General features: G+C 34.1%; 12 protein-coding genes and 1 long non-coding RNA gene across 17 annotated transcripts; 5 read left to right on the top strand and 8 right to left on the bottom strand.

Moving 5' to 3' along the window:
- Positions 1-1,144: 1,144 nt before the first annotated feature.
- LOC113712117 (berberine bridge enzyme-like D-2) lies at positions 1,145-3,440 on the top strand. The gene has a single exon (XM_027235407.2). The coding sequence runs from the start codon at positions 1,535-1,537 to the stop codon at positions 3,236-3,238; it is 1,704 nt and encodes a 567-aa protein (XP_027091208.1). The 5' UTR covers positions 1,145-1,534; the 3' UTR covers positions 3,239-3,440.
- Positions 3,441-7,272: 3,832 nt separating this feature from the next.
- Positions 7,273-16,543, bottom strand: LOC113710894 (beta-galactosidase 16). The gene is made up of 18 exons (XM_027233958.2): positions 16,222-16,543; positions 13,567-13,662; positions 13,379-13,491; positions 13,068-13,134; positions 12,737-12,829; positions 12,520-12,663; positions 12,158-12,252; positions 11,954-12,062; positions 11,660-11,744; positions 11,469-11,587; positions 11,122-11,286; positions 10,642-10,823; positions 10,138-10,223; positions 9,628-9,737; positions 9,120-9,224; positions 8,728-8,805; positions 8,102-8,247; positions 7,273-7,707 (listed from the first exon to the last, which is right to left on the bottom strand). Exons 1-18 carry the CDS (start codon positions 16,384-16,386, stop codon positions 7,524-7,526), a joined length of 2,142 nt encoding a protein of 713 aa, XP_027089759.1. The 5' UTR covers positions 16,387-16,543; the 3' UTR covers positions 7,273-7,523.
- A 16,154-nt stretch (positions 16,544-32,697) lies between these two features.
- On the top strand, positions 32,698-39,169 carry LOC113710896 (uncharacterized). Of its 5 annotated transcripts, XR_011821794.1 has the most exons (6): positions 32,698-32,852; positions 33,030-33,139; positions 33,729-33,924; positions 35,100-35,507; positions 36,918-36,987; positions 37,285-39,169. It is a non-coding gene; the product is annotated as an uncharacterized lncRNA (long non-coding RNA). The 5 variants fall into 5 exon arrangements; XR_011821793.1 differs by having other exon boundaries at positions 33,775-33,924; positions 36,918-39,169; XR_011821792.1 differs by having other exon boundaries at positions 36,918-39,169.
- Positions 33,228-41,545, bottom strand: LOC113710895 (beta-galactosidase 16). Its single transcript, XM_072066853.1, has 18 exons — positions 41,217-41,545; positions 39,989-40,084; positions 39,790-39,902; positions 39,387-39,453; positions 39,022-39,114; positions 38,790-38,933; positions 38,417-38,511; positions 38,228-38,336; positions 37,893-37,977; positions 37,680-37,798; positions 37,314-37,478; positions 36,824-37,005; positions 35,804-35,889; positions 35,381-35,490; positions 34,755-34,859; positions 34,331-34,435; positions 33,762-33,907; positions 33,228-33,575 (listed from the first exon to the last, which is right to left on the bottom strand). The coding sequence occupies exons 1-18, from the start codon at positions 41,385-41,387 to the stop codon at positions 33,455-33,457; spliced, it is 2,112 nt and encodes a 703-aa protein (XP_071922954.1). The 5' UTR covers positions 41,388-41,545; the 3' UTR covers positions 33,228-33,454.
- Positions 41,546-43,846: 2,301 nt separating this feature from the next.
- LOC140015250 (uncharacterized) lies at positions 43,847-45,462 on the bottom strand. Its single transcript, XM_072067174.1, has 5 exons — positions 45,423-45,462; positions 45,224-45,279; positions 44,715-45,122; positions 44,401-44,632; positions 43,847-44,178 (listed from the first exon to the last, which is right to left on the bottom strand). Exons 1-5 carry the CDS (start codon positions 45,460-45,462, stop codon positions 43,847-43,849), a joined length of 1,068 nt encoding a protein of 355 aa, XP_071923275.1.
- Positions 45,463-46,430: 968 nt separating this feature from the next.
- LOC140015060 (uncharacterized) lies at positions 46,431-49,790 on the bottom strand. The gene is made up of 4 exons (XM_072066907.1): positions 49,413-49,790; positions 47,898-47,989; positions 47,435-47,773; positions 46,431-47,233 (listed from the first exon to the last, which is right to left on the bottom strand). The coding sequence occupies exons 1-4, from the start codon at positions 49,441-49,443 to the stop codon at positions 46,535-46,537; spliced, it is 1,161 nt and encodes a 386-aa protein (XP_071923008.1). The 5' UTR covers positions 49,444-49,790; the 3' UTR covers positions 46,431-46,534.
- A 4,520-nt stretch (positions 49,791-54,310) lies between these two features.
- Positions 54,311-60,374, top strand: LOC113713022 (proteasome subunit beta type-3-A). Its single transcript, XM_027236716.2, has 7 exons — positions 54,311-54,451; positions 54,580-54,761; positions 55,249-55,356; positions 56,753-56,842; positions 58,181-58,265; positions 59,807-59,901; positions 60,073-60,374. The coding sequence occupies exons 1-7, from the start codon at positions 54,446-54,448 to the stop codon at positions 60,119-60,121; spliced, it is 615 nt and encodes a 204-aa protein (XP_027092517.1). The 5' UTR covers positions 54,311-54,445; the 3' UTR covers positions 60,122-60,374.
- An 18,911-nt stretch (positions 60,375-79,285) lies between these two features.
- LOC140015249 (late embryogenesis abundant protein At1g64065-like) lies at positions 79,286-79,948 on the bottom strand. Its single transcript, XM_072067173.1, has one exon. The coding sequence runs from the start codon at positions 79,946-79,948 to the stop codon at positions 79,286-79,288; it is 663 nt and encodes a 220-aa protein (XP_071923274.1).
- A 7,538-nt stretch (positions 79,949-87,486) lies between these two features.
- Positions 87,487-88,149, bottom strand: LOC140015248 (late embryogenesis abundant protein At1g64065-like). Its single transcript, XM_072067172.1, has one exon. The coding sequence runs from the start codon at positions 88,147-88,149 to the stop codon at positions 87,487-87,489; it is 663 nt and encodes a 220-aa protein (XP_071923273.1).
- Positions 88,150-95,636: 7,487 nt separating this feature from the next.
- On the bottom strand, positions 95,637-96,299 carry LOC140015247 (late embryogenesis abundant protein At1g64065-like). Its single transcript, XM_072067171.1, has one exon. It carries the CDS (start codon positions 96,297-96,299, stop codon positions 95,637-95,639), a length of 663 nt encoding a protein of 220 aa, XP_071923272.1.
- Positions 96,300-103,964: 7,665 nt separating this feature from the next.
- Positions 103,965-104,702, bottom strand: LOC113711499 (late embryogenesis abundant protein At1g64065-like). Its single transcript, XM_027234660.1, has one exon. It carries the CDS (start codon positions 104,700-104,702, stop codon positions 103,965-103,967), a length of 738 nt encoding a protein of 245 aa, XP_027090461.1.
- Positions 104,703-110,543: 5,841 nt separating this feature from the next.
- On the top strand, positions 110,544-112,517 carry LOC113713050 (uncharacterized). The gene is made up of 3 exons (XM_072067170.1): positions 110,544-110,715; positions 110,838-110,938; positions 111,916-112,517. Exons 1-3 carry the CDS (start codon positions 110,618-110,620, stop codon positions 112,428-112,430), a joined length of 714 nt encoding a protein of 237 aa, XP_071923271.1. The 5' UTR covers positions 110,544-110,617; the 3' UTR covers positions 112,431-112,517.
- A 27,659-nt stretch (positions 112,518-140,176) lies between these two features.
- LOC113712821 (NAC domain-containing protein 2-like) lies at positions 140,177-142,095 on the top strand. Its single transcript, XM_027236416.2, has 3 exons — positions 140,177-140,489; positions 140,616-140,896; positions 141,203-142,095. Exons 1-3 carry the CDS (start codon positions 140,330-140,332, stop codon positions 141,686-141,688), a joined length of 927 nt encoding a protein of 308 aa, XP_027092217.1. The 5' UTR covers positions 140,177-140,329; the 3' UTR covers positions 141,689-142,095.
- Positions 142,096-144,179: the final 2,084 nt, after the last annotated feature.

Raw genomic sequence — 144,179 nt, 5'->3', positions numbered from 1 at the left:
AATTCAGGCTTTTTTGAAAATATCGTCAACCGGTACATGCACCCGTCTGGACTAGTGGTGTCTAGATCAATGGTGGTTCAATCCCTTTAGAGTTTTTCTTGGATCTCTTCAAGTCCCCCTCTATCTGGTATAAAGTAAATGTAGGTTTATTGTGTTTAAAAAAAAAGTATAAGGTGTTGTGGGGATGAAAGAAAACGGAAATGGACCTCCTCGAGCTTCAGTTTTAGTTCTATCCAATTGTATAACCTGATAAAACTTTGATGTAAACTGATACAATTTTAATATAAATGTGAATTATAGTTGAATTGATGTAAAACTCGGGATTATATAAAAATATGTTGTGTCAGTTTATACATTTGGATGGGATTGGACAGAACATCAACTCGAGAGGCCATGCATCCAAAGAATACCTATCCACTTTCTGAGCTTTTCTTTTATAACCCATTTGGGTTTTAACAAAGGAACTGGTATCAATGTTTTCTCTTACGTTAACCTCATCCAAAGGACGAAAAGTACGTGAAATATAATTAAACATCAAAGAATTCTGCTAAAGAGTTACGGTGCATGGCGGTTAAACTTCATAGATTAGATTCATTTTTGTGTAATCATGTATGCAGCTTCAAAGAGTAGAAAGAAGTTGATGTACAACTGGACCAAAAGGGATTATTTTGTTGACACCCTTATAATTCTAAATTCTTTTTGCCCTTCCCAAATTTTATTCCTTTTTTTCATGCTTCATCATTTAATCATCTAAAATTGTGCATCTAAATTATGGTTTAGGTCTTCCGTTACACTTTTCCATGTTGTAGTTTGTTATACAATTTCTTAAAGTGACAAGTGTCCCGTAAAGAAAGATATTTTAAAACTTGAATACAATTTTCTATGAAATACGTGTGTCTGATAGATAGAGTAACAAAAGTGTACGTATACAAAAAGTTGTGATAGAAAATCTTTTGCCCTACATTTATGTAGAAAAATAAAAATAAAACTATGATATAGATGTAAACATATACATCATTGTACCATTGTATGTGATGTAAAACAAAAGCAGGCCTAGCAGTTTCTTATCATTGGCCGGCATATGCAGACGTTCCTTGGGGTAATTAATTACTCAAAAGCCATACTTGTTTGGTTTGATGTTCGTTATCTTCATTCACAATCTGTGAAGTAAGAACAGAATCAAGAACTAGCTAGTTAAAGTAAAACCTCCCTACTCTGGTCTCTATCTCTCTCTTTATGCCGATCTCTGCATATGTTACTTATCTACTTGAATGTCACGGAAGTTTTTCCCTGCAAACTTTTCATTTCACTACTAGCAGTAATAGGAAATCTACATTGGCCGGCCATCCACGGTTTTATGTATATATGCTCTCTTCATCGGATTGTTCTTCATCCCTTTGTCCTTATTCCATGATATTAATCTTTTTCCTAATCAGTTTCTCAAGTAGTATAAATAACATGAGAATACTAGATCATTCCTTTGCTACTACTGTTCAGGAATACATCACACTTTGAGATTAATTAAGTAGCTAAGATGAAGAAATTCATGATCTTGGGAAGTGATAAACCACTAACCTTTCTTGTCCCTGTAATTATTAGCATCTTCATCACTTCATTTGCAGTCCCTTCATTGTGTACTGCTCCCCTGATTGAAACTTGTTTGGTTGATTATGGGGTCAAGAACTTCACCCTCTTCCCAAGTAATCATGACCATGGTGAAGACACGAGGGCTTACTACAGCTTCCTCAATTTTTCCATTCAGAATCTTAGGTTCGCAGAACCCTCGATGCCTAAACCAATAGCCATCATCATGCCAGAGAACAAAGAGCAGCTAGTCATGACTGTGCTGTGCTGTAGGAAAGGATCTTGGGAGATTAGAGTCAGGTGCGGGGGACACAGCTACGAGGGGACTTCCTCCATTGCTACAGATGGCTCTGCTTTCGTCATCATCGACCTGATGAATCTGAACCGAGTTTCGGTGGATTTGGAATCCCAAGTGGCTTGGGTGGAAGGAGGCGCCACTCTAGGCCAAACTTACTATGCAATTTCAGAGGCCAGCAAAGATCATGGATTCTCAGCAGGCTCTTGCCCGACGGTGGGGATTGGCGGGCACATTGCAGGAGGGGGTTTCGGTTTGCTGTCCAGGAAATACGGGCTGGCTGCTGATAACGTGGAGGATGCACTCCTGGTGGATGCTGATGGGAGGGTTCTGGACCGGGAAGCCATGGGAGAGGAGGTGTTCTGGGCTATTCGGGGAGGCGGTGGGGGAATTTGGGGGATCATTTACGCTTGGAAGATTAAGTTACTCAAGGTCCCTGAAACCGTGACAGGTTTCATATTGTCTCAACCTGGCACCAAAAGGTATGTTGAGAGGCTAGTGCACAAGTGGCAGCATGTTGCACCAAAGCTGAGTGATGGTTACTATCTATCAGTTTTTGTTGGTTATGGTTTGCCAGAAACAGCACCAACCATTGGATTATCAGCAACATTCAAAGGGTTTTTCTTGGGTCCTAAAAGGGAAGCTTTGTCTGAATTGAACAAGGCCTTTCCGGAGCTACATTTCCGAGAAGGAGATTGCAAGGAAATGAGCTGGATTGAATCCGTAGTCTATTTCTCTGGATTGAAACCAGCAGGAAGCAGCAGCTCCATGACCATCTCTCAGTTAAACAATCGTTACCTTATAGACAAGTTATTTTTCAAGGCTAAATCAGACTACGTGAGGACCCCGATTTCGAGTAGGGGAATCAGGGCTGCAATAGACATATTAGAGAAAGAACCAAAAGGATACGTGATCTTAGATCCTTATGGGGGATTCATGGAAAAAACTGACACTGAATCCATCGCTTTCCCTCACCGAAAAGGCAACCTTTTCTCAATTCAGTACATGGTGGAGTGGAATGAAAAGGACGAGCAACAGAACAGGAGCAATGGTTACATAAACTGGATACGAGGATTCTACAGTTCAATGAGCACTTTTGTTTCATCAGCACCCAGAGCTGCTTACATCAATTACATGGATCTTGACCTTGGTGTGATGAACACTAGCAATGAAATGGAATTGCTAATGCTAAATGGCAACGCCCCATCTTCAGATGCCGTGGAAAGGGCCAGAGTTTGGGGTGAGAAGTATTTCTTGAGTAACTATGATAAACTAGTGAGAGCTAAAACTCTTATTGATCCGCTCAATATTTTTAGGCATCAACAGGGCATTCCTCCCTTGTCAACGTCCACTTCCTGAAGTAGCCAGCTAAACTACTGCTAGTTACTGTTCACCAATCTGCAGAACAAATGAGACTTTTTTGGTCTGCATACCATTTGATGTCAATTAGCAGGCATATCATAAGAACACTTTTCATTGTTTTTCATGCACGTTCCGTTCTTGTACGCATAACATTTCATTGAAGATGACCGACAACATATAACATATGCAACTTAATTAATTGCATGGAAGTAGTTAGGTAGATTCAATTAACGACTTGTACACTACGTGAATATATTTTATTCAATTATTGTGTATCACTTATCATTATTTCTTAGGAAAAAAATATTGAATGTCGCCTAACTTTTAAGTTCGTGTATTTTAATCCTCCAATTATAAATTGTATCATTTTACCATATGAACTTTTAAATGTATCATTTTCATCCTTCCCTTCTATTTATGCCATTAACCCTAGTGGCACCTCCTTCAAAACAAGTAGTATTTTGATTCTTCAGTTTATTTCTACCATTGTTCAATCATCCTCCACCCCTTAGAACTTTTTTTAACCTTAAAAGACTTCAATTGCTGTCGAACTTTTAGGTTTGTATTCTTTAACCCTCCAACTATCAATTGCATCCTTTTGCCATCTCAACTTTTAAATGTTTATTATTTTGATCCTGCCATTTATGTCTACCATTAACTCTTCAACCATTTTGTTGTACTACTTGTAATAGTTTCTAGAACTGGTGCTTGGAACTTGCTTCAACAAAGATATCATCTTTTTTACACAACATATGCAACAATCGAAAGATGGAAAATATGATTAAGTTTGTACAATAAGTGTTTAATGAGAATAAATTAAGAGGGGCTGTAAGTGTTAATTTTTTGTACGAGCCAATTAAATCATTTTGGATGAAATGTACCATCGTGACATTGTCTAAACTCATTTTACCTAAAGTCCAAGGCCTGATTAAGACAGATGATTCTTATAGTCCAAATACTAGAATCACCACAGTCCAAATTAGAATTCCAAATACTAGAATCACAACCAACATAAGAACAACATAAAAGCCATCCAAATTACACTCCAAATACTAGAACCAACCAAGAACAAGATAACAGTTCAGGTACAGTCTGGGAAAAAGTTAACAGAAAGTCCAAGATGCTCCAGTCAAAGCCTATCATCATCTTCATCATTATAAGCAGCCATGTCACTCTAAGATCAGCGTCTTGTTGCTATTTGTTCCTTTTCATTGTGATGTGGCATGCAGACTCGTGTGTGGCAAAGAATGATATCCACCTGAAAAAATGATCAAGGCCAGGCTGGAAATAATTAATTGACTCGAGAATCTGCAGCTTCTTTTGAATTCTTAAGGTTTTACACGGCCATTGCAGGCTAGCACTAGAACTAAGTAATTAGCCAATGGTGGCCCAACTTAATACGCAGAGGCAAGTTAGCAACGGAGTTAGTGGATTTGCATCGTTGTTGTTATTTATGCATGGCATGTATCACTATTACTAGTTATTTTATCTTCTTTGCCAAGGAGACTGTCATGTTACAATATCTTTAAAGGGGCAAAGTTTCAGAAGCATCCGATCAAGTTTTGACAAGAGAAATGCCGAATCATAGAGATAACAGAATGAAGTTTTTTTTTTTTTTGGTGCTGAGTTTTCATTTCATTTGACCATAATAAATAAATTACATTGAGAGGACCTTGTAGGAAAATTTGTTCTCCTTTCTTTACTTCATCCTTTGGGTAACAAGAGCACCCGATCTCACACATAGCCGTCTAGACAAATTATACATCCAGTTATTTTTATAAGTTTTAAGACTAACTTTAATTTCTTAAAATGGACAAAAGACTAGATTTAATTTCTTCATCCTTTGAGTTTTGTATTTTATGAGAGGCTTTTTCCTATTCTGTGTACTTAAGGCACAAGATAAGCACATGAAGAAAAGAGGAGGGCAGAATCCATTATAAAAATTTGATTTTATGCTATTTGGTATTTTTTTAAACTTTTTTTTCCTTTTTTTTTCTGGAGCTAATTTCAGCCGAATGATAACTCTTTTTAATGCGTGGTTTTTTAAAAAAAAAAAAAAAAAAAAAAATCTGGCGTAGGTCAGTTTTATATTGATGTCGTTAATTTTGTCTTTATTTCGGTTCCTCTTGGAGTTACTTTCCTACAATTCTTCAATTTTCTCTTCTTCAATTCAGTATGCTTGCTTACAGTTCAGCCAAGTTACTTTTCCTTTAATTTCCAGCCACTTTTCATATTTTAGTACTATCATTTTCCTATTTATGAAAGCCGAGTATTAATCTCCAATTTGCAAATTCCTTACTGCGATTCAATTTGGTTTTGTTTAGTTTATTCCTAATACCCATCTAGTAGTTTTATTTGCCTGGGTCGCTTTCAGAGCGCTTCATTGAGCTACCGCAGAAATCTTTGAGTCAGGTTCTTGGTATTTTTTTTTTAGGGAAAAATACCTTGGTGTCTTTTAAACTAGGGTAAAAAAAAAAAAAGTCCCATGTGGTAAACTTGTTACACAGATAAGCCCCTCGTGGTTTCAAAATATACAGCACGACACCCCGTATTTTGAACTAACTTGTAAAGGTGATGAAATCCGTTAAACTTAACGAAAATGGACGAAATGACCAAAATACCCTGATATAATTAAGCAAAAGACAGCTCAAAAAAATCATTTGTTTTATTTTCTAATAGAGAGAATTGAGGGTAAAGGGTAGAACAGGCATATTTGTTAAAAATTAGGTATAAAATTTTTTTTTTTAGGTTCCAATAAATCATTTCTGTTAGGTTTAACGGATTCCATCACCTTTACAATTTAGTTCAAAGTAGGGGTGTCGTGTTATATATTTTGAAACCACAGAGGATTTTTCTGTGTATTAAATTCATCACAGAGGACTTTTTTATATTTTACCCTTAAACTATTAAGAAGTTAAACTTTTGACTTTCCAACACTACTAAATGTATACTTCAAGCCTTCCAACTAATTAAAAGGTCTGCGCATAGTTCTTCCATCAACTAGAGTTGTTATGTGTAACAGAAATAGCAAGAGGGATAAACAAGAAGCGTTTTTATCCGCACAAGTTATGGGTTAGGGTAAGGTAAAATCATTTCGCTACTTGGTAAATGACAAGTCAATTTGAAAACTCTCCACTTCTTACACGAAGAAGATTTGAAAACCCAAAACCCTCAACGAGAAATTTCGGCTGTAGTTGCTTGAAGGACCGTAGATATCTGTAAGTGAAAGACATTGACCAATGTGCATGCATCGATAATGGATTAGAGAATCAGAAGAAGAAGGGATGATTTCATTGGACCATACACAGTGTACGATATGTCAATTTTGAAGCTCTTACAACTCTATGATTTTTCATTCATTTGTAGATATGTCTGGTGGGGTGGGAACAACTTGAAGTATAGTGTTCATTATGGGTGGTTTAGGGTGTTGGGTACAGATGGTCTCAATAGTGGTTGAAGATGGTCCTAATCATGGGGTTTTATTGTAAAAAAAAAAAAAAAAAAAAAAGTAATGTGGTCTTGACCTCTTTATGCCAATGGGCCATGGAGTAAGGTTTAAGATAACAGAGTGGATTTGTATATTATTAGTTGTTGACTAAAGTAGACATTATTTTAGTCGACAACATTAGAATCTAGTATGTATACATGGTTTTTAAATTGGATTACTTGCTGATTAACTAATGAAATAATAAATTATTTACTGATTATCATGTGCGTGCGCTTTTGTCCACATTCTGCTCTTTGACTAGCGTACATGATTTTTCACCAAGGAGTCTTTAAGTTCATTCTGCTGCTTATAATTAATTTTATAAACGCTAATTCTGTAATAACTCAAATGCTTTTTACAAGTTCTCTGATTATTTTTTGATGCCTTCATTGAGCTAAACCATCGTTTGCTGGAGTGTGGTTCATAATTACTACTATCATTGGTATGTTCAATATGGTTATGTAAATGTTCTACATTTAGATACCTTAAATGTAAGAGAGAATGTTACTTTGTGTCTTTTCTGATGGAATTCCTGAAACGTATATTGTATATTGTAGAATGTAAACTTGTTTATAATTCTGCAGAGAACAAGTCTGTATTTCAGGCAGAAACTTGTGTATGTGATTCATGTGTATGCATATATGTGTATGTTTTTCTATAAGCTAGTGCTCTTCTAAGACATGAATATTGAGTTGCTCATCCTCATGAGCATTGTGCATTAACCAATAAAGATTTGGTAATGCCTGGACACTGCAGCTGAACTCTTTGTCTTCTATCGAAGTGTTTCTCATGCTTTCATGAATTTCTTTTATGATTCTTCGATGAATTTACATGCAGCAAATTCGAATTTGATACCAGTGCACATTCTTTATTCCTTGCCACAGAGCCAATTGTAATTTGAAGCGGGTTCCCAGATTCTTCTTCAAACAAGACCAACTGGTTGCCTTTGGGTTGAAGAAAGGATCTTGGTATATGGTACCTAAAATATAAAATGTCAATCTCTGATTTTGCATGTAATTCTGTGTCAGAGATGGAGTAATAAAGATAGAGCCTTTTAGCTACTTTGAGTAGCATGTTTCGTAATCAAATTGGATCATTGTAAATGTTCAAAGCATTGAGAAATTCTCCAAAGTTAAAATGATTCAAGTATTTCAAGATTCATAATCCTAGCATGAGGATCTTAAGAACTGTTGAAAGTATATGTATAAAGCTTTCCTTGTTTGAATAAAAAACATTTTGGGTCAGGTTCCATACATTGCTAAGGTGCAATATAAAGCAGTTAAATTATTTTTTTGAAGATAAATTTGGACTCCATGATTTGCTTCATTGCAGTATTTCAGAGGCTTCTGCATTTATATGTGGTGGCAACATACCAGGTCTGTGAGGGAGAGCCATCAGCTGTGAGGAATGAGACCCAGTATCTACCTATACTCTGCCCATTGATCCATGCTTCACCTTTCCCCATGGAGCCAAGATTTAATGATAAGGGATCATCACCCTCAGGAGCATCAAACAGAACCTGTTGTTCCCAATCTAAATTAGTATCTTTCAAATCGTGTACAAGTCAAACTATATATGTTCTTTTCTCTCTTTTTCTTAGGAAGAAGGAGAAGGATTGGAAAGATTGCGTAGTATTTTATAGGCATGCAAGAAGATAACAAATAGTGCAGTGAAGGTTTGAATTTTTGGAAAATGGACATTGTATTACAGAATGATCTTATATTTGCAAGTGGGTTTAAAGACCAGCATTTGTTTCTTTCAGTTGCACGAAAATCATCTGCAAGGCTCAGTATCATCTGGTAAAGTCTTTAGCTCCTATGGACTTTTGGCACCATCTTTCTTTTCAGTGGATCATCAAAGAGGTTAGGCACTTTCTAGTTTCTACTGACTAAAGAACTAAGATTCGTTTTGTTTCAAAAAGTAGCACTTGACAGTTTTTCTTTGCCCAAAATTGAGAAAAAAAATACAATGACTAAGCTCCTGAACCGTTCATCATTACCTTGTACCATGTTAGTGGTTGAGGAGAAGCACCAAATTTGCTCCACTGAGCTGCACTTGATTCTTCCAGCCATCCCACCTTTAAGTTTCATAAGTATCGTTGGTTTAAATGCATTGTTCTGAGTATAACAGATAACTAGGTATGTTCTACTAGAACTCTTATATAGTGCAAGGGCATGTCCAAATAATGCACCTTTTGAGAAAACAATATTTGAAAAACTATTTGCAAAGCCAGCAAAAATATACAAAAATCATGTTGATGAACTTGGGAAATTGCAGCCTTGACTGTGTGTTCTATTTTACTTGTACTTTCTCTTAGCTAGTTTTACATATATATAAGAAAAACTGAAATTCATAGTGATGCTAATTTGAAGGCTTATGATTAACATCAACCTGATATCCCCAGGAAGAATTGCTAAGGTCCTTGGTCCCTTGTTTGTCTTCTATAGTAACTCTCTGCAATCCGAGAGCCCTGCGCTCAAGATATGCCCCTGAATCCTACACATCACTCAAGATAAGCAGAAACAGGAAGATGGTAGAGTCTTAGTAAGATATTGATGCCTTTGATTTAGGATTTTAATCCACTTACTCTAGTGCTGAACAGATTTCTCTTTCATTGATTCTCTCGAGAAGGTGTTGTAAAAAATTGTGGAGAGTAATTAAGGTATAGATTAATGAATTTAGAGACATCCTTCTGTATGAGTTACCTCACAATGGAACAACTAACTGAAGGGGAATAATGATATGCTATTTTGGCAAGACCTGGGATAGGGTTCATGAATTTTTTTAAGTTGACAAGTATAACAAGTTAAGATGTTGCTGTCAAGTACATAGCATGACAACTGCTTTTCTCGTTTAAGAAAAGAACTAGTTAAATTGGAAGAGTTATATGAGATATTACCGGTAATCCAACTGTTGCACTGAGTAAGGAGATATTGTTCAACCCTTGACTTAAATTGATAGTTCTTTCTAGTGTAAAAGATGGATTGTTATGAGTTCCATGTGCAGAACCTGAAGAAACATGAAAAGTAAGTCCAATGAGATACTTTGTAGCCTGAAAATTTTCCAGAAAGGCAAAAATGATTTTTACACAAGATATTGTCAATTCCCTGAAGAAGATGCAAATTGTCATTCTATATCAGTTTCAGTGTAAACAAGAACATAGCTTTTGTTGTTGAAGATCCATAGTCGAGAGGATGGCATGTAGTTTTACTTGTAGTTCATTGTTATTGTGAATGTGCTTTACAAACTCAGACCAATTGTTTTGAAGCCAATTTCTTGCCTTTGCTTGGTTCTTTCTGATATAATATTGCATAAGGGAAAAGCCTCTTGTTCGAATCAGTCATTTTAGCCTGATCTTGAATCAAAAGTGAAAACTTGATATAGATGATGTATAGATGGTGACTCTTACCTGCAGGAGCTCCATTTACAAATGCATGTAAAACATGTCCCAAAGAGTCTACACTGAGTACTGGCTGAGTTTCTGATGAATCAACACTGTCATTGCAGATGTTGTAGCTGTTAGTACATGAGAATTGAATTTGGCACTTGAACATTTTGGAAACTTTTCACTTGTATTCTATAGTTAATTGGAATTTTCTCTCACCATGCAAGTGTTAGGTAGCTTAGCTAATAGCTCTCATAAGGTGGAAGGAAGCACTTCTATTAAAGATGCAATAGACAGTGATGAAACACTGTTTTGATTGGATAAATTATTCACTAGACTTTGGAAGTATACACATTGGGCTTTCTGTTTAAAAGAGGTTGATCAGGACAAAAGATTACAAAATTTTCAGAAGATGGTGCATGTCACAGCTATGGTTTTGGAGCCCATGAAACTACTAGATTGCAAATCACATAAGTGCATGCCAAATGAGATTCTTATGCTCTTACAATCTGATATGCTTTTAGTTACCTGACAGTATACCAGAGGTAATCGGATCTGTCCTTTGTAGTATTCATGTGCTCTAACAATGAGTTTGACCTCAGTGTGGTCTCTTCAAATGTGGGAACAACTTCTTTGAATTCACTCCATTGGTCGGCTGAGTCAAACTTCAATTTTGGTAAAATCAATCTCTCGTTACATTGAGCGGTTACCTGTTCAAACTTTTTAAGTAAGACTAACATTCTGATGGTTCAATTTCAGGAAGATTTCCAATCATATATAATGGAAACATCTATTTGCATGAGAAAAGGACAAGAGATATTTTTAATTCTTGGTGATTGAATTGATATTTCCAACATTTCTTCTGCAGTTTAGCAAATTCAAGGAGTAGGTGGATGTGTCATGTACACCCTTTAGACCAAACATACGTTCATCAAGTTGGGCATGTTTTATTGAGCCTAGAAGTTTCTGAGATTTAAAGATGATGAAGATCAAAGCTCCAAAACTTGCCTTGGCGGTATTGAAGGCTACATTCTTGCAATCGGGTAAAATGCTGATTGATGTTGAAGGTAGTTCATAAGAAGAATTCTGAAATTGCACCACCACTGTTTTTGCATTGTCATTGTTCACAAGTAAAGCTGCACATTCTCCTGATTCTCCATTGTATATGTAGGCCTGGATCAATCAAGTTGATCAGTGTTGGGGTGTATTTTGCATTTGATGAATATTTTATAAATTGCTTTCACACGAGAGCTGAAAGGGATAACCAGGTACTCTCATAATAATTGCTTCAGAAAAAGCTCTATATGGCAAATGAGATGAGCAGCATCTGAAAGAAATGAAATTGCTAATCTTACTTCCTGCTGCTGACCCAATGCTGCTATAGTTGCTACTCCTGAGAGTATTGTATGTGAGCATAGCTTTATCGCTGCATGTAAATCCTTGAGATGACCCCATTTTGGTTGGCTTAGAAAACCTGTCATTATGCAATAAATTTTCCTTGTTATCTGGAATACTAACAACTATCGATTGAGATTGGATTGCCTACCATATTCATCAAGAGGAGCTTGATCATAATAACTTGTGATTATGTATGATGACGCTGTCCTGCCAAAATTGGTGCCTCCATGATACTGGAGCACAACCAACATAAACCTTTAGGAACTGCAGACTTCAATTGATTAGCAAAATGTTGAAATAATTGGACAAATGGAGGTAGATTCTACTTCATCATTGATAAAATAATATGGATTTTCGTGGTAAATCAGGTATAAAAGGTTTACATATACTGTCTCGAGATGGAATAGGCGGGAAGTCTTGTCAGAATGAATCTGTTTCTTACCATGTAGTAGTTTATAAAGCTTCCGTTCTTCCTTGCTATGAATAAAGCAACATTAAACGCGATGTCCTCTGCTGATCTTAAGGGGGTCTTGTCACCATAAACTTGATAGCTTCAAGCCAAAACAGAGAACACATTCTCAGAAACTCTTGTTAAAGTCTAACCTCTATGCATCTGTATGATGAGCCTTGTTGTTTGATAGCTTACAAACTTGTCCAGTTCTCTGTCCAGAGTGCTGGTTTGTTAGGCGAATTAGGCCCTACGAATGTCACTCCACATGTCCTTCCATTACACGCGTTTATCTGCAATAACCTAAAGGGTTAGTTCTCCATTCTGTAACACCAATAGAACTGCAACAATATCCCTGTTGGATCTCCAATGCTACTCAGTTAAATGGAGAACATATCCATTATCCATAAAAAAGTAGATTCTTATTTCAAGGGCTAAACATTAAATTTGTCGTTATAGGCTAACTAAGATTGGTATGTATGTGAAGAATTTCTTGACGATATCCAGTTACTTAATAACCTGTTGCTTGACATTAAGAAAAGAGAACTAGAAACGGTTACCACGGGATCGGGAGCATCATCTTGCTTGCACATTACCCATGGGACACCAGTTTGAAGTCCCACGGCCATGGCTGCTGCCCATCGAACATAAGGTGGACCTTTGTCTCCAAAAGATTTCTCCACATTTTGGTACTCGTTCTCAATCTGCAGTATTCAACTTCATCATTGCAACTTCAAATACATGGTGCTCTCTCAACTGTGATAATAATATATCAACCTGTTGAAGAATGATAGGCCCTCCTTGTGGAGCATATAGTCCTTCTGATTTGAACAAGCTGACAATTTTGGTTGTGAAGTTTTGCATATAAAACTGTCACAAAGGCAAATGAAAATGTGATTAACATTTACATTCTACTCTGACATATTGACGTTTCTTGTCTATCGGTTATTCAGGACTCTTGATCAACAATATTCTTACTGTGAAAAAGTATGCTAAATGGACCATTGAACATTACTTTAAAGTAACCAGTCTAAATTTGAGAAGCACTTCTGCAATCTGCAAATAGATCTCTCACTTGTGCTTGGTAAAACGTACGGAATGGGATTACCTTAAAGGGCTCATTATCAGATCGAAAAACGATTCCTGGAACATCATGCAACCAAAATGGAAGACCTCTGCAACATCAAATCATTTCAATTAGTGATCAGTGATTTAGGTGTAACTTCAGTACTAAACTTCTTTTTATTTTGCAACTTTAAACGCTTTGAATACCGATAATATGGTATTCCATATAAGTATACATATTTATTCTTGATAGTTTTCCCTTTCATATGTGGACCTAACACTAATTTAAACTGGACAGAAAGTTGGTTATGCAAATATGTTCTCTGATATTGCAGTTTCAGTAACTCCTTTTACCCATATGTCCATTCACTCTCAATGAAGGGTCCAATCCGAATGCATGCATAGAGACCTTGTGCTTGAATTTCCTTGATGAATCTCACTATATCAAGTCTCCCACTGAAATCATACTGAATGGTAAAGCAACTGATTATTATCCAAGCAGATAGTATGTGGTACATACAGTTCATTGATGGATAGGATACCTGTCCAGGTTGGGGCTCATGAAGGTTCCAAAACACATAGGATTCAATCACATCCAGTCCACCAAATTTGGCCTTTGATATTAAAGATGGCCACATCTGCTATCAAAATAATTTGTCATATATTGTTTTTTCATGGCCAAGTAATTAAATGCAGAATGGAGAAAAGATGAAAATTGAGAATAATGTTACACTGCAAATATTTTTAGAGAAGTATGATTAAGGTTAGATTCAGTAAATATATACGAACTCAGCATAGTTCATCAAACTGTTGAAATTGTTTGCAGAAAAGATTATTTGCTAATTAATTCATTGAATTAGATTAATAGATCATTATTTTAGAATTGGTTAATTATTGACACAGATTCCTAAATGAACTGGATCTGTCATGACATTTGCTTGATGGTGAATGATCTTGAATACACCATAAAAGGACAGAAAACTTCTCAAAGTTTGTCAGACAATTGTCACTACTGATTGGTGCTCATGAGATGTTCTCTTTTCTTGTCATTGTACAAAAGAAACAAAGAGAAAATTGATAACGCGAATAATAAGTTTATCCAAAAAAAAAGTTTATAATGATAATTGTGGGTTGGTATATATCCTTGACAAATGATAAGAGCTAAAAACACATTCAAGAAGACAAGAAATAGATCCAACTAGCACTGCTCCCTTGTGAATTTGCGAAGAGACCTTGGTGCGTACGTAAGACGTCAGAGGAACATGGTATAGGGGCAACATGTGACATGAAAACAGACAAAATTACATAGAAAACTTCGACCCGTGTGTATTGTAATTTTTTGGGAGTTTTCATATATAAATATATATATAGATACACAAAAAAAATATTTTTTAAAATGTGATATATGTAAGATAAAAAAGTAATTGAAAAATGTGATAAGAGATAATATCACAAAAAACCCATAAAATTTTTCTGTAAAAGATGCAATTCAAACAGGGATTCATATTTTAACGTGCATATGAATAATATAATGTAACATTTTTTTGAGTACTATATATTAGACGGGTTTGTCTATTGGGTACCTTGAGGGGACCAAATAAGAAATGAGCTCAGTGTTAGTTTCTTTTTAACAAAAAGATAAATTTGTTTTGTGAAAGTGTTGTAAATTTGGGGATAATTGATAATTTTAAAGGTTAAACGGTAGGTCCATCTTCCTTTTTTGAGGTCACCAAATAGAAAAAGACTATCGAATTAGAGTTGGTAAATCTTGCGTCAATGAAAAGTTATCCATCCTTTTGACACTCTATCCATGGTCTCTCACCAACCCTCTTTTGAGAAAATAAGGGTGCATTGTATAAATTAAAATATAAAATATGAAATATAAATACTTAAAATCTAAAAATTTGAATCCGTTAAAATTATTAAATTGTTAAGTTTAAAATCCCAACAATCGAGTATATTCTGCATTAAATAATAAGTAAGCAATTTATCACTAATTTTTTAGAATATGTTCAACCCAAACAATTTAGGACCACTTAATTAATTAAGACAATCTATTTTTGGTTATCAAACACGCTTGAGTACATTAAAATTCATGAATCAACAATGACAATTATCACACGCAGTTAACATCTCACACAGGAATTGCATTCGATTGGGAAGATGGTTCACCACAATGTAATGAAACAACATCATCAATTAACACACTGTTCACGTATTTTTGACCTTTGCATTCCAAATCAATTTATAAGGCAGAGATTGATTGAGGAGAGCTAGTAGACATGGAATTGGGTAGGTGAAAACTAAAATCCCAAATAAACCACATCCAGGCTTTTGTTGGCAAAACCACATGGCTCAGACTTGGAAAATAAGACTGTACAAAACACATTTTGTGCGTAATTTTACCCCCAAATTAATTAGTTCAACTAAACTCATATAAAAGAAATCAAAAGAGGCATATGATAACTTTTTTGAGGTTAACATGTACAAAAATAATCACTATTTTAGCACGTATCAAAGTGTGACAAAATTTATGAGGTTAACATGTCACGAAAATAATTACTATTTTTAATCTTTCTGGAAAGTTTTCTTGGCCACATGAATCATGGTAACCGTACAGACTTGGACTCATGACCAAGCTATCTACCCATTGCACCCCATAAGACTTGTATAACATACTTAAATCTGTTAGTCACATTTAAGAAAATTCTGCCTCCCATCCCAACTTATTAACCTATTATCAGTTACTTGAAACTAGCATCAAATTAAGTGAGTACTCATGAAACAGAATTTGGTGTTGTAAGAACGTTAATGCTGTTCTATATATACCATCATCTTCTTGTAGCAATCTAAGCAAATACTTCCCTAAATGTAATGGCTAAAATGTCTATTAGCGTCCCTATCTTGTGTACAGGATTTGGCCCCAAAAAAATGACCAAAGGCCTAAATTTTGAAGAATCGAAACAAAAACAATGAGCTCCAAATTCAAAATGTTGCTTTCTCCCTTCACCCCAAAAATAAACCAAGAATTATTAACCTCAACAGATGGATTTCTTTAAAACCAAGAACTTACCTACCGCAGAAAGCTGTATAAAGTTGTTGAACAAACTGCATGAGTTCCAATCCAGCACTAATTTATCACTTTCTAACACACACACAAAGATACAGGACATGGAGAGATTTGAGAGAGAACATACATCAGGGGTGCTTCGAGGGTAATGAATTGAACCAGAAAACAGAAGTTTTCTTTGCCCATCAATTATCAGTGATCTTCCATCATAAGTGACTTCTGCTCCATGACCAGCCCTTGCCACCAAAATCACTACTAAGCAGAAACAGCTTAACCTGCAAAATGCATCCATCTCCTCCAATGGCCGAAAAATGGTGTCCCCTACTTTGCATGCAGTGATATATATATATTGTCAAGAATGCTAGTTATCTATAGAGGTAATGATAAGGCATTCCAGTTTCCTAAGACCCAAGAAGGAGAATGCTTTTCTGTCCTATTTATAAGATTTTCTGTTCTGTCACTCTTTCTGATGTCTGTATCTATAAACTTCGGAATATGACGCTTGGAAGCCAAGTTAGGCAAAATCTTTATTATAATTATGCTGAAAGCTAGATTTGATGCTACAAAATATGCACAGATTTGGCATGAAATATGCCATAAAAATAGCAGCAAATTTGTCTTTTTCTTGAAAACTAAAATAATAGGTTCATCTAACTAGCTAGCGTCCAATATCCACCGCTAAGTAAAAATTTTTTGAAAAGAGAAAGTTAAATAAAAAAATTATCTACATGCCATAGAGGACAATATATAAATGGGCAAAATATACTTTAACCCCTGTAGTTTAGCATTTTTTCACATAATACCCTTATGGTTTCAAAAACTATACATAATCCCTTTATGGTTTGGATTAAAGTGTCAAAATGACGGAATTTGTATTGCATAATGGAGTCAACTAAAATATCAAAAGCACCCATATATAAAGTTGAAAATTATTTGTTAATCAAGGAGGGTTATATATATATTTTAAAAATCATAAGGGGATTATATGGTAAAACACTAAACTAGAAGGAGGTTATATGGTAAAACATAAAATCATACAAGATTAAAATGTCATGCATATTATGTTTATATATTGGTCATTTCAACCATTTTAGTTTTTAAACAAGAGTAATATCGACATTTTCATGAGTTCCGTCACAAATGATAATTTCCATTATTTTGACACTTCAATCCAAATTATAAGAGGGTTATATATAGTTGTTGAAACTACAAAGGAGTTATGCGAAAAATTACTAAATCACAGGGAGGCAAAGTATACTTTGCCCTATATAAATTGAATTCGTGCATATACAGATTGTAAATTATGTAACTAATAATTGCCCTTAGGCATCTCAAAGGTAATTTCTTTTCCAAATCATTTCTAAATTTGGTTTTCACATAAGAGATATTCTTTACAAGAAATCAATATACGGAAATCTTATGAGTGTGGTAAACGTACAGAAAAATTGGTAGTTTAGTTATACTTTCGTGTAAAGAAAGAGAAGAAAGGGACGAGAAGAAACAATAAGCTGATTTGCGTGGAGTTGGAAGATTGTTTTCGTGTGAAGAGAAACAGAAAGATATACGTGATACACATTTAATGGGGTTTCAATAGTGCAAGCTAGTTATACCATTGCCACCTGAATTGGATGTTAGTTTCTAGGTGGACCGCAATAGCAAATTATGTATATATCTTTTTTTCATGAAGACAAATATATGCAACAAAACAAAATCACCATGGTTTTATATATAATTTTTTTTCTTTTTTTTTCAATTTTTTTTCTAACAGAGAGGGGATGAGATTTAAAATTTAAAAGATGATAGTGCCAACCAAGTTTTCATTACAGTTTGTCCAACTTAATTGGTGTCCCCAGTGTTATTTTTATGGAAAAATGGGTCCAAATCGAGGAAGTGACTATACGAAAATGTAATTTTTTTTAATGAGTCATGACAGTGAATTAAAATAGTTCTTGAAAAACCACAAGGAAAATCACTTTCTTGAATATGAAATCATCTTTTTTTTGGGGGGGGGTGGTGGTTGGGCATAGACCCCAATATGTTTATTAAAAAATTTTGGAAGAGTAAATGTTGGAAATTTTTCAAAATTTGTATGATGTATATACATGTATTATATTATGAATAATTCTAAATTGTACATACATTATAATAAATGTATATTCATTCATGTTTTTTATGTACATACATGTATTGTATTATGAATGATTCTAAAATGTATATACATTATAATAAATGTATATTCATTCATGAATTTGAATGTATATATATATATATATATATATATATTTATGTATGTGCAGATCATTGAATGTAACGATAGATTCATGTCTTTGATCATAGGATCATGAGATGCTTGAATCAAAGTGTATGAATTTGTGTTGGGAATATTGCAACAAACTGGCATTATGACAAGAATTGGCTTCAAATCATGATAGAATATCACTTTCCTTTAGAATTTATTTGTCCGGTATAACGTATAATAACTTTGGACAAATATCCTTTAGGATAAGATGAAATTTGTTTGTCTTAAACTCTTGCACAAAGCAAGACAAACCCTCTTAAATTAAGGAGTGCTTTTTGAGAGAATTCAAAATAGTAGGAAAGTGATTTTGTGCAGCAAATCTACTTGACCTCTAAGAGAAATTGTTAAAGAAACAAAAGAACCCATTAAATACTTGTATGAATAGATTCAAGATATTATGTACAAATTCATGCACTTTGATTCATGCATTTCAAGATCCTAAGATAAAAAACATGAATATATCCTTACATTCAAGAATCTCTGCATACATGAATATATATACATTCAAATTCATGAATGAATATATATAATGTATGTACATTTTAGAATCATTAATAATATAATACATGTATGTACATCAAAGACATGAATGAATATACATCTATTGTAATGTATGTAAAATTTATAATCATTCATAATACAATACATGTATGTACATCATACAAATTTTGAAAAATTTTCAACAATCCCCCGCCATTTTCAAAATTTAGAAAATGGACTTCCAAAAGGTCACCGAATAATCTAACACTCATATGCATAAATAATGGTGTCTTCCGATTAACCACTATTTTAGTGAAGGTTCTTAGAAATCAATCCTACAAGATGGTAAACAAGTTTTGAACCACTTGAATATGGGACCAACCTCATAAACACATCACACACTGAGTAATGCACAATCATAAGCTCTTCAACGATACATTTTATGGTCTTGTATCACTATCCTTTCATGAATGCTACAAAGCAAACCCCTTAACTTTGTGGTTTGTCGAAAATCAACATCCATATAGGCGATATCTTAGTGTCTTCACCATAAATAGCATTTTTTAAGATTCGTTAAGAATCCAATGACTCACCCTTATATTTGCACTGGCGAGAATAACATGCACTATTTTACATTGGAATGTCTTAACTTCATATAGTGCACCAACCACTAGAATGATGTACTTTCACTCATTGAATTGAAGATTAGATGTTGTATCTAGCGTTGAATTGAGGTTCCACCATTAGTGATCAAGAATTTTGGATTTTAAATCAATCCCCCTTGATGTCCTTAACACCAAATTTCTTGATAACTCTTTTGTCAAAGGATCACTCAAATTTTCATTAGATCTCACAAAGTCAATTGATATAACTCCATTTGTGATCAAATCTTTGACATAACTGTGTCTTAAACCGATATGTCTTAACTTACCACTATATACTTGACTATATGCTTTAGCAAGTGTAGCTGCACTATCATAATGTATTGAGATAGGCGACAAAGGTGTTGGCCACAACGGTATATCACAAAGTAAATTACATAGCCATTCAATTTCTTTACAAACTGAAACAAGTGCTACAAATTCTGCTACCATTGTTGAATTGGTAATACAAGTCTGTTTCTTAGAACCCCAAGAAACTGCACCTCCACTAAAGATCCAACCACTTGTCAATGAGTGATCATCTTTATTAGTGATCCAACTAGCATCTGAAAATCCTTCTAAAATTGAAGGCTAACCGATATAACATATATCATAGTTCTTAGTGGCCTTTAAATATTTTAAAATTCTGGTTACACCTTGCCAATGTAACCTACTAGAGTTGTTTGTATATCTACTTAATGTACCAACTGCATATGCAATATCAAGTCTAGTACAAGTCATTGCATACAATAAATACCCTATAATCTTGGTATATTCCAATTGAGATTTTGGATCCCCTTTATTTTTCACAAAGTTTATTTTGGGATCCAATGGTGTTGAGGTTGGAATACAATCACTTTGATTGATCTTGTTAAGAATCTTTTCAATATAATGCGATTCAGACAACATTATATTGTTATCGTTTTTTAAGATTCTTATATCAAGAATGACATCTACCTCACACCCACGTCTTTCATGTCAAATTTACTTGAAAGCAAAGTTTTGGTGACTTCAACTTGCTCCAAGTCAGTCCCAAAAATTAACATGTCATCAATATATAAACAAATTATGACACCTTTGCCATTATTAAACTTGCTATAAACGCATTTATCAGATTCATTTATCTTAAATCCACTAGCAAGAATAATTTGATCAAATTTCTGATGCCATTGTTTCGGTGCTTGCTTTAGTTCATATAAAAACTTTACAAGTTTACATACCTTATACTCTTGACCAGGTACTACAAACCCTTCAAATTGCTCCATATATATTTCTTCATCCAAATCACCATTCAAGAATGCTATTTTAACATCCATTTGGTGAATGACTAGATTTTGGATATGAACTATAGCAAGTAGTACTCTAATTGTAGCAATTCTAACTACTGGAGAATATGTGTCAAAATAGTCCATACCATACTTTTGTATAAATTCTTTGACAATCAATCTGGTTTTGAACTTATCAATAATTTCATCAATCTTCATTTTCTTCTTGAAGATCCACATACAACCAATTGGTTTTGAACCAGGTGGTGAGTCTACTAATTTTCAAGTTTTATTACCGTAATTGAGTCCATCTCATCATTTACAGATTCTCCTTCCAAAAAGGAGTATCTTGTGATTTTATTGATTCTTCATAGGTTTTGGGATCAGTTTTAGTATTGAAGCAATATGAAATTTGGTTGTTCACTGTATCTCTAGTTCCTTCAACTAGATACATATAGAAGTCCAAACCGAAATCTTTTGACTTTCTAGCTCTTTTGCTCCTTCTCAATTCAATGGTTTCATTTTCACTATATTTTGTCAATTCACTTGATTTTGGGATAACATCTTTTATAAAGGTGAACTTATTTTCTTCAAAAATAGCATCCCTAAATTTAATTATGGTATTAATCGAAATTGAATCATTAGATTCAATTACCATAAATCTATAAGCTTTGGTATTCTGTGCATATTCTAAAAATATACACTCCACACCGCTTTCTCTCAATTTCCTTTTTTTTAGGTTCTGAAAATTTTACAATAGGCCTACACCCCAAAACTTTCAAACAGTTTAAGTTGGGGTTCCTTTTATTTCAAAATTCATAAGGGGTTCTAGAACTCCTTTTATTAGGAACTCTATTTAGGATATGACAAGTCTTTAATAAGGTTTCACTTCAAAATCCTTGACTTAGTCCAGATTTTGAAAAAAGTGCATTAACCATTTTTGTCAATACACGATTTTTTCATTCAGCTATATCATTTTGTTGTGGAATATAAGGAGCAATCACTTCATGTTTTATCCCAATAGACTCAAAATAGGTAATATCATAATACTTTATATCTCTATCTGTTCTTAGACAATTGATAAAGGTTTCACAATGAAATTCAACTTTTGATTTGTATGTCTTGAATTTTTACATTACTTCACCTTTTGAGTGTAACAAGTAAACATGATAATATCTAGTATAATTATCAATAAAAGTCACAAAATATTTTTTACCACCCAAAGTATGAGTACCATGCAAATCACACACATCGCTATGAATAAGATCCAAGATTTTAGATAATCTTTCAACTTTAGAAAATAAATTTCTTGTGATTTTCGTTAGCATGCATGCTTTGCATTTTCCTTTAATTTTATCACAATATGGCAGCAAATCAAGTTTCATCATTTCATACATTCTTTTGCAATTAACATGGCTAATCCTATTATACCACAATTCAAAAGACTCAACCAAGTACGTAGAAACAATATCAATCTTATTATTTCTAATAGCAAGTACATTCAACTTAAACATCCTATTGTAACGATAATCCTTACCTACAAACATACCGTCCTTAGATAAAATAAACTTGTCAGCCTCAAACACAAGCCCAAAGCCAAATTTATTAAATAAACTAGCTGACACCAAGTGCTTCCTAACTTCTGGTACATAAACCACATTTATCTAGGTTACAATATTGTCGAAAGTAAATTTTAATTCTATTTCTCCAATGTCTTGAACCGAAATTGTAGTAGAATTTTTCATGTAAACAACGATACTTTCATCCACCGATTTTATGGACTTGAAAAATATTTTATTGTTGCACACATGTTGCGTAGCTCTAGAATCAACCCACCAAGCAAAATCATCTTCAATCATATTGATATCAGAGATTATTGCCACAAGATTTTTGCTTATATTTTTGGAAGACTCTTGTTTCTCCTTCTTATTTTTAAGAATCTTGCACTCGAACTTGTAATATCCCTCTTTCTTACAATAGAAGTATTATCCGTTCTTTTTTTTCTTGGACTGGTTCTTGGGTTGTTGGATCTTCTTGTTTTCTTGAGACTTCTTAACTTGTCCCTCTTCAATCATATGTACTTTTGAAATAGAATCTTTGTTTTCTTCAAGAATTTGAGTATTCTTCTTTTCTTGCATGCGAATTTTCTCTTCTACTTGAAGAGATTTAGTAAGAATCTCAAGAGAGATATTCTCTTTTTTATGTTTAAGGTCTCTCTTGAAAACTTTTCAAGAAAGTGGTAACTTATCTATTATAGAGCAAACAATAATGGTTTCATCCATGTGCAGATTGTGTTGTGTGAAGTGATTAAGAAGCCTTTCAATTTCACTAAATTGCTTCATAACAGACCTACTATCTGCCATTTTATAATTATTAAAGATGAGATAAGAAACTTCTTATTTGTAGCATCTTCTTGCATGTATTTGGACTCCAAACGATTCCAAAGTTCCTTAGCAGTAGTAATTGAATGGTAGATATCAAATAGGCTATCACTCATGGCATTGAGGATGTGACCACGGCATATTTCATCGTCGTTCTTTCATTTCTGACATTTTCAAACGTTTTTAAGAATTTTTTCCTCGGGATTGATGATCAATGGCTTTGGTGTGGTCAAAACATAGACCACTTGGAGTGCAATGAGAAGGAAATGAATACATTTTTGCCAATAAAAAAAATTTCTCCATCAAACCTTTCAAACTTGACAATGTTGGATGCCAACTCTTTCAAGGTACCAGCCATTGTAGAGTACAAAATAAAACCTAAAGATTGTTGAGAATATTGCAATGAACTAGCAAATATTATGACAAAATTAGCTTGAAATCGTGATTGAATATCACTTTCTTTAGAATTTATTTGTCCGGTATAACGTGCAATAATTTTGGACAAATATTGTCGCACCCCATTTTTATCCATTAGTATCGGATCCAACCCACTAACGTGTCTTTTATCACCGTTAGCATCGAGTATTGACTCACTAACGTGTGTTATGTTTTTTCATATCCGTTAGCATCGGATCCAACCCACTAACGTGTTTTTCATATCCGTTAGCATCGAGTATTGACTCACTAACGTGTGTTATGTTTTTTCATATCCGTTAGCATCGAGTCCAACCCACTAACGTGTGTTATGTCTTTTATCACCGTTAGCATCGAGTATGACTCACTAACGCGTGTTGTGTTTTTTCATATCCGTTAGCATTGGGTCCAACCCACTAATGTGTCTTTTGTATATTACGTTAGGATCGGATTTTATCCCACTAACCTTGGCAGGACCGGTTGTTATCCCTCTGACCTTTTTATATTTCAGTTCAAGGTAGAATAACTACCAGTAAATATTTGCTGTTTACGTTTTTGTCTCGAGTCTCTTCGAAACTCAGACAAAGAAGGGCAAGCTGTAGACACCAAAATTTTAATTTTTTAATTTTAATTTTTTATTTAATTTAGTTGATTTTGTTTTAATTTTTGTTTATTTTATCTTATTTTAATTTTGTTAAGAAAACCATTTTTATTATTCATTGGAAAGAAAAAAAATCATCAATCAAACACAAAAATTTTAGCATTTTATCTCATTTTAGTTGATTTTTGTTTAAATTTTTGTCTATTTCCATTTTGTTAAAGAAAATCATTTCTTTTATTCATTCATTGGAAAGAAAAGAAAAGTTAAAAAAAAAGGGGATTGAAGATTGATGAAAACCTGGTTCAAAACCCATTGGTTGTAACGATAGATTCATGTATTTGATCATAGGATCATGAGATGCATGAATCAAAGTGCATGAATTTGTACACAATACCTTGAATCTATTCATACAATTATTTAATGAGTCTTTTGTTTCTTAAACAATTTCTTTTATATAAAGAGGTCAAGTAGAAAGTGATTTGTTACAGAAAATCATTTTCCTACTATTTTGAATTCTCTCAAAAAGTACTCCTTAGTTCAAGTGGGTTTGTCTTACTTTGTACAAGAGTCTAAGACAAAAACTTTATCTTATCGTAAAGGATATTTGTCCAAGATTATTGCACATTATACCAGACAAATAAAGTCTAAGGAAAATTGATATTCTATTGTGATTTGAAGCCAATTCTTGTCACAATATTTGCTAGTTCGTTGCAATATTCCCACCAACAGTAAATGATAAAGAGAGTCTACCTCTTACTTTTGATCAATTGATGAAAATTTTACAAATTTCTAGGTGATCTTAACATGCTCCACATTTGTGGTACCATGAAGGTACTTGAGTTTTATCCTCAAAATCTTGTCATATTTGCATTCTTTGGCCAGTTTATGAAATCGTCTTAATATTAAGGTGAACTTTTATAATATTAATGGTTGCATAATGAATTCTCCCGAGTTCTTTTTACAGCAGAAACTCTTGCTTGCCAAAATTTTTTCCGCTGCATAGATGGAGTCCAAAATGCAAAAGTTAGAGACATGTCATATGCTAATTGAAGACCGGACATAGCCCCTTTTTCATCTCTTAATAATGGTCAATTGTCACCATAGACGAAACCAGAAAAAGTATCTTGAGGGGCGAACTTTAATATATTTAAATTTAAATATATAATTTTATATTTTTGCAGGGGCAAGATTTTAAATTTATAAAGAGTATTTTTAAAAGTTTTAATTTTATAAAAAAAATTAAAGTTTATAAAACTTGAGGGCAAGAGGGCCCTGCCCTATCTCTCCTAGTTCCATCCTGATTGTCACTATTTCGTGGGAATTAGGTCCTCCCTTACACTTTTGGAATTAGGATTCATGTATATAATTTAGAATTAATATTCTATATACTGACTATGTATACACTTTTAGCATTTGATGCAGGACACATAATCTGAATTTGAATTTGAAACTCAAATTTTGTACACATGTCATGCATCCAACCATGATAGTGTATATGCTGTCAGTATATATAATATTTACTCTATAATTTAAAATTAATATTTTATACACTGATAGTATATACACTTTCACTATTTGATACAGGATACATAATTCGAATTCGAATTTGAATTTGAAACTCAAATTTTATACATGTCTCATACATCCAATTGTGATAGTGTATACACTGTCAGTGTATATAAGATTTACTCATATAGTTTATTATTGTAGTAAAGTTTGTCCCTATATTTGGAGTTAAAATAAGATTGTTCATTGGAAAGATTTCCAAGAGTGTATTATGAAGTGTAATGCCAAAGTCTGATTAAGAAACCCAATACCATTCTTTCATCCTTTCGAATTACATTCTCACAGCTACTATCAATAATTTATTATTATTATTGTGTTGTTGTTGTTGTTGTTGTTGTTTTCTCTAATGCAACTAGGGCAGAGGAGCTTAAACTTGGCACCTTTAGCATCCCAAGTTAACAAAATCCCCTCCACTACAAATTTAAAGACTAAAGTATTTCTGGTTAAGAAATTTTAAATTTTCAACCATATTTTACCACTTGTCCCCATAACAATATGTGGTGCATTTGAATAAAACTTGGCTTCTAAAAATTAACCTCAGAAAGAGCAAATTGGGTGGAGCAAGTGTCAAAAGAAAGGAGTGCTTGATTTACATTTTACTTAATTTATTCTTAATTTATATATACCAACTTTATTATGTGTCGATGTCAAAAAAATACCCTAAACTATTTATGATCACAAAATTTTGCCCAACTGGACTAAAACTTTTAGCCAACTCGCTCAATTTCTATATCTATAAGCTATTAATAACTCTGTCCAATATCCTATAAGTCTTGGTTATTTCCTTAAATTAGGGGAGAATAGGAAGCCCATTAACCACCCTTCAAATTGAAGCGTAAAAAGAAAGAGAACCATCAACTATCGTCTATCGTGGTTAAAAACAATGGAAAGAACTAGAGGAAGATATAAGAAGACAAAAAAAGGAAAACTCCACAAGATTGCTAGTGATTTTTTATTGAAACAAATTCAAATTAGCTCTTTGTAGCCAAAAATCTCAATTCATTATTCAGGAGTGAAAATGTCTTCAAATAGTAAGTATGCACTTAAATATCCTTGTAATTAGCCAGTTAAAAAGGTTTGAAGACTAAAATGGATGGAATTATCATTCTTTATTTGGTGCTTGAAGAGTGTACGACAAGACTTGGAGTTGGTGTCATTATTCTACAAAAGGATAAATTTCTTTTCCAAAAATGTTCAATTCAAAGGGTGGATGGTATATTTAAAGCTTCAATAATGACCCTATACTCTATTAAGGTGCATTTATAGTGTGCTTGAGGTTACAAAATAAATAAAACGTATAACAAAAAAGAGTTAATCTTATATAGGCATACAATATATATATATTATTTTGGTTGGATGCATACCACATATATAAAATTTAAACTTTAAATTCAAATTCAACATATATCATATATGGCATCCATTGAGACCTGATATATATATATATATATATATGGTAAATCTAATAGTGTATACACTGATAGTTTATAAAAAATTAATTGTAATAAAAATAGTTTATTGCCTTCTCAATTTTATAGGATAATTTCAAAAAGGGATAATTGCAGAAACCTCCCCTGAGGTTTCTGACACTAGCACTCATCTCCCCTGTGGTTTAAGAAATAGCACTGACCTCCCTTGAACTTACTGATTCTTTGCATATTCAGTCCAGACTAGAAAAAGTGTCATTAAAATATTATTTTAAGGAGTAAGATGAGAAATTTGTGCCAAATTTGCTAACAAAAAATTGTGGAAATTTACTTTTATACCCTAATTATTTGGAGAAACCTAATGAACAAATTTTCCAAAAGAAACCTTGCTTCTTGTCAACAAATTAAGTAACTAATTAAACTAATTAAACCACCTATAAGTGTTACTTTCACATATTTAATTTATGTTAAATACAAAACCTACCAGTTTCCCTTTTGTAAAAATATTAGTGTAACACGTTTTCAAGTTTAGTTACAAATATTTATGTATTTAATATAAATTAAATGATTCAGAATAAAATGCCCATAAAGATCCGATACTTTGCTCATGTAATGGAGCAATGATAGAGCCAAGGGGGGGCAGAGGGGGGCCATGGCCCCCCCTAAGTTTTGAAAATTTTAATTCATAATATGTAAATATATGTATAAGACAAAGTTGGCCCCCCCTAATTTTTTACAATTTTAGTTTATATTATGAGAGTTTATATATATAGATATAGATATATATATATCTCTCTCTGTGTGTATATGAATTAGCCAACTTTGATTTAATTTTTTCTTCAAAAAAAAGTTATTTATTTTTTTATTGTGCTAATTATTTAACATTCAAAAAATTAAACATATAATTTGATAATCCATAGTAAATTGACCCAATTTTATATATTATAATAAAGGACTCAATTCATAATTATCAATGGGCTAAAACAAAAATAATTACTTTATTGGTCCATATACAAATATACAACTTAACCTAATTGATAAAAAATTTAAAATTAGTGATCTATACTCTTGTTGACTCATATACAAATGTACAAATAATTACTTGAAGGCTTTGTGAAAACAAGAAATTGAGTGTCTATTCTGTTGTTGACAGATTGATTACATTTGTTCTCACTCTTCCTATATCAACTGCAACTATAGAACGGACATTTTCAATTATGAATATAATCAAAACAAATATCCAAAACAAGATAAAAAATAATTTCTTGAATGATTATCTAACAATGTACATAAAAAAGGGAAGTTGTTCAAAAATTTAGTATTGATTCAATTATAGATGAATTTAGTTCTATGGAAGAACGTAAAGCTCAGTTTACTTTTAAAAAAAGAGGTTGAAATTCAAGGTATGCTAACATAACTTTTATCTTTTATTAATTGAAAATAGTTATATTTTTGTTTTTGCACAAGTGACATATTGGAGCATTTTCTCATAATGTACAACTTGGGTAATTTGTGATCTTATAAGATATTTAATTAAATGTTATTTCTTATCCTAATTTTTGTTATGACTATGCTGCATATTTATGAAATAGACATACCTTTATAATTAAAATTAATATTTGATATTTTAAGATGTCATATATTTAAATAGATGAAAATTATTTTGAATATAACATATTAAGATGATTTTGTTCAGAAAAATTCCCCCCCCCCAAAGGAAAAAATCCTGGCTCCATTCTATAGTCTATAGAATGGACATTCTCAATTATGAAGATAATCAAAACAAAACTCCAAAACAAGATAATGGATAATTTCTTGAATGATTGCCTAACAATGTACATAAAAAAAAGGAAGTTGTTCGAAAATTTAGCATTGATTCAATTATACATGAATTTAATTCTATAAAAGAACATAAATCTCAATTTATTTTTAATAAAAGAGGATGAAATTTAAAGGTATGCTAACATAACTTTTATCTTTTTTTAATTGAAAATAGTTATATATTTGTTTTTGTACAAGTGACATATTGGAGCATCTTCTTATAATGTGCAACTTAGGTGGTTTGTGATATTATAAAATATTTAATCAAAGGTTATTTCTTGTCTTAATTTTAGTTATGACTATGTTATATATTTATGAAATAGACATACCTTTATAATTAAAGTTAATATTTAATATTTTAAGATGTCATATATTTAAATAAATGAAAATTATTTTAAACATAACATATTAAGGTAATTTTGTTCGAAAAAATTTTGGCCCCCCCAAGGAAAAAATCCTGGCTCCGTCACTATAATGGAGGAAAGTCATAAAGAATTAATACTTTATGGGCCATTTCTTTTTTTTGAAAATATTTAATTTATATTAAATAAATAACCTATCGGTTTCCTTTTTGTAAGAATATTACTGTAATACTTTTTGAATTTTATTTACAAACATTGACATATTTATCATAAATTAAATGTTTGAGAGTAAAATACCCATAAAGAACTGGTACTTTGAATAGATAATGTCCATTTGCTTATAAACTACAACCCTTAAAGTTTATTAATTGTTAATTGATTTGTAGTGCTTTGTCATTCTTTTGCTAATACTACTTGGCATGTAGCACAAAGGGCAAATCTGGTACAAATGTCTCATCTCACTCCCTAAAACAATATTTTAATGGCACTATTTCTAGCCTGGACTGAATATGCAAGAAATCAGTAAGTTCAAGGGAGGTCAATGCTATTTCTTAAACTATAGGGGAGGTGAGTGCTAGTGTCAAAAACCTCAGGGGAGGTTTCTGAAATTTTTCCTTTGAAAAACCTCTCTTGAGGTTTCGCTTAATATCACTTAATACCCCTGAGGTTTTAAAAAAAATCACTTACTTTCCTTACTTTTGCTATTTATATGACAAAATCTTTAAAAAACCTAAACTACCCTTTTGCTCCTTTTGTTAAACAAAAATACTCTTAAACCACTTTGTTTATTCCATTAAAAATAACCACATAAAAAACAATCTTAAGTATTGCCACCATATCACAAAATTATAGCTTGTAAAAGTATAAATTTGAAAAGCAAAAAAGATATACGTAAAAATATACATTAGCACAAATTCAACTTTACATGATCAAAACCAATTTTTTATAAACCCTATTTTTTTTTTAGCTCCATTTATTTGAAATGTGTGTTATGTATGAAGTGAGGGTTAATATAGCCTTTTTGCATCTATTTTGAAATTGGTAATTCGGAATTCGGCATTGAAATTAGAATTTTCGATTTCGAATTATGCGAATTGGTTCAAATTTGGTAATGGAGTTTTTGAAATCGGAAATTGAAATCAAAATTTCTGATTTCAATTTTGTTTTATATAATAATAATTTTTATTTCAATTTCATTTTATAATATATTTATTAATATATATAATAATATTTTTTATAATATATGAAATATAAAATTTATATTATATAACAATACATCTAACAAAAAAGAAAAAAAGGAAAAAAGGTCTTCGAATTCGGTGAATTCGAAATTTACTGAATTTTGAATTGAATTCGGAATTGAATTCGAATTCGGAACTGGTGAATTTGAAATCGAATTCGGTCGGTAATTCTGCTACCAAATTTTTGAAAAATTTCGAATTCAAACTTCCGAATTACCGAATTCGAATTCGTTGCACGCCCCTAGTAAGTGATATTTCAAAAATTTCCGGAGCGCTAAGTGCTTGCTTTTGCTGTATCTGTATGTATCAAGAAGCAGGAACCAATTAATTCAAATCACAGCAGAAGATGTGCAAAATCAGAACTCGAAGAATTTTCAAACGTCAATTTCTGAAAAAGAAGAAAAAAAAAACTTTTCCACAAATTTCAAGTTTAAACACCAAATAGAAGACATTACCCCTAAATCTGCCAATACTTCAACCAGTTGTGGAGGAAATCAAATCCCTCTTACCGCTGACATATTCTTCTAGCTAATAGGAAGTTCACACATGTATTGATTAATCCTACTAACTAAAACTATATATGACCATGGAGGAAAAACACAGGGGTGTCCGGGTCAATCCTTACGGGGCCCGACTAATCCCTTGTTGCCCGGGAGAGGAGGCCCCACTCCACACCGAGCACGTTAATAGCGGGACTCGAACTTTGGACAAGCCAGGAAGGTCGCCATACCCTAAGGAGGGGGAGCGGACCGCTCGAGCTATCAGAAGACCAGCCACGTAAAATGTCAAGTTTTTGGGAGACAGGGATTGAATCCCTGACCTCCAGCATCACCAAAGAGGGTGATGACCACTGGACCAAATGGCCAGTGGCTAGTCCTCCATCATCAATCGTCAAAAGAATAGTCAATACCAATTCATTAGGAAAGCCAGTGGAAAATAAAATTTGGTAGAAAGTAGAAACACTCGACATAAAACAAATACACTTAACATGTTGCTGTAGGCCTGTAGCTCTTAATACAAAAGACAAGGTCAAACTATCATTTACGACAAGCAGATATAAGCAAATTAATCTCCAATATAACAAATTCAATACAACAAATACTAATCTTAGTACATATATGTACTTCTTCCAATGCACATTTAGAAGTCTTCTTTGACTATCTTCAAAAAGAAAAAGAAAACCAAGAAGAATTTACACAAACCCTTATTCTGTCAATATGTTCTTTTCTTTCCCTACAGGGTTTTTGTTGAGATAACAGAACGAAATACCAGTAGTAGTAAGGCATGTAACCATGGGGTGATAGTTTTTCATGCATCTACTATACGTTAAACGATGATGTAATTTAATTCTTGATGTCGGATTTGTTAATGGCACGCAGGCTTTTACTGGTTTGATTGTGAAGCACACCTGTAACCTTGAGACAAACCCAAGAATAAATGAGACAATCAGCAGACATCTGGTATCATTAAGGCAGCTTGAGAAAACTTTCCTTACTTTTGCTATTTGTATGACAAAATCTTTAAAACCCCTAAATTATCCTTTTGCTCCTTTTACTAAGTATAAATATTCTTAAACCACTTTGCTTACTCCAATAAAAATAATCACCTGAAAAACAATCTTAAGTACTGTCACCACATCATAAAACCATAGAATTTGAAAAGAAAAAAAGATACATGAAAAGAAATATATTAGTACCAATTCAACTTTATATGATCAAAACCAATTTTTTATGAAATAATCTATTCTCAATCCACGACCCAAACCATTAAATTGTACTAAATCACTATGAAAATTAAATCAAAATGACCAAAGAAATCGTACTGCATTTTACCACAATCACTCAAAAAATAAATAAAAAATTCAGTTTACAATAATTTACAAAAAAATAATTGCATAGTCATCCAAAAAAGGACAAAAAAGAATGTTAGAGAAAAGGAAAATAGAAGAAAGTGACTTTGTTTATTTTTCTTTAATTTTTTGAGCTCTGTTTACTTGAATGAAGTGAGGGTTAATATAGTCATTTTACAATCATTTGGGGAGGTAAGTGATATTTTAAAAACCTTAGAGGAGATTTCTGATATTATCCCTAATTTTATTACCCTCATCTTTTTTGCGTGAGCCCCCTATCAATTAGTGGCTTAGAGCAGCACTCCTAGAAGCCTGTAAACATCAATCATTACTTCATCATCATGAATTTCAGTGATCAAATCAGCTTATGATTTCTGAACTAGAGCTCATAGAGGCTGATTTTGGTTACAGGTTGGTTGATCCTTAGATCATATTCTTCTTTTTTTTATCTATACGTTCCGGATAAATTTGATTTTCTCCTCCATTCACATTAGGATGATTGTCAGTCAAATTCATATAAAAAGAACTTCTGAACTTTGGTTTATAGTCAAAATTTGAACATTGCCCTTCCTTTTTTAAAAACTGCAGATGTTGATCATAGCTATTGAATTTAGTGCCGAAGTACAAGCAGGAAAAAATACAAAGTTGTTACAAGGCTAAAAGCTTGTCAAGCCTCCTGCAAATAAAACATTATTCTGGTAATCATTCAAATGCGTTCACAAGAACTCTGATTCTTGTTCACACTGATGTCCTGATTCTATGAAGCTGATCCCACTATTGGTTGAATTTGAGCAACAATAATCAATGATTGCATCACACTGATTTCTTCTCATTAGCATATGAAATTATGTAATTGCTGTTTGACAGATTGGATCACCTCAAGTTTGTACATATCCAGACACTGAAATCTGTTTATCATTCTTTGACAGCAACAAATCGTCTACTTTTAACTAGAAAGTTGCGTGTAATCTGTGTGTGATTGTATTTCTATCTCTATCCTGTTGTTTTTCTAACTAGGACCTTCGTTGATTATAAATCACGTCTATTGAGATGTTCAGAGGGTCTTTTGATTCTTCCTCAAACAAAACTAACCGGTTCCCTTTGGGTTTAAGAAAAGATTTTGGTATGTGGTACCTGAAAGAAATGAAAAATAAAAAGGTTAGCCACCGGTAGCTCATGTTACTCGTGTTTGGAGAAAAGCTATAGCTTTCTTAACTCTTTTCCATATAGGTGCAGTTGGATAATATAATATAGATAAACACATGGAAGATTTTTTTTGTTCTTTAGGATAAATGTAGCATGTATGTGGTAACAACATACCATGTCTGTGAAGGAGAACCATCAGCTTTGAGGAATGAGACCCAATATCTACCAATACTGTGGCCATTGATCCAAGCTTCACCTTTCCCCATGGATCCAAGATTGATTGCTAGGGGATCATCACCCTCAGGAGCATCAAAATATGTCTGTTGTTTGCAATCAGGTTAATTTCCTTCTTAATTCACATGGAATTGAAATTATTAGCACTTAATTAGCTCCTTATAGTAGTTCTTTAGATTTCCAAAAAGATATTCAAAATGGGCACTTTTGAAGAGTTAAACTTTGGAGATGGAGATTTCTTTACAAAAAGATTTTTCTTTGAGTTACTGGGACTATTTGCAGGGTTTATATAGTTTTCCGTGGGTAGATTTTCTATGTCTCTGAATTATTGGTAGCCTCTTTAATTACTCAGAAACGAAAAGGGTTAGGCACCTTCTGTTTTCTAGAGAACAAATATTTCACTGTGTTATGATCAGATAACACTTACTAATTTTCTTGTCAAAGCTGAAGAAAATTTAAAAAAAAAAAAAAAAAGTCTCAGGTAAAGCTCTTGAACTATTTATCATTACCTTGTACCATGTGAGCTGTTTGGGAGAAGCAGACAGCTTGCTCCATTGAGCAGCAGATGATCCTTTCTCTGTGTGAAGTTGTAACCTCTTCCCTAGCAATCCTACCTATACAGTCGATTACATTAGCAGAAAGGTTTTTCTAAGCATGACTTCTATACCCTTGCTAAACAATCTTAATATTCTTATGATGAAGGAAGAAGCATGTAGCCTATCCCCTCTGTGAAAACTTAATTGTTGAAAAACTTTTTGAAGAGCCTGCAAAGTCGTATAAGATTGATGAAAAGAATAATGAAAATGTAAAAACTGCATTCTTGTTGGTATGTTTTATTCTTTTGAAAAGTTATCTTTGCTGGTATATAGCATGAACTGGGAAGCTTTTATATTTGAAAGACTGATATAAACATTTTAATTGTTTATTAAGAACCTGATATCCCCAAGCTGAATTTGTGAGATCATTGGTAGCTTGACTGTTCTTTAATCTAGCACCGTCCAAGCCAAGAGATCTGCGCTCAAGATATGCCCCTGAATTCTGCATATTGCAAATGATAAGATGAATTATCACATAGGCTGTTAAGAGTAGTTCAAATTATATCTCTGTTCTCTGACACAGAAAGTTCACAGTAACGGGATAAAGAAAGATGCTGTCTTTAGGGAAACCATTGGTGCCTTTGAGTAGGGATTTTAGTGCCTCGTTCAGATAGCGACAGCATTTTCTATTCCTATGATTCTCTGGAGAAGTTTCTAGTACAGAATATTTTCCTAAAGACAGGTTTCACTACTGGAGAAGGTTTCAATGAAGAACTTGCGGAGATTCAAACTTGGGGAGATTCATCTCTCAAAGATACTACATAGGAAACGATTAGAGGGAAAGAAATGAGATGCTACTATGGAAAGATTCTGGACCATTTTGTATGTGGCCTATGCATTCATTTCAGATGATAATGTCAAAGGGTTCGGTAGATTTTGTGGAGTATGTGACATCAAGATGCTGGTTATTGTTGAAGTCAAGAAAAAGCTAACAGGAAATAAGATACATATGCAAAATTTTACCGGTAATCCAACGGTCAAACTGAGCAAGGAGATATTATTCCTCCCGTGATGTAGATTTATAGTTCTTTCCAACGTAAAAGCTGGATTTTTATGATCTCCATGTGCAGAACCTGAAGAAAAGTAAAAGGTGAGCAGTCGAATGGGAACAGTGTCATTTTTGCAAGTTTCAATTTTCCTTGGAGCTAAGTTGTGATTCATTGTCCAGAGTGCATGTGGTATTCAACTTTGAAAGACGGTTTAAAAGCAGTAAGATAGTGATTTTAGCCCACATCCTTGCCTAATTCTGACTCTTTTAAGCTTTACAGTTATGTGTTATTGCACCAAGAATTGATCTGCCAGCTACATGATTTTCTTGTTGCAGACTGATTCCCAGTTCTGAGTGAAAACCTGCTATTCATGATGCATATATATGATGAGTCTTACCTGCATGTTCTCCATTAACAAATGCATGTAAAGCATGTCCCCGGGAGTCGACAGTGAGAAGCGACTGAGCTTTTGATGAATTAACACTGTCATTGCAAATGTTAAAGCTGTTAGTACACGATAAGAATGAATTTAGCACAATAGATGTTGGCAACTTACTCTCATGATAGGTTCCTGGTTAGATATTGAAGCTGCGTGAGAGGTGGATTTCATTTTGAATGATTTAATCTAGAACCCCTAGTTATCATCTCCAATGTCACTTGGACTCAGGTATGGGTGTCAGATACTGGTATCTTTCTATGTGTCAGATTCGTAAACTTTCTAAAACCTCTGAAGACTTGGACAAGCGTTCAAGGTACCTCCAGTATCCTCATTTGTGATTAACATATTTACACAGTATAAACCAAATTAAATCATTTGTGTCCCTTGTCTAAGAGGAAAATACATAATTATATATGCATGTATGTGTGTGTTAATGTGAACTCCACCAGGATATCTAGCAGGTGCACTCATAGTGAACTCCACCAAGATATAAGCTTTTACCGTTTTCGTCCTCATCTATTTTTCTTCTTGTGTTTATTAACTTCGAGTTGTCCAAAACTTCAAATGAATCGTCCTCATCTAAGTGAAATTACTGAATCAAGAATTCCTAAAACTACTTTAAACGATCCAATAGGAGTGATGAAATCATAGGTTTTCATTCCATGTTAGTGAAAGTTTTCTGAGTGCCTAATACCTATTAAACAGCTGATATGGCTCTGCATCTATAGAGTATGATCAGACATATATTTCAGAACCATGTGCAGATCAGGACTGTGATTCAGGAGACCATATGACAAGGTTGGAAAATGGAGCCAAGAACTAAATTTACAGCATCTAGCATGCAGCAACCTCTATAAGGACATTATAACCACCCAGAAAGTAACTAAAAGAAAACAAAATTGAAATAAATATCCATATTAATCAGTAATACTGCACAGGAGATTTGGTTTTCTATAAACTGATATGCTTTTTATTTACCTGGTAATGTACCAGAGATAATCAGATTTATCTTTCGTAGTTTTCATGTGCTCCAACAATGAATTGGAACTTATTGAAGTTTCTCCAAATACAGGAATAGCTTCTCGAAATTCACTCCATCTGTCAACTGAGTTGAACTTCACGGTTGGTAGAGTTGATCTCTTGTAAGATTGAGTGGTTACCTGCTCCCAAATTTTCACATTAACATACATCAGCTTTTCTTTCTGCGGGTGCATTTGCGATAAGATATTCTATGGCATACAATAGAAAAATGTTGCTTGTATAAAATCAATACAACCAAAATGACTAGCCTTCTGATTTGGAAAAAGATTCTTAGTTGTGCTTTTTAACAAAGTTAAGGGACATGCAGAAATATGTTGCATGTGTTCTTTATATCAAAGATATAGTCATTGAGTAAAGGCATATATTATTCTTGCTAAAGATGATTTTTGATATTCCAGAATAAAGACAACAAAGCTTCAACTCTTGCCTTAGCTGTATTGAATGCTTCAGTTGCGCAGTCAGGTAGAATGCTTATTGATGTTGCAGGTAATTTATAGTGTATGTTCTGGAACAGCACCACAACTTCAGTTCTTCTATCATAGTTTACAAGGAAAGCTGCACATTCTCCTGAATCCCTGCGGAATACATAGGCCTATCTCGAGATAAGCTGGTGAGTATTGAGATACGTTGTACATGTGATAAATGTCTCATAATTTGTTTTGTAGCTTTTCTTCCCCTCACAAGAGGGTCAAGCAATTACTGGTAGAGTTAAAGAGTATATGATTCAGAAGAAACTTAATATAAAAAATGAAAAAACGAAATCTATCCGAAAGAATGAAGATGCTAATCTTACTTCTTGCTGCTGACCAAGTGGAGAAACAGATATGACTCCATGAAGTAGAGTCTGTGAGCATGACTTTATTACTGAATGTAACTGCTTCAGATGACCCCATTTTGGTTGCCTAATCAAACCTGTTAATATCCATGAACTTCTTCATTGATTAAAACTTAATAATGAACTATATATGATAGTATACTATATGTGATATTATACAGCCTCACTTACCGTATTCATCAATAGGAGCTTCATCATAATAGCTTGTGAGTACAAATGCTGAACCTGTCCTGCCAAAATTTGTACCGCCATGATACTGAAACACAATCAACATTAGCTTAAGGACCTTGTATTCTATGATCCATAATGGAGACAGTTTGGAAGATGGCATCCAGACATGGAGTCAAATCTTACTATATATTAGCAATATATGTAGGAAAAACTGGCTCAGTAAAGGCACGTAAAGTATCCCTCATAGATAAAATGAATGTATTTTCATCACAAATGGGGGAAGACTCTTTTCCTCTTCATCTAACTCTTTCTTTGTGGTTGTTTCTGTTACTTACCATGTAGTAGTTTACAAAGCTTCCGTTCTTCCTTGCTATGAATAAAGCAACGTTATATGCAAGGTCCTCTGCTGATCTTAATGGGGTCTTGTCACCATAGACTTGATAGCTTCAAGCAACAATGGAGGAAATTCTCAGAGATCATACCTATATGAATCTGTACAAGGAACAATGTTAGCGAAAACTTACAAACTTGTCCAATTCTCTGTCCAGATTGCTGGCTTGTTTGGTGAATTAGGCCCTACAAATGTTTCTCCACACGTCCTCCCATTACATGTGTTTATCTGCACATTGCTCAAGTTTCAATTTTCCATTGTCTCATCTGCGTTAGAGACATTACTGCAACAGCAGCCCTATTGCCTCATATTATTCCACTCAAAAGACCAAAAAATAGCAATAATTGTAGAAAATAAAAGGTAGGAGTTCTGATGCATATATATTTGTGCTACATTTGATTTGCTTGAGAATTTTGTGAGGGTATCAGGCAACTTTTCCTTTGATGTTTATTTAACGAACTTGAGTTCATGTTTCATTGTCCAAAAAGAGAGGTAGAAATGGTTACCACAGGATCAGGAGCATCATCTTGCTTGCACATCACCCATGGCACACCCGTTTGGAGTCCGACAGCCATGGCAGCTGCCCACTGAACATAAGGCGGTCCTTTCTCGTGAAAAGCTCTCTCCGCATTTTTGTACTCATTCTCGATCTGCATAGCACAATCTTTAACTTCACTATTGAACATGTTATTGCTGAAGCATATAACAGCACTGCACATGATGTGATAAATATTTAACCTGTTGAAGAATGATAGGCCCTCCTTGTGGAGCATATAATCCTTCTGATTTGAACAAGTTGACAATTTTTGTTGTGAAGTTTTGCATATGATACTGTCACAAACCAAAGAAGGAATGTCAGATTACCAACCATTCTCATTTTTTCATCTGTTTGGGAGTTGCTCTTGATCAAGAATGTTTTCATTTTGTATTGTCAAATGATATACAAGTGTTTCTGGCAGTTATTTTGGTTCAAGATTCACTCTCCAATAAATCTGAAATTGTGAGTTCTACGTTCGAGAAACATTTCCACACTTCCAAACGGATTCTTCCCACCTGTTCGCCTATTGAAAAAGGAAAAAAAAAGAGAGTAAAATATGCATCACCTTAAAGGGTTCATTATCAGATCGATAAACAATTCCTGGTACATCATGCAGCCAAAATGGTAGACCTCTGCAGCAGCAAATCAACTCTGTAAGTATTCAAAGTATAACGAGATGCTACTCCCTATCCTAGAAATCCTAAGTGCATTATTTGGTACATATGGCAGTTCCAGTCCGATACTTTTTAACTTGCACAAATTCCTGACAAATTTCCCCAAGTTGTTGGCAAAAGTTGCTTGTTTTATACACAGTACCATATGTGACTAAAACAGGATAGATATGAAAATGAACTGATAAAGGGGTGTTTCTAGTTAACCTTTTTTAGAATGTAAAATCTTGAAGCAGCATATTTACTTTCACCTTGCATAAAAATTAGGCAACTAGAGTTTTAGCAAAACTTTCTTACCCGTAAGTCCATTCAGCCTCAATGAAGGGTCCAATCCGGATGAATGCATAGAGGCCATGAGCTTGAATTTCTCTAATGAATCTCACTATATTATGTCTTCCCTTAAAATCATACTGAAAAGTGAAAAGCAAAAAAGTCATTTCAGTTGAATTGATGTACAAAATATGCGTGAAAATTTACATAGAGCTGGAGAAGGTACCTGCCCATGTCGAGGTTCATGAAGATTCCAAAAGACATAGGTTTCAATCACATCTAGTCCACCATGTTTGGCCTTTGATATCAAAGATGGCCACATCTGCCATGAAAAATAATTTTCGTAACAAGATAATCTTGCTAATAATCCATCCCTTGGAAATTTTATATGCTTAAAATATTTTACAAAAATTAATTGTATGCATTTTTTTTAACAAGAATGAGTGTTTAAGAGGAATTTTTCTTAATTAGATTTGTAGGTTTTAGGTTTTTTATTCTCTCACCCCTCTTCACACCCTTCTACACCCAACTGTCAGGTACAAGATTCAAATCCTGAAACTGACAATGAAGAAAACTCTAAGAACCCTCCTCTAACCACTAATTAGCTGTGTAATTCTTGAAATTTGCGGATCTTAAGATAGAAGACTGGGGGACTATACTACAAAGGAGTGCTTCACCTTTATCAATCGTAAGATGAGACAAAGTAGTAAAGTGAAACATACAACCCATATAACTATCAATTTTAACCAAAGTTTTCAAACAATTATTATCAATAAAAGAGTGATTGAAGAATCCATCAAAAATATTCGGAGGCAAAAATGGATAAATCTCTCTTACAAAAATCATGGGCCAAAGCCTAGCAGCATCTCTAACCAATCTTACGTTTACAATTCATGTGATTAACAAACACACCATGGTCTGTTCGAATAGTATAATTTTAAAAACAAAATTATAAATATTATCTTTCTTGCATCATAAATAAAAAATTTTCTATTTTTTTTTATTTTAAATACATCATATTACAAAAAATGCTATAGTATTATTCCAAATAATCACATACCCAAACACACTCACCTACCAACCTGAATCATGACTGAATCATGACATTTAAGAAAAGGTACCAGCAAATGAAGGGGGCATCATGTTAGTGTTTTCCTAAGTATGTACAAGAGTTTGCTGACGAATAAAATGAATTCATCTTAATTCATAACCATGAATGGATGGCATTGAATGGTATATTTTGAAAAGCACTTATCTTTGGAGAATTGCTTCTTTTCACAATCACCTTTTTATTGTTAAATATTGATTCAAAAATTAATGCTGGATGGAGTGTTTCTTAAAAACATATAACTTTGTACAACTCTAAATTTCTTTTAACATTCCACAAGAAAAACACAAGCCAAGACCAAAAAAAAAAAAAAAGAGTAAATAAGCAAGAGACTGAGAAAACATACATCAGGTGTGCTTCGAGGATAATGAATTGAACCAGAAAACAGGAGCTTTCTTTGCCCTTCAATTATCAGTGATCTTCCATCGTAAGAAACTTGTCCTCCCTCAACACCACCCCTTGTAGTTGTCCACATAACCATTAACAAGCCAAAACAGCTCAACCAAAAAGCACCCATCTCTCCTTAAAGCCCCAAAAACACTAGAAAATCACAGCCAAATATGTTCTTCAAACTCTTAATTTGCATGTGACATCAACATATATAGATGGGTTTTTTGGCCACCTTTGACTGATGAGGGCGCCAATATATATGTTGAAGTTGAAAAGGCTTGTCGGGCAAGTAGACTTGATCTTTGCTTTCATGTTTGTTACCAAGTATCTATCATGTTGTAGAAGTTTGGAAAGAATAAGACTTCTTGTTTTGGTAGTGACAAAACTTCTTTCGTTTTCACTTTTCCAATACTATAGGAAGTTCAAACCAAGTAGAGAACAATTTGCCAAACTTAAAAAGGTAAGCTTTGGATATATGTTGTTGCTACGGATTAAATAGCTTGAAATATGCCATAAAAGTTCCAGAATTATTTCTTTGTCTACCCCTTAAAAGCACAAGAATTTTTTTTTCTTTGTCCATATGACGTTTTATTTAACACGGAAAAATCTTATAGGAAGCAAAGATATAGGAAACTTGCCTATTTTTTTTTTTTTTGTCATGGCGGTTGAGATTGTCGTGTATCTTGGGACGACAAACAAAAAGATTTACGTTATAAAATCTATCTATATATACATATGTTTTTTGAGACAAGCTTTGAATATGTTGCTACGGAATAAATGCTTAAAACTAGGCATGAAATATGCCAAAAAGAAAATGCACATAGTTCTTTGTCAATATGACGTGATTATCTAAGATAGGAAGGCCAAAAGATTGTGATTTTTATTGTGGGAAAACAGAAAAAAAAACTTACGTGATATACATGTTAGGGGGTTTTAATAAGGTAAACTACTTGTAGAAATATGCCAGCTCAAATCTTCAGTTTCATAGCTTGACTTGAGCAATTTTGTGCCAAATATATTTTTCTGAATAAATGACAGCAATAGTCCTGCAACTTTGGTCCATCTTCCTGTTTACACCCTTAGCATTTTGGAATACCTTTAGAACCCTAACTTATAAATTATTTCTAAACCCAAGGCCAAATCCAAGTCCAAAAAGAAGGCCATTGGCCCTTGGTATTAGTTGCAGTTCAGTTTCATATTGACAAATTTGACAATGACCGATAAATCTATATGTCTACCACATTACATAAGCTTAAAAACACTAAACAATTTCCTCTTTAACAATTAAACTTTACAGAATTTTGTTGATGTGATATGATATTACTATCATAATGTTATCGATTATCCCCGTCGAAGCTGTCAATGGATCTGGTCCAACCTGTATTCGGTCCAATTTTTTTTATACTATATGCTTTGCCTATTTATCTAGATTTGGCCAGAATGCGATTTATCTACAAATTTTAAATTAGTTGGATGTGAATTTATATATTTTGACTTGGTTTGGACCATATTTTAATGTTAACATTTTGTTAATAATTTATGGGTTTTTCTAATGAGTGCCCTTAAGACATTCATTAACATTCATAGTATTCACCTAACCTATCATATAAATAGATATACTAATAATTATTATCCTCTCTTGTATTTATATATTTTCTTATTTAATCTTACCTACCTTTCCTTGTATTTATTTACTTTTCCTAATTAATTTTATATTTTCAAAATATAACACTTGAAATATATCTTAACGAATGCATATAGGACACCCATTAGACAAACCGATGATTTATTATAGAATTAATTTTTATACACTGATAATGTATATACTATCACCATTAGATGCATAATAACTCATCTGAATTTAAATTTAAAATCCAAATTTTATTCATGTATCATGCATCCAACTGTGATAATGTATACACTATTAGTGTATATAAAATTTAGGCTGCGTTTGGATTCCCTGTTTTTTGAAGTGTTTTTGAAAAACTTTACTGTAGCAGTTTTTGAAAAACTGCTATTGTCATTTGGATTGTTGTTTTTGAAAAACTCCTATTTTTTAAAAAACACATGCGTTTGGATTGAACTACTTTTGAAAAACACCTACACACAAATAAATTATTTGAAGGGTCTAAATGTGCAATTGGCCAATACCTTTAGATCATGGCAAATGTTGGACAGCTCAAAAATGTCCCCTCCCGCAATTGGAAAAAATTAGTCGCCAAAGGTTGACCGTAACCCCTGTCAACAATGTGCCGAGAACTTAACTGGTTCATGACTTATTTGTACGCTATCATTCACAAACACATGAACTAAACCGGTCAACTGAATAATTACTGGGGTTCCAGAGCAAAGTACTAGTCAGCAAATATAATACAAAGGTGCAAATCCTGTTCAAGGCATAATACATTAAATGTAGCCAAATTAAAATTATTTGTTCAATCACAAGAGGTGAACCAAATAAAAAGTAAGAAACTGCTTCCAATTTGGACCTATCGGTCCTAGGCCATGCACTGGAGTCTAGTTATTAGTATTCCAATACATGTGCGCCGCTATTGCCCGCCGATCTTCGTTCCAGTTATCTATGCCCTACTGCGACATATCGATTGGTTGACCCATCTGCACTTGTTCCCCTGCTATGTGTGCATCTGCAAAGGCTCCATTTGCCGCTTCTTCGTTGAAGTACTCGTCATTTTGGCACATAATCGCGCATAAAATTGTGCAAAGCACAACATGCAAGCACAATGCAAGCACAATATTATTTTGCGTTGCTATCAGATAGTTCTGCATTGGACCTTTAAGTATTTGAAAATGCTTCTTAAGAACTCCAAATGTGCGCTCAATAATATTCCTAACCGATGCAGGTCGCCTATTAAACAAAGTTTTAGCTGCTCGCTCATGATGCGTGCCCCCGTGCACCCCTAAACGGTGCCATAAACCCCGGCATATTTCTATAGGCAGCATCTACCATATAATATTTTCCTGTTGATTTAATGACATAGAATTCATGTAAGCCCCCTACTCATTTATATGGAAACAAATGCAAAAAATTGTCAAACAAATTTGAGACTATTTTCTACTGCCTTGTATTATAAGCATTTCGTTATCGGGCATATTCAAAAATAGCAAGTTAATAAAAATACCTTGCGGTGGCATTGGAAATCCCGAGCCTGGATCAAGCAAGGTTTTTTGGAGAATTCGGACATCATGAGCACTACCCTCCCAACCGACCCGAACATAGACAAACCACATATCATGATCACAGGCAGCAAGTACATTTTGGGATAAGTCGCCATGCCGATTTCTGAACTTCTCTCTTACCTCTACTCTGCACCAAGCAGACACGTGAGTCCCATCTAAGGCTCCTACACAATTCTATAGAAGTTCGATGGTGTTAAAATCATTTCAAAGCGCATAAGAAACCAGAAAAATCACTGCCTTAAAATGAAGAACATACCCGGAACCACGGCATGAGCAAAGCATTGTTCAAAATCCTTGGATGAGTGTCATCGATGTTTCTTGGCCTAACGAGATCACGACCTAGCCGAACCAAAGCTCGTAAGACATGACGAATGTGTTGATCAATCGTCTCCGTTGAATGCTGGAACCGCTCGGCTAGCACCCAGTGCCGCTCATCATGGCTTAGGCATATTAGGGTTAAAGCAACGGATTCATGTACCCCCACTCTTTGAGAAGAATATGCATGCCAGTAACCCCGATTAACCAATAAATCGCACGGCAGAAGGAATTGAGGAACATCCAAGCGCATATTCTCAATAATTCGGTCTTCATGTCCGTTTATTAGCTCAAGCACGTAATCCCTCCCCGAGAGCGCACTATCTCGTACTCTTCTTCTTCTGGGGATCTGCTGATTTATATACGGATCAAAGAACATGACACCCAATAATACGACGTACATAAGGATGTTATCGAGCTCCTCATCATCCAGCTCGTCATCCAGTTGACCTCCTTGAATGTGCCCCTAGTTGTCCATCCCAAGGCAACTACTTTAAACTCTGCAACTGCCCAAGCGATTAAAGAACATTAAGCACCAGAATAGGTAAACAATAGCTGAAGAATATCAAAACGTATATTTAAAAAAATTAGCAAAAAAAGTTAGCAATAGCGCCATATGAAACAAGTAAGTAATAGCGAAACACATGACCTGTCTCATATAACTCAGCACAAGTTGTGTCACTACTCATTGTCTCATATCATAAACCGAAGTGTTACGGCAAGTGCCAAAATAGAATGGTAAAACCACTGCCTTTAATTTGGCGAAATGGGGCGATTGCAATAGCATACAACTAAAATTTTATTATATCTATAGTCAATACCGCTATTGATCGCCTCCCTGTCAGTACATGATCATTTAAAGGCAAGTCCACGAAAAATAATAACCACTTGGCACACATTCCTAGCAATTAATATATAGTAAATACGTTCAACCAATATTTATAAACAAACACAAATAAATTAATAGAAATATCCTCAATATAAAGAAAAAAAAAATAAGTTCAACCCCGTTATGTAAACAAGTGAAATATCCTCAATATAAGTTCAACCAATTATAATACAAGTGAAATAAGTAAATAAGTTCAACCAATTATTATAAACACTCAAAATGAAATAAGTAAATATCCTAACAAATATAGTAAATAAGTTCAACCAATTATTATAAACACTCAAAATGAAATAAGTAAATATCCTAACAAATATAGTAAATAAGTTCAACCAATTATTATAAACACTCACAAATAAATTAATAGAAATATCCTCAATATAAAGAAACAAAATAAGTCTGGCCTGAGGTAAAAAGTGAAAAAATCACTAAAAAAAGTCGAATGTCATCTCACAACTACATCTAAAGGCAACTCCACGGAACCGCATAACCAATTGGCACACATCCCTAACAATTAATATATAGTAAATAAATGCAACCAATATTTATAAACACACACAAATAAATTAATAGAAATATCCTGAATATATAGAAAAAAATAGTCTCAGTTGGGGGCAAAAATTTTAAAAATCACTGAACAAAAGTGAGTCTCAACTCACAACTACATCTAAAGGCAACTCCAACGAAAATAATAACCACTTGGCACACATCCCTAACAATTAATATATAGTAAATAAGTTCAACCAATATTTATAAAAATTAACAAATAAATTAACATAAATATCCTCAATATAAAGGGAAAAAAAAAGTCTGGTCCGGGGGTACAGTGAAAAAACACTGCGTTAAAGTTGAATGTCAACTCATACTACATAAATTCAAACCAACAGCTGAAATTTAAAGTCATGGAAAAAAGGTTGAAGGCTGCCGCAACCGGAAGATAGATACGGTGAGGTGCTATGCGGGGGAAAAAACCCCCGATGTCTCACGAAGGCAGGGCGGTCATCGTCGTTCAGGCAGGTGAACCAAATGAGATGCTCCTCATGATTCCTTAGGAGATCGGCCATCTTCAGGCACACATTTACGTCCAGGTGAAGAGCGCAGAGGTCGACCAAGGTAGCCTTTAGCTCATCCTCATCATCTACTGGAGGCTTTTTACTCTTATCAGGTGAAAAGACTGAACTGGTCATGCCAGAGCTCTTTTTACAGCTCAAATGTGTCTCGATACTGTCTAAAACCCGGATGTATTTCTGGAATTGCGGGGAGGACGGCGCAAAGAATGACTCGGTTGACATGTCCCACGATTTGCGCTTTCCTTTGCCCTTCTTCACCTTCTCTTTCCCTTTCCGGCTCGCATGAACAGCAACTTCTTCGTCTTCCGAATCGATGTCCACAACCCCCTTGCCCCTGGAACGTCTAGCAGCGTTTTCCAGTTCCAATTCGTCGCCCGAATTAGCAGGTGATACGACAAATCCAGAGCTAAAATCCCCAGTAGCCCCCTGATTCATGAAGACTTCTTCAAGCAAATGGAATAGCAGACATGAGCGGTTGTAAAATCTATTGTATCCGGGGTTCACCTACAGAAGACCAAAACAGCTTTTAGTAATAACCCCCAACAATTCTTAAGGGCAAAAGAGTTCAAGTCAATAAATAGCTTTGGCAAATAATAAGGGCGAAACAGGTAAGCAATATTTACAATTTGTAAGGGCAAAACTGTATTTACAATTAATAAACTGCTTTGTGAACCAATATTAAACAGAAAAATCGAAGTATCAGACCTGAAGTAGATGATTCCATCGCTCATCGTCCATCATGAAGGTGTAGTTGGTTGAGTCCCAGCCTATACCAGTGCCTCGCCTCTTGAACGACATGTAAAGCCTAGTTAGGTTCTGGAGGGCATAATACTTCTGCTGAATAGTATCGCGGGGAAAAGCTACTCCGAAAATCTCAGTGAGCATCGTAGTAATCCGGGGGACAACATGGCTTCCTATGGTATGTGGTGCAATTTCCCCATTCCTATGCATGTTCACCAGCTGTTGTGCCATGGCAATTTTCATATCCGGCGTGAAGGTGTTACGTTCCTTATACGTGCCTTTTGGTTTGGGCATCTTTGTTTTCTTTAGAAATGTCAAAACCAGAAAAAATGCTTAGGGTGACCCCACATGGGAAATTAGACAGATTCTAAGCGAATATTGGGATCTTTGCTTAAGTCAATGTGACCCTAGTCACTTTATAACTCACCTTGAAATAGTTAGTTATACAAAGACGCAAATCGTTTTCTCCCTGAGCAGACTTTGAAGAACAATTGTTAAATCCCCTAGTCGTTTGCAAAGCTGTGAATAAGGATGTTAAAAAGACGACTCCTACAGTTCAACACTCATCAAATTTGACTGAATTAATGAACCACAATAGTTGCTTCTTACCCTTCGAAGCACTCCGAGTCACAGGGGGCATCACAGTCCTAAAAATATGTACAATGTACCACTAAAATGCTATTAACAGGCCAAACGCATAAAATGTATGCAAAAAGTAACCAATTTTATGTTAGAAACTGTCAATCAGTTCCAGCCATTTATCGAAGTTCATCTGAGATCATAATATACGGGGAAACAATGTCACAGAATATAAACAGCTTCTAATAAGTTACATATGCAAGTTTCGACCGTCTACTTTGGCTGTTGCAATCAAAACGAAACTCCCCTGCTATAATTCATCAATGACCAGACATGCAAGGTAGGACTAACCTGAATAGGTGACACAATGTGAAAATAATAGACAATTACTGTTTAAAATAACTCTGAAAAAAGTCGACAATTAGGTGAGACAGGTAAGAACTTTGGCTGCCCTGAATAGTATATTCAACTACTATGCTGTATAATCAGCAGGTTGAGTGGCACCTGCTGATTTAAAGAATATCATATGCCTTGATTATCACAAATTAAAAATTTTACCAAAGTTGAGTTCTATGTGCCAGCATTTAATAGTAATAGTCTGCTCCAAGAAGAATGAAAAACATTAGAGCACGACAATCTGTTGTTGGTAATTCTACTTCTTCCCTACCTTTTTACTAGAGAGACACATAACAGGGATAAAGAAGACCGATAATCTGATGGTTTTAGTTTTAGAAATTTAAGCCTGTGTACCTTAATTAACATACACACACACACACACACACACATATATATATCAGCTCAAGATAGGTAGAAGCCGATGAATACAGATTTATTATGTCTAGGAATTCAGTCTCATATAAAGTAACTGATCTATTTAATAGATTACAACAATAGCAATTGACCAAATTGACCAAAACACATATACCATGAGCTATTAAAAAAAAAAAACTATCTCATGCATGCCAAACACACATCCGAAAGCAGCAAAGCAAATTAATGTGCAAATAACCGCTATGTGTACCCTATGTAATAACCACCAATTGGGGCATACTTTGACATATGAGGGGAAGAGAAAAAAAGTACAAATCATTGGTGAAGCTGACAGTGTGCCGAGACAAAATGCATCTGTGAAACCAGAATAAAAGCAATTGCAGGAGAATTGCCGCATAATTGACTAGTGTCAAATACAATTTCCAATTCCCAACATGTCATTCGACCATTCAAAATAAATTCCTCTGTCTCTACCAATTACAATATGCACAAGCGTTTCACAAGCTTTGATTGAACAAAAAAAATTCTCAATAATTACTGTAGCCTTAATTCGTACGAATTAAGGCCCAATTAGGTGAACAGTACAACGTACCTCCAAAGGGGCAACAGCTAAGCAGCGGCATAACAACGTCGTAGGTGCAGAGCAGGTAGCGACGACCTTAGGGAGCGACTTCCAAGCTGAATATGTCGCTTAGAGTCTGATAGTGGCCCTGCCTCTTGTCGTCGGTGGCTCTGCAGCGTTCCGTTTCAGATCCTTCTTCCCTGTTCTGTAACGCCGAAGATAAGCTGGTAATTTTGGAGGGAGAAGGGAAGAGGACAACTTCCGAAGAGGCGCGACACCGAACCTCGAAGGATTAGCAACAGTTGAGCTCAAACTGTCGGTGATTTGTCAATGGAAAATGAAGCTCGATTGTTGCTGCTTAGAACAGGAGTGCGAAGAGGAAAGTTATTCTAACAGAAACGTTTTACGACAGTCATTGAAGAAGCAACGGGTTATCTCAAGAAAGCATAAGTGAAAAACGTGTTTTACAATTGGAGACCCAAAACGATACCGTATGTGAAGTGTGGCACTGTAGCAATTCAAATCCACTTAGTTGACTAAAATTTGTATTTTGACAACAAAAACAGTGCATCCAAACACAGTGTTACTCTTTATTATATTACATGTTTTTCCAAGTCAAGTATATCCGATCCTGCTGTTATCGTTTGGAAAAAAAAAAGATATATCCGATCCGAATATTCATCTAATTGAAACCCGATTTGGAATTGAATTTTTGAGACTTGAAGGGAATCCATATCTGAACCAGGGGCACCTATTACTAATCACATCTGATCTGGAACCCGAATCCAATCTGTTTACAGTGCTATTGTTATCATTATTCCGGGTAATTGGCATTTAATTAAACTATATCCAGCAAAATGATATGATTGACTTATTCTTGCTCATATATTTATTAGAAAATGCATTGTTTCCTTTTTGCTTTTTGTAATGTATGTAACTTTACTCTAAAACATCTTGCTCATATATTTTATTAGAAAATGCACGTTTACTTTTTGTTTTTTGTAGTGTATGTAACTTTACTCTAAAACATCTTTTAAAGACGTCTATTAACACATTTACATGATCCCTCTAAAATAAACTGAATATACCATATTTGTAATTAGTGTAAGCAAATGAATTCGTACAGGTATGATAAGTTACTTACATACCAATGACAACTATACAAGCCCTTGTCTTGCCTAAAATGCTAACTTTGGTTACTTATCAACTTCATAAACACTTCCCTTAACTCCCTTATTAATATTAATTAGAACAAAATAATGCATACTCTTTCCTACTTTTGGGACACGCCACTCCTCTACTTTAACTTTTTTGGGATTTTTTTCACCATAACGATGTATAAATCTATTTACACAAACAAATATTGGAGTCTATTTTGGATCATGTGTTTTTTAGATTTTTGTCTAAAATTTTATTATAATTTATTGTAGTTATTTGAGGAAAATGTTAGTGTTTATTTAAAACACCCAAAATTTTCAAAAAATCGCATTCCCTCTACCTCTACTGCTCATTACTGGCAACCTGTGCCACCCACCATAGTGATACCCACTTCGATTCTGTCACTGATACCCTAATTAATGTAATATCTGTTTAGACTGGATTTTTAAGGTATTTATAAAAAAAAATTTACTATAACAAAAAATATTTAAAAAAACTATTAAAATATTTTTAGATTTTTTTTGAGTTTTATTATGTGTTCCTCTAGCTCTTATACCTCGACCCCTCTCCCCAACACCTCTATCTCTCCCCCATTCATGATCCACACCGTTGCCCCCTCCTCTCTTTTCTCTTCCTTCTTTTGGTCCCTCTCCTTCTCCTGTCTTAAGAAGAAGGAAGGTGGTGGTAGCGGTGATGGCAAGAGGTGATGGAGTGGAAAGATGGAGAAAGGAGAGCGAGGGAGAGGTGGCTATAGTAGGAAAGGAAAGGAGGGATGTAAGTGAATGGATGGTAGGGATGGTGTTGGAGATAGAAGGTGTAGCCATTTATTAGAATAGTGGTGTGTTGATTTGGGATTGTTTTTAGGTTATTGGTGTGCATTTTGATGTACTTTTTAAGCAATTAATATGACCTGTATGGATTCGCTATTTTTTCATATAAATATTTTAAAAATACATTGTTACAATAACATACTTAAAATATATTCAAATATACCTACCAAAAACACAAAAAACAAACCTATGACACAAACCTCTTTCCTTCCTCTCTTTTCCTCTCCTCCCTTATACTCCTCTGCCAGTTCCCCTTGTTTCCCCTCTATTTTCGGCCATTTGGTTTCCTTCTTCTCAGCAATTCCACCCTCCTTTAACCCTTTTAGAAAACTTATGGGTGTTTTAGAATGTTATTATAGATGTGGTTTTAACTTTTTAGACAAGTTGTGTCTAAATAGGGCTAAAAATATTTTTGCCAAATAGTTGATAAATTTGACTAGAGATTATAGTTATTAAACTTGGTTTGACCTAGTGATTGAATCAATCGGTTAAGTGATCCGGGCATCAGGTCGAATCGAGTTTCCAATTTGACCGGACAAAGAATTGATCCGGTCAAACTTATTTGATCCATTGGTTCAACCAGAAATCTGTTAGGTTTTTCTAGTTGACTTTGATCCAGTTAAACTTATTTGATCCATTGGTTCAACTGGGAATTCGTTTTCTAGTTGACTTTTTTTAAATATATTTGTGGGTCTTCATTTTCAAAACAAAATGTATATATACTTTTGACAAGATTTGTATATTGAATCTTCATTTGAATGTGCATAAGACTTTATTACTTGCTTAGTTTTTAATTTAATAAATAGTTTTTCAAAAAAATAAACATATTTGCCTTTTTATTATATGATTAATCCTTTTTATTATATGATTAATCCTTTTGACCTTTAAACTAACAGTATTGTTAAAAAGATTATTTTGTATTTAATTTAAAATAATAAGACAATGATGCTATTTCTTTTGAAAATAAGTGACATAATTTTGTTTAATATTTGACTATATTATTTTATTTATGTAGAAGTACAATAAAATAAATGATTAATCTTTCCTATACTGACAGTGTATACACTGTCAGCATTGGATGAATGACAACTATACAAAATTTGAATTTGAAATTTAACTCTTGCACACATGTCATGAATAAAACGGTGATAGTGTATACACTGTCAATGTTTATAAGATTTACTCTAAAATAAAATTAAATCTTCTATGGATATTTATACGTTCATTATATATCTTTCTAAATACAACAATTAGTATTTTAAAGCACTTTATTAGATATTTTATATATATATATATATTAAAATTACTATTTTGTATTTATAAACATTAAATTAATCCAATCAGTTCAACTAATGATCTATTGACCCAATTCCTCTGCTCGGCTCCTTGGCGGTTCGAATTTAATAACCATGTTAGAGATGATGTGTCATGATGCAAATCCACCTTTTAAAAATTTTTAAGACTCTAATATTCTAGTAACCAATCTTAAAACTTTTACTGTTTTGGAAGCGATTTTAAAAACAATTTTGGTTTTCAATCAGTTTTCCATTGGCCCAATTCGGCCTTCTCCTAGAATAGGTTAGAGTAGGGTAATATAAATTAGGTTAGATCGTTAAAATAAAGTAATATAGATAAAGTGGCAATCATTAAAAAAAAAAAAAAAACTAGCAGTCCAATTGCTTTAAAACTTAGGGTTAAAAACAAAAAAGCCCCCTGTGGTATACGTAATACACAGAAAAGCCCCTCGTAGTTTCAAAACATACAAAACGACATCTCATGTTTTGAACTAAATTGTAAACTAACAGAATTTGTTAAACTTAACGAAAATGACCATTTTGGCCGTTAAACTTACCGGATTCCGTTAAATTTACCGTTAAATTTAACGGATTCCGTTAAGTTTACCAGATTCCATTAAGTATAACGAATTCCGTTAAGTTTACTGGATTCCGTTAAGTATAACGAATTCTGTTAGTTTACAATTTAGTTCAAAACATGAGTAGGGATGGCAACGGGGTAGGGTTGGGGCGGGGGACCTCTCCCCATTCCCCCGCCCGGCTGCCTACAAACTCCCCCCACCCCGCCCCGCTTCCCCCGTAGGCGCTTTCGCGGGACTAATAAAAATTTGTTATATAATTTTATTGTGGTTAAATTTTAGCAAATAATCAAGTACTAAAATATCAATACATCATCAAATTATTATTCATTATAATTTTACAATTGAAACTTATAAAAACAATCAAACAAAAATTATTTGAATACAATCCAACATGATGAAATAAATATAACTAAAATAGTCAAGTTTTCACTTTTGACACAAATACAATCACTAATTCATTATTGTGCTTGTGCTTTTTTTAAGAAAAAAATGTTATTGTATTAAGTGTAATTAGGGATTTAGTATAAATGTATTAGTAAATTTAGTATAACCAATTAATAATTTGTATTAGTACACATATATAATTATTAGTATAATTAATAATATCAATTATATTATATATACTAATAGACATTATATAATACATATAACTAATAATATTATTATCATAAGTTTGTAACTAATTAAATTATATATTATATATATGATTATATACATATATATTTTATATATCTATTTTTGTAAAGCGGGTGGCGGGTGGGGGAAAATAATTCCCCCCACTCCCGTCCCACCCCCCTCCCCAACCCCCTCCCCATTAGCCCCCCGCGGGACGAGTGCCCGTGGTCACCTGCTCTCATTGCCATCCTTAAACATGAGGTGTCATTTTGTATGTTTTGAAACTACGAGAGTCTTTTTTGTGTATTAAGTATACGACAGGGGGCTTTTTTGTTATTAACCCTAAAACTTAAAAGGAGTAAAAAAATATACTGGTCCAATTGACCCATGACGTCATCCCGGTTCAACCCGGTCAGGTCCCCATTGCTCTTCCTTTTCAAGTCTCCCCACTGGAGTATCCCCCAAGCCAGTCACTTTATACAACTCTTCTTCCCCTTCAATTCTTCTGCTCTTCAGGCAAGAACAAAAACACGAACAACACACACTAACTCATAAGCAATTCGCTATCCCTTTAATCTCTCTATATGTCGGTAAGCTCTTCTTCGATCCTTTAATTTCAGTTCTCGCTCTTCGGCTTCGTAAAACCCTAGTTTTCTTTTCTTTGTGCAAAAATTGGGTTTCTTGTGTTTAAATTTTTTATTTTTGGAAAAATTGGCAGATCTTCGAGTACAATGGAAGTGCCCTGGTGGCAATGGTGGGGAAGAATTGCTTTGCAATTGCCAGCGATCGGCGGCTGGGAGTGCAGCTGCAGACAATCGCCACTGATTTCCAGAGGATTTACAGAATCCACGATAAACTATTCATCGGACTCTCTGGTCTCGCTACCGATGCACAAACCCTGTAATTAATTGCCCAATTGCAAAATTTCCTCTTCATTTTAGTATATCTATTTATTTGAAAACAATATTGAATTTCAAGTTCCCCTAGGTTTACGAACTATTTTCTGTAAATTTATTAAGCATTTACTGTTAAAGTAGTAATATTTAGGTCTATAAGAAGAAATTTGCAAGTTTATAAGTAAAATCGACTCTCCTTTATATATTCGAAAACACTTTTGAGTTTTAAACTCCCCTAGGATTGCGAACTTTTTTTTCCTGTAAATTTATAAAACATTTACTGTTAAAGTAGTAATTTTTATGTCTATAAGGGTTAATTTGCAAGTTTATAAGTAATTAAGAAAGATAGGAATTTAAGTGGTATTACCGTGCAAATGTCTGAAAGATTTGATTTTTGGTTGATATATGAGTCTGTTAGTTTAGTTATTTTTATGAACGGATTCGTATATAGTTGGTATTAATATATTTGCATTTATGTGAAATGTGTGAAGGTATCAACGGCTTGTTTTTCGGCATAAGTTGTATCAGCTGAGAGAAGAGAGGGACATGAAGCCTGAAACTTTTGCCAGCCTTGTCTCTGCGATTCTTTATGAGAAAAGGTTTGTCGTGTTAAGGCTTTGAGAAACTATCTTGCAATTGGTATAAATGGCATATTATAGAAGAATTGATGGTTAACATACTTAAATTTGATCATGAATTATTGCTCATTGATACCTATGTAGCCACAATATCCTCCCTAAAGGAATGTATGGAAACACCTGAATGGGCACAACTGTATGAGTATCATTGCAAATGATGATAACAACACACTAGTATTTTAGAAACCACAGAACTATGGGCGTACGTTTAGCACGTTTTGAAGTTTCAAGAGGACAAAGAGTTAGCTAAGAAAATGAAAAGGGAAGGTACAGACATTTGTATAATGAAAATTCTAGCTATATAGCATGTGCTATTTTTCGTGGAGGACAAAGCAATGGCATTAACATGAATAATAAGAAGAGGCATGCATCTGTCTCTTTAAACAGTAGGAGTTGTTTAGTCTGTTGGACTATTTACCCAGATTCTTCTTTCAAGGTGAGGGTGCATTGGCTTGGCTTTTCACTGTTACCAGTGAAACAATATGTATCTCTACATACTCTGCTAATTGATTTTTGTATGTTTCCATTACAAAAATCAAAACTTTTTAATGGATAATGATGTTGACTATGTTACTCGGACTCTTCACTTTGCCCTGCCATACCTGTGTCTGACTCTTCATTTTGCACTAGAGTAGCCGTGTCAGTAGGACTTGGTAGCCAAGTCCGGGTAACATAGGATGCTGATGATGGTTTAAAGAGGGACAAAGGGGAAGCCAATGTTTAGGTATTGCTTGAGTCAATCAAAGGTACTACTGTATGTAATTTATCAACCGAAAAATGATTAATAGTTAAGTCATTGTGAACTAAAAGTAAGTTTTATAGCAACTAAAATTCTTGTGAAAGCCTTTTTTTTTTTTTTGGTTCTCTTTTACACTCTCTGCTTGTAATCATACTCCTGGTTGTTAGGTATTGCTTGAGTCAATCAAAGGCACTGCTGTATGTAATTTATCAACGAGAAAATGATTAATGGTTAGGTGATTGTGAACTAAAAGTAAGTTTTATAGCAACTAAAATTCTTGTGAAAGCCTTTTTTTTGGGTTCTCTTGTACACACTCTGCTTGTAATCATTCTTCTCTTTCCATATTTTCCTTTTAGATTGTGTTTTTCTATATTGTAATGATTCCTTTAAAATGCTGTAAATATTGTTTTTTGCCTAGTTAAGTTCAATGTTCGTGTTTCTTATAGAATAAAAAGTTATGTCTTAAATTCTTCTAATCCTCTTTTTTCTTTTTTTTTTTTTGGGGGGGGGGGGTAAAATGAGGATAATCGTTTCATCTAGCATATTTTTTATGCCAGTGATGCACGAATTTGTATTAGTATGATTCTCATTTTTTATGTTTTTCACCTTTTATACTAGATTTGGTCCATATTTCTGCCAACCTGTGATTGCCGGATTAGGAGAAGAAGACAAACCTTTCATCTGCACAATGGATTCGATTGGAGCCAAGTATGTTTGACTTCTGTCTTTGTATTTGCTCTTAGTTAAAGACTTCTTGATGGAGGCATTTTGTTCTGCTGTTTTCTGTTGAAAGAATTCCTCATATTCTCTATGTTGTTGTAGAATATGTGATAGAATGATATGACATTCTGAAATAATGTATCTTGGCACTGCTGTTTGTTGTGTCATTTATCTGTTTATGTCATATTCTGTACAACTTAGTCACCCATTTTTGCTGGCCAACTTTTAGTATAATTAGGCATATATTTTCACAATATACCAAATCCAGTGAGTGCTTTCTAAGAGGATGAGGTCTAGCTTGATTAAGATTTAGTCCCTTTATTCACTAACTTTCCTTCCATACATTGTCTGTAACTCTTGCCTTTCTTTTATAACAAGGCGGGCTGAAATTGATGCCATGTTTATAAAAACAAGCCGTAGTCTTTTTCTAGTCTTTTAGTATGCATGGCCTGAATCAGCCCTGCTTTGTCTACAATATATGTTGCAAACATTTGTAGTGATGACATTAGTTAATGGTTAAACTGGACACATATGTGAGCTATCTTTGTGATTTCGTGTGGCAAATATGTCACATGCGTGACACATACATGTATATAGGACACAATTGTGTAGTTTGCATTAAACTTATACAACTTTCATATCGATTAAGTAGATACGAAATCCTGCCAGACACTCTATGGTTCTAAATTAATCTTTACTCTCATATCGATTAAGAAGATAAGAAATCCTGCCAGAGGCTCTATTTTCCTAAAGTAATGTTTATATGGACATTTTTTGTATAATGCTGCTAAGGCTATGGATGGGTACCGGAGTTGATTGGGTCCCATGGATTTGGAGACAGTTCTATCACTTATGGATCCAAAACTGGTTGCTTTTTGGTCAGGGAAGCAACATGCTGTTGTGGCCTGGACCTTCCGGATTACATATCTTTTTCCATGAGCTCTGCTGCTATACTTTTTCCACATTTTTTATGTCCAAAAATATCTTACCCCTTCTTAGAGGTCTGAGAAGCAAGTTTGTTTTAAGTTTCATTGTTGTATCTTCTTTATCATTGGCCCATGTATTTTGCTGGAAAGTGTTTCTTGACATGTTAAAAAACTCATGATGCTTATAGGCTCCCATTTTAGCATGTTTGATGGAGCAAGAAATGCTGAAATTCTTGAAATTGACAATCTATGTGTGCGTGTGTGTGTGTGTGTATATATATGATAGTTGTCATTTTACGTTCTAGCTTGATAGATTCTGTCCATGGGATGGCATACTTCTGGGTGATCTAATTTTGTGGTTTACTGCGTTTTGCTTATGTTTTCTTCTTTTATAATACAGGGAGCTTGCTAAAGATTTTGTTGTTGCTGGAACTGCTTCTGAATCCTTATATGGTGCCTGCGAAGCAATGTTCAAACCGGACATGGTTCGTACTGTTCTTAGCATTATGAGTAATTGTTACTTGTTTAAGTTTGCTCAAATAATGGTTATTTAATTTTTTTTTTATTTTTGTCTTGTTGTGTTGTGTATAGTGACGTAGCTATCTTATATTTACATTTTTGTGCAATAAAGATATATAATGTGTTCTTTGTTGTTTAATATGAGTTTTATCCATCAGTGAGATGTTTTGGGTTTAGGTAAATATTAACACATTACTTACGCAGAAATTCAAGAAACTATTAATCTGTTTCTTTTGCATAAACCAAATCGTAGGACTAAGTGAAATTCTTCAGCATCACGTCTTGCTTTTTTTTTTTCCCCTCTTTTTCTTTTGTACTGTAGTATTTGGATTCTTTACCTTATGATTTGTGGAAGCATTGATTGGTCAAATTTAAAGTAGCAATAATAATGTTGTTTAAGAAGTATATGTCTATGTGAGCACAGCATCTTAGCATTTGCAAGATTTACTCAGTTGTTTTGTGCATACACTAGAATTTTCTGTGGTGGCTATATTGTGTCAAAATTTCTTATCAGTCTGTAGTAGCTTGGACTTTATATTCTCATTTAGGTTGGGTATGTTTTAACTTTTTTGAGAATTTGTGTTTCAGCATGGTGTAGATGCACTATTTCATTATTGTAGCTCAGCTGCTAATTCCATGACATGGCTATCTTTGACATATATAGTGGTTAACATATTCCTTGAGTTGTGTATTTTTGCATTAAATGTTGATCGGTGTTGGTTTATGTGTTACAAAACATACTTTTTTGATCGTCAATTCTCAACTTCTATAAGTATGTTTGATAAACTTTAAACTAAGTTAAAGTTTTCAACCGAGAACAGTTGCATTTCCTATGTTGAAATTGTTTTTTGGGACTTTTTTTGGAGCTGTTTACGTTGGTTTCATTAAATTCAGGTAAATAATTGCACACTTGGGAGGGTGATGGTTCCATATTGTGAACATGTTCTTCACAGGGTAGAAACAATAAGGGAACAGAATTAGAAAAATTTTACTGCATCATATTTAGGAATGCTTATCGTAGAGAGTGAAAGAACTGCAAGAAACTTGAGAGCCAATCGTAAAATTTTAGGTCTACTTACAATCATGAAATACTGCATGTTGTGTCAACTGTGAATGATCAGATCAACCACATGGGAATTGCAAGAAAAATAACTGATGCATTAATACAACAAAGCAGCAATACTACTTAGGAGATGGAGATAAATAATAACACTAAGAGTCAAACATTACAAAGAAGGACCTTCGGTGATCTTTTCTGCCTTTTGTTGCCAAGGTCGACTATCCTTGTGAATTTACTATAAAGTCACATTGGTTTGGGAGAAATGGAGAATTACTCTCTGTAGGTGTTCATATTACAGCAAGCTGTGGTTTTGTAAATCTACTTGCAAATGGAATCTTCTCTTTTTATTTTTTCTATATTTTTTGCTTGTGTAATGCCTATTGGATTTAATTCTCGTACCATGGTCTTTTTGTTTGCTTCATGACAATCTTTCCACCAATTTTTCAGGAAGCTGAAGAGTTGTTTGAGACTATCTCTCAGGCACTCCTATCCTCAGTAGACCGTGACTGTTTAAGTGGCTGGGGAGGACATGTTTATGTTGTGTAAGCCTTTTATGCCCCCTTGTCTTTGTTTTTGCACTTCTATCAATTTCGTCTCTTATATCTTTGTTAAATTTGTTAAGAAGCTCGTAGTGTAAATTATACGTAATCACATGCTCCTGCATTACAATTATCTTAGTCTCATGTCCTATGTTGTGAACCATATTCCTGCAGCACACCTACAGAAGTCAAAGAAAGGATCTTGAAGGGAAGGATGGATTGACGTAGTTGGATATTTGTCTTTTTTTTTTTCAGTAATTTCGGCCTTTGACATTTGTCATTGGTCATCTTTGATTATTAAAGTTGTGAGAACATGTTTTGGGGAGGGATTTGCCACATTCCTTTACTCATTGACTGTAATCTATACCTCAAATTTACGAACTAAATTTTAGTAGTTGGACCAGAAGATAAGACATCTCTTTGTAACGACTTTAACTGCAATTCTAGCCCCATTTCCAGTGGACGTGGTTTATGAATTCATGGTCACTGGCACACACCGTTTATGTTATGCTGGACGCAGTAGTGGTGCTGACTGCTGAGTGAAGGTGCAGGCGCAATTTTTAGCTATCGCGGCCTCGCTTGCCTACACTAAATTGTTAATGAGACCTTTTTTTCTTATTTCTATTATCAAACAGACCTTTTTTTCTTATTTCTATTATCAAACAGAAAATTTAAACTGGTAATGAGATATGAAACAGCATTGAACACCTAGTTGTGGGAGTGAATTGCATAAAAAATAAAATCAGGGGTTATGAGCAATTGACCCCTTAACGATAGGAAGTAGTATACTTAGGCAAATATGGACAAATATTTTCCCTGCATATATAACTTGAATTTGATGACTCTGGTAGCCCAAAGTCAACAGCCTGAGCGAGCAAACCTCTTAAGAAGACCTGAAAAATGTAAAAATAATGAAGTGCCTCAGCGTGGAAAAGCAGAAAAAGATAGCCAAATAAACCACAGTACGGTCGATCGTCCATAATCATGTAGATTCCAATATCATTTGCAGTCAATTTCTCGGACAGCTTCGTCAGCCAAACCGATGGTAATGGTGCAGTCCATGTTTGTGGATTTTTACTTCTGGAACATAAACATCAGCGTCACCTTTCCACTCAATTTGGATTGAGCACTCAACTTCAACACCCCAGAGTTGGGATCGTTTCTGAGTTGAGAATTGTTAGGCAAATTGTTTGACGAGATGTCTACCACAACATTTAGCTTCTTGGCTGATTGCCATCCTGCTTTCTCATGAGGAACAATGGCCTCCCCAATTGGTGTGCCATCGTAGAGGATATATATCGTGCTGTTTTGAAACTTGTAAGTTCCGAAATTGGTGTTTTCCACACCAACCTCAGGATTCATCCTGAAATTAAATGAAGGATTCGCAGGTGATCTAATGTCTCGAAAGTTTCTGTTCATAGCCGAAATTTAGGAACTTTTGTTTTCATCACGGTCAAAGGAAAGAGCACTATGATGCCAGCTTGAAACACAACAAAGGCAGCAAACTATGCATAGGTACTTGATAGGCTTCTTGCGACGAATCTCTTCCGACTCTATTGAAGCTGACTCTTCATCGTTCTTGACATTAAAAGCTGCACCATAATTGTAATTTAGAGACAATGGATAAACTTGTTGATCATTCCTTCTGGCAGCCGTTCCAAGTATACATTATTTGGAATGGGTCGCAATGTGCCAACTGCAGAAAGTGAAAGAATCCTCAGATGCGACCTTATTAGGAGTTTTAGTTCACTATGGAGGATTAAACTTGCACGATCTGTTGTCTAACATGCAATAAATTTATTGTACAAAGATTTGTATAATAACCACTTTGTTTATACACTTTTTTTCTTTTGTTGACAAAGGAACCTGCAACTGCTATTCGAGAGTGCGTACTGGATAAATCTCACCCCATACAATAGCACACGAACCACATGAAAGGGTAAGATGCATTAGGCAACTCCTGTGTGACGAGCGGATGTCCATTTTCTGTACACTTTTTCCATGACCATTTTCAGTTATGACCTTGATCTCAGTTATTTACTTGAAGATCAGTTAATATATATTTCCTTTCTTGAAAAATCTTCTCATTCGCTGCAATGACCAATGAGTCAGTTCCATACTTCTATTTAGTATATAGGTTTTGAGAGGCTGCGATAATTGTTAAAATAACCCATCACGCAGCCTTCCTTTGAAAATGCCCCGCATCCCAGGGCTGTCTTTTTCTTTTTTTCTGATTCTTTGTTTTCAGTAAAAGATTCTTGATACCGGTGAGTGGTGACATGGTATATACATCACCTGATGCAATCATTGACTGGAAACTTAATAGACTCTATTAATTGAATGACAATTTGTTACAAGTGAGACTATCAAATGTAATTAGAGCATTGAGCCTATTAGCACGTTGATATTAATCTTCTCTAATGAAATTTAGATTTAACGAAAATCTAGACCGTTAGATGACCATGGTGCATGTAAGAAAGACAAAATAGCTCAAGTAAAAGAATAGAAGAACTTTAGAAGGGATTGGGGTAGGAATGATTGTTATAACTAATGTTGTTCCAGAATGGTATAACCATTTCAACAAGTCGTAAAACATGTTTAACTAGTATAATTTTACAATCACTGTGTGATATTTCATCACTGTTTATATGGACTGCATACATAATAATTGTATAGCTGTTGTGAGATTTGATAAATAGTTGACAGAATCTTACGATCTATTAATAAATTGTTATATTGTTCAGAAATCGTTGTCTGACAATTGTTCCTGTCCTTTACCTCTTTAGAAGAACAGGGCAATTGTGCAATAAAACCATCTGGAAATCACATTTACCACTACATTAATACTTGAGAAGATGGATGGAATATCAAAAGAAAATTGTGATAGAATGAAAGTCAACAATATGTTTAAAAAAGAAAATGTTGTTCGGCCTTTGCATGCTTTTATTGGTGGCACAATGGGTTGGACTTCGTGAATGTATACTGATCATAGGGTAACTTTAATTTTATTATCAGTTTCTGAAAATGGAGAAGAGTACAAGTGTGATTGGATTACATCACAATTAAGCTAAACATAATGACAGGAGCCGAACCTGTGCAATAATAATTACCTACTCAAGAAAATTACAAATTTTGTATATAGCAGTGAGTAGGGTCGAATCCACAGGGATTGGGAATAATTTATTTCTTCCAGAGTCCGAAGTATGGGAGATTTTTGGAGAATATAAAATAATTAATTAACTAACTAATGAAACTACTAATAGAATTAAACAAGAATTAATCAATAGCCAATACGACTCTAGTCAAAGGTGCAACTTTTCAGATACGGTCCATTCAACTGATCATCGATGCAAAGATAATTCAATTACTCATTACTAGATTGGTTATAGCCATCAACAAGCTCTGATAACCAACTTTTCCTTAATTTATCGATAGCCAAGGTACGACCGTTGATTATTTCTCTAACCAAGAAACAACCCTAGGTACGACCGTAGAATTTAATTCCTCGATTGCATTAATAATTAGAAAAACCCAACCCAAACCAACAAACATGCTACGAGGGTTTGTTTAAGTTAGATCATATGTTTCCCTAACGTGAAACCAATCACGCTAGTCGCCACTGGTATTAATCAATTGAACAATTACGGATTCAATCAATTAATTTGGCATTGGATCATTAGGTTAATTCAAATATCGGGCTCTTGACATTCAAATAACATAACAAGCTTAAGCAATTAAATCAAGAAACGTACAAATATCAATGAATAAAAGAAATAAATAAAATTAATTCGATCTCACAGATGTTTGAAACCGAGTCCTCAAATTGACTTTCGACTAGAAAAGCTTAGTTCATCTCCATGGAAAAAGCCATGCGCGAAATATTGGAGTTTATTGCCGCGGCCATTCTCCCCAAAGAGTGTGATGAAGTATCGGAATTAAGAAGAAAAGAAAAGAACGTGTGTTTGTTCCTTGCAACCTAGGAGAAAAAGAAGTCCTGATGCTATTGTTTCGGACTTCCCGTTTCTTTTTCCTACCGAAAAACTACTTTCCTAAGCCAAAGAAAACTCCTCCTAGTCAGACAGACTAATCTCCTAATCCCACGTGAATCTGGCTTTTTTTTTTTTTTGCCAATTCACTGAAGATAGCTATCCCCACAAAAACGTAAGAAAGCTCAAAAACTAATCTCCTTATCCCACGTGAATCTGGCTTTTTGCCAATTCCCCGTAGCCGCCGAAAAGAAAGAAAGCATCAGAGACTCTACTTTCTCTAAGAATAGAGTTTTTATCCTTTGCACCCCCGCGGCCCACAGGAAGATAGCCGCACTCTTTGGTTTCCTAATTCTCCACTTTCTCTACCAATCCCGTGGGTTCGTCTTTTAGGCATTTTTCTACGGTTTGTGGCATGGACACGCCCTGGAATGAAAAGTTTTCTGAAAATTTGCCCTAAAATATCACTTTTAAAACCAATCATCTGCAATTTACACAAATATCAAATATGAACAAAATCTCAATACTTAGCACAATAAGTGACCAAAATTATGATCAAATAACAGCGTAAAAGGTGCTCAATAATTGCTCCATCACATAACAAGTTTTTTATTTGATCTCCACGGGATTCGGCTAGCGCCTGAGAGTTTTAATAACCCAAGGAGCTTGAAGCCTTGAACTAAAAGCACTTTTCAGAATTTTAATCACGATGTGACTTTTGGCACGGTACACTTATTTGAATGGGCTAACTGTGAGTGTATTTGTATAGGAGATTATTTAGAATAATATTTTGAAAAGCTATATAATGTTAAAATTTTATGCCATTAGAATTAATATAATGTTAAAAGCTATATACGTTTTGGACAGAAAACTTACCCATTAGGCTTTTTTTTATATATTTCTTAAAGAGTAAATCTTATATACACTACCACCATTTGATTCATGACATGTGTGCAAAAGTTGAATTTCAAATTCAAATTTTGCATAGTTATTATTCATCCAATGCTGATAATGTATACACTGTCAGTGTAGGAAAGATTAATCCTTTCTTAAAGAGTAAATCTTATATACACTGACAGTGTACTGTCACCGTTTGATTCATGGCATGTGTGCAAAAGTTGAATTTCAAATTCAAATTTTGCATAATTGCCATTCATCTAATGCTAACAGTGTATACATTGTCAGTGTAAGAAAGATTAATTCTTTCTAGAATCCCGATTTTAAAAACCTTGACATTTGAAGGAAAGGCACACGACTTAATCGAAAATATACCAAATACTGCTGTCACCTTGAATATCGATTTGTACATCCATTTGTATATCCCAGATTTAGCGTCATGAGAAACAGCATTGTGAGTAGCTGTATCGTCGTTAGTCGAATCAGAATTGGTTCTAGCTGTGGTTTTGACTACAATTGGCAGCAAAACGATGACATACAGATACAAATCAAAACCACATATAGAAAACCAAGATACATAGCATCACATAAATTAGGCAGCAAAGACATAGGTGATTTTGGGAAGGAGGATGAATCCTTCGAAAAATGGTTGTGGTCAGACCAGGCAACCGTGGAGCAGTTGCAGAGGTAGAAGACAAGTCAGCATGAGGCGAAGTTGAGAAGGCAGCAGTAGCACAAGCCCGCAGCGAATTTGCTAACAAATTAACAGTACCGGTACGGGATAAAACTAAAGTAGAAGAGTAAAAAACTTGGGAAGTACATAAACTAAGATCGTTGTCTAGTTTTAACCCCTGATCTAATTTTTGTTTCTGAAAAGTCCTTGAACAATTAAAAGTGGATAGTTTAAGGATTTCCAGCTATTTTAGACATAAGTTAAGCCGGAAGTAAAGGGCATTTTTGTCCAACCAGTTTGCAAGTTGTACTAATATAATTGAATTTTTCTCATTTTGGTGTTGAGTCTTTGGTGGCGGGTTGACATTTCCGCATTGACTGCCAACTGGGAACTTTCTTATATTTCATCATCCCGTAGAGTAGTTCCCACTCGAGAAAGAAGAGCCAAACAAGTTGAAGAAATGGAAATCTGCTAGCAAAAGATGGTTCCCACTTGGGTTAATTGGATCTTGGATAACTTAGAGTTTCTGCAGAAGAATTCCAATGGAGTGAAGAATTCCAGTGGAGTTTATGTATTGGATTCTTTGTAGGCGAAGTTTGGACTTCTGAGAACATTTTTTTTTGTTAACAACAGGATGGATGAGCAATGATGTGCAATCTTTGGAATCTAATTCCAAACCTAGAAGACACTCAAGTCTGAGAACATTTTTTTCAATGTATGAGCAATGAAAAACACTCGAATCCGGCAAATCTTGCTTGGATAGAGTTGAAGATGCTTTCTCCAAAAGGGCAAAGGACCTTCAATCTCTTTGTAATAAATTATTGAAGAATGGCATCCAGGATGAGGATTACTATGCTGCCGTGAAATTACATTTTTTAATATGGTTGAGAGTCTTAAGAGGTGAAATCAACGAAGTGTACATCACTTGGGCAGAATCCTTGTCCAAACATTCCACTTCTCCGTTGATAATATCTGACCATATGGAATCAGTGCTTGACTCTCTGTTAGAGAAATTACGGAATGCACTACTGGATCCTCTGGAATAATTACTCGACTCCTCTTATCTTCAAATATGATTGGACAAAAATGTCCTTTCCTTTCCGCTTGATTCATGTCTAAAATGGTTGAGAGTCTTTAAACCATCAACTTTTAATTGTTCAATGGTTGAGAGTCCTTAAACTATCAAATTTTAATTGTTCAAGAGCTTCTCGGAGACAAAAATTAGATCAAATGTCAAAATTAAACAACGGTAATAATTTAAGAACTCCCAAGTTTTTTACTCAAAGTGGAAAGATAGAGACCAACACAAACAAAATACAAGATCCAACAATAATTTTACCACAAATACCAATTCGATCTCCAAAATTCCTTTAGGACGTGAAACGTAAGAACCTCAAATATGCATGGTGGATGACATGTTTGATCGCATTCACAATTACAATGTAAGACCAAACTATTTGAGAAACAATTACTGTACAAGACCATGAAATTTTTTGCGGTTGTTCACCCTCCTCTAACCACAAGTGCTGTCATCATCCCACACGATATGCTTACACCTTCTCTTAGAAGGGAGAAAAAAAAGGTAGGGAGGAAGAAATAAACCAAATCCAACTCAAATCAAATACCATGATCGACGTCCAAGTTAAATAAAATTTTATTAGCTTCAGCATGTGCATATTGTATTTCTAAGGCATTGGTCCAGCGGTTAAAGTAGAGGCTTTAAGATTTAGAGTTATTGGATTTAAATCTTTCTTTCCCTTCATGCTTTTCAAACTCCACCCCCTCCCTTATCTTTGCTAGGAAAATTTTTAAAAATATATATTTATAAACATAATAATGTAGTAGAAGGGTTCAAAGTTATGTAGATTGTCAAATTGTTATAATAAAATAGTCTAATTTAATATTTCAAATATTCATCTTATCTTGAATTCTTATTTTCTGATGAATTAAAAAATTATCTAAACAAATTTACACTATGTACTTTTTATAAAACGTTTCAGTAAATTATAACAGATTTTGGTTTTTATCTTGATTTTAACAAATTTAATCAAGTGCGTCCATATGTTTTAACACGGGAATGAAGCAAATACGCATATTTTCTTATATATATGCAAAGGTCTAGAAAAAGTTGTAGTTACCATTGTTGAAAACAATGTTGAAGATTATATGTTAAAGAAAAATATGCCTACATCTTTCAAGCATAATCACAAATTCAGATAAGAATTAATATATTTATTCAATTGAACAAAATTTTCATGCACTCTTTGTTTGAATTGCATATAGATAATTTTTTATTAACTATTATATCTTTATTTTAAATATTAATTATTTTTAAAATTTTATAATTTCCTTGCATAGCACGAGTTATAAAGCTAGCTATAGCCTAAAGCACAACAAACTACATCTAGCATGAACACGTCATCCTTATAACGAATAGTGAAAGACATTGGCAATGACCTTGAATCCATGAATATAGAGATAGCCCTGAAAACAAATACAAAACAAAAATCACAAATGAAGTAGAGAGAGTGAGAAAAAGAAAAATGCAAAAAAAGAGTAATCAATTAAAAAGAAAATGCCAAAAAAAGTGAAGGTCTAAATTTCTTATAGAAGCAATCCTTTCCAAACTCGTGATGCAAATAGCCAATTGCCCTTTGCTCCATCTTAGCCTAGATAAGATCACACACCCAACTATAGCCCCAGCTATGGTAATGAGAAGAACGTTGGGCAGAATAGTTTTAATTGAGCCTCTAGTGGCTCTGTCAACATCAGAAGTCAACTACACATGGGTTGAAAAGGCGAGGTGGTAGCAACCCTAAAATGTCCAATGGCTCTGGCAACATCAGAAGTCAACTACAGCTGGGTAGAAAAAACAAGGTGGTAGCAACCCTAAAATGGAGATAATAGGAGAGAATGAAGCAGAACGTGGATGGGGAGAAGATGAGAAAAAAGAATCTCATGAGGATGAATATGAAAGGTGACAGCGAGGTGCAATAGTGAAAATGGTGGGAGGGAGGAGGTAGGGGTTGTGCCATTGATTTATTTTCCGTTAAAGTCAAGAGAAAAAGGCATGACCACAAGAATTGTACGAAATTCCTTTAAATATCTTAATTCCGTCGAGCCTGTAGGAGTAGCGAAGAAGTAGAGTAAAAATTATTTATCTTGGTTGTTGACCCTGTAGTTTCTTGGTCGTTCACCAAGGAATACATGGGGCATCAATTTCTTCGATTTGTTCAGAAGAGAAATGAGGGACAAGCGATGAAATCACTATCTAATCCTTTTCGTTTTTAACCTTGATGATAGCAAAATGCTTATTCGCAAAATAGAAAACAAGTTTGCATTTTCGATTCCATGCAGTAGTTGACCCATCTTTGACATCATCAACTTGGCGCATATTAAACAATTTTTTGCTCCGAATTCTTCTCAAATGTTTTTTAATTCCTCACCCCGACACCTCAACACCACATCTCTAATTCCTTCTAGTATGGAAAGTAGGATGAACTTTCCCTTGTAGACAGAATGACCATTAACAGGACAACTCAAAATAGGCATATTTGTTTCTATGTTTAGGGTCCAACTGAAATAAGGCAACCGTGTCCAATAAAACAAAATATGCAAGGTTTTTTGGAAGTAGTGACTAGCAAATATCAATATACATTGGGCTAGAGTTGTCAAATAAATTAGTGATATTGCAGTACTAGGACAAAGCAAAGAACAAATCAACTCGTGTGAGGACATCTTTTAAATCCTAAAACACCAAATTTATTTAATGTACACAGGTGTATGTTCTTTTAATTAGTCTTACTTGCCTACATTGAAATAAAATAAAAGGAACGACTAATTAGTACTTTAGAAATTAATACTACTAGTGCCCTTATTATTAAATATACTCTATTTCAAATTTAATTAATAAATATACTCTATTTCAAAATAAAGTTAACTATCTTCATTCTCATATTATTACATAGTAGTATGTTTATGTCGTGACTCTCTTATGCACAAGCGAATCTTACAAACTCGTTATTCACCTACCCCGCAATTTATTCTTCATTCTTTTTTTTTCTTGATTTAACGCTACAAAGATAGAATTTAAGAAATAAAAAGAGAAAAGAGATCTAAAACTAGTATACTACTAATTCTTATGGCCTAAGTTAAAGGTGCATTCAAGTCAAGTCTACCTTGAGTAGTGCACCATTTACACTCTACTCAAATTAAAATAACTGAGTTTGTTTTTAAAAGTCAAGTTTGATCTTGACTTTAATTTACCTTACTCGAGCTCAACTCAAGTTCGAGGTCAATCAAGTCTAATTCAATTCAATCAAGCTTATTTGAGCTTAATCAAGTTCACCTAATAAAAATTAATATTTCACATATAATTTTAAATAAAGAATATAATCAACATTTCACACTAATAAATATTAAAAAAATTAGGAATGGAGTGTTGAGTACTACTAACCAGAAATGTTTATTGACTAGTTGCATATGATGGGTTCATAGAGTATCACAATGTCCAAAGTAGTGCAAGTTTAAAAAGCTCAACTACCGGCTAAAAACAGCGGCGTCCTTCTCTCCGGCTATTTCCTTCCTGTCAGAGTAACAAGCGATGGCAACGGCGACAAACCTAGTGGCACCACTGCCGCCAAACCTTGCCACTTCTCCCCAAAGCCCACAACACTTAAGCTCAACAACCATACTTGCAGATCCTAGACTCTCCCAAACACAACTTCAACCTTCTTCACGTTCCGATGCTTCTGACCATCGCAATCCCGCAAACATCCAACATGCCTCAAAAATCCCATAACGCTCTTATAAAGACTACTTCACATCTGATAAAACCTCCTCAACCATCCAACTATATCTCACTCAAATCGAGTGCGCACCTCCTTTAGACTATTCTTTAACCCATACCTAAACCGGGTCCCTCACCATAGAGTTTCCCCCTAAATCACAAGTAGACTTAGAGAACCTTGGAAATTCACCCTGATTGCTAAACCTCTAGGAAGAAGCACTGGCTTCAAATATTTCGACCTTAAAATTTGTCAAATATGGAAACCTGTTGGCGAAATAGCAATTCTTGATCTGGGTTGAGATTTCTTCGCAGTAAGATTCAAAAATCTGAAAGACCACCTCAGAATCTTAACTAGCGGCCCTTGGTTTATCAATAAATCTCTTATTTCTATACGCAATTGATGTCCATATTTTAACGCCTTCGACGCGAAGCCCTCCACAACAGCTGTTTGGATCAGATTACTAGGACTCTCCCTAGAATTTTGTGATCTAGAAGCACACTCTCTCATTGGGAACAGAATTGGAAAACTCATTAGCATTGACGCAAGGATGGCCAATACAGAAAGAGGAAGATTTGCTAGGTTGTGCATTGAAATAGACATAACACGACCACTACCACCCTCAATCCAACTAGATGGCCACTATCAACTACTAGTTGTAAAAGCAATGACCTTCTGTCCAAATTGTGGTATGCTGGGACACAACCAAACGTACTGCCCAAAACCTACTTTTGATGATCAAACGGAATCACAGCCGAGAGAAGAGACATGGAGATGTGTCCAATCATCTGCCGGCCAACCTTTTCCTATGTTGCGAAAGTGACCTTTCCTCCGTAAGCCCAACGGTCAGCAACGTTCAAATTCAAAATTCAATTCCAAACCTTCTCGGCCCATCTAATGGTCAATTCAAAACCCAACCCAGCAACCTGGTCCCTATATCCCTTGCCACAGATATCCCAATTAGCAACAATTTTGACCTGCTATCTGATTTTGGCTCTGTGATTCTTAACAGCGTCAAAATTGCTGAACCTCACAGACCTGCCATTGAACACCAGTCCCGAAATTCCCTTCCCAGTGCTCTTTCTCCTACATCGATACTTCTTAGCAAACAGTCGGGAGAAACTTGGCTTGCAAATAGTAATCACAACCTCTAACTTCCCTCATTTCTTCAATCCAGAAATAACCCTCCAAAAGCCATCTTCGATCCCCTACCTTCAAAAGACAATCATATCCCTCCCGCCAACAGCTTTTTGTCCAAAACCAAAGAAGTTCCTCCCTTCACCCCAAACTCAGAGAACCCCTTCGCTCCTTTCACTAGCACCTTCCTATCTCAGAATGAGTCACCACCAAGCCGCATCAATGTTCCGGAGGGCGAGAACCAACCCGAGACACTTCCACCCATATCACCAATCACACCAAGATTGGAACCACTATCCTTCCCATAGATCGGAAGAAAACTCTCAGGCACCCTACCTCAACCACATGTTCAGGGAAGAGGAGTGGGTGCTGATATGCTTCCACAGAGTGGTAGACCCACTCCTATTTGTGAACCCACAACTCTCCTTGGAAGACATCCGTCAAATCCAGGACCAACACAGTCTGGGAAGAATGCAGATTTAGGCAACTCAGACCAGGATAGCATACATCACAGATCTGGAGACCAGCTGACAACAAGGAACAGGGATATAAGAAGAATCAGAATAGGGAGACTTCCCTGCGAACAACAACACCAAAGGCCAATCCACAAACCCGGTCACAGTATTCCCAGCCAAGAAAGGAGTACTCGGGACCATGGAGACACCCAAACCGCCACCATCATTGGAACTCATCATGAAGGAAGACTCAAAATTATCTAGCGATAGTTCAAGTGACTTCTCAGAGGATAGATGCCCAGGAACTCACGGCCTTAAGCCCCGCTCCAGAATTCGAACCAATGCCACAACTAAACGTACGTCAAGAAATACTCTCCATATCTCCACTTTCAGTCACTGCCAGAGATCCTCAAAGCTCTGTTACAATTATCATGCCGATAAAAGAAATATTGGCCATAAAATTTTCATGACGGCCGTCGAACTGTCAAGCGTAGACTCTAGAAATCACTCATTTACGCCCAAGATTCAGTTCAGAATTTCAAATTTCCGACAATATATACGACGGCAATCCCAACTCTTAAGTAAGGCCACAGAGCATACTAGAGCCGATGATGCCCAACCCATTTCTTGATTCTATGAAGATTCTCTTTTGGAATGTCAGGGGTGCGAGGCATCCCGGATTTAAAAATCACTTTCTTCAACTTGTCCAACTTCATAATCCCGCCATTGTTATACTGGTGGAAACTAAACTACATGGAGATAAAGCCCGCGAAATCTGCAGTCAACTCCCATTTGACAACTCACAGTAGTTGATGCATCTGGGTTCAAAGGAGCCATGTGGCTACTGTGGAACAAGGCAGAAGTTCACGTAGATCCTATCTCCAACCTGTCGCAGGTCATCCACGCTTCAATCCAGGTAACTCCCTACTCCCTCCCTTGGATACTTTGTGGAATTTATGCTAGCCCACGGTTAAATGAAAGACTGCAACTAAGGAATATTTTGTGTTCCTCTAATAACCCAATCTCCCTTGTGTTTGGATGGGGGACTTTAATGAGATTTTAATGAGTTCAGACAAGACGACGAGCAACCCGATTAGCCAAACCAGAGCCAGTCTATTCAAAAAATATCTGGACTCCTGTAACATGTTAGACTTAGGATTCAATGGACCTCGTTATACCCGGCGATGTTTTAGAAGGAACTTGGGTCATATTTATGAACGGCTGGACCACGCTTTTTACAACCCTGAATAGAATAACCTTTATCCTGAAGCACAAGTACACCACCTTGCCATAACTCACTCAGATCATTGCCCAATTCTTTTAGACCGCAAGCCTTCTATAAGTAATTCCATCAACAGACCTTTTAGACTGGAGAAATTTTGGATGTCGCACCCTGATTTCCCACAACTTCTCCAACAATCTTAGACTGGGCCCCCTCTCCTATATCTAATTTTATAGCAACCCTCACTTCTAACATCATTTCTTGGAGTAAAAAGACTTTTGAGAACATTTTCTCTAGAAAAAAGATGATCCTAGCCAGACTCCAAGGTACTCAAAAAGCCTTGCAAGCTCATTGTTCCCAATTCCTAGAGTCTTTGGAAAAACAACTGTTAATCGAATATGATGAAACCCTTTATCCAGAAAAATCTCTCTGGATTATAAAATCCAAATTGGGCTATTCTATCTCAGATGACCTTAATACCAAATTCCTACAAACTACTACTCTCTGTAAAAGAAAAAGAAACAAAATTGTATTTTTGAGAGATAATGAAGGTCAATGGCTGACTAATAGTGCTAACGTAAAAAACCATATCCTTAAGTCTTTTATTTCCCTATTTACTTCTCACCACTCCCAGTCCATATTAAATCCCCAGAATTTCCCTTTTCATAGATCAAATCTGGAGCCATAAACCAAAAAATCCCTAGCCGCCCTCCCATCCATTCAAGAAATAAAAAAGATGTGTTTGATATGAAACCTCACAAATGTCCAGGGCCAAATGGCTTCCACCCAATTTTCTACCAAAAATTTTGGAATTTCCTTGTTCCTTCGGTCACCAAATTCATCCATGATGCGTTTAACCTTAAACCCCTTCCTTCTGGGACTAATGACACCTTAATTTGCTTGATCCTCAAACTCAACAACCTAGATGCCATTCAGTATTTCAGACCCATAGAACTCTGCAATACCACTTATAAAATCCTAGCCAAGGTCATTGTCAATAGACTGAGACCTCTTCTTCCAACCATCATCTCCCCATTCCAATCCAGTTTTATCTCTGGTAGAAGTGGAACAGATAACATCATTCTTGTCCAAGAAGCTAGTCACAGACTAACCAAAAAAAAGGGCAAATATGGGCTATGTGCCATCAAGCTTGACCTTCACAAGGCCTATGATTCTCTTGAATGGTCTTTCATTAAACAAGCCTTCACTTTCTTTGACATCCCCCACCCCTCATCAATCTCATCCTTGATTGCATTACGTCTACCAACTTGGCCATACTCATAAACGGATCCCTAACAGATTATTTTTCCCCTTCTAGAGGCATTCGTCAAGGAGACCCTCTATCTCCATACATCTTCATTATTTGCATGGAATATCTATCAATGGCCATTGCCAAAGAAGTGGATGGCAATAGTTGGACTCCTCCCAAATTTGATAGATCTAGACATTGCCTATCACACTGTCTTTTTGCAGATGACATTATCCTTTTCTCTAGGACAGATGACAACTCCATGACCACTATCCATAATATTCCTCACAATTTTGGTGACCTCTTTGGTCTCTGTATTAATCACTCCAAGTCAAGGATTCTATTCTCCCTAAACACGTATGAGACCACCAAAAACTCTATCACCATGACACTAAACATCCAGGGTACCCGAGACCTAGGTAAATATCTTGGCTTTCCCCTCAGTATTGATAAATCACCCTCTAAAACTTTCCACTTCCTTCTGGAAAAAATTCAAGCCAAACTCCAAGGCTGGAAAGCAAACCTATTATCTTTAGCTGGAAGAAAGACAATTATCCAACAATGTATCTCTTCCATCCCCACTTATTTCTTCCAAGCAGCACATATCCCAAAAAAAATCTGTGAAGCCATCAATAGAGTACAGAAAAATTTCCTTTGGGGATCCACACAGGGGAGGAAAAAACTACACTTGATCAAGTGAGAAACTGTCACCCTCCCCAAAAAGAGAGGAGGATTGGGATTGAGACAATCAGCCCTACTGAACAAAGCTAGCTTGGCCAAACTTAATTGGCAGTTGATAAAAAACACACATCGCCCTTGGGTTCAAATTCTTTCAGATCTCTACGAACATAGAAACCAACCTTTGAAGGAATTCCCCTTTAGCTTCATCAAGTCCAAAAGTTCCATAAACCTCAGAAATATCATAGACGGAAACAACATTTTCAACCAAGGGTTGGGTTGGAACATAGGTGATGGTAAATCGATTAAAGTTTGGTCCGAAAAATGGTTCTGAGCCAACACCCTCAGATCCTTAATTAAAGGACCACTCCTACCAAAGGAAGATCAGTTACTGTTAGCTGATTTCTTTGACAGTAATGGTTATTGGAACTTCAACAAAATTTCATTTCAACTCCCCCCTCCATCCTAGATTTGATAAAAGCTATTCCTAGACCTCACCACTCTAAACAAACAGACAACGTCACATGGAGAAATTCTCCGGATGGGGAATTTCATCTCAAATTAACTCATGAGATAGCTCATATGCTGTATGTTAAGGCCCAAGAAAATAATCAAACACCCCACCCTCCAAACCAATCTTTCACTTGGATTTGGACTACTCACACACCTTATTGAACCAAACTTTTCCTTTGGTTAGCTTCACAAGATAGACTTGCTACAAGATATCTCTTTCACAACAGAAAAATCATTCCTGACAATATCTGCTCTTTCTGCCCAGGACAGGTTGAGGATACTAATCATGTCTTGTGTAAATGTGTCCACGCCCAATCTGTTTGGATGGAACTCAATCCCAACTATTACCTATCTACTATACACATTCCTTTTCATATCTGGCTTAGGGAAGGATGTAAAATTTCCACACCCTTCCCTTACTACAATATCCTTGGGGCACTCTCTTTTCCTTTACTTGCTGGACCATTTCGAAATCTAGGAATAAGAAGATTTTTTAGCCCAACAAACCACAACCTCCACCACCCAAAACCAGCATTAAGTTGACCATTGAATTCTACTCCCTTGGACCAAAATCTAACCATCCCGCTCGCAGAAAATCCCAAATTCTTATCAGATGGATTCCCCCAATCCTTCAATGGTTCAAGCTCAACACAGACGGATCAGCTTTAGGAACCAGGTCCTGCTGGATCTAGAGGTTTAATCAGAGACGCCACCGGAGGCTAGATTAAAGGATACTACAGAAATTTAGGCTCTTCAACCAACATGCTGGCGGAGTGTTAGGGTGTCCGGGATGGACTAGAACTAGCCCTTTCCTTAAATATTTCTCAACTAGAAGTTGAAGTTGACTGTGAAACTATTGTTACTTTGTTAAAATCTGCTACCAATCCTAATCATCATTTGAACTCTATCATTTCAGACTACAAATTCCTCCTTTCGCAGCTACAGCATGTTAAGATATCCCACATATACCGGGAGACGAATAGATGCACAAACACACTCGCAAGAATGGGAGGCAAATTACAATCCAGCTTTTTAACTTTTGCTAATTGTCCTCAAGAACTTGCTTTTGTCTATGATAAGGACTTGAACAGGATCTGTTTTCCCTGCACTATCTCTTTTGCAATGTAATAGATAGGGTGAAACTCTATTTTATTAATATTTAATCCTTATTTCCACCAATATATATATACATATATAAAAAATTAAAAATATACAAATTGAGAGCTCGATTAGGCTTATCGATCCTACGAGTTCAGAAATACAACACTCAAACTCGACTTGTATATACTTTTGAGTAGTTCAAACTCAATTCAAACTTGATCAACATTAAACTCAAGTCAAGTAGTTGACTGAGCTACTAGCAAACTTGAATCGAGTAGTTTGGTCAACTTGCAACCCTAGCATAAGTTATTACTTGTTCTTTACACAACCAATTTAATTTCATAGTTATAGATAGGATTTCACTAAATTTTTCATAGCTCATCATTTTATTCCTTCCTTTATTGTCATTTATTCTACTCATATTCGAGTTCCTAACTCTTCCTTATATATTTATACTTCAATTACTTCAAATATCCAGTTCAATAAAAATACAAATGAAATAAAATCTACCACAACATTTGCTTTGACATGCACAAAATTTCACTAGCTAAGGTTGAAAACTTCACCCATTTTCTATTAGAACAATTTTGTCTACTTTTATGTGCCTTTTTCCACTTCACTTTGGCATTCATTTTTTAACTCTACATTTTCATTGGGGCTAGCATCTCTCCTTTCTCAAAATATCTTCAACTATTGGGCATTATTAGATGATGGACAAATTTTCGAGAGGGCTTTTATTGTGATTTCATAATGTATTGCATTATTCATCGGTGCACAGCCGCCAGCTTTATTCCATGCCCGGTACATCTTTTGGTTGTCTGTCTATGCCCACCCTTGCAAAACTCTGTTGGCCTCCTTGCATTGGTTCTGCCTACCGTGGGCAGAAAAGTGAACTTTTCACCATAGCTTGAACCAAGCCAAGCATTCCCTGATAGGAAAATTCTCATCGTCAAAGCATCCTACGCCAAAAGATGTTGACAGCTTATTCTGTATCTAAACACCACATCTGTCGGTCGCTGCTTGTTACAAAAGTTATGCCACAAAATCAGATTTTTCCGCCTCGTTAGCACGAACATCTGTGAGTTTTAGAACTGGCATCAGTGATTTTGAAAGAGAGAAAAGATGGGAGATAGGAAATTAAGAGTTATAGGGGAAGAAGGGAGAGATTGAAGATTGGATGTCAGGAATGCAAGAGGGGAGGTGTGGAAGCTGGGAGAGGTGGATATACATGTAATCACGAACGAAGATGCTGAGACAAGATGCAAGCTTCAGTCCATGTATTTTAGGGTCCACTTGTAATTTTTACGCATTTAGGATCTGAGACCATCAAACAAGAGAAAATGACCTATTTCATCTCTTACATTTTAGGATTTTTTTTTTGGTTCCTTGCTTTTAAAATAAAATAAATTAGTCCCAAAATGGCAACATGATATGGATTTTAGAGTAAATTTGGAACATCACTTTAGTTTCTTTCCCAATCTAGCTACACTTGATATGCATGTGATATTAAATCAATAAAAAAAAGGAGGAAAAAATAAAAATTATAACATCAAAAACAAACATTTCTCTCTAAAAGAATTAAATTTTTTTTAAAAAAAATTACATTAAGCCAATATAAAAAGGAAAAAGTTAAAATTATAGCAGCCAAAAAAAAAGTTATTTGACAAGTATGATTAAATATTAAGACTTCGTCAAGGTTCGAGTTACTGCATACCAAGTTATATACTACAAGTATGATGCTTTAATCACTATTATGATCATACATTGATTGCTACCTATCCTGATAATAAGAGGAGAAGTTTTGAATGGGTATTGGCTGAGTCTCACCTCTGTCTCAGGGAAAGATTGGACAGAGAGGCAACAAAGAGAGAAGGGTAATTAAAATTTTTTTAGAGAAGGGTAGTTACATATAAATCATCTTAGGAAATTGGGAATAAAAGAAGAAAAATGAAAAAGAAAATAAAAAAAAGAAGAAAGATCAATTAGTTTATGTACTTGATATTAAAGGACATATAAAACTTTTATTGTCATATTCTTTTTTGATGAAGAAAATATTGACTTTCATTAAGAATGCTCAACAAATCAGCCCTAAGAATAGGCTGGAGAAAAGTTAGAGCATTAAGCTCCATATTTTTGCGATATTCTGCAACAGAAAAATCAACCATAATATAGTTGATAGCTAGTTTTTAAGACAGATTACTGATGAAGTAAATTTAGGGATAAAGTGCAATTGACCCCTGATTCTAAGGCACCTTCTTGTGTTCAAGGCCAAAATAGGGCAAATATTTGTCCAGAAAAGTAACATGAATGTGGTGACTTTTTTTTTTCTTAAAAACTCCATACACAGGGTAGAGATATTAATCGTAAAATTTTATCAGTAAAATCAAATGAAAAGGAAGGAGAAGGACAAGAAACTGGCATTCAGTACAAAACTTGACATAATAAAAAGAAATGAGAAGTACTACTCTCTTATATTATAATATCTAATATATCTAATATCTAATCATTTAGTTGTCTAAATGATTTTGACGACTACATTAATACAATGTCCACAACCTCATAGAGCAATGCCCTTCCTTATTCAACCCAAAAGAGGTAAAAACGATCAACAACCTCAAAGAGGAAATACATAAATAACAATATCCAAGTAAAAATAGAGCATGGTGCATCATTGATGTAGGTTCCAGCATCACTTGCAGTTAATATCTCGAACAACTCTCTCGGCAAAACCGACAGTGATGGTGCAATCCATGTTTGTGGATTTCTTCTTCTTGAACATAAACGTCAGCGTCACCTTTCCACTCAATTTGGATTGAGCGTTCAACTTCAACACCCCAGAGTTGAGATCATTTTCGAGTTGTGAGTTGCTGGTCAAATTATTTGATGAGAGGTCCACGGCAACATTTAGCTTCTTGGTTGATAGCCATCCTGATTTGCTATCAGGAACCATGGCTTCCCCAATTGGTGTGCCATCATAGAAGAAGGATATTGTGCTGTTTTGGAACTTGTAAGTTCCAAAATTGTTGTTTTTCACACCAACCTCAGCATTCATCCTAAAATTAAACGAAGCATTTGTAGCCGTGCCCACATTGAAGGTCTCGAAAGTTGCTGACCGTACTCGAAATTTAGGGGTTTTTATCTTCATCACGGTTAGAGAAAACAATACTATGATGCCAGTTTGGAACACAACGAAGGCAGCAAAATATGCAAGGTACCTGATACGCTTCTTGCGACGAATTTCGTCTGACTCTCTTGAAGCTGACTCTTCGTCGCGCTTGAAATTAGAAACTGCATCATGGTTATAATTTTGAGACAATGGATGAACTTGTTGATCATTCCTTCTGTCAGCCATTTCAACAATCTTAGAAGAAAGAACGGAGCCGAAATGTCAGGTTTATTTTTCTTCTGCTCGAGTTGCTTAAGATGTTGGTTTTGTTGTGAGGATCTAAGTTTAACCCTCTGGTATATATATGAATAGACCAACATCTAAGCTAACATTTAATACTAGGAAAAATAGTTGGAATGGGTCGTAAAGTTCCAACTATGTTGGAATGGGTCATAAGACTGCAACTCCATGGAACTAAAGTCCTCAGGTGCGACCTTATTTCCATTTTTGGTACACTAGGTTAAACTAGGGATTAGGTGCCCGTGGAGTTGTGTTGTATGTGTGATTCGATCCGGTTTTATATATCTTTAATTTTTGGTGTACAGCCACGTTATAATGTTTTATTAATTATATGTGAATTATTTCATTTATACATATCACTTTTTTTTATACATACAATAATGCAATGTGACTATCTACGAATAATGTAATAAGTATAATAACCGCTTCAAATCACACGAAATAACATCTGCACTGACACCCTTTCTCTAAAACTACTAGACTGGTTTCCCTCTATTCCTTACATGCATTTAATCTGTTCTCAAAAAGATGCTTGTATAACCACAGGGTGTTACACTTTCTTTGATTTTCAATGTTTTTGAGTCACTTTTGTGTGAGTACCTAAATCTAAAGCTACTACTGATCTTCCGATAGGTATCCCTCCATTCCAAAAACTTCGTCGTGCTTTGGAAGTTGGACTTTTTATACACAGTACTAAGCTTCAGCTTTGTTTTCGGATCTTGCCACTCTTAAAATCACTTTTAGAAACAAGAATCTGTGGTCATTAGTGGCCAAGGAGACAAAAATAACATGTGCAGCCAAACCTATCTCCAAGAAGTCCAATCTGACAACGAGAGTGATATTCACACATCACTTCAGACCTTGTGTGTAATTGTGTATCTCACGGATGTCCCGAAACTTTATTGATAGCAAATGAAAATCAAGAGACCCACTAATAAATGTAAAGAATGAGGGAATCTTGAAGGGTAAAAACTGAAACAAGAGAAATTTTGTTGGGAAAATGGTCAATTTAGTCCCTATACTTTTTTTATTGTCAATTTAATCCTTACATAATTTTTTTGGTCAATTTAATCCCTATATTTATTATCGGTTCCAATTGAGGAACTCCGCGGCGGCGCCACCTTATAATTTCGATCAAACGTCTAATTGAGCACTTAAGCAGGGGTATTTTGGGTACTTCACTGCCGGGCTCCTTCTCAGAAGTAAAAAACAAAACCAAAAGTTACCAAAATGGTTCAATCTGAATAACAATAGTAGTAATGCGAAAATGGTAACAAAAATAAAATAATCGCAAACAATAAAAGTCATCAATGGTCGCTAGCTAAATCTAATACAAGAAAGCCAAGGCAATCGACAAGAAAGTGAATGGCAACGCTGCTACTGCAAAAGATGGAGCAGAGTTTGGTGGAGGAGGAGCTGAGACACCAGCTGGAGAACCAGACGGAGATGGAGTGGTAGAGCCCGAAGGTGACGTGCTAGGAGAGCTAGAGGGTGGTGGGGTGGAAGAGCTGGAAGGTGGAGTTGCGCCGGTCGACGAAGGAACAGGAGCGCCGGTCGACAGTGAAAATGTCTCAATTCCGATGAGCATCCCTCCCTACTTCTGCAGTAGTTTAAGAATCCCCTCAATTCTCATTGACTGAGTAATATACTCAAGAAATTTCGTACTTCGAATTAAGTGATGTGAAATGTGGGCTCTGCTACCGTTGTGGACATTTATGACCTGTTGTCTCCTTTAGAAATAATTCTCTTTTTTCTTTTTTTCGTTAAATAGTCTTCTGCTTTCTTAATATTTATGGAATGTGAACATTGCATGTTCTAGTGGGCTCAATGCCGAAATCATTTGATACCAATCATCTTAAAGTTGTTGTTTCCTTCCACTGGTCATCCAGTTTTTGTTTGCTATGTAGCAAAGCACAAAAAATTTCTTATTGCCCATAGCCTCAGAGGCAGGGCCGGATGGAGGCCTGGTGGGGGCCGGAGTTGGTGATGGAGTGGCAGCAGTTCCGGTGACGTTGATGGCTAGCTTTTGGCCGAGTGAGCAGTGTCGAAGGAAGGTGCATATGTAGAAATGTTGACCTGGGTTGGTCAGGGTAATTCTGGTTGGACGGGTGTTCATTGTGGTTCCGGTGGCAGAGGTGTTGCCGGAATCATAGGCTGACTTTGATGTCCAGTTGTAAAGTTGAACACTGCATTATTAATGCAATATTGCGAAATAGATACATGTCAGTAACCAACAGAAAATTTCTTGCAAGATTTCAGTCGATTTCAGTCGGTTTTTGCAAGAAAAGGTTGAGGTTTCAGGTTTGGGTTTTTTTCAGTGGTGGTGTGCCGGTAACTTTTGGTTTTGTTTTTTACTTTTGAGAAGGAGCCCCAGCAGTGAAGTACCCAAAATACCCCTACTTAAGTACTCAATTAGACGTTTGATCGAAATTATAAGGTGGCGCCGCCGCGGAGTTCCTCAATTGGAACCGATAATAAGTATAGGGATTAAATTGGTCAAAAAAATTATGTAAGGACTAAATTGACAGTAAAAAAAAGTATAGGGACTAAATTGGTCATTTTCCCAATTTTGTTTTCCATTTTGGGTATGTGAATTATATCTTGGGATAGATTAAGAAAGAAAATATGGTACTTTCAATGAGATGGAGAGAATATTTGATTGGTCCAAGCTTTAAAATTCAAGTAATTGACATTTTGTTCATAAAGCTATGCATTTTCCAAAAGGTATTTGAATTTGATACACAGTTCTTGACTCTTACAAGTTTACAAACTCAAAACAATTGAACCCCTGGCCATTTTCAAATGTGACTAGCTAGATTCCTAGGTTATTTTATCTGGTGACCAGGCTATCCTTCTATAAAATGATTTTTTTCACTTAAGTTTGACTATTGGACTTGATATTCAATTCTGCAACGGCCACCTTACTTTGAAAATGCCCCACATCTCAAGTCAAAGATTCATCAAAGTGTACACATCACCTGATGCTATCATTGCCCGGAAGCCTATTACTGGACTCAGTTTAGTGGGAGTGTACCATAAATGCATAAGTGAGACTAGGCAAAAGTGTATATAACTTAGGCGGCGTTCTGTTTGCACCTTGAAATTGGATTCAAATTTTCATCTTGAGCTTGAAATGGAGTCAGTCATTTCAATATATCTATTTGATTCAGTATCAAGAATGTATATCATTATTATAGTTGATGTTTGGTTGGTTGAATCTTACGAAATGGGATATAAGAAATTTTTACTAATTAAATGTATTAGTAAATTTAGTATAACTAATTAATAATTTTTATTAGTAAAAATGTATAATTGATAATATCAATTATATTATATACTAATATACATTATATAATACATATAACTAAAATACCATTATTATAAGTTTGTAACTAATTAAATTTAATATTATTCATATATAATTATAATTATATAATATATACATATATTAATTATACTAATATATTAAATATTAAATATTATATTTATTATATTATTATATTTATAATAATTATAATTATAATTATATAATATATTATTATTATATACACATATAAATTATAATTATATGCACATATAATATACATTTATAAATAATATTAATATATTAATATATAATAATAATAAATTTATAATACATATTATATAAATATAATTATACTTATGAAATAATTATAATATATATTTATATAATATATTGTATATGTGTATGTAATAATTATATATATAAATATAATTATATTTATTATTACAAATATATTATAATAATTATAAATATTATATAATTATACTAATAGTATAATAAAATATATAATTATAATTATAATATATATATTCTATATATAATTATATATATGTCTATAATTATATATTAATTTTTTTAAGGAGTGGCGGGACGGGCCCCGTTTCTAAACAGGAATCAGATTTGGGTTTTGTCCAAAACCCTCTAGGTTATTGGGGAATTGGGGAACTCCAAATTTTTAGATATGATTCCAAAATCCCAATTCCGATAGTAGTAATCCAAATAACAATTATGAGGTTTATTTCAATTCTTCATTCCGAAACCCTCTTACCAAACACCACCTTATATGTTGTTTAACACCAATATTGCATATTTTCTCAATTGATATGAAAAAGGGTGACCATTTAAAAAAAAATGTGGACTCCACGTTTGGATCCAAAAAAAAAAAAAAAATGTTAATCATCTAGCAAGGAATTGAGCTTCACCCGTATAATTGTGAGATAATCTATCTGGATGACATATTTCCTGTCCTACTATTTAGCACGCAGAAATCTTGATAGAGAAGGTAATGTTAAGTAATGCGGAAAATCTAACTTCTCCTCCATCTCTCTAACTTTCTTCTATCCTTTAGAACAAAACAGTGTCCCCTCCCTCCCATTAATAGCTTTCTTTTTTTTTTTGTTGTAGTATGTAATAAAGTCCCCTAAGATATATCATGAAAGTATTCTTTCCTTCTCAAGTTTCCTAATAGGAGTTTTATAGTTAGAGTTTTGTCTCACTAAAGTTTCTAGTGACACTATTCTTGTAGTATATATTTCCTTATTAAATCTCAATTTTTTCATATTTAGTTGTCAAATATGGAATTTTTGAGATCTATTTTGCTAGACTTTATCAAAATATTGAATTTGAAACAGTTAAACAGCAGACATGGCAGTGGAAGAAATGCACAAATGTTCTGTAGGTTGAAGGCGATTGATGTCAATTTCTTGAATATATTGGGGTTTCAAATATAATTTTTGTTTATTTCTCAGATATGATATATCTGTAGATTTTTAGATTTGTTGTTTTTTGTGGTATGTTTGATGTATCATCTGCCATTACTACAAATTTTACAATAAAATTATGATTTTTAATAAAAAACAAATGTTACGAAAAAGCGAGTAATTAACCATCTCTTTACACAATACATACGTGTAGATTTTTGGAACTATTTAACTACACTACTATTTTCAACAAGAGTCCAATAGGTTGGCTTTTCAGCACTACTCTAGAACGCCTCCAAAAAGTATTGAAGTATGTTCTAATTAATCTTGTCATTCCAGGATTGAATCACCTTTTTAGTGGATGATGGTTTAAAAGAATTATAAAGGGGAACCCATATAATACCTCTTTATTGTAAAGTAATTTTCCTATGGGATCAAATGCTGCTGTAAGGAATCTATCATAGAGAAAAAGATAAAACGGTTAGGTGATTACACTGCAAAAGTAAATTTTGGAGCAAATATAAGTAGGCAAAAGCCAATAAAGCTTGTTGTTCTCTGAGGCTCTCTCTGCTTGTAATCACTCTTTGCTATCCAAATTTTTCTCTTACATTGTGCTTTGATATTTAGTGATTAATTGGTACTGTGAAAGACAGCAATATGTTAGTTGTTTATTGATCCCCCAAAAAAAAAATTGTTGTTTGGCCTTTGCATGCTTTTATTGGGGGTAACTTCAAAGTTTTCATCAGTTTCTGAAAATGGAGACTTGTATAAGTCTGATTGGGTTACATCACATTGGGGTAAACATAATAGCTTCTTTAGTTGATTTCCACGGGATTTGATTGGCCTGCGCATGAGAGTTTTAATCACCAAGGAGCATGAATGAAGCCTTGAACTAAAACCATTTCTTTGGAATTTTAATGACTAGGCGACTTTGGCATGGCACACTTGTTTGAATGGGTTAATTTTATTTTCGCCCTCTAAAGTAGCCAAAAAATTTTAGGTGAGCCCCAAAATTTTTGAAAAAGTTTCAATTTTACTATTTAAATAAATTTGGTTTAGTTTATAGCCCTTGAATTCTAGGTATAGTTATTATCATTTCCCGTCTACACCATGAAGAGCTTTGGCAATACTAACTAGAATAGGATTCACGTAATTTCATCTACGTTTTTGCACATTAATTGACTTCTTGTCATTGTTTTATCCTATGGCTTTTATGGCTTCAAAACCTACCTTGTGTACCCCTTGGCTCTCTCCCTCTACTTTAGGCCTGTTTCATTGCCTGTTTTGGTGAAAAAAAAAAACTTCTTGAAACACATGTCTACGTTAATCACATTAAAACACATATAAATACCCACAAGAAAACATAAGTGCCACCCAAAAATACCCGACAAACCCTAAAATCATGTCAAGAAACGCTAAAAAAACACTCAAAAATACCCAAAAAAATTCCAATTCGTATATTATCACCCATTCCGGACCCACCACCCACTCGATCCCTAGACCCATAGTGGGAAAAGGTGTTATGATCCATTGGTTCTTATAGATGGATATAATACTTTATTTGTACGAAACAAAAGAAAAAATTACCAACTTATTGGTAAGGACGACACGATTAAGTTTTGTCTTTGAATTGGTGTAATTTTTAAACATTAGGTATCAATAATAGTGAATTATACTTTTTTTTACATAATTGTGAATTTTATTTGTGTATACTAACTCAATTGAAAATATACTAACGCACGAATTATATCAACTGGATAGAATTGGGCAAAACTCAATACTTGCCCTGTAATCCATTAGTGGATGGTTAATTAAAATAACAAATATGAACTTTCAATGAGCTAATTCTGTTAAACAGTTGTATAAGAAGCAGTTAATCTCTTGCGAGTTTGCACAATCCTCACATTTTCGATATATAAAAAAAAAAAAAAAAGAATGGTACAATGAGCAACTTGTGAAATTTGAAACTAATTTTGAGCAAGTTTGATTGGGGAAAGAATTTTGTAATTAAGTTAGGAATTTGCCAAGGTACTCATGCAAAACAATTATAGAAATCAACAACCTTAGGCAGATGATATTAAGAATTGGGAGTTAATAGTAAGCATGTATAACAATTATCCTGGACAGGTGGATGGATGTGATGGGGTGTGTTTTTTTGTAGATTCATGACTTCTACAATCACCAGTATAAACTGTAACCTACAATATAAAAACTAATAGAAGTGGCATAGGCGTTATGATATAAACACAACATATTTTGTTCCATAACTAATCACATCTATCTAATTTCAAACCAAACTCATTCCTACTCACAAATTGCACCTACAATCCAAACTATGATTAAAGCCAAAATAGGACAAATATTTGTCTAAAAAGGTAAGATGAGTTTGGTGGTCTTCTTTTTTTTTTTTTTTTTGGCAAAATTTCATATAAGGTCGAAATCCCAAATCTAAACTTTTATAACCAAAATCAAATGAAAAGGGTAAAAAGCTAGACTCCGGTATAATAGTTGACATATTAAAAAGAAATGAACAATACCACTCCCTTATATTATAATATCTAATATAAGGAAAACTAAAGTTGTCCAAATGATTTTGATGACTACATTAATATACAATGTCCACAACCTCATAGAGCAATGCCCTTCCTTATTCAACCCCAAAAAGGAAAAAATGATCAACAACCTCGGAGAGGAAATACATAAATAACAATATCCAAGTAAAAATTGAGCATGGTGCATCATTGATGTAGGTTACAGCGTCACATGCAGTTAATATCTCGAACAACTCTATCAGCAAAACCGACAGTGATGGTGCAATCCATGTTTGTGGATTTCTTCTTCTTGAACATAAACGTTAGCGTCACCTTTCCACTCAATTTGGATTGAGCATTCAACTTCAGCACCCCAGAGTTGAGATCATTTTCGAGTTGTGAGTTGCTGGTCAAATTATTTGATGAGAGGTCCACGGCAACATTTAGCTTCTTGGTTGATAGCCATCCTGATTTGCTATCAGGAACCATGGCTTCCCCAATTGGTGTGCCATCATAGAAGAAGAATATTGTGCTGTTTTGGAACTTGTAAGTTCCAAAATTGTTGTTTTTCACGCCAACCTCAGCATTCATCCTAAAATTAAACGAAGCATTTGTAGCCGTGCCCACATTGAAGGTTTCGAAAGTTGCGGATTGTACTCGAAATTTTGGAGTTTTTATCTTCATCACGGTTAGAGAAAACAATACTATGATGCCAGTTTGGAACACAACGAAGGCAGCAAAATATGCAAGGTACCTGATACGCTTCTTGCGACGAATTTCGTCTGACTCTCTTGAAGCTGACTCTTCGTCGCGCTTGAAATTAGAAACTGCATCATGGTTATAATTTTGAGACAATGGATGAACTTGTTGATCATTCCTTCTGTCAGCCATTTCAACAATCTTAGAAGAAAGAACGGAGCCGAAATGTCAGGTTTATTTTTCTTCTGCTCGAGTTGCTTAAGATGTTGGTTTTGTTGTGAGGATCTAAGTTTAACCCTCTGGTATATATATGACTAGACCAACATCTAAGCTAACATTTAATACTAGGAAAAATAGTTGGAATGGGTCGTAAAGTTCCAACTATGTTGGAATGGGTCATAAGACTGCAACTCCATGGAACTAAAGTCCTCAGGTGCGACCTTATTTCCATTTTTGGTACACTAGGTTAAACTAGGGATTAGGTGCCCGTGGAGTTGTGTTGTATGTGTGATTCGATCCGATTTTATATATCTTTAATTTTTGGTGTACAACCACGTTATAATGTTTTATTAATTATATGTGAATTATTTCATTTATACATATCACTTTTTTTTATACATACAATAATGCAATGTAACTATCTACGAATAATGTAATAAGTATAATAACCGCTTCAAATCACACGAAATAACATCTGCACTGACACCCTTTCTCTAAAACTACTAGACTGGTTTCCCTCTATTCCTTACATGCATTTAATCTGTTCTCAAAAAGATGCATGTATAACCACAGGGTGTTACACTTTCTTTGATTTTCAATGTTTTTGAGTCACTTTTGTGTGAGTACCTAAATCTAAAGCTACTACTGATCTTCCGATAGGTATCCCTCCATTCCAAAAACTTCGTCGTGCTTTGGAAGTTGGACTTTTTATACACAGTACTAAGCTTCAGCTTTGTTTTCGGATCTTGCCACTCTTAAAATCACTTTTAGAAACAAGAATCTGTGGTCATTAGTGGCCAAGGAGACAAAAATAACATGTGCAGCCAAACCTATCTCCAAGAAGTCCAATCTGACAACGAGAGTGATATTCACACATCACTTCAGACCTTGTGCATATTTGTGTATCTCACGGATGTCCCGAAACTTTATTAATAGAAAATGAAAATCAAGAGACCCACTAATAAATGTAAAGAATGAGGGAATCTTGAAGGGTAAAAACTGAAACAAGAGAAATTTTGTTTTCCATTTTGGGTATGTGAATTATATCTTGGGATAGATTAAGAAAGAAAATATGGTACTTTCAATGAGATGGAGAGAATATTTGAATGGTCCATGCTTTAAAATTCAAGTAATTGACATTTTGTTCATAAAGCTATGCATTTTCCAAAAGGTATTTGAATTTGATACACAGTTCTTGACTCTTACAAGTTTACAAACTCAAAACAATTGAACCCCTGGCCATTTTCAAATGTGACTAGATTCCTAGGTTATTTTATCTTGTGACCAGGCTATCCTTCTATAAAATGATTTTTTTCACTTAAGTTTGACTATTGGACTGGATAATCAATTCTGCAACGGCCACCTTACTTTGAAAATGCCCCACATCTCAAGTCAAAGATTCATCAAAGTGTACACATCACCTGATGCTATCATTGACCGGAAGCCTATTACTGGACTCAGTTTAGTGGGAGTGTACCATAAATGCATAAGTGAGACTAGGCAAAAGTGTTATATAACTTAGGTGGCGTTCTGTTCGCACCTTGTAATTGGATTCGAATTTTCATCTTGAGCTTGAAATGGAGTCAGTAATTTCAATATATCTATTTGATTCAGTATCAAAAATATATATCATTATTATAGTTAATGTTTGGTTGGTTGAATCTTTCGAAATGAGATATAAGAAATTTTTACTAATTAAATGTATTAGTAAATTTGGTATAACTAATTAATAATTTTTATTAGTAAAAATGTATAATTGATAATATCAATTATATTATATACTATTATACATTATATAATACATATAACTAAAATATCATTATTATAAGTTTGTAACTAATTAAATTTAATATTATTCATATAATTATAAACATATTATAATATAAATATATAATTATAATTATATAATATATACATATATTAATTATACTAATATATTAATTATTAAATATTATATTTATAATAAATATAATTATTATTATATAATATATTATTATTATTATATACACATATAAATTATAATTATATGTGATAAGTGACTAATTTACGTAATAATTGTATGACATTTTATATTATTTTTAGTCACTTTGGCTATATTATTGGCAGAAAATGGATCATTTTGGCTATAATTGGTGAAAAATTCTTTTGAGTGATTAAATGAGGTTCTTATCACTTTTTACTTGGATTTTGTGCATTTTGACAGTTTTGACACATTTTCGTATTTCGGCTATAACTTGAGCTACAGTGATCGGATTAAGATGATTCTTGAACCAATTTGAAGATAAGAGATAGATCTACAACTTTGGTGAATACATCGGAATCCAGTTTGAAGGTTTTCCAAGTCAAAAAGCCGAAGTACAGTAGCCAATTTCATTTGGTCGAAGCTGAAACAGGGCAATGAGCAGGCAAGGGTATTTCGGTCATTTCTCAGTCTACACAGATCCAAATGAGGTGATTCTTGATGCATTGGAAAGCTAATGCAAATGGCTACAAGTTTCATGTTTTGGTCAAGAGCTAAATCAGCTTGTATCATCAAGAAAAGTTCAGTTGAAGTTGATGTAAAATCGGAGCAGAGCTGAAAATTGAACAAAAGTGCACCAAAATGTCACTGTAGCAATCCGGCCAGAACTTGGCCGGATTTCTGGGCGGATTGTGGTCAGAGAAGGCTGCTCTTTACGCGGAAAACTCAATTTCACCTCCACTAAGTCACATGTAATGCTAGACATGTGAGAAACATTACCAGCTGTAAAAGGGAAGTGTAGGCCTCATTTTCTTGACTTCCTTTGTCTTGAAATAGCCAAATCTTGCAAGAGGATAGAGAGACATACGGGAGAAAGCTTGGACTGCAAAAATGTAGCTCTGCCATTCTTCTTAGTGTAGGATAGTTTAGCTAGTAGTTCATCCATTCTTGTTTATTAGCTAGGCAAAGATGAAGATGGAGGATAAAGAAGGCAAGGAGATGAACTCATGTGACAAGGGTTACATTCCTTCCAAACTCTTTATCTTTTGTACTTGATTCCAAGTTTAGTTAACATGCAAGTTCTGGATTTTTTGTTTAATATGTGTCTCTAAAATTTAAGCCTTGAGTTTGGTTGAACTTTCTGTGATTGTTAGTGTTTATTATTTGGTTATTTGATTACTATGATTTGAGCAAGTTATTTAGCACTTTGACTCTTTAAATCATGATTAATCTGGTACCATTAATTGTGATTATCTAAGATGTTGTTTCTGCAATAAAAATTGAGATTTAACACTGATTCAAGAAGTGCTAAACATAGGGAGTACACTCACGAAAGTAGAAGTGCACCTATGTGGTTTTAAGTGATTCATTTCATGTAATTTCACTGAAGAAATGAACTTGTAGCTAATTTTATAACCATGAGAATAGGTATGGATTAGTTATAAGTATAGTTGATTCACTACGAAAGTAGATTTCATATGCATAAGGAAATTACACCATAACTAGCCTAGATAGTAGTACTTAATGATCCAAATATAGCACTTGCATGAGTAGTTAGTGATACCATAACCTAAGAAACTTTCATTTGTTATTTTCTTGCATAAATTCAGTAGGTTTTACTTGTTATAATTCACTGATAGTCTAAATAATAGAGAAGCTTTAGCAATACCGGTAATTGTTCACTCTTCCCTGTGGGATCGACCCAATACATACCCTAAACTACTAGTTGACCTATATACTTGCAATGAACGGGTGTAATTCGGTTTTTTTTAACTTGTACATATATTAAAATCCCGTCAATATGCACATATAATATATATTTATAAATAATATAAATACATTATTATATAATATTAATAAATTTATAATATATATTATATAAATATAATTATATTTATGAAATAATTATAATATATATTTATATAATATATTGTATATTGTATATGTGTATATAATAATTATATATATAAATATAATTATATTTATTATTACAAATATATTATAATAATTATAAATATATTATATAATTATACTAATAGTATAATAAAATATATAATTATAATTATAATATATATATTCTATATATAATTATATATATGTCTATAATTATATATTAATTTTTTTAACGAGTAGCGGGACAGGCCTTGTTTCTAAACGGGAATCAGATTTGGGTTTTGTCCAAAACCCTCTAGGTTATTGGGGAATTGGGGAACTCCAAATTTTTAGATATGATTCCAAAATCCCAATTCCGATAGTAGTAATCCAAACAACAATTATGAGATTTATTTCAATTCTTCATTCCGAAACCCTCTTACCAAACACCACCTTATATGTTGTTTAACACCAATATTGCATATTTTCTCAATTGATATGAAAAAGGGTGACCATTTTTAAAAAAAAAATGTGGACTCCATGGTTGGATCCCAAAAAAAAAAATGTTAATCATCTAGCAAGGAATTGAGCTTCACCCGTATAATTGTGAGATAATCTATCTGGATGACATATTTCCTGTCCTACTATTTAGCACGCAGAAATCTTGATAGAGAAGGTAATGTTAAGTAATGCGGAAAATCTAACTTCTCCTCCATCTCTCTAACTTTCTTCTATCCTTTAGAACAAAACAGTGTCCCCTCCCTCCCATTAATAGCTTTCTTTTTTTTTTTTTTGTAGTATGTAATAAAGTCCCCTAAGATATATCATGAAAGTATTCTTTCCTTCTCAAGTTTCCTAATAGGAGTTTTATAGTTAGAGTTTTGTCTCACTAAAGTTTCTAGTGACACTATTCTTGTAGTATATATTTCCTTATTAAATCTCAATTTTTTCATATTTAGTTGTCAAATATGGAATTTTTGAGATCTATTTTGCTAGACTTTATCAAAATATTGAATTTGAAACAGTTAAACAGCAGACATGGCAGTGGAAGAAATGCACAAATGTTCTATAGGTTGAAGGCGATTGATGTCAATTTCTTGAATATATTGGGGTTTCAAATATAATTTTTGTTTATTTCTCAGATATGATATATCTGTAGATTTTTAGATTTGTTGTTTTTTGTGGTATGTTTGATGTATCATCTGCCATTACTACAAATTTTACAATAAAATTATGATTTTTAATAAAAAACAAATGTTACGAAAAAGCGAGTAATTAACCATCTCTTTACACAATACATACGTGTAGATTTTTGGAACTATTTAACTACACTACTATTTTCAACAAGAGTCCAATAGGTTGGCTTTTCAGCACTACTCTAGAACGCCTCCAAAAAGTATTGAAGTATGTTCTAATTAATCTTGTCATTCCAGGATTGAATCACCTTTTTAGTGGATGATGGTTTAAAAGAATTATAAAGGGGAACCCATATAATACCTCTTTATTGTAAAGTAATTTTCCTATGGGATCAAATGCTGCTGTAAGGAATCTATCATAGAGAAAAAGATAAAACGGTTAGGTGATTACACTGCAAAAGTAAATTTTGGAGCAAATATAAGTGGGAATGATCCATAGATCCAATGCCTTAAGGTTTTGGGTTGGATGTGGTGTCAAACCCATGGTTGTGGTTCCCATTCTAACTCATGGTTAAATTCTCCCCGAGTTAGGCTCTCTCAGAGCCCAACAGGAGCATGAAGCCTTGAACTAAAAGCATTTCTTTGGAATTTTAATGACTAGGCGACTTTGGCATGGCACACTTGTTTGAATGGGTTAATTTTATTTTCGCCCTCTAAAGTAGCCCAAAATTTTTAGATGAGCCCCAAAATTTTTGAAAAAGTTTCAATTTTACTATTTAAATAAATTTGGTTTAGTTTATAGCCCTTGAATTCTAGGTATAGTTATTATCATTTCCCGTCTACACCATGAAGAGCTTTGGCAATACTAACTAGAATAGGATTCACGTAATTTCATCTACGTTTTTGCACATTAATTGACTTCTTGTCATTGTTTTATCCTATGGCTTTTATGGCTTCAAAACCTACCTTGTGTACCCCTTGGCTCTCTCCCTCTACTTTAGGCCTGTTTCATTGCCTGTTTTGGTGAAAAAAAAAACTTCTTGAAATACATGTCTACGTTAATCACATTAAAACACATATAAATACCCACAAGAAAACATAAGTGCCACCCAAAAATACCCGACAAACCCTAAAATCATGTCAAGAAACGCTAAAAAAACACTCAAAAATACCCAAAAAAATTCCAATTCGTATATTATCACCCATTCCGGACCCACCACCCACTCGATCCCTAGACCCATAGTGGGAAAAGGTGTTATGATCCATTGGTTCTTATAGATGGATATAATACTTTACTTGTACGAAATAAAAGAAAAAATTACCAACTTATTGGTAAGGATGACATGATTAAGTTTTATCTTTGAATTGGTGTAATTTTTAAACATTAGGTATCAATAATAGTGAATTATACTTTTTTTTACATAATTGTGAATTTTATTTGTGTATACTCACTCAATTGAAAATATACTAACGCACGAATTATATCAACCGGATAGAATTGGGCAAAACTCAATACTTGCCCTGTAATCCATTAGTGGATGGTTAATTAAAATAACAAATATGAACTTTCAATGAGCTAATTCTGTTAAACAGTTGTATAAGAAGCAGTTAATCTCTTGCGAGTTTGCACAATCCTCACATTTTCGATATAAAAAAAAAAAAAAAAGAATGGTACAATGAGCAACTTGTGAAATTTGAAACTAATTTTGATCAAGTTTGATTGGGGAAAGAATTTTGCAATTAAGTTAGGAATTTGCCAAGGTACTCATGCAAAACAATTATAGAAATCAACAACCTTAGGCAGATGATACTAAGAATTGGGAGTTAATAGTAAGCATGTATAACAATTATCCTGGACAGGTGGATGGATGTGATGGGGTGTGTTTTTTTGTAGATTCATGACTTCTACAATCACCAGTATAAACTGTAACCTACAATATAAAAACTAATAGAAGTGGCATAGGCGTTATGATATAAACACAACATATTTTGTTCCATAACTAATCACATCTATCTAATTTCAAACCAAACTCATTCCTACTCACAAATTGCACCTACAATCCAAACTATGATTAAAGCCAAAATAGGACAAATATTTGTCTAAAAAGGTAAGATGAGTTTGGTGGTCTTCTTTTTTTCTTTTTTTTTGGCAAAATTTCATATAAGGTCGAAATCCCAAATCTAAACTTTTATAACCAAAATCAAATGAAAAGGGTAAAAAGCTAGACTCCGGTATAATAGTTGACATATTAAAAAGAAATGAACAATACCACTCCCTTATATTATAATATCTAATATAAGGAAAACTAAAGTTGTCCAAATGATTTTGATGACTACATTAATATACAATGTCCACAACCTCATAGAGCAATGCCCTTCCTTATTCAACCCCAAAAAGGAAAAAATGATCAACAACCTCGGAGAGGAAATACATAAATAACAATATCCAAGTAAAAATTGAGCATGGTGCATCATTGATGTAGGTTACAGCGTCACATGCAGTTAATATCTCGAACAACTCTATCAGCAAAACCGACAGTGATGGTGCAATCCATGTTTGTGGATTTCTTCTTCTTGAACATAAACGTTAGCGTCACCTTTCCACTCAATTTGGATTGAGCATTCAACTTCAGCACCCCAGAGTTGAGATCATTTTCGAGTTGTGAGTTGCTGGTCAAATTATTTGATGAGAGGTCCACGGCAACATTTAGCTTCTTGGTTGATAGCCATCCTGATTTGCTATCAGGAACCATGGCTTCCCCAATTGGTGTGCCATCATAGAAGAAGGATATTGTGCTGTTTTGGAACTTGTAAGTTCCAAAATTGTTGTTTTTCACGCCAACCTCAGCATTCATCCTAAAATTAAACGAAGCATTTGTAGCCGTGCCCACATTGAAGGTCTCGAAAGTTGCTGATTGTACTCGAAATTTTGGAGTTTTTATCTTCATCACGGTTAGAGAAAACAATACTATGATGCTAGTTTGGAACACAACGAAGGCAGCAAAATATGCAAGGTACCTGATACGCTTCTTGCGACGAATTTCGTCTGACTCTCTTGAAGCTGACTCTTCGTCGCGCTTGAAATTAGAAACTGCATCACGGTTATAATTTTGAGACAATGGATGAACTTGTTGATCATTCCTTCTGTCAGCCATTTCAACAATCTTAGAAGAAAGAACGAAGCCGAAATGTCAGGTTTATTTTTCTTCTGCTCGAGTTGCTTAAGATGTTGGTTTTGTTGTGAGGATCTAAGTTTAACCCTCTGGTATATAAATACGCATAAACCAACATCTAGGCTAACATTTAATACTAGGAAACTTAGTTGGAATGGGTCGTAAAGTTCCCACTTGGAATGAGTCGTAAGGTTCCGACTACATGCAAAATGAAATCCTCAAGTGCGATCTTATTTTCCATTTTTAGTACACTAGGTAAAACTGGGGACTTGGTGCCAGACTGCCCAGACGGGATCCTCTGTCCAATTTTCTGTGTCCAATTTTCTGTCCAACACAAAACTACGTAGTTCCACTTATTCTTGTGGCTGACGTGGCACATAAAAATAAATGCTTGTTTGGCTCAAGCACCAAGCAACATGAGCTGTCAAATTGTAACCATTCACTGTGAATTCCTCCAAAGCAAACCACTAGCCTAACGGAAAGACATAGCAAAATTTGAGACATACAGAGAGACAATCAAATCCTTGGAAGTACAAAGCAAAATTTGCAGCTGGGCCTAACGGAAAGAATAATCTAAAAAATTGGTGAAGGAAAACAAATTGTCCTTCTCGCTTTCTTTGAAGGAAAACAAATTGTGTTTTAATATTTTCAGATGGAAAAAGTGTTTCTTGTACCTTTTGCAATCTATTTTTTATTCTGGGAAATTGATTCCTCTTTTTGTTTTTTAAGTAGAATTATGTCTTCATTGATACAGTGTTCATTTAATTTATAATCATCTCTTGGGGAAATATGGTTAAAAACTGACATATTTCATTGGCTTGGTTGACAAAGTTGCTAATTGAATGAAAAACCATGTGATGGATAAAAATTGAAAACCTTTAAACATCATGGAAACCTCTGCTATTTTAAGATGTAATAGCTGTTTTCTTTTCTTACCACCCCCCTTTCCCAGAGAAAAAAAACACCACCCCACCCACATGCACACATTTTATAAGGCATACGGATTGCGGTGGTAAACAAATATATGTGCTGCAATTTGGTTCACGATGATTGTTGTTTCAGATGTCAATGCCTAGAAGATTATATGCTTAGCCACTTTATTTTTTTATTTTTGGTTTTATGGAATTATATATTTCCTTTTCACATACAGTGATTTTTGTGATCACTGCTAAACCGGGGAAAGTAGAAGGTGCTGTGATTTGATTGCGTTGTCTTTGAATTGTTTATCCTGTTTGAGCATTTTTTATGATGTTGCAGAGAGAGTCTATCATCGACATCTTCTATGAGAAGCACTTGGGTCATTTGATTGATGTCATAACATCCTCATGCCCACCTAATAGCGTTGCTCAAGCTGTCAGTAAATCTGGGAGATCAGATGAAGAAAGTGGAAATCAAATTAGTGTCAAGCCAGAAATATTATTAGACATTTGTGATCTGCTATGCTTTTGCGTTTTGCACCACCCGTATAGAATAAAGTAAATTCTTGTAACCTTTTCCCATAACTATCAAAAATAGATAACATTTGTGACGTGCTTGTTGTTCCTATAACCAAAATGAATAATGATAAATACAGTATTGCATTAGATAAATGTTAGTAAATATGGCCATAAACGATGATTGTTGTTTCAGATGTCAATGCCTTGGGAATTGTTATGGTAGTAATAGGGTTTTGGGAATTGTTATAAAGATATGTAAATAAAGGAAATCCAAAAAAGAAGAGAGATCCAAAAGTATAATGGAGCCAAACAGGCATTTATTTTTATGTGCCACGTCAGCCACAAGAATAAGTGGAACTACGTAGTTTTGTGTTGGACAGGAAATTGGACACAGAAAATTGGACAGAGGATCCCGTCTGCAGACTGCCAGTGTAGTATTGTGTGCGATTGTATACGGTTATTATACATATTCAAATTTTTGGTATACAAATACATTATAATGTTATAGTAAATACATGTGAAGTAATTTATTTATGTATATCACTTTTCTATCAATATAATAATGTAACATGAATGTACATCAAATAATGTAATAATTACAATAATTGAATCGAATCATACAAAATCACAACCGCACCGGCACCCATTTTGTAAAACTAGACTTGCTCCCCTCTATTCCTTTACATGTATTTATTTAATCTGCTCTTATAAATATGTATGTATAACCACTGAGTGTGCACTTTCTTTAATTTTTCGTGTTTTTCAGGTCATTTTTGGGTGAATACCTAAGCCTCAAGCTTCTACAAAATCTTCCAATAGATATTTGATTGTTCTTGCTTTAAAATTCAAGAAATTGGCATCTTGTTCATAAAGCTACGCATTTTCCAATAGGTATTTGATACAGTACTTGCCTTGATTATTTTTTCTGTCCGTTGCGTTGATTAAGATTCTAAATTCTATTCTTTACAAATATATAATTCGACTACTACAAGTTTACAAACTCAAAATAATTGAACCCCTGACTATTTTAAAATGTGACTAGAGACCTAGGCTATGGTACCTGAAGAGCAGCTTATCCTTCTTTAATGTTTTTTTTTTTTTTAAGGCTCAGACGGTTCTTTAAAATGATTTTTTTTTTCGCTTAAGTTTGACTACTGGGCTCGATATTCAATTCTGGAATGGCTAATGAGCCAGTTCTCTGATTGAGAGTAAATATTTGTTGAAATATTCCGTCAAGCCACCTTACTTTGAAAATGCCCCACATCTCAAGTCAAAGAATATTCATCAAAGTTTACACTTCACTTGATGCTATCATTGACTGGAAGCTTATTACTGGACTCAGTTTAGTGGCAGTTTACCATAAATGCATAACAGACTAAAGCAAAGGGGAGGGTGTAGGGTATGAATCGGAATCAAAATCGATAATTCAGGACTTTGAAATCGGAATTTTTTGAAATTTTGTCAAATTTGCCAACTCCGAATTCGAATTCGTTCTGAATTCAATTCTGAATTTGGTAAATTTCAATTTCACCGAATTCGGGAATATAAAAATTATTATTATTATTATGTTATATTACATATATATATAAATATTATATGTATATATATATATTAAAAATGAATTTGAAATTGAAATAGGAATTCCAAATCACCAAATTCAGGAATATAAAAATTATTATTATAATATAAACTTTATATTACATATATATAAATAAATATTATATATATATGAAAAACGAATTTAAAATTGAAATAGGAATTCCGATTTTCGATTTGAAAAATCCCATTACCGAATTCGAACCAAACTTACATAATTCGAAATCGAAAAACCTAATTTCAGTTCCAACTTCCGAATTATCAATTTCAAAAATTTAGAATTCAATTCGAATTCAGTTGGTAAATTGGAATTTTTTTTATTTTACACACTCCTAGGAGGGAGAGGGGGATAGAGAACTTGAAGGAAACTAAATTACTTCTAAAAATGTTCTAGAAAATCTTGGATGGGAAATGCAGGTAAGGAGTTTCGAATCGCTTACCTACCTACAACCAAAAAGAGACTTTTATCCCTTCCGAGTGGCCAATTGAGCCAACTCAGTTGGTTAACTTATAAGTTGTATAACACCACTATTGAAATAATCGAAGCGTTTTTTCAAAGGATGCTCAATAAGCACATGTTAACACACTTAAATCACACCAATCTACTATGTAAATGTGAAAACTAATAATTATTATCCTCCTTTGCATTTATACGTTTTCCTTAACTAACTTTACTTTTCTAAAGTAAACTCCAAGTTAAACAGAGCCATAATCAAATTATAATTATATCCTGGATGATAGTTGCATTTATTAGTTTATTATTTTTAATGTACACTTTAACTTTTACTGATGAGATAAACTTTCTGCAATATTGTACAGGCTCCTAAATATTAAGGCGATTACGAGTGTGACTGTGTTACACATAGTTATTAAACCCAACCCGGGAAGGAACCCGGCGAAGGAGGTGGGTCAATGGGTTACTGGTTTAACCGGTGGGTGAGTGGTTGAACCGGTGGGTCACTACATATATTTAAATATTATATTTCATAATTATTTATATAAGATATATGATATAAATTGTAATAAATAATGCCATAACAAAAGCTCATTTAATTTAATTTGTTATAAAATAATTAATTCATATAAGAATCAATCAAATATAAAGTTATTTATTAATATACCAAACTTCAAGTGTAAAATTTTATCTATATTTAGTGTAATTATCTAGCTTATTTATGAATTTTAAGTGTAAAAAATTATTAAAAATAATATTTGTCTTTAAATGAATTATGTAATATGTTATTTTTGGAATCCATTTTATAACTTATAGAGTTTGGAGAGTAATAAATTTTTATTAAAAGATTCCAAATAAATTTGTTTTAGAGAAAAAAAGATAGAATTGAAAAAACATTTATATATCATAATAAAGCTACTATATCAACATATATGGAAGTAGTTTGGTGGTAAGCAGGCGGTAGTGTTGGGGCAAAGGTCCGAAGTTCGAGTTCCAACAATAGCAATATGATTTTTCCACAAAATCCGGTTAGTGACAAAACCGGCCAAAATCGGCCGGATTTTCGGTTTAACCTGGTTCGACCGCCGGGTCGTTGACTAAGTCAACGGTCTCTTTGCACAAACGATCTGATTCCAAACCCGGCCCGGTCCAATGACCGGTCCACCGGTTTGACCGATTCGACCGCCGGACCGGGTCGGGTTTAATAACTATGGTGTTACATATACCTAGTAGCCAAAAAATATCAACATTTTTAGTTGATTTCCATGCCGCTTCAATTCAACAGGAAAACCAATGAAGAATTCGTTACCTAAGATCCCCCGTCTCCAATACTTCCTGGGTAGGCATTGATTTTGGAAGGCAAGTGCTCTTTCCAAATTCGGAATTTTTTGTTAATTGGCAAGTGATTAAAGATCCATCTCTAGAAATAAAATTAATGTTAATCCCAGAAAGATGCAACACAGTCTTATCTGATATTGATTGTGTGGTTAGCTCAGGAATTAACCAATATTTCTTATGATCAGAGTAAACTGACATATAACTGTAATCGTATCTTGTTGGATGAAACTCAAAGAAAAGTCTGACCAAATGGTGCTTATCACCATCATAAGGATAAGATGAAGTTTCAATAGGGGAAAGAGTCAGCTAAGGGAAAGAAGAAAGGGAAGAAATAGAAGGAATATGAACATCTTGAAATGAGCATAGATCGTATTTTGTCATTTTGATATGGACGGGGTCTAAAATAGACGATTTCCAAAAAAATGTGGACTCCACAGTTGGATTTAGAAAAAAATGTTAATCATGTCACAAAAATGTGCCACCTTACGAGAATCATACAATTGTGAGATAGTCTGTCTATTTAAACAGACTTTCCGGTCCTACTATTTTGCATGTAGAAATCTTGATAGAGAAGGATAAAAAGCAAAACGTGTAATGTTAAGTGATAGGAAAATTCAAGAAATTAACCATCTCTTTACACAATGCAAACTTGTAAGTTTGTTGATCTATTTAACCGCACTACTATTTTCAGCTGAGAGTCAAATAGCTTGGCTTTTCAGCATTACATCTAGAAACCTTGCACAAAATTTGGGGTGTGTTCTAATTAATCATGTCATTGCAGGAATAAGATAACTTTTTTAGTGGATAGTATTGTTGATTGGTGATAAAGGGGAACCCATACAATAAGTCTTTATTGTGAAGTATTTTTCCCTATATAATCAAGTACTGCTGTAAGAAATCTGTGGGAGAGAAAATGATAAAAGGGTTAGGTGATTGCACTCCAAAACTAAATTTTATAGCAACTAGAAGTATGTAAAAGCTAATAGAACTTGTTTTTCTCTTATACTCTCTTGTAATCACATCTTTTTAATCCAAATTTTCCTCTTAGATTGTGTTTTGCATTTTAGTAATTAATTGTCTTGAAAGTAACTTCTAATATATATATATATATATATATATATATATATATATATATATATATATATATATATTCTTGCATCTTCTCATCCCACTTGTAACTTGCATAAAATGAGTGTAACTTCACAGATTTGTTATGCCAGTGTTGCATGACTTTTAAGAAGACCACTTATAACTTGCATTTTTTTTCATGTTCCTTTTGCCGGTGAATGCAGGATCAGGAGAAAAAACTAACCAATCATTCCACAATGGATTCGGTTAGTGCCAACTATGTTTTGCTTCTTTCTTTTTATTTGCTCTGAGTTAGAGAATAATAATTGATAGGGTATACAATTTGTTCTTCTGTCTTCTGTTCAAAGAGCTCCTCGAAACCCTTTTTTTCTTTGTTTGGGCTCCTCAAACTTGCTAATTCAATTTAGGACTACTAGTTCCTCTTTGGAGCTTTTAAGTTGTACCAAATTATCATTTTGCATCATAAATTTCAATTTTGGACGCACTATATCTTAAGCGCTCGAGTCTATCATACTTGAGTCCAATCCTCAACACTGTAACTAAAACTAATGCAAGCAACGAATGTGCAAACAATGCATCAATTTAACTATTACACAGTAAAAAGTAGAAAAAATAGAGAAGAGGAACTTTGCCTCCTTTTGTCAATTCCAGTTTCGATCTTAAGTTAAAATAAATTCCCCAACAAAGGAAAAGAACCCAAAAAAAAAAAATTGGAACCCTTTCAGCAAGAATAAATCCAAACCTAAACCTGGAAGATGATTCTGGAGATGTGTCAAACATTCATTTAATAAAGTGAATTGATGTGACCCCAAACTATGCCCTGGATGTAATGAATTGATTGCTGAACTCCATGGGTAAGAAGGACGATGAAATAGCTAAATTACAATTGAACAATAAGAGCTTCCGGTTGAAGAAGTACAATATTGTGCTGTTGCTAATGATTTATTAGGTCTTAATTTTTGATTGTTTATAGTGAAAAAGGCAAGAAATGAACAATATGGAGATACCTGAGTAATGGATAATGAAGACTTCCTTACTTCCATTAATTTTTTTCCTTCCTTACAATATGAACAATTAGACTCAAATAGTGTATTCAAAATTGAAATTTAGGTTACAAAATCAGAATTCAATACATGTTAATGGGTGTGAAGTGTAATTAATCCTTCGACGTACTAGTTGGACCAGATGACTTTTCTCCTCTAACAATTCAACTGCATTTTTATACCCAACATGCCTGTATCAGGCAGTCGTGAGTGAAGGTGAAGGCGCGATCTTTCTAGGTAGGGGCTTATCGCATTCCTCCAGAAGGGAACAGGGAATATTAGATGGCTCCATCATAGGAGTCTGAGAGGAAAAATATAACAAAAAAAATGCCAGAAGAAGAAGAAGAAAGACCAATTCTTTCATGCACCTTGTAATTAGCTATGATAGTTAATTGGTAGCTTTGGGGGTAAATCTTGCTGATAAAATAAACTTTGAGGTTAAAATGCAAAACCTCCCTAAGCACAGAACGCTTTTTTTGCATCAAAACCAAACAGGGCAAATATTTGACAATAAATGTAACATGAATTTGGTGACTATCATAATACAAATGTAGCGGCCTTAGTTACCTACCAAAGATAATATTAAACCTGAAAAATGTAAAATTAATCAAGAACCTCAAAGAAAAAAAAAAAAGCAATAAATACCCACGTAAAAATAGACTATGGTAAATCATCCATGTACATTACAATATCAATTGCAGTCAATTTCTCGAACAGCTTTGTCAGCCAAACCGATAGTAATGTTGCAATTTAGGTTTGTGGATTTCTTCCTCTTGAACATGAACGTTAGAGTCACCTTTCCGCTCAATTGGGATTGAGCATTCAACTTCAAGACTCCAGAGTTGAGATCATTTCCGAGTTGTGAATTGGTAGGCAAATTGTTTGATAAGAGTACCGTGGCCAGATTTTTTAGCTTCTTGGTTGACAGCCATCCAGCTTTACCATCAGGAACAAAGGCCTCCCCAATTGGCATGCCATCATAGGAGAAATACATCTTGCTATCTTGGAACTTATACGTTCCAAAATTCTTGTTTTTCACACCAACCTCGACACTTGCAATAAAATTAAACGAAGGATTCGGAGCTGTACGAACTTCAAAGTGATCGAAAGTTATTGATCTTACCCGAAATTTGGGAGTTTTTACCTTCATCACGGTTAGAGAAAACAGCACTATGATACCAGTTTGGAACACAACAAAGGAAACAAAATATGCAAGGTATTTCAAATGCTTTTTGCGATGAATCTCATCCGACTCTATTGAATCCGACCCTTCATCCCTCGTGACGTTGAGACTCGCATTGTAATTGCGACGAATCTCATCCTGCTTTCTGAAAGCGGACTCTTCATCACGCTTCACATTAAAATCTGTGCTGTGATTGTAACTTTGAGACAATGGATAAACTTGTGGATCATTTCTCCTCTCAGCCATTTGAAGTACTGTATAACGAGAGGTTTTCGACTAAAAATTCTTGTGCTTGAATTTGTCTTAAGATGAAAGTTTTGTGGAGATCTAAGCTTAATACCCTGGTATATATAGGGCATACACAAATAATCTGCTTACAATAATTGGTTCTTAGATATATTAGTTTGAAGGGGTCGCAAAGTTGAAAGCTTAAACGTCGTCAGATCAACTTTCTTGTAAGTGACTCAGTCTTTTTGCGTCAGTTTTAGTTAAATAACAAAATCTAAGATTACTACTAAATTATCAAATAAATATGCGATTTTGTCTAGTTTCTTAATTCTAATAATTGACAAATATCCCTGAAACTACTCAATCTCAGATACACATATAGAACTATATTTGCCTGAATTAAGCTTTTAAAAAAAAGTTATATTTTCTCATTCATTTATTATTCGATTATTGCTGGTGCACAAAGTTGTGAAATTTGAAATCATGACCACTTACCCGCAAATATTTTTCACAAAAAAAAAAACTCAACTATGTTCATATGAAGACTAGTATTGTGGTTAGTCGGGGCGAAGGCCCGGATACCCCTGTGTCTGAGCAAAAAAAAAAGACTAGTATTGCTTTCTCTAAAAATTGACTGTTCGCTTAAATTTGACCATTGCCCCGATTTGCAGCCGTACAACGGCTAATAAGTCAGCTTTCCTTCGGTTTTTCTTTAATTGATAGAATGGGTCAGTTCTTTCCAGTATTTATTTATTTATTTCAGTGAAAATAGTTGGCGCAAGTGTAATATGCATTACCTGTTGCAGTCATTGACTGAACGAAAGCATAACTAAGTGACTTAGGCTTAGTAATGAGAGCCTTAATACTAGTTAACATCATATATAGTTTTTCTAATAAATTTGGGAATTTATTGAAAATCCAGATGTGTTTTCTTGGTCGTAGTGTATATTAGAAAGATAATATAATTTAGAAAAATAGAAAATTACTCAAGAAGAACACAAGTATCAATTAGGAGGCAATTAAAATTGCTTTTGTGGTAGATTAATTCTTGATGTCAAGGAATATTATGGTAAAATTCGTCAATTTTAGTTTGATTTCTGAATCGGAAAAGAAAAAAAAAGGTTAGTTGGCAAAGCCAAGATTACAATATGGGAGCTAGTTGAGAATTAAACATTTGGAAAGGCATAGTGCAATAAGTTAACACACTTTGAAGGGACAAAGTATACATTTATTGGCACATACGATTACGTTTTTTTTTTCTCCTAATGTAAGACCTCTACATTGATGTTACATAAATACCTTTAAACAAAAAGCTAAAATGGAAATAAATTGAGGAATTATAACAAGTATGAATTATTTAGGTCAAGGATATTATTAAAAAAACCTAAATCATAAAATTAACCTATCACTTTTAATATAATATAAAGTATAATGTCATAGAATATAATATAACATTAGATATATATATATATATATATGTATGTATGTATGTATGTATATTCTTTTGCTTTTCCAAGTGTAGGGGTCAATGCTTTAGCGGTTGCCCCATGTCCCTACACCTCTAGCTCCATTGGCTAGGGCACATTGATGAAAGCATAATTTCAAAAAAAATTTCTTCAATTCTCCCTTTTCGGACTCAAAAAAAAAAAAATTTCTCCCTTTCCTTTTTTATTTTTCAAAAAGAAAGAAATTCTGTTTGTCAATTGGCATGTCTAATGTCAAAAAGATCCATCAATTCGCTGACCATTTCGGATTTACAGATTTGGATTTCACAAAGAATTTCGTATGAATGATTTGCAGATGAATAGATCTACAGTTTTGCTTAATTGAATTATCTTGTTTAGCAAATAAAGTCAAAATTCAAAATAATTTAAAATGCTTTGCCTACAACAGCCTCGTTTTCGTTTTCGTTTTCGTTTCCGTTTTCATAGAAGCGCAAAATGGTTGAGGCATATACACAAAAGCCTCGTTTATAATAGGAATATTATCGGTAACATAAGGGTTTGTCTTTTTGTTATAATACTTGATTTTAGATTTTGATTTGAATAATTGATTTCTTTGGTGTAATTCTTGTTTCCTTTTGCATCTAAAGTTTGGGTTTTAAAAATTACGAAAGTTAAAATCTATAACCTACTCAAGAATAATTTTAATTTATTTTTTTTATAATCACTTTTCATAATCAACTTTAGCAAACTCTACATCAAGCAAGACAGGCCCAAAAACATGTACATCAAGAACCAGCCCAAAAGTCACAAACAAAACAATTTTGGTAACAAAGCCCCCCAAAAGCTTCGGAAAAGAAACTACAAAATCCTGAAATCAAAGGCAGGTAAAAATAGTGAACAATCTTTAAGAGGAAAAGCATGAATACAATTTCAAGATAAAAGTAGAGTATGGTGGATCATCCATATAGGTTCTAATCTCAAATGCAATTAATATCTCGAACTGCTCTATGAGCCAAATCAATAGTAATGATGCAGTCCATGTTTGTGGATTTCTTCTTCTTGAACATAAACGTCAAAGTCACCTTTCCACTCAATTTGGATTGAGCATTGAATTTCAAAACTCCAGTGTCGAGATCGTTTCCTAGTTGTGAATTGCTAGGCAAATTGCTTGACGAGAGGTCCACCACAACATTGAGCTTCTTAGTCGACAGCCATCCTGCTTTGCTATTAGGAACCAAGGTCTCCCCAATTGGTGTGCCATTGTAGGAAATATATTGTGCTGTTTTGGAACTTATAAGTTCCAAAATTGTTGTTTCTCACGTGAAGCTCAGCATTCATCCTGTAATTAAATGAAGGATTTGTAGTCGTACCAACATCAAAAGTCTCGAAAGTCGATGATCGTACCCGAAATTTAGGAGTTCTTATTTTCATTACCGTCAGAGAAAACAACACAATGATGCCAGTTTGAAACACAACAAAGGCGGCAAAGTATGCAAGGTACTTGAGACGCTTCTTGCGACGAATCTCGTCCGAGTCACCGGAAGCGGACTCTTGGTCACGCTTAACATTAAAAGCTGTGTTATAACTTTGAGGCAAGGGATGAACTTGTTGATCGTTCCTTCTCTCAGCCATTTCTATTATATAGCAGGAAAGAATGGAGCAGAATTTGCAGTCTCTTGCTGTTTAATTTTGTTTGAGATGAAGGTATTGTCGAGATCTAAGCTTAATCCACCGGTGTGTATATATAGAGCATAGGATACATTATCTAACACTGATAAGTATTAGTTGGAATTGGTCATGTAGGATACACTGCCGTGCAAGTGAGAATTTCAAAGTTGCTCAGTCTTTTTTGCTACATATATTAAATTAAATAAGTTGAGCTTATATACATTATCAAAGTTGGATATATAATGCATAGGATTAATCTTATATACACTATCAGTATATACACGATTACCATTAGATATATGATACATGTACAAAATTTGAATTTGAAATTCAAATGTCATCCATCCAACCGTGATAATGTATACACTGGTAATATATAAAATTTACTCTAATGTATATGTCAAAATTTTGATTTTAAATTTAAATTTATATTATTTGTCATACATCCAACAGTAGAAGTGTATACACTGTCATTGTTGTCCATTAATGTAAGTATAACCTCTTTTTCTATAGATACATTTTTTATTTTTCCAGTGTATCTTTTGGTCATTTTTAATTATAAATCTACATCGAAAACTACAAGTTTTAGATTGGCATGTGAGTTTATCAAGCTTCTTAGTTTTATATTTTTTCCTCCTAAAATTTCTTTTTTCTCAAATAGATATTAAATGAATGTACGCTTTCTCAACAGTCTCGATTGAGCTTTTGACTTTTTTGTTTTTACTAATACGTTTTTTTTAATAGAAAAGATCATTTCATTCAATAAATTTGCATTAATGGCAAAAAATACATCAAACAAACATGACACAAATATATATAGATTTGAAATCAATAGATATAACAGATCTAAGAAATCAATACAAATAAAGATAACATTGATACTCTTATATATCTTTCATCCAAATGAATCATTGTAATCCAATACATTTGTGCTTGTCTTCTAACGGTCATATCTAATTAAAACTAATTCAAGTCACGGGTCAACTAAACACAAAATAGCCTTGTGGTCCAGTAATTGCTACTTTGTAAATTCTCAAAAGCCATGGGTTGTTTCTGAATTTTACAAGTTGAACAGCAACTAGTTGATTTCTTCATTGGTTCTTCCTTTTTAGGTCAAACTAGCAACTTGGCCTAGTTAAGCAGTTGAAAAAAAAAAAAAAAGCAGTTGAATTGAAAACAGACAGTTTAGTTTAAATCTAATAGGACTCTTCAGAGCCGTTGCAACTGCAAAGTCTTTAACAGTAGGGAGTATCTATTTATCCAAATCTGGAAGTTTTATTTAAAAAGAAAAAGAAAGTTTACAAGAGAAAACAAACAAATATCGAATCAAAAAGCTTAACAGATTTAAACGGAAGGGGGGAAAAAAAGATGTAAAATGTAAGTATCGTGACTGTTAATGTTAGGCAGCTATTAGGCATGATTTTTTGGCTGAATCAGGTACTCTTTTTCTTCATTTTTTTTCCTCCCCATTCATGGTGGATCTTTGTATATATGATATATATCTGTAGTTATTTGTTTTAGTATTTTTACCTTTTGTAGTTTTGGGAGTATATTTGCAAGTGTTGCGAATGTGAGGATTAACTTTTCATGGTGAAGTAATTTGTTAAATTTAAGAGAAAACAATGTTGATGAAAGAAACATAATTGAATTAAAAAATTTGGATGCTTTTGTTGTGAGTGATCAATTAGGGCTGTAATGATATATTTCACTCCAAAATGGGTTTTGTAGTTCGCATCACCAAAATCTTGGGAACTAAGTTGAAATTTGAAATATTCGAAAACAAAATAACAAAAAAAAAAAATGAAGTTCAAATAACAGTAGGCATGTCAATGGGTAGGGTCTGGGTTGGATCCCTTTAATCCAGATCCAGATCCATTTAACAGGATTGAAATTCTGTTTAGGCTCAAGCATTTCTCATACAAAAAGTAAAGAAAAAGTGAAACAAGGATGGAAAAATAAAGAAAACTAAAACATCTCTTTTATTGAGAAGTAGAAGAATTCAATTCGAGCATTGGCATGGTCATAAGAAGAGGAAGAAATATCTAAAAAGAAATTCAAGAGTAGTATAATCAGTTGTTATGCTGATTTCTTGATAAAGAAATGTTGAAGGCCATGCACTATGAATCACTGACGATCATAAGCAGCACAACTTAAATTTCATGTGGAAAGTGGCTATTATACCTATGGATTGAGTATTTCATTTGGAAAGAGGTTTTATATATCTATGGATAGAGTAGTTAGGTTTTAGGAATTCCAGAAGAATGCAAATTGAAGTTCTGTCAATGCATAGAGATGATGGTTTTTATTGGACACAGATTTCTCTTCTCCTTCTCAATTTCAAGGTACAAACATGGGGTTGTTACTAGTGATTTTCAAACTGCCAAGATAACGTGGCAAACTTTAGACCGTTCGGTCAACAGGTGGGCTCGTTGACACAAGTTTTTGACGTCTAGGACTAACGGACACGACTCTGTTTAAATCCTCAACGGCTTCCTTTTATTTTCGCGGCACAGAATCAAGAGAAAAACCAAAACAGCAGTTACCTTCCAAAGACTAAAGAGAAAACCAGAATAAATCTTTTATTTCCCCCATTGGAGCCCTCTTCAAATCCGGTTTCTTATGTCTCACCAAAATCCGTAAAACCACCACGTGGGGGTTCAATGATCCTCTCTCCTTTCTGGGTTCTTTTTTTTTAGTTTTTGTTTAAAATTGTTGATCATTACGATTGTTTTGCAGGTTTCGAAGAAGATAAGGGAGAGTATGAAAATGAACTTGACGATGCTGTTCGTCACTTAAGTTTTTTGGCTTCAATTTGTATAGATGGGGAATGTAGTTGGCTCAGTCCTCGGTGGAGTTTCTGAAGTTTTAGGGAAACTTTTAGGCCATCCACTTGATTTCCTATCTGGCAAATCTTGCAGGTAAAATTGAACGAGACCATTTGATATTTCAGTTCATTTTATCATTTAATGTAGTGTTCAAATTTTGAAGATATTAAGTTATGATCTAACAAATATCTTTTTTGTTCTTAAATTCTGTGCAGTTCTAAATGTGGACCAACATGGGATCTCACGTGTTATATAGAAAACTTCTGCATTGCTCAATTGCTGAAGTTGGGTTTGGTCGTAGTTCTCTTGTACTTTGGTAAGTATTCATGCATTCTTGTACCATATACATAGTTGTATTGTTTTTTTCTATTTTAAGAGCTTTCTTGGATGTATTGCTGTTGGAGAATTGGAAGGAAATTTTTTACAGAATAAACAAAAGAATTGAAGTTTGGACAGAATAGTGTCTTTCAATTTCTTCCTTTATTGATGATATAGTCGGTTATGTCTAAATTTCTTTTGTTCAATACGAAACATGTACACTGATATTTTTGTTTCTTAATGTGAGTTTGTAGATGAGAGTTTGTGCTTTTACATAAACATGAGATGCATCCCAAAATCAAGGTAGTGATTGGAATACTATGCCTTTCAATGCATAAGAAGAAACATCTGGTGTGAAAATGAAAAATCTTGGATTCATTACGCTGTTTAAGTAATGAGTGTGGCTTCTATGACTTATCCTTTATTACTTTCTTACTTCCTACCAAACGAAGAGGCATCATGTTCACTAGGTAGACAGCATTTGGAGAAAGGATGACTAGAACAGACCAGTCTGTATCATATAATTTGATGCATGAATTTTGAAGGAATGCAAACACTCTTTTTTTACCAATTCTTGCCAACCAGCTACCCCCTAGGCAGTGATGTTGTTTTAACCAAGCAGCCAACCTCCAACCACCATGTAAGATTTCTTGGATTCTGAGCCCAAGCTATTCGGATTCAATGTACATTTCTTTCACGTTGTGAGGATCCTATAATAATCCTTTTGAACTCATCTCTAAGGGAGATATAGATTAATTGAAGAAAACTTTTGGGATTCTCTATCAATTAGTTGTTAGCTTTTCAGTAGTAGTTGTTAGATTAATTGAAGAAAATTTTTGGGATTCTCTATCAATTAGTTGTTAGCTTTCCCCCATATTTACCATTACAACTCAATTAATTTGTTAAGCCCTTGAAAGGATGCCTTTTTCTTCTTAAACTGAATAGCACTTGTATAATTCTTTTGTTAATGTGCAGTTCTCGTATTCTTCTACTTGTCATACAAGTTGGGTATTTGCCAATGCATCTGTCATATCATCTGCAGAAGCATATGGGCATGCTGTGCTACCTGGTTCTCTGTGCTAGAATTTTGTTGCACTTTCTTATGTTCCAAGCTTGACAAGCACAACAGGAGAAGGAGAAGGCGAAGAAGAGATATTGAAGCATCAGCAACTGCGAGTGAGGATGATCTTAATGATGATGAAGATGATCATGGAGGGCGTTTTACAAATCAAGCAACAAAGCACATCTCAAAAAGAAGAAAATTGCTATCTGGTCAGAAAAGACATTATAGAGAAGAACATATGAGGAGGGCGTTGAGGCCTAATAGTCATCGAGTACATGTGGGAGTTCGTGAGGAATCATTTCGTTCAAAAAGGAGGAACTCCAGTAAGTATCATGATCATGTTAATCCTGTTGATCACATTAGAGTAGCTAGAACCTCAAAGTTTGCTCAAAAAAGGGGTAGCTTCAAGGGTTCAATGCGCCATTAGAGAAGGTAAATAGTAGTAAAACATATGCAAATGTAAATGAAACTTAACTTACTCTGCTACAATGCTGTAACTGTGCTTTGGATCTCATTACAGATTTTTGTATGCTTTTCTTGCTAACTTTTTGGAATGCACAATTTATCTGAAAGAATGAAGTCCACCCCTATTCTTTGCAACAAAACGACATTGCACTCTCTGAAGTCTGAACTGAAACTGACAAAGTTTCAGATGTTCTAGTAATGGCTTTCTGGTCTATCGCAAATCCAATACTTGACACTTTAGAGAACCTTTCTAAGTTGTATATCTATTTAGGGTTGGTCCTTTTGTCCCATATGCAGGGTATAGATGAAATAGGTTATAAGGCAGCTTTCGATCCATCGGTAGAATGTGTTACCTCAAGATTAGCTGGTCTGTGACAGCAGGATTGCTATTCAAGTTTCATTAGTTAGTAGAAGCAGTATATCTGGTTAATTCAAGTATAGTTGAGTATGTTAGCAGAATATTGATGTTTGTATTAGGATTTCCACTATGCTCTTTGGGATGTTCTAGAATTTTACAGAATTAATATACTTTTGTGTGCTAAGCATAGAATTTGACTTCTTTTTGCCAAAATAAATCCTAGAGTATGTTAGAACTTTTCTGATCTTTCTTCTCAGTTCTCACTCCATCAACCTAATTGCATACTTTGGCTCCACTCCTGTCAGAGAAGTCTTTCTTGTCCACTCTCCTCTTTCTCTCCCTCTTAAATTGAATATATCATCCAATACAGTCCAAACACAGCACTTTCTGAGATTGCTACACACCTATGAAAAATTTTAGAAAGAGCCAAGAGAACTCTGTGTGTTTTTATGTGTAAAAATGTCCTACTAGTGAGATAGTAACCTGAAAGTTGCTGTTTAATTTAAATCGTTATCAGTTATCACTAGGGATTTAGTATGAATATGGACAAAAAACTGTCTGGTTTAGCCAGTAGAAGTTGTTAGTCCTGATTAAAAGAGCCTTTCTGTTTATTGGATGAACCATAATTGAGGCTTGTAATGTTAAAAAGGAAAAAGAGAAATCTGGTATTTTAGTTAAGAATATCTGTCAGTTTGGAGTGGTTGAATGACTTTTTTTTTCCTGTAAGAGCATTTTCCATTTTGTTATGCTCGAATAGCTTTAGGAAGGCACCATATGCTGTTGCATTTATGCAAAAGTGCAAAAATCTAATGTGTCAGCTTCTGCAAGGTAATTGCAACCGTAGTGCTTTAGCTGCCCAATTACTTTAGGAGATCATTAGTTGTTTGATATGGCAGATTTCTTTCAAGCGGGAGAAATGGATTAAGATTTTTAAGAGACCTTGCATTATTTGGGGTTCACAGTTCAGCCTGGCACAGCTCAATAGAAACCACAATGTCAGGTTTCCTAGGTTGTTTTTCATTGTTGAGAATTTTTCTCATCTCAGCTTTGAGTGCCTTGGTAGAAGAGTTATTTTTAGAGTTGATCTTCCAAAAGGGAGCTGGTAAAAGTGACTAATCACTAGTTTCCAATTTGGCGTTGCAATAGGTATCTAGAATCCAGTTCTCATTCTCCAACGCTCTCAAGGGTAAGGAGTAAGTTTTGGAAGTTATTCAGTGCCTCTCCCTTGAATACACATGCACAGCTTAGAGGGCAAAAACCTGCACAAGCTCATATTTGCAATTTTAAATCTTTCCTGCCTCTTTCTTGAGGAAAAATAAATAAATTCGACGCTAATAAAATTGTGAAGCTGTTTGAATCACTATCATTAAGGAATTTGTACTTTTATTATGCGTTATGTAGTAACGAGTCATGACTATTGATATTGACGTTTTCAGAGTTTTGTTCAATTGGCTATGAATTCTTTGTAACATGTTTAATGTATAAGCCTGTCATCCTTGATTTTTTTTTCTTGTGTTAATTTAGATTGCTTTACCAGTTTTTGCAGTACGGCAGTATTGGCTTTAACTTGTTTCCTTGGATAAGTGAATAGTATTATCATTTTGGCGAAGTTGAAACAAGATATATGCTGGCATGCAACAGTGAGATCAGTAGGTAAGAGTACTAAGATAAACAACAGACGTTCACCATTTCAGTAGCTTTGATACCATTCACAAGTACCAAGTCAGGAAAGTAAGTAGGTTTCAAAACTTACTGAACCCTTAACTAGTAGAAATGAACTGCAATTCAGATTTGGTTCTATATTTTCCCAAAAAAGGGAAGATGATGTATTTTTGATAACATCCCATGTTTCCTCAACTACGGACTCCATCTCATCAGGATTTTCTTGGCATGGTCCAGGTTAATCAAGGTGAAGCACGTGAAAGATCATCTAAATTTAACCATTGTAAGGAAAGACAGCAAAGATTTTATATTGAGTCGTAACTTTTTTAACTATCAAGATAGGAACTCAGGGTTTCATGTTAGAGTTGTACTAAGGGAAAACCTGAAGTCTTATGGGAGAAATTCAACAACACATTCATATATGCAAGGCAATATAGGTCAACTTTTTGCATTCATAGCATCCGTGTCTGGTTGATTTTGTTACCACAAATATGTGCTTTTTCTAATGCATCATCCAACTCTTGTAGAAGACGAGTAGCCCTATTGCAACAAATTGCCTGGAAGAAAATCCAAGAGTTTAGAACATATCTAGGGGAAACACCTTGCACCAATATCAAAATTATGTAACGAAATTGAAAGTAATAGTCATAATTATTAAACCCGGCCCGGTCCGATGATTCAACAGGTCAATCCAATGAACTGATCAGCAGATCGGGCTAGATCTCTAATTAGATCGGATGCGAACAAAACTCATTGGCTTGTCAATGAATTGGTAGTTCAACCAAATTGAACCCAAAACCCAGCCAATTGAACCGAGTAGAACATTACTTGCTATTGGTTCAATCGATCAATCCGGTGATTTGGTAAATAGACTGGGCTAGATCTCTAATCAGATCGGATATGAACAAAACTTACTTGTTAATAAATCAAAAGTTCATCTAGATTAAATCGAAAACCCGGCCAGATGAAGGTGAGCCGATCAATAGACTAGGCTGGATCTCTAATTAGATCGGATGTGAATAAAACTTGTTGACTTGTCATTGAACCGGTAGTTCATCCGAACTTGTCATCCGAATTAAATCAAAAACCAAGCCAATTGAACCGGGTAGATCATTAGTTGCTGTTAGAAAAATTTAGAGAACATGCTATAGTGGTTCAAACTCATGACCTCATGCATGTAACCAAAGAGTACCTGCCGCCAAGCCACTAACTCACATGCTGGTTATTAGCCTGTCTTATAGTAGATATTAGTCAATAGTTTCTTTGTTCTTTCTTTTATTTCTCTAAAACAAAATTTAGTTGGAATCTTTTAATAAAATTTATTACTCCCCACTCTATAAGTTATGAAATGGATTTCAGAAATAACATATTATACAATTCATTTAAAGGCAAATATTATTTCTAATAATCTTTTGCACTTAAAATTCATAAATAAACTAAATAATTACACTAAATATAAGTAATATTATACACTTGAAGTTGGTGGGTTACCAATTAAATTTAAATTATATTGATTCTTATAAGAATTAATCATTCTACAATGCATTAGGCCAAATAAGCATTTGCTATGGTATAGTTCATTATAGTTTAAACCATATACCCTGTATTAAAAAAATTATGAGACATAATATTTAAATATATTTAGTGACTCATCGGTTCAAACACTTATTAATTGGTTGAATCAGTAACCCGTTGATCCACCTCCTTTACCAATAACTATGATAATGGTTTTATGTTTCCCTCTCATTTTCCTATCTATTTATTTTTCACATAACACAGGTAGTAGCCTACTCCAAGTTGGACATGACCATGGTTTCCGAACTGCCAAGTTTGGTGCCATGAAAAGGTGAAACTAGAATCATTCCTTCTTCTTTTTTTTTTTCCCTTCCCACCCATCCCCACACCATTCCTATCCCCAACTACCAAGTGCAGGATTTGAAAATATTCTAATAATTCTTCCCTAACTATTGGGCTAGAATCATTCCTTGTAAGGATAGTTCTGATGTCGATTCTGGTCACACTTCAGACTTCTTTAGTCTTCCATTTGGTTATAAAATGGGGATTACAGAAAAATAAGATAATGAATTTAGAACGAGGAACAAATAAAGGTAATGAATACAGAAGAAAAATAAAACTTCTGTATACATATTATTATTAGCTAATAAGGAAAAGAAAAATGATATAAAGTCTATAAGAAAAATCTCATACCATTGATTCCTTAAGGGAAAAAAAACATAAGTTTCTTCAATGTGGATAGTAATTGGATTTGATCTCCTATACTTAATAGTACAAGGTTCGAACCGGAAGTACAATAGGAAACCAATCCCCCTCCTTTGTTTTTCTTTTTATCATAGTTCGAGCCGATTCTAGTTCCAATTTTATACAAAATATACTCTTATATGTACTAAATAGCGGAATATTATCAATGTAAATCCACCATACCTCCTTCCTCCATGTCTCCTTCCTAATTTATGCCTAATCCAAAATAATGAATGGATTATCATAAGCTATTTATAGGTTAGGTTAGGAGCTTGACAAATATCAAATCCCTAGGGTTTCCTTTCGTTAAGGGAATGTTACCATAAATCATAATTGAAAATATCTCTAACTAATTAATTGATTATTTTGAAATATTAATTACTAGAAGATATCAATCGATCATCATCCAATGGGAGATACTAATCAATTATTGACGAAATATCACTCAATTACTTAAGATGTCAATTATTTTACAATGAATCATGCGGATCACCATCGCTTCTAAAAAAGGCAAGTCTTACACGAAACCACAGCCACCCCTACTCTAAACTGTATTTACAATCAATTGGAGAAAGGCATTGTTGGATGGGAAATACATTATGAATTATCATAAATTTCATAAGTTTCAACACCTCAGAAATCCTGATATTTTCTGTAGCGTCATTTTACTGCAAAAGAGACGGTGATAAGGAAGGCATCGACCTTAGCTGTGTTCTTATGCCCCAAATCAACATCTACACAGCCTTGGAACAATTCTCATTTCTCCATGCCACTTGATTTATTAATTTAGAGTACGCCATCACGGCTAAGCAAGCAAAAGTGGCCCATCAAATTGGACTAATTTTTGGATTTTTGTAGCCACCAAAGGACAGTGTAACATGCCAGTTGACAGGTAAAGATTTGTCCCCATGCATGAACATGCGCGCATGTCCATGATGTAATATATATATTACATTAAAACGACAAGAAAACCGGAAACCTTAATTGCATACATCCTTGTCAATTGTCACTCTCTTCTCTTTCGGCTTATGGGTATGGGCCTATGGCTGTTTCGTGACTTGTGAAACGACATTTTGAATTGATGTCAAATTGATATCTAGCTTGTTTTTCCACATTCCTGCCGAATTAATCATTTATATCCCTTCATTTTGGTTCCTTTTTTTTTTCAGTTTAGGTTAATATTATACACAATACTAATTTAACATTGGGTTACAATTTTCTAAAGAAAATCTTTTTTCGTTTTTCATAAATATATTTTTCAATCACCTTTTTGTGTCATATACATCAAATCATTACGGTACATTTTTTTACAAAAATTTCAAGAAAACATTAATCCATACGGGCACATTTTTCATGACAATTCTCCTGTAATTGCTTTTAGAAATAGAACTATCGGTTAATTAGCCTAATTTTCTGTGATTTGTTTAATCATATGATATTTATATCGTCTTTCTGCTTGTGTATATTTTTTCTGCTCATTTATTAACCTTTTTTAAGTTTTGAAGGTACTATGGCTCATTTGTAGTGTAATTTACCTTTCACCTTTGTGGCTCATGTCTTTATAATAATGAATAAATACTACGGTGTATGAGTCTAATTCAGGTGCATGACGTCGTCGGACAGCTTGTTCAAGCAATCTAGCTAATTTAATCAAGTGTGAACTAGCTGAATAATTGCATAATTAAACCTACACACTATATTATAATACTTGTTAATTGAATCACAATGTTCAAACCATTTTTAGCGATCATTAAGCTGCCACGAGGTTTATTAATCATCACATATTTCCACTTTGATAACTATCCAGATACCGGACTCTAAATATTTAATTACAGGGAAACCTACATCTAAGCCATAGTCACTGAATTTCATATCTAGAGCCCCCAAGGGTTAGTTCGAGCGGTCCGCTCCCCCTCTTTAGGGTATGGTGGACTTACCTGAGCAACCAGGGTTCGAGCCCCCTTGCTACCGTGCTCGAGTGGAGTGGGGCCTCCTCTCCGGACCGGAGTGGGATTAGTCGGGCCCCATAAGGATTGACCCGGATATTCACTCCGTCAGAAAAAAAAAAAGAATTTCATATCTAGAGTTCCAAGTTTAAGGGGCTATTTCTTATCTAGAGTTCTAAGTTTAAGGGGCTTCTTCTTGTTTAAATTAACATGCAATATTCTAATCATGATTGTGACGGTAATTATGCCAGTTGACAAATAGCAAACACACAAAGTAATGAGCTTTATTCCAAGAATATTGATTTCTTGAAAGAACCTCCTTAGAGCTTGTTTAAAGTGTTTGACTAATAGATCAAGCTTTGTTTAACGTTGGGGAGGTGTATTTGACATAAATGGAGGCTTCAATCAAATTTATTGTCGAATACAAGCAAGAAATATTAGGTACAATTCTAGAGATACAATTATGTGTACTACTTGGTAGTTGCGTTTCACGCATATTTGGTATCCATGGTTTTCACATGAAGCGAAACTTAATGTTGACATATACACGATCTTATCCAGCAACACTTTTTCATTACGCAAAAATCAACATTAAAAAAAATAAAATAAAGTGAATAAAATAGACATTCAGTTCAGTGTCAAGAAAGTCTTTCCAAATGATCAGGATTTGGTCTTTTTTCTCAAGATATTTTGGAAATTTTTTGTTTCACGTAATTTTGGAGGATAGGGTGCTCAAAGGGAATATGGTGGAATATTATATGCATCACTTTTAGCGAAATATTAGGCCGAGCTACTAGAGTGATGAAAGATATTATTGATTTGATGGGATAATTTCAGAAACCTCCCTAGAGGTTTCTGACTATTTCACTGGCCTCCCTCTTAACTTTTGAAAATTATACTAACCTCCCTTGAAATTTATTATCTTGTAACATTTAGGTCCAACCAGCAATTAAAAAGTAATATTAGGAGAGAGAAGATAATATAATTTCACCATTGTCCCTCTTCTACTCAATTGTTTAATTAATGTAATATCAACCCAAACATTAAAGAAAACACTAAAATTTGCTGTTTATCATCAGGGAACAAATCACATATGACATCAAAAATAGTATATCATTATATATATTAAATTTAATGTAAGATCCAAATTGTTCTTTTCAGTTACAAACCCATTGTTAAACATGATCAACAACAAATAATCAAAAAAATTTGTAACCAAAATATTACAAAGAGCAAACTTTAATACCATAAAAATCTCAGTAACTAACCTTAATATGTTGACAAAAACATTTATGATGTTAAAGCTTATTTTATGTAATATTTTGGTTGCAAATTTTTTTATTATTGTTGTTGATCATGTTTGACATCGCTATATAACTGAAAAGAGTAATTTGGATCTTGTATTAAGTGAAAAAAAATAATATACTATTTTTTGATGTTATATGTGGGTTGATCCCTAATGATAAACAACAAATTTTAATATTTTTCTTTAATGTATGAATGGGTATTAAATTAATTAAATAATGTTATAAAAGAGGGGTAATGATGAAATCATATTATTTTTTCTTTTCTAAAGTCATTTTTTAATTGTTGATTGGGTCTAAAATAATTTTACAACATAATTAACCTCAAGGGAGGTTAGTGTTATTTTTAAAACATAGAGGGGGCTATAGTGAAATAGTCAGAAACAATTATCCCTAATTTGATTTTGGCAATCCCCATGAAAAATCGAAGATGATAGGTGCATTAAACAAGGGCATTTTGGGAACTTTATGTATGAATTGTAATCAAAGCCCTCTTGTTGCCTTAGAAGCAAATGAAGAAGATGGACAGCTTTTGAATCTACTTTTGAATTTGTAGAAGCTTTTGAAAAACCCTCTTGCTGAATCTGTAGAAGATGAACAACCCCACAACAAGAGAGCAGCCCTCTTCTAAGGCAACCTAGAAGCAGATGAAGACCGACTGACCTGTGGTTGTGGGGTTGTTCCATCTTAGTCTTTCATTGCTTGCCTGCTACAGAGGCTTCAGCAAAAGCAAGACAACAAGAAGTTCCCAAAATGCCAAGCCAAAATTCCTAAGCTGGTGCCGGACACTTTTGAAGTTTTAAGGCTCAGATATGTCAAAATTAGGTCAGGGAAAGGGAAAGTGACGCCGCCATGGCTGCAACACCGGTTGCAACAGGAAAACATTGAAAGTTTAAACAGACAGAGGACCCAACCCCAGAAAGAGGGATGGATCCTCTCAAACCCCTCCTCTCCCTCTCCCCCTCCCCCTCACATTTGCATCCGGGTTGCCCAGCCAAGATACGGGTCAGACTTGCCTCAAACACACTGAGCCATTTGCTCTACAAGTTAAATCATCACAGCCCTCTTGTTGCCTTAGAAGCAGATGAAGAAGAAGTACAAGGGTTAGTCATGTCAAGAAGAAGCAAGACGTTAGAGATCATTAAGGCTTCGTTTGGTTCGCCGGAAAGTTACATGGGAGTATTAAAGTCAGGCTCTTGAGGAAGCTCCTGGTCAGGCTGGAGAAGTTGGTTAAGCACGAGAGGTTTAGGACCAAGGCAGCCGTTCTGGGGTTCATGGGATCCGTGATCGAGTCCGGTGGGGCTCCTGTCGGGTTGATGCTGAGCAACTTGCTAGCGTGTCTGATGCAGTTTTTGAGCAGTGAGGATTGGGCAGCGAGGATTAGCTGAGAAAAGAACTGTTCCACGACGGAGGAGGTGGGTGGTTGGTGGCGGAGGTTGGTAATGGAGAGGAGATAATTCAAAGTTCCCAAAATGCACTTGTATAATGTTAAATTAGGAGCTAAATTACTTTTAGGTGGTGGCGCCGTCGTAGAAGGCCTTAATTGGACCCGAAAATTAAGTTCATCTATTAAATTGGCCAAAAATAAAAGTTAGGGACTAAATCGATGGGAAAAAAAAGTTTAGGGACGAAAATAGCCATTTTCCCTTTATAATCGCAACCGATGTAATTAACCTTGGAACTAGTGTCTGTCACCTAACTACAGTTCCTCACCTGCATATCTTAATATTTTGATCTGTACTACTAGGGAAACATTTCGCTTAATATTGTGGAGATACGAAGGCAACATTCACTTGGCCTAATTATACGCAGATTTGTCGACAGCATCCTGCAAGAGACCACCTCAAGTTCTCAACGTCCGTTGAAAAAGTTCCAAGGAGTTTTAGGCCTCTTGTTATTCAATCTCTTTGGTGCACCCCGTCAGCTTTCTAATTTATCGTAATTGCCTGCATAAAACAAGGCTAAAAAACTAAATTACTCGATACTCAAATCATCAACTCTTGAAGAGCTCCTTCGAATGTGATTTACCAAAGTAATCAAGCCAAATATGAACAGAGATTTGCATCTAGTAAAGTTTTGATCTGAACTCAAAAGGCGTAAACTTTGAAATTTATATATCAAAACTTAAGCGACTCGTATTCAGCTCTATAAATAAAAGTCAAACTTGTACATAACTTTAAATCCGTTAAAATAAATAAACAAGTTTAAGCTAGTGCTCAACTTGACTAAACTTGTTTACACCCTTATTGAATTGTAAGCATGAAAACTAGGAAGACAATTTAGCTTCAAGATACCCCCACTAGAAAAAAAATAGCAATTGCTTAGAGAGTAATCCATGATCACCTTGTAAAGACAAAATATACCAAGTAATGCTAATCTTTAGTATGTACTACCACCAAACCAGTTGACTTTTGACAATATATCCTCTAATCCGCCCTGTTGAGGCAAAGAAAAATATATCTAGAACATCATATAGAAATCTATCTTCTTGTAGAAATTAAGTAAAATGAATAGATCAGGTCAAAGCAGCCCACAATCGTACTTTCAAATAAACTAGGAATCGATTTTTGGACCAAACTCCTCCAACCCAATTAAATCTAGATAAGTTAGTCGTACAACATAGTTGTTTCTAATCTTTGAACTGTACGCCCTTTTAAAGATCTTGATAGAATTGAAACATTAGTACGTGTGAATCAATTGAAGATTGTCAAACCTTGAATACAACATCTTAAAGAGCTGATGATCATATGTGGAAGATTGTAGATATTGAAATGGAGGCTCTGACAGACCATGTCAACTGTAAAAAGCTAGTATACTAGATGTTGATTTTAGATGCATTAACTGCAGGGTGTTTTCATATCCCCTAAGGATAAAGAAATTTGAGCTACAATTTTTCCTTTAATTATTCCTGTAGAAAGACCTTCTACTTGTAATCAAAACAGCTTTAGCATGAATTTTGTCATAATACAAAGAGCCCCTCTTTGAATTCTGGGATTAATTGGTCATCCTTCAAATTTCTCACCATCTTGCATCATCCTCCATGGTGGTGTCAGACAAAATTTCTCTTTCCATACTATTTGTATTTAATTTGAAGATTATGTTCATAAACAGCGTATTAGGTAAGGTGATTGACATCAAAAGATAACAAAGACTTAATTTTACGATGCCGACCTGAAAACTTGCTATATATAGCTTAAGAAGATAGGTTTAAGGTCACTATAATTATGTCAAATCCGAAAGGATCATTATTATAAAAAGTCATAATACGCTTATTAAGGGATGTTTTAAATTGACCAAAGTATTTAATAAAATTCATGATGAGGTTTTGTTGAACTACTTTGAGAAATTTGTCATAGATGCTGCGTCCACGTAATCTAGATATACTTGAGGTTTTCTTTGTCGAAGTTTTCTAGGATATATCTTAGACCATACGTACCTTCTTCTTCTTTCATCTCTTTGAAAGGAAAAAAAAAAAAAAAAAGAGCAGTATCTATTGCTAACTTTAGCTAAATTACGTGACAGTTTCTTAATTGGGCAGAATATCCAACAGAAGAAATCAAAGAATTTTGAAAGAGATGTCACATGTGGCTAGTGTTTAAATTAATCTTTTCAATGCTAATATTCTAATCTCTTCCACATGTGTAAGAAAGGGTACTAAAATAGACCCCCTTTTTTTCTTTATAACCCGGAACATGCTCCGCCCCGAATCCTTTGGACCCGAGCAGGCACACCAAATCGGAGGGAAGCCGACAGTCCCATATAGCTTTCTCGGGCGAGTCAGGATGTACGACGTAGCGGGCACGAATCGAACCCTGGTCAGTGGAAAAACCAGCAACACAAGGCCGACCCCTCAACCCCTTTTAGTATGTTATGCAAATTTCTGCTGGACTAATTGAAATATGCTCTTTGTTACCTGCATTAGTTTGAAGGCCTTATAAATATATAGCAACTTAGAAAATCATAAGTTATTTTTGGTTTTTTTTTTTTGTTCAGGATAATTAAAGCGACTCAAGAACTGATCAATACAGAAAACAGTTGGAAATGCGACAAATTAAAGAAAATTAAAGTTAGAGAAAATGTAACAACGTAGATGTGAAAATTCCAACTCTGTGTTTCAGCTGGGTAGGCTTACGCCACTACATGAATGAGTGGCCCAAATGTGGTCTAATATCCACAACCCCACTACATGAAAGTAATTGTAAATTTAGATCCAAAAACTAAAGAAAACGAAGTCATACGATAAAGATAGCTAGATTGTTACCGTCCTTGTCTTCTGTATGGCAGTAACATTGATTATTGTTTTGGGCAACATCTCCTTAGAAGTTTAGAACATTTCAAGACCAACAACGTTTTAAGATTGTTGTCTTGTTAGGCTACTCATTAGCATTCACGAGTGGGAAACGGTTCAGTGGGTTCCCCACCTTGCTCTGCTCCCCAGCTTTGATTGAAATTGCAACAATCTAAATCATTTGGGACCCTCAGGGAAAGGATCAAAATTGGGCAGATTTGTGCTAGTGTCACAATGGATTCAACCATATCTAGAAGTACAGGGGTTGGTCCGAGTGGTAAGCGGCTCGGATTTGCTTAAGCAGGTTTCGTGTTCGAATCCTAGTATACGCAGACACCCCTGTTGGGAGACTCACCTACCATAGTCAGATGCGCGACGCGGGTCGGATCCAGATTAGTCGGGGCAAAGTTTCGGATACCGGGCGGGCAACCGAAAAAAAAAACCATATCTAGAAGTATATAAAATTTGACCAAATGATGTATATAGAGATGACATTTGGGACCAAAAGATTACAACAAAAGCTTTGAGAATAACAAATTTCGACTGTCTAATCCTATTTCCTGTGTAATTTGCATGTAGAATTTTAGGATTTGCCTTATTAGATCTCTATCATAAGGGAGGAGAAAATGTGAACCATCGCTAAGAAGGTATATATGCCAAAATTAAAATACGATTATTAGATATAATCGTACGTACAAATATATGCAAAGCGATATATAATTAAGAGTGGACAATTGCTCTCTACTTTGAAAAATTATAAAATACGGTTATAAAGTGTTTTAAGTTCAATCGGTATATATACAATTGTCTTTTTTAAATTTTGTAAACCTCCACATTCCCTTTATTTTTCCCTCTTCACAGAAATTATTATTTATCATCTATGTAAAAGTGTTGGATCCATTCAAAGTGAAAACTTAATGCCACTTGAAGGATAGAAAATCTCAAAAAAAAAAAAGTTTCAGCTAAATACATGACAGTAATCTTTTCTTGCTTAACTCCTTATCATTAAGGCATAATACATAGGCAAGCAATAAGAATTGTCTTCGCAATCAACCGATTCATTTGAAGTCCAATGAATATGAGGAATTTGAAGATATTAATAAATATTAACAACTGCTTTACTAAATGCAACACATACAAAGTAATAGAGAAATGGTTGATTTTCCAATGTAAAGACATCTTTATACATGCCAAAAGAAGATTTGTATGTGAATCAAAATGATGTAACATGCATCTAGACCTTTTCATAAGAAGAAGTTTAATAGACAGTGTAAGAAAAATTAGTTTATCAAAAAATATATAAATTTGGGGTGATTATACCTAGTATGTGCCTAGTATCATACGCATATGTAATGTTTATCTGAATAATAGAGGGAAAGCCTGAAGTCAAAGAAATAATTAAATTAACTTCATCTTTTTGGTTAAACTCATGTAAAGGTATTTTTAAACTAGTAGATCTAAATGTATAACATGTATACTTCAACGAGGATTTTAAATTTGAATCAAAATCATGTAACATGCATCCAGACCTTTTCATAAAAAGAACTTTAAAGAACAATGTAAGAGCTATATTGTTTGAATTGCAATTTTTTGAAGAAAACTTCTATATTTTTCGTAAACATATTTTTCAGCCACATTTTAATTCATATATATCAAATCGTTACAATATATTTTTTCACCAAAAATTCTAACAACTAGCAATTCAAACGGGTTCTCCAAAAAATATAAATCCGGGGTGATTATACCTAGTATCATATGCATATGTAATGTTTATCTGAATTATAACTGGTATCTGCCTAGTATCTATCATATGCATATGCAATGTTTATCTGAATTACACAGGGCAATCCTCAAAAAAAAAAAAAAAAAAAAAAAAATTAGTACAGGGCACATGGGAAAGCTCCGAGTCTAAGAAATATATATATTTATTTATTTATTTATTTATTTATTTATATCAATGTCGCCACCTAAAATATTAAATGAATTTCATCCTTTGGGCAAGTCAAAAACAAAAACACATCCACCCCAGATTGCAACAAAACCTTGATGTTCAAGCATGCATTAACACCGTGAATTACATAGGTCCACACCAGCACGCCATTGCGGCATATCTTCCCCCACTCCCCGCCGAAAAAACAAGAACGTCAAATGTACAGTGGAATTAGGGTCTTGGTCCCCCACTTGACCAGACACACAAATCTTTCTTTTTTCAAATATTACTGCATAAACAAAAGTGAGTATTTGATAATCACTTTGAGAAGTGGGAAAGCATTGCAAGTTGATGGTAATTTTTGTTCAATATATTGCACCTATGATTATGATACTTCTAGGACGCCAGGTAAGGTCATGATGATGATGATATGATCGTGGTTCGTGGACCAGGTGCTAAAGAAATCATGATATAATTCTAGCTAGGTAAGATGAACATTTGAAAACATAGAAGTCGTTGACTTGTTGCTGATATAACCGTGCCAATACATTTTTCTTTTTCCGGCCAGTTGGCGGCACAAGAATCCGATGGGCTTGAGCGGAGGTGCATGCATATTTGTAGTATGAGACTTATTTGCAAGTGTATATTCCCTCCGTCTCATAATCGTTATTGTCACATTTTCACTTTAACATTTTTTTTTTTGACTAGTTGGAGGCCAAGAATTCAGTGGGCTTAGGTGTTACTTAATTAATTCAGATGTTTAATTTTTGGTTATCAAACGGTTTGAATATGTTAAGATCTGAATCAATTAAGTTTAAGTGTTGAACTGATTTATTAAACAGGATCTTACTTCGCAAGTGTATATTCTTTCTGTCTCATCATTAATGTCACATTTCCACTTTATTGATATTTCAGAATAAGAATCACCATTTCATATGTATAGTTTTCAATTTTACAATACGAAAGAGTAACTTTTTAAAATATTAATATATATTTAATAATGGAATATTTTGAACTCAAAAGAATACATATGTAAATTCACTATGCCACGTCAGATTACTTTGTCTCCGTAAAAGATTAAATTTCTAAAGAATGGCTCTGATATCGGGACTAAGGAAGTCTAATATGTCATTACACATAGGACTGTCAACTGTCCGGGTCTAAACCCGGATTAGACCCGAATCCGTCAATTTTTTACAGGTCCGAATAGGGATATAATTCCATTACTCGGACCCGAATCCGAATCCATTTTATCAAAAAAAAAAAAAAAAAACGGGTCGAATACGAAATACATCATTCTGGCCTGTATTTGACCCGTATCCGAATATAAAATAGATATATATATATATACCAATAATATATCCCAAATTTATACCCCAAATTTACTTCTATACCCCAAAGGCCCAAACAACTAAATATTATCCACGGACATGCAGAGCCTTTGGCACATACAACACCTGTTGCGAAAGTATGAATTTGAATCTTACAAAAAGTATTTATCAATGCTAAACATTATACCTAGAAGATGTTAATTAACACATGCAATATAGCCCAGCTAAGACTTTAACCAAGTGACAACATTGAAATAATACTTGTTGGACAAAATTAAATTGACCTTTCTTAATAAAAAAAAAAAGTAGTACTTTTTCTAATTTTGTTGTAAAACAGGTTTCAGCTATTTTTTCGGGTAGACCCGAACCTGGATCCGGATTCGGGTAGACCCGTCGGATCCGGATCCGAAACATAAAGTAGAAGACCCGTCAGGTAAACGGGTTGGATACGGGACCAGTATAGTAGTAACGGGTCCAGGTCCGGAATAATGAATTACGGCCCGAATTCGACCCATTGATAGGTCTAATTACACAAACAGTAAAAAAGTAACTAATGAAACAGTTTCAACTTTGATTTTTTAGCTCTCTAGTTTGATAGAGCAAATTGTAATATGGAGATCGTCCGGTAGCTCTCTAGTTTGAATGCTTGTTTCCCCTCATACTTTAGGTAAGAAACACACACACACCGGATATAAACTAAACCCACGACCCAACCCAAATGCTTGTTTGAATGCTTGTTTGATCAATGGAAAATTTCAAACCTTATGAGAGAAAAAAGAAAGGAAAGAGAGAGAGAGGGAAGAGTTTGAAAGTCAAATCATTATAATCGGCTAACTAATATTCGTACCGCCAGATCAGAGAGATGAGAATCAATCCTACTTGCATCCATTTGTGTGATTACAAATTTGCAGATTCTTTGAATCTTTCATGGCAACATAATGTCGCAAGTTGGTGGTGCGTGAGTCAGCACAACTGGCTGCTCAGTTTGCGGACTTTATTCACCAAAAAAGAGAAAATTAATTAAAAAAGAAAAAAGAAAGAATGTCACGAAACACTAGATTCTGCCCTTTTCTTTTTTTTTTTTATTTTAGATGAGTGAAAAATTCTCTAGTTAATCCTTTTTCGCTCGTATAAAAATATTCATTAATTGTCCGATTCGACGACCCCGTAAGAATTGATCAGGACATTTCTGTATTGACAAAAAAAAATAAAATTGTCCGATTCGACATTTAAAGTCTCTCACGTTTTCCAATCTAAATAAATTCGGATGATGAAGATCTTTAATTTCTGTGGGTATAATGATTTCTAAATTATTAAAGAATTATAATTTTCCCAAATTGCTTTTAATTAGTACTTTAATAAGTGAAAAATAAAACAACGAAGAAAGTCACATTCTGAAAATTAGGATCTTTACTTGGGGAAGTTTTTATTTAACATTGTCGTATGTACAAGAGCAATCAATATCCATGAGTGATTAGTTGGACTTCTTTTTGAACCATATGTGGTCAAGCTTAAAATCATCTATAATCAATTCTTTTTAAAATACATATGCCTCGAAGTCTACATTGAATAATCAAATTACTTTAAGACCAATCCATTTATCTGACTTTTATGTTCAAGAAATCTTGAATTAACCTTGGAGCAATTATGCATGTGATTGAAAAAGACCTATAATATATAAAACTCAAAAACCCTAGAAAATTATTATAGGTCAAGAAATTCTTTTTTTAAAAAAAAAATTTGAGCTAAAATATCTTTTATAATTTACTAGCTAGTTTGATGAGGAAAATTCTTGATATATTAGAATTCATTAGATAATGCAATATTTCATATTATTATGCTTTGGCCATGTTTGAGTTCAAAATTCGAACTCATGAAACATATTAAACAAAAATATCTTTAGAGTTTAAAAGCCATTTTTCAGATGGAGGGGTTCTTTGAACCAATATTCCAATGCTTGAATTTGAATTTTTTTTTAACCCTTTATTATGTAAAATCTCATCAAATAAGCAACAACCTGCACTGTTAATATTGAAGAGCCACATATAAATTCATCTTTTAGTTGAAAACAACAAGATTACAAGTAAAAATAATTCAAAAAAAAATTGTAACAATAGCCCAAAAAAATAATGATGTGTGGATTTAATTCGTCCCAACAGTTTACAATTCCAAACTAGGAGGATCAAATTCAATACCTCCTGATGTCAGAATTTGTAATTTTCAGAATTACGGACAAATCTTAACTACTAATTTTTTTAAAAAATCTATCATTATTCTATTTCTTTATCTCTATTTTTGTAGGTATTATCAACTTGATTTATAGAATTTTTTCGATTATTTAAAATTCCAAACAACATAAGTAACGATGAAACGAGTGTTATTTATACAAGCACGTAACTTTTAAAGTTTAAGACGCCTGTCACCAAACTATTATTTTTATTTTGGAAATAACTTCACGAAAATCCAATTACTTTCTAAGTACTTCAAACAACCTATAAAATTTTGAAATAATTAAAAAAATTTCGTCAAATTCCTCAATCAAATCGCAGCCCACTACTGGACCAAGACATTCTAGACTAATAAACGTGGTGCCAAGGTTCTTCATTAAATTTGTACCTTAAATCTTGACTGGGGTAGACCCTTCCCAGGAGGTGATGTTAAAAGTGTGGATTGTGTGGAAGAAGATGAAGACTAGCAATGGCGGCTGTGGGAGGTCCAGCAGCGCCGCCCCTACCACGAAGTTTCTGGCGAACATGAGTCCAACACTAACTGAAAGTGAAAGGTTATGTTCATTTAACATAGACAGCCTTTTCTCTGCAAAATCTATCAAAAGTTTAGTCACGCCGCCCACTTTGTTAACTTTTCCAACTTAGTTTCACTTTCACCTATGACTGGAAATTAATGTTGTCTCCTACATAGGTTTTCTTGCTTCTAACTTTCAATGCCCAACTTTTGAACCATTTTTTTTTTCTTGAATTTTCTGTTCAGACTTTTGAATGGTAGGGGGTAGACACTCATTTCTCATACCACATGCCATAGATTTACCTTCTTTTGCTGGTGGGACCTTTGGGAGTGTTTGCCAACTAATTCGTTAGCTATCTCTATATATTGTAGGTATTCCATCTTGTTGAACATCCAAACAAAAATTTAAAATTTTTTTAAAAAAACAAGAAGAAGGAAAGGAAGAAAAAAGGATTCTTCTTCTAATATTTGTAATATGAAGTTAATAGGAAATTACCGTGTACATCAAATACAGACAACTTTTCTACGAAATTTTGGGTCATGTTTGGATTGCATTTTTCTGGACTTTTTTGTAGAAAAATTTTTGTAGTGATTTGATATATGTGAAGTAAAAAGGTGATTGAAAAATTTATTCACGAAAACGTAACAATTTTTCAAAGAATTTAAAAAATTACTACGTTTGTTTTTCGTGAATACATTTTTGTGGACAATAATAATCAAGTTGAGCAATTGTAAGATACATTTCATGATCCAGATGAAGTTTATTTGGAATTAGATGGATGAGATTAAATGTGGATCACAATTTCAATGAGTGACAAAATTTGTCGTACTTTTTGTACATGCTTGTCTTTGTATTTATCTTCATTGTCATAATTTCTTTCTCTATTGTGTTATTGCATACGTCATATGGTCAAATGAAAATAGTAATTGCTAAACCCTGGATCTATAATAATCTTGACAAATTTCATTAGATTAGAGACGACCCAACGGAATGAATTTCGTATCATTCTTGGTATCACAAAATACGCTATGCATTTTTAGTAATCAATGTGATAATATGTTTATTATCAAGCTTCAATTTAGTAGAACAGAGAAGGGGAAGAAATTTGTATCCTTAGATTCTCTTTTTCTTTCCCAACCTTTTGATTTGGATACAGACCAGCCTTTAATTTCATCATTATGGAATATTCGTGCATACATACATATACATATATATATATATATATATATATATATATGTATATAAGATTCCGAATAAAATGATTTTGAATATCGATTTATTAGTAAAAAACCTACTCTGACCTTTGAATTGTCGAAACAAGAACTTTATGTGAGAGTTGAGACACCAAAAGAAGAATTGGGAATTTTTTTGGTAGGATATCGAAGTGTTTTTCCTTGGAGATGGAAAATTCTTCCACCGGGTTTTATCAATTTGCAAATTCTTCCTTATTTAGTTAAAAGAATGAAATTGACTGATATTATGACAATACTCGGTAGCATAGATATCATTATGGGCTTCACAAATATTATTTAACATTTTAAGGAATTATCTTCACATTGATCAATTTATGAGTAAAATTTTGTGTATTACTCAGTTAATAGTTATTGGATCTTAAGGAAAAAAAAAAACTAAAATATGATATTTATAAAAGAGAAGTAGCAATATAATAAAAAAATAGAATAGACAGTGGCACAGGGATTGAGACAGAAGATGTGTTGCGTGGAAATACCAAGAATATTTTTTGTTTGCTAAAATCATGATTTAAAAATTCTTTTCTTAACACGGTTGTCCGGTTTGAATCACCAAGTTTGGATCCGGGAATCCTATTCTTTATCAATCTTGTGTGCTCAAAAAGAGAGGCTAGGATTCAGATAAACAAAAACAGATAAATTCTCCTTTATCTTTTTTTATCCATAAATAGTGCTGGCTATTTAATTCCCAAATTTGAGAATTTTCATATGACAAATAAGAATCACCACAAAACAATTTGATAACTTTTTTGATAAAGTTATTATCTTGAAAAAGATGTGATCGACAATCCATGATTTCTCTAGCTTTTCCCTGGTTTCTGGAATCAAACAAAATGCCACCGCCATCAGATTTGTTTGACAGACCATCAAGCCACTTGCACCTAACATGCATGTCTCTTCCAGAAACTTGCATGGCCACTACCTGGAAGCAATACAATCTAGAATTATATGTAAATTATTCTACAGTAATACCTAACCTAATCTACAAATATTAACATCAGTATAATTTAGAATAAAGTTCCATGTATTCTAATGGCAACTTGAATATCTCCATCCAATTCATTCTAGGGGATCGGTTCTCTAGATACATGATTAAAAAAAAAAAATTATTGTTAGACTAGCTTAATTGTTTGGTGGGCTTTGGGCGTTAGTCTTTTGGATAAGGGAAGTTAAATCGAGAAAATACTCCGTATGCAAGAGGAGCAATACAAGTATAATAGATGCATTCAAATAGTAAACTTTGCATAAATTATATGTAGTATCTAGGGCTGCACACAAATCCAGTCACTCGCGAACCAATCGCGAACAGCTCGAGACAAAACTCGACTAGAGCTCGAATCAAGTCGAGTTTGAACTGACCAAGTCGAATTCGAATTCAAATTCAACTTCAAAAATATTGCGAGACCGCTCGATTGTATATATTTATATATTTTTTGTTTTAATAATGAAATTGCATATATACATATCCCTAATATCTTCTTATTTATTAAGAAAATTTATTATTTTATTTATTTTTCAAACATAAAATAATTTTTTTTAAGTTCAAGCTCGAGCTTAATCTTTATATTGAGAGCTCGTCGAATTTGAATTTGATAAAATCGAGTCAAGATTCGACTCAATTAGACCAAAATTCAACTCGATTCGACTCGTTTGCAACTCTAGTAGTAACAAGCGATCCACCCCTTAGCAACGCCCATAATAATATCATGAAATAAAAGAAACTTGTACATTAGTAACTTCTACTGTATTATATCAATTAAGGCAAAAACTTCTACATCGATTAGTAACCTAGGAATTAGAGATTATGAATTCAAATCCCTCCTTTCCTTATTTGCTTCTTAAACGTCACTCCTTTCTTGCGAGCAAAAATTTTCAAAAAAGAAAAAGAAAAAGAAAAACAAACTTCTATATTAATTAAGAAGGAAAACAATAAGGGTATTATGATGCCCATATTCCGGTTCGACTCAACGACTACAGTCTATACCTCAAGATGCATTGAAAAACAACTGATAGAACATTTTGAGAGATGATATACATTTCAAGCACTAGTGGACTTGCTATGCAAAATTTTGCAAAATAGCGAGATCTTGCAGCCACCTCACCACACTGACTTCTTAGAAGTTAGAACTTACTGCTGCTAGGATGTTACTATTTTTAGATGTTATGACATCAGCTGATCATCTACAATTACTTCATTCTTAAGTAACAAACTATTAGAGTTGTGGTCATCACCATTAAAGGTGATGCTGGAGGTCAGGGGTTCAATCCCTACCTCTCATAAATTTGCCACAATTTGTGGCGGTTAAAAAAAAAAAAAAAAAAAACTATTAGAGTTTTCCTTTTTCCAATTTTACTTTTAAACTTCATAATGCAAAAAAAGGGTTCACTTTGCTATGCACAGGAAACCAAAAAAAAAATTAGATGAGGATTTTTCTTTTTTTTTTTTGTTTAATCTATTTAAGGGTTAATATTGCGCTCAAGATATCAATTCTTTTGTTTTCGATCCACGGTCAGACAAATGTGCAATGTTCTTCATCAGAGGTAATCGGTTTTTCAATCCAGATTTGAAGATAAAGGTTAACTTTCATTGAAAAGAAATTACACGAGATTGAGAACTGTTTAAAAGAATTGAAAACTACTTAAAGCAGAAACGGTTTTTCATTTCAAATTATTCCAGTGCACCAAGGCGTGCCTTCACAAGTCATATCCTAGCCATTTGGTCCATTTCAATCTGTATAATCTCATTCATTGGTTATATGTGAAAGGAATGACTGAATTCATATTCTTTCATTTTAAATCCACACTTTTAATGACCATGACTTGTTCCATTAAGACTGAATACAATGTATGAATTCAGAATAGAAGAATGTTTCTCCAGCCAAACTAATACTACAAATTCACGACGGCTTAGGGTTTGCAAAGTCACATCAATCTGAGGAAAAAATTGTGTGTGTATGGATTGGAAATTATTTGGAATAACACGACGATATCACTCTTTGTGATGTAATATAATACACATGAAATTAAAAAATATTATCATTGAGAATACAAAAAAAGTGATTAAAAATATATTTATGATACGAACAAATTGTTTGTATAGGTATTATTTGCACAAAAATTATTTATTTGGATCACAAACACAATTTTCAATACACATTTTTATCTTTCTAGCCACCGTTTTATCTTACATATATCACCTCACGAAAAGTGTTAATAATTATTTCAAAAAATTGAGCATCCAAAATAGGAAACTGTGGGGTGTCAATTCAACATCCTTTTCTTTCTCTTTTTATAAGTGAGAGGATTCGAATGTAAAATCTATAACTTACGGAAAACTGTACTATATCAATTCAACATTTTTTTTAATATAAATGAGAGAATTTAAATTTAAATTTTTTTACTTACACTCCTTTCTCCGAACCATCCAACTCATCACTTACGAAACTGTAGAGTGTCAATTCCACATCTCTAATTCTTTTCTCTGAAGCAACATTTACCGGTCTGGGAATTTGATTCCTTTGATGGGCATATTCCTCGCCAAAATTCCTCCGTATTTTAAGATAAGGTCAGCCGTCAGGTAAGTATACAGTCAAAAGTTTTGACTTGGATTTTGTAAAAGTCCAGATAAATCCCTACGACCACATCATCATGATTGTGACCAGAATCACCCAATGATATTGTGACACGCTGACTCAGAAACGCAGGACCTGGAATGACCTATGCGAAGTTACAATGCATGACCCAACCCAAGACTGTTCGAGGCCATGGCAGAATTAATCTTTTTTAATAAATTTGAATTTTTTTCTCTAATTAATTCTTTTTTGTAGTTTCTTTCTCTTTTAACAATTTAATCCCTTTTAATAAATTTAAATTTTTTATTTTGATTTTCCTCTCTCTTTCGATAAACTTATTTTTATCCATAAATTCAATTAGTTTTTATATCCATGTGTATTAAGATTATTTGGTTTTATTTACTTCATTAAAGTTTCTAAACATTTAATATTCATTCACGGAGAAAATATGTCTTTGCATCTGTGGTATTTAATAATTGAACCAAAAATTAATATGGTATCTGACCACTTAAATGGTCGTGAATAAATAAGAATGTTGTTTTATTTTTATAAATTATTCATGCTTCCATAAATTCACAACTAATACTAATATAAAAAAGAAAACTTGTTAATGTACTGATTAAAATACTTGTTAATTTATTTAACAAGCATTTTTTAAAGGGTTTATACATGAGAGGCCTATCGGGGCACGTGTTAAAAGGATCCGAATATTAATATTTTTGAAAATGTAAAATTAATCAAGGAAGTGTTTATGGCAATAAATTTAAGTTTAAGCATTTATAAATTTAATCAAATTTAAATAAAATACGCTAACTATTTTTATTGGCTTATTTGTTCCATCATCAAATTTAGGAATAATTAACAAAATGCAGCATCGACCATAGCTAGTGAAGTCTTTCAAGAACAATTAAATTGTAGGTCGGAATGATACTTAAAACATCGAAATCAAGATACGCAGAGAGTCAAAACTCTTAGGTCCCTTGTTACACTAAGTTACTAACTAGCAAGAACAAGCTTCGTATTGTTTGATCCTTACCAACTAATTATCTTCCATGTTAAAATGAGTAAAAATGCTCAGTGGTTTTGTTGTTTCACAACATAAATCAGGATGGACTGTAAATGAGATAAACTTGGACAAGATTTACACCAAATCCTGTACAAACTTAGATCAATAATCAAAGAAGTAAATAACTAAAGCCAAGTACTTTCCCTCGAGTTTGGCCTGAATATGCTCATTCAAACTTGTTGGTTTAATTAGCCAAGCTCTCCAAACGATATATAAATCACATTTTTTTAGTAATTTTTCCCCCTAACACAGGAGAGGTGGAATTTACATAAGATGCAAGAAGAGGGAATGGGAATTTGAAAGAATCTAGCATGTTGCAATTTTTTTTTTTTTCATTATCTAGTCAATTACTATTGTGCTGAAAAGTCTCATCACTCTTAACCAAAGTACAAAACATTTTCTTAAAATGCATTGTCTTTTAATTACATTGTTTAATTACTTAAGATAACTCTAAAAACATACTCCCTCCGTCCCACTTTGATAGTCCTATTTTCCTTTTTCGTCTATCCCAAATTGTAGTCCACTTTCCAATTGAAGAATGTAGTTATATTTTAATTTTTCTAAAATACACTTATTCAATGTAAGTTGTTGTTATTATAAACCTACCCCATTTAATGAGAGTTGATTCTTTTTTTACCATCAATTCAAGTTCCCATAAAAGTTGTACTCTAATTAATGCGAGGGTATTTTAGGAAAATAGCTATCTAAATTTATTATTTCAACAAAGTTAACTACTTTTTCTTAATCCGTGTGAAAAAGAAATCAGGACTATCAAAGTGGGACGGAGGGAGTATTAAAGATGAAGTAATAGTAATCCCAAAAAGTAGTAAAAGTATTTTCCTTGAGAATCTTTGGATAGTCATGTGCCAACAAAAAAAGGATCAAATACTTCTTGAATAATATACAAAGTGTGCTCATTTACTATCCCAAAAAAGGATAAGACTATGGGTTATGGGTAAAGGCATATTGAAGTTTTGTCCATCCTTTGATTTTCCAAAACATAGTATTATTATTATGATTGACTTGAAATAATGGCTTCATTAGCCACTTATCTATTATTAACCTTTAAGCACAGAGACTTTACTCAAGTTGGCAAAGACATTAACGTGGATAATGAAAGTGTTAACTACAAACATTTCAAACCTTTTAACATAAATTTTACCCATTTCAACTAACGTTAACATATAAACATTTTTACAAACCTCTAAAGCCCACAATTTTCTATCTATGGTTTACCTAATATTTAAAGAGAGAAAGAGAAACGTTGATGATGACTCGATTGATTGCGTAATAGCCAATCATATCTCAGATTCCTTTGCATGCGCAGTTTAATGAGAGTTTATTGACATTTGACAATGATGTTTATTTAAGAATTCCATCATTATGCCCTTTCTTTGTTAGGACTTTTTTGTTTTCTTGCTGGACTATACTTGCGGATAATACCACTGCACAAATCCGCGTCCGTTCAACAGTCGTCTTGACATGATATAAGATAATGAAAAAAGTTTATAGACTTCTTATCTTATCTTTTTTTTTTTTGGATGAGATTGGAACTAAGAAAATTATATTTCGCCCTTTTTTTTCTTCTTCTCCTTCTCCTTTTAGTTCTTTTCTAAACCTAGCAACCAACACCTCCTTACTTTCAGTTTCAAGATTTTCCTACGAATTTATTTCTTGTTTAAGTCTTAACCCTTTTCTAAGCCTAGCCACCAACACCTCCTCACTTTCACTTTCAAGGTTTTCCTACGGGTTTATTTCTTTTTTACACAAGTCTCTGCTCGCCTAGAATTTCCTATTAAGAGTTTTTCTTTGTACCTTTGTTGTACTTGAACGTCAATCTAAATTCCTTTTATCATACTTGGAGTAGTTTCAATTCTGATCTGGTTTAAGTTTAGTTCAAAATGATAACTATCATCTAAGCTCCAAGCTTAGTACTTATGCTTTAGGCATTACTTTTGATGAGAAACTTTTGTTTCCTTAGTGGTTAAATGACCGCTTGTATAGTTTCATCGAGCCTTTGCTCGTACTTGTACATCTTTTGAAAAGGAATACAACCATATATCGTTTTGAAAAAAAAAAAATTCTGATCTGGTTATTGAATGCATGTTGGGATATAAAGATAATTTGAAGTTGGAATGTGAAGACATGGCGTTTCAAGAGTTTTATTTTTGTTTAATTTTCAACTTGAAAGGGGATCCATTCCCTTTGCTGTATTTGTTACCACAATTTTTTGATGTCTTAGCAAAAGTGTAAATTCAATGGTATAATGTACAACGCCCTTTACAGGTAGGTGGGAGGGGGGATGGATTCGAGGAAGAGAGTATAAGTGAAATTTCCGAATTTAAATCCTGTGACTTATATTAAAAGAAAAAGAAAATCAACATTTATAGGTACTTTTTGTTACTTTTAAAAGAAAAATAAATCATCAGCTCTAAAGAAAGGGGGAAAATATTCTACATTCTCTAGTCCTTCCATTTTCCACTAATTCTCTCCCCAGCCTAACCTAATTCCTCTTAAGGTATAAACTTATTGAGATGAGAATGGAAGAAAATTAAACTTGCAATGTGATAAAATTATTTTTTTTTTAAACTTGCTACATTACCTTTTTCTTTTCTTTCCAAAAAAAATTATTTATTTTTCTGTAAATCCTCCAACCACCATAATCCCCCAATGGACCAGCGTAGGCCAACAACCCCAAAATCATATCACGTCAGTAATAAAGCTCTGACTCGATACCAAAAGAAAAACAAATAAGCATCTTTGATCATCTCTAGAGGAATTTTTTGGGTAGAAAGTCAATGGCTCTATTTGGAAATAACGTTTCGTTTGGAAAAGTGTTTTCATACTATTTCCTTAACATATTTTTCTAGTCAATGTTTCATCTTTCTAATTTAATTTTTATCTTACATATATTACGTCAACATTGCATTTTGTTGCCACATCAAACTTATATATATTCTCGTACGATTTCTTTAAACAAAAAAGCACTTTTAACAAAATAAGTCAGTGAACTCAGATACCCCCCTTTTAAACCATTTTCATATTCATTCTCATGCAAATAAATCCTTAACCTACGTTCACAATTTTTTTGATAATCTCAAGAACATTTCATTTCCCACTCACATTTTCTTCTTGCACAAACTTCGATTCAAAAAGTGCTGCAGCAATTTGTAAAATTTTTACACTATTTTTTCTTTACCTCTTTTCACCTATATTTTTTATTATCTCACACATATCACATAACAAAATCTGTTAAGTCTATTAAAATAAATTTGCATCAAATAATATTCAATCCCATTTTTTTAAAAAAAAATTCTTACAAAAACATGAAAATCCAAATAGAATTTTTAAAAATAGTGAATAGGTGTACTTTTAAGTTTGTATCTTGTACAGCTCATAATAATAAATTTTACAACCAAGTTATATTATTAATTTAAAAAGAAAAAGTGCTAAAAGAAAACATAGCATTAAATTGAAAGCTACATCGCCCCCTTGCCAATGTGTCAAGCTGATCGGTGCTCTTTGACAAACTTTTGACACATTGAATCATCTCCCCACTCCCGGCTTTATCATTACAAGACAAATCACACCCCTTCAATCACGTACTCATTACTCGGGCTTACGTGTCCCCTTCCTCCACCGTCCGATCCACTCCCTTCATCCCCCCCTCCAATTTAGCTGACTCAGAAATCCCCAAGAATTGAATAGCAAGTTCGAGGAAACCGTTATGCTGAGTCGCATCCTCATCACACGTAGTACATCCCTCCAAATTTGTGTACGTAAGCAGTGACAGAAGCACTCCCCTCCATGTGGGCTATCGGCACGCACGAACCCCACTTCTCTCCTCGACACGTGTCCCTTTTATCCTCATCCTACCCTTTTTGCCCCTCGCCATCCTTTTATCGCCCACGTGTCTTCTAGAAACCTGCAGCCTTTCCCCGCCACGTGTCCCCCTTCTTCGCCTATATATTCCCCTCTTTCCCTTCTGTCCGAAGTTTCAACCTTCAGCCTTCAGCTCCTCCTCCGCCTCCTCCTCCTCCGCCTCCTCCTACCATCCTTAGTACCAGTACTAGGCTAGTCTAGCAGAGAAGAAAATTCAAAAAAAAAAAAGAAATTAGAAATTTCGCAAAGGGCAAAAAAGGGAGGACAAAAATGGGTTCCGATTTGCAATTGCCGCCTGGTTTCAGATTCCATCCGACCGATGAAGAACTTGTGATGCATTATCTGTGTAGAAAATGTGCTTCTCAAGTGATTGCTGTTCCTATTATCGCAGAAATTGACCTCTACAAATATGACCCATGGGATTTACCTGGTATATATATATATATTTTTTGCTATTATTCTTGTTGAATGTTTGAAAGAAATTAGACTAGAAAGGCCTCAAATCTGTACAATTTCTTTTTTTGTTTTTGGTCTAATTTTTTATTTTTGTATGCAGGTTTGGCTTTGTACGGGGAGAAAGAATGGTACTTCTTCTCGCCGAGGGACAGGAAGTATCCGAACGGGTCGAGGCCGAATAGGGCGGCGGGGAGCGGGTACTGGAAGGCAACCGGCGCGGATAAGCCGATTGGAAACCCGAAGCCGGTTGGAATAAAAAAGGCGCTGGTTTTTTACGCCGGAAAAGCTCCCAAGGGCGAGAAGACTAACTGGATTATGCATGAGTACCGGCTCGCCGACGTCGATCGTTCTGCTCGGAAAAAGAACAACAACAACTTGAGGGTGGGTGGTTAAATGCGAAATGACGATTCTGCCTTAAATATTAAAGCTGTCGTCTCCCCCATCTGAGATTTAGATTAGGGAGAGGATTGGTTTTTTCCTCGGGATAAGACTAGATTTTTCAACGAGTGGACTAATAATTATTTAAAAAAAAAAAAAGACAAAGAAAGGGCCTCGCTCATTAATTTTGAGAATTATATTGATTTTTTTTAATTAATGGGGGTTTAAATAAATGAAAATTAATAAAATGAAGTGTTTGGACGGTCTTGATTTAATGTGATTCTGATCGAACGGTTCTGGATTTTGCAGTTGGATGATTGGGTGCTGTGCCGGATATACAACAAAAAGGGCTCAATCGATAAGCAACAAGTGAGCAGCATCAGCCGGAAAATGATGATGATGAGCAACAGCAGGCAAGTGGAGGAGACAGAAGAGGACAAAAAGCCGGTGATAATGACGTCATTGGCCGAGACATCACCGGTGGTGTACAGCGATTTCATGTACCTCGACCCAGCGGATTCCGTCCCCAAGCTGCACACCGACTCCAGCTGTTCGGAGCAAGTGGTCTCCCCTGAATTCTCCTCGCACAACACGTGCGAAGTCCAGAGCGAGCGCAAGCTGAGCGACTGGGAGAAAGCCGCCCTCGATTTTCCCTTTAATTACGTGGATGCCCCTGCCATGGACAGCACCGGAAATGCATTGATGAATCCTCCTCCTCCTCCTCCTCACTTCCAGGGGAGTTATCAGATGTCGCCGCTCCAGGATATGTTCATGTACCTGCAGAGGCCGTATTAACTTAAGGAGGGGGGGAAAAAGAAAAGGGAAAAATTGAATTATTACAGTGGAAAACATGAAAATTGAAATTCATGAGCGTCGCACGTGTAACATGAGACCTAGGTCTGTGAGTGTGCACGTGAGAGCTTTGCATAGGGTAGGGTCCTTAGGGAGAACTGGAGAAGTAGAGGACTAGAAAATTAATTAATGAAAAAAAAAATAGTCTAGTAGCTGTAGTGGTAAGTAGTAGTAGTCATGGTGGGTTTTAAGGGGTAAAATGGGAAAATAGTGTCCTCGAATTTCTTGAGTTGGAATTTGTTAATAGAAAGTTGGAATTTCATGTGTATATAGACAAGGTGTCGTATATGCATGCATGATGGAAAAGTTTTTATGGAGGGTTTCAATGGATATTTTGTAAATTTTGTGCTTGTGTGTTCTTAATTTGTTTTATTTAATGCAGGTTTTTTTTTCTAAAAAAATTGAAAGTGTGGCTTTCTTTTTTTTCTTTTTTATTTTTTTATTTGTTTGGTAGATTCACATCGGAATTTGGATTTGAAGATGGAAATGTAGTAGAAATTTCAAATTGGGACATCAAGACAAAAAAAAAGAAAAAGAACTTGAAAGTGGAGTCCGAAGCAAAGGTGCTATAAACGATACGAGAGGCCATTAATACCTTTTGGTTATAGAGATATCTGGTAATTAATGTAATTATTGAAGTAGAATTCCCATCCTTGATTCATAAAGAGTATGTTAAATGGATGTTAAGTGAAAGCTTGTTAATTAGCGTTTATAGGGTAATTGTATGACAAAATAAAAGTTGAGTGGACATAAAAAAAAGTGGAAATTAGTAAATTACTGCTTAGTCAAAAAGGTCAATCGATAACCCATAAAATTGGAGCAGTTAATAAGCGGATCGCAAGTTCGGCTATAAAATTGGAGCAGTTAATAAGTGGTTGTTAATTCCAATGGGAGATCGCAAGTTCGGCTTCTGAAAAAGTTCTGATCAGAGTAAGAATCAAACTCTGCGGATTGATACGAGTTTTAAAAATATTACTGTAACGATTTGACATATGTGTCTAAAAAAATTACTGTAGCTACACTGGCTTTACCACTACTCTCTGAAATAAAAAAGCTGCCCCAAAACATGTTACTCTTTTTGGCATTAGATTTACCAAAAAGTCTTCAATTTTAAAACCCAAAATCCAAATATTGGTAACAACCCACAATGATAAATTAAACGTAGCTGCAATCAACAAAGGACTGAAAGTTTTAATTAGTTGTCAAACTTACATGGACAATAAAACAGCAATTTTAGCTAGGAAAATAGTAAGAACAAAAGAAAAAAAAAAAAAAAAAAAGGTAGGTGAATGATTTATTTCAGAGGGAGGATTGGGTTGCACTTGCACCTACCTGGAGGTTTGTTTTTGTTTCATGAACGGCCTTGAAGACATAACCCAACTGAATCTTCATCAAAAGGGAACTTTTAGCTTGACAAACAATGTCGAGTAAAAGAGAACAAATTTCACAATTACCGCAAGCGAGAAAAACATGAGATTAATGAGAACGAAAATTTGCATCCATAAAATAAAAGCAAGATAAGTTTATGAATTAAAAAACCAAGTTAAAAAAAAAAAAAAGAGAGAAAGTGAAAGTTGAAAACAAAGGCAGCAACAGCAACAAGGGGTGGACCGGTGGACGTATATGTACGAAGCGGAACACCGACAAAAATGGGAGAGGAGGAAGTGACGGCTTTCCAGTTTTCTAAGACATGGAAGTAACGGTAGAAACGGTTGGCTTTTCAGCAATACGGAAGTAACCGCGGTAACCTCTGCTCAGCAATCATGTGATAATCAGTTTGCATCATTTGAATAACCGAATTAACAGAAATTCCAACAGTCGTTTTGAAGGAAACACACGTATTAAACTAACAAGTCATCGAGGCATACTCGACGCGTGTATAACTTGTTAAAAAAATATTTTTAATTAAAAAAATCACATAAATAATGCAAGTGAATATAACTATTTTATGTAATATGTTGTCAAAGTGCATTATACAGAAATATGTACAATGTACTATATGAAACGGTATTAAAATTTGAGAGAAAATGTTGATTGACCGGAGAAGAATAGAGACTTTTAGAAGATGGTTAGGAAAGTGAAAAACAATTAATTAAGGAGAACCTTAGAATTAAAGGGAGATGGATTTTGTTGAGTAGGATTTGTGTGCCAATTTATAATAGAGATAAGGTTAATGGATAATAGAGATAAAGATAAATATGAAAACACGTAAAATTAAGTTAACTACCTACACTATTAAAAAAAAAAATTAACTATCTACACAGCCTTTATTATTATAAAGATATTCAATGTCTCAAGATTTTAATGCCAAAAGAGTAACTACACTCAAAATGCCTGCTTCTACTACTTGTACGTTAACCCCAAAACTAGCATAGAAATTCAAAGGAAAAGTTTGATTCAAGGCCCTCCTTATTCAGTATAAGGATATGAAATT

Source organism: Coffea arabica, chromosome 10e, assembly GCF_036785885.1.
Source record: "Coffea arabica cultivar ET-39 chromosome 10e, Coffea Arabica ET-39 HiFi, whole genome shotgun sequence".
Taxonomy (NCBI): domain Eukaryota; kingdom Viridiplantae; phylum Streptophyta; class Magnoliopsida; order Gentianales; family Rubiaceae; genus Coffea; species Coffea arabica.
Note: the sequence above shows the minus strand (reverse complement) of the source record. Positions and strands in the feature narration are given on the sequence as shown.

Coding starts and splice junctions, on each gene's coding strand:
- LOC113710895 (XM_072066853.1), bottom strand. CDS start 41,387: ATGGGTGCTTTTTGGTTGAGCTGTTTTGGCTTGTTAATGGTTATGTGG. Junction 39,454..39,789: donor GAGGCTGAATGGACTTACGG/GTAAGAAAGTTT, acceptor TTGCTGCTGCAG/AGGTCTACCATTTTGGCTGC. Junction 37,006..37,313: donor AAGCATTCAATACAGCTAAG/GCAAGAGTTGAA, acceptor ATTTGGGAGCAG/GTAACCACTCAATCTTACAA.
- LOC113712821 (XM_027236416.2), top strand. CDS start 140,330: ATGGGTTCCGATTTGCAATTGCCGCCTGGTTTCAGATTCCATCCGACC. Junction 140,490..140,615: donor TGACCCATGGGATTTACCTG/GTATATATATAT, acceptor TTTTGTATGCAG/GTTTGGCTTTGTACGGGGAG. Junction 140,897..141,202: donor AGAACAACAACAACTTGAGG/GTGGGTGGTTAA, acceptor TGGATTTTGCAG/TTGGATGATTGGGTGCTGTG.
- LOC140015250 (XM_072067174.1), bottom strand. CDS start 45,462: ATGAGTAGTGACACAACTTGTGCTGAGTTATATGAGACAG. Junction 45,280..45,422: donor TGCTGAGTTATATGAGACAG/GTCATGTGTTTC, acceptor TCGCTTGGGCAG/TTGCAGAGTTTAAAGTAGTT. Junction 45,123..45,223: donor CTAGGGGCACATTCAAGGAG/GTCAACTGGATG, acceptor ATAAATCAGCAG/ATCCCCAGAAGAAGAAGAGT.
- LOC113713050 (XM_072067170.1), top strand. CDS start 110,618: ATGGGGAATGTAGTTGGCTCAGTCCTCGGTGGAGTTTCTGAAGTTTTA. Junction 110,716..110,837: donor CTATCTGGCAAATCTTGCAG/GTAAAATTGAAC, acceptor AATTCTGTGCAG/TTCTAAATGTGGACCAACAT. Junction 110,939..111,915: donor CGTAGTTCTCTTGTACTTTG/GTAAGTATTCAT, acceptor GTTAATGTGCAG/TTCTCGTATTCTTCTACTTG.
- LOC113713022 (XM_027236716.2), top strand. Junction 54,762..55,248: donor GCTACCGATGCACAAACCCT/GTAATTAATTGC, acceptor AAATGTGTGAAG/GTATCAACGGCTTGTTTTTC. Junction 59,902..60,072: donor GGAGGACATGTTTATGTTGT/GTAAGCCTTTTA, acceptor ATATTCCTGCAG/CACACCTACAGAAGTCAAAG.
- LOC113710894 (XM_027233958.2), bottom strand. CDS start 16,386: ATGGATGCATTTTGCAGGTTAAGCTGTTTCTGCTTAGTAGTGATTTTG. Junction 13,663..16,221: donor ACCCTCGAAGCACCCCTGAT/GTATGTTCTCTC, acceptor TTTTGATAGCAG/ATGTGGCCATCTTTAATATC. Junction 11,287..11,468: donor CATTGGGTCAGCAGCAGGAA/GTAAGATTAGCA, acceptor TGATTGATCCAG/GCCTACATATACAATGGAGA.
- LOC113711499 (XM_027234660.1), bottom strand. CDS start 104,702: ATGGCTGAGAGGAGAAATGATCCACAAGTTTATCCATTGTCTCAAAGT.
- LOC140015247 (XM_072067171.1), bottom strand. CDS start 96,299: ATGGCTGACAGAAGGAATGATCAACAAGTTCATCCATTGTCTCAAAAT.
- LOC140015248 (XM_072067172.1), bottom strand. CDS start 88,149: ATGGCTGACAGAAGGAATGATCAACAAGTTCATCCATTGTCTCAAAAT.
- LOC140015249 (XM_072067173.1), bottom strand. CDS start 79,948: ATGGCTGACAGAAGGAATGATCAACAAGTTCATCCATTGTCTCAAAAT.
- LOC113712117 (XM_027235407.2), top strand. CDS start 1,535: ATGAAGAAATTCATGATCTTGGGAAGTGATAAACCACTAACCTTTCTT.
- LOC140015060 (XM_072066907.1), bottom strand. CDS start 49,443: ATGCCGCTGCTTAGCTGTTGCCCCTTTGGAG. Junction 47,990..49,412: donor TAGCTGTTGCCCCTTTGGAG/GTACGTTGTACT, acceptor CCTTATTCACAG/CTTTGCAAACGACTAGGGGA. Junction 47,774..47,897: donor GTATAACTAACTATTTCAAG/GTGAGTTATAAA, acceptor ACATTTCTAAAG/AAAACAAAGATGCCCAAACC.